This window comes from Catharus ustulatus, chromosome 4 (genome assembly GCF_009819885.2).
Source record: "Catharus ustulatus isolate bCatUst1 chromosome 4, bCatUst1.pri.v2, whole genome shotgun sequence".
In the NCBI taxonomy this organism is placed as follows: domain Eukaryota; kingdom Metazoa; phylum Chordata; class Aves; order Passeriformes; family Turdidae; genus Catharus; species Catharus ustulatus.
The window spans coordinates 49,576,088-49,720,266 of NC_046224.1; the positions used below are offsets into that span (position 1 = coordinate 49,576,088).

Below are 144,179 nucleotides of genomic sequence, written 5' to 3' on the forward strand. Positions count from 1 at the left end.
TGGCATCACCTTACTCAGATAACCAAACCACCCCACACCAGCAGCTTTATGTGATTTGCACAGTTAGATTAAGTAATATATATATATTAAAAAATAGCAACCAAGCCCTCAAATCAGACACATAATACAGCATTTCTGTGGGTTGCTGAGGCAAGAGAATCACAGTGGATGCAAATAAGGCCACAGCACTGAGATATGAGTGAAATGAAACACAGCGTCCTTTGCAGGACAGCTCTTTAAGAAGTTTGCAGGCTTTCCCTGAGAGCTCACAACCTCTCTGCACCCAGTGTATCCAGGAGTATTCTTTTCAGTAGGCTGAGACAGAAGGTACCAGTGTGAGCTAGACAGTAGGCACCCTCAGAGTAGTGCTGTTTAACACACAGAATTGGAAATTTTTCTTACAAAAGTATTTTTTCATCTACAGGACTGGAGATGTGCAAACAATGCCAACTGGATCTTTGATACAGAGTAATGTGCTAAGACACATCAAGTTCCTTCCCTTACAAACATATTTCCTTAACTTGCTTTGAAGGAATAGCTATCCCAGTGTGGACTGGGACCAGAGGACACTGCAAAAATCACACAGCAAGTACGAAGGGAAGCAGCAAATGACCTCCAGTCACTCTACTGCCCTTGCCATGCATCACCCTCATCACTGGGCACCACCGTGTGTACAAGAGGTCTTAGGGAAATCAATTCTAAAACACACAATACAATTAATCTGAAAAGGGCACTGGGCAATACAAGCAGGTTTGTCATCGTGCCTTGTGCCAACTAAGCTTTCAGGCTTTCAAATCTAGCACTTTTCTTATCCTCAGGGAATATTTCTGCTATGTGTTAAAATCACAACCAACCCCACGGTATTTACGCATAATACTAAGAATATCAGAGATTAGTACAATGCACAGTATGTTTAGAATTGCAGAATTGTTAATGTAGATTAAAGTGCTTTGCCAGTAATCACTCACTTTCCTGACCAAGCCACATGGCTTTTCTATTTTGCTGCACTCCAGCACTGCCAAGCTGCACAGCTGGTCCCGGGGGGGCCAGCCCTGTGGGGACAATGACAAGTGCCATGAAACTGCCCTGGCCCCAGCCCCTGACTATGGCACACAAAAATGTGCTCTGGGAGGCTGCCAAAAATATGGAACTCTCTGTGCTGAACAAATGGACTAGAGCTGGTACTCCCATCACACACAGCCAGGAGCTGGGGCAAGCAGGGAAAGCAGAGCCAGCAAGATTCCATGCCCACACTGCCGCGTGTTTTGTGGAACATCCCCTCGGAGGGGGCCTTCATGGAGCCGGTGGGACTGGGAGAGGCAGCTCAGCAGCAAACACCCACAGCCCTACAAGAAGCTGATGTCCTTCTCTGGTGGTGTGAGTCACACCAATGACACACAAGCTCTCCTCAGCAAGCACTCAGGCACTGCACTCTTTGGGCAAGATGCTGGTAAAACAAACTCACGTAAAACCATTGCTGTAAAATCCCTGCTCCTTACAGACTGAAGCATTCGTGAAGAAGGTATCTGAGAGGGGACAAAAAAACTAGGGACTGAACACCACTGAGGCAATAAAGTTAGATCCAGTATTTAATCATCTTTTCCAACTGTTTCATTTTTTTTAGAAGTATTTCTGAGAGATTTCTACATTTCATCACAGTGAATGGGTGACAATGAAAAATTTTGTCTAGACAGAAGGTAAAGTTTGAATTTTAAAATTAAGTTCTACACAGTGGAAAATAAAACAAATCAGCACAATATTACGTTTGCCTTAAAGCTGAAAAAAAGAAAAAAAAATGAAAAAGAAAAAGAACAAACAAAATGAAACAAAAAACCTCCCAAGAGTTAAAACTCCCAAACCAATAAAATTTTATTATTTTGGAAATATGCTCTATCTAAAGTAAATATTTTAAATATTTAATATTTAGCAAAGATCACTTTGTGGAGATGAAAGTAACACCATCAGGGAGTTTTATAAACTGTCTCAATTACTGGGTAGCTGCTCTTCAGCACTAACAGCACACAGCATATTTGGTGCAGAGTAGATGTTCTCCTTTTTTTTGGTAGAATATACTTATTTAGTGCCATAGCAGAAGAAGCAATTAGCTGGCATTTCACGGGGCAGTCTCCCAAGAACAATCCTGAGACAAGAGCAACTCCACCACATATCAGACCCTGGAAGGAGACGCAGCTGGGTGCCCCCGCAGACCTGCAGGTGTGTCACGTTGCCCCACCCGAGACCTTCTTGCAGGTTTTTCTTTTCTGTGAGCAGCCTTGCCACTCACAAATGCTTCTTCTTTTTTATTGCCTCTGCCCTGACAGCCAAACTCTTGGCACAGATGGTCAGGACCACGATGAGGACTCCAACCAGGAAAGTCACGACGGGCCAGAGGAAGCAGTGCAAGAGAACAGTCTCATCATGGGTGCGCTTCAGCATCACATCATCCGGCCTGTGAAGAGGAGGAACACAAGATGGAGAAGATATAAATCAACATCATATCATCAAATCATCATAAGTGGAAGTCATCTAACATGGTACGAATAAAGGTGTTTTATTCGCCACAGTGTTAGACAATTATTAAGTGGTGTTAGACAATTATTAAGTGGACATTTCATTTACTGCTTGCATTTGCCTTTTTATCACCAACACTCATTGCAGATTGTGAGAGCTTTCCACAATCTTGTTTACAAGATTTCCACAGCCTTGTTTACAGGCTGACAAGTTCATTTGGATTAAAAAAAAGAAAAAAAATAAGAAAGAAAAAAAAAACCTGTTGGCAATTTACATCTTCTAGGAAATATGGTCATCACAAACAGCCATGAGAGATACAGTATCACACTGACTGTGGATTGCAAAACCACTCTGGTAAAAATGTAATACCAGGCAGCATTTATATATTCCTACCTCTAATGTTATCAAGTCCTGTGAAATAAACAGTAATTAAAGCTTCATTTTTAGCTTTGAGCAGGGATGTGTCCATGGAGCTACATGGAGGCTCCTGATGAAGCAAGCCCTGGCTGTGGTTTGGGTCTGGGCAGGGAGAGCTGGTCCCTGTCCTCAGCACTGGACTGCTGGTGGCCCAGCTAGCCCAGCAGCCTGCACAAAATCTGTCCCATCGAGGACTACAGCCTGCCCAGCTCCTTCCCAGCAGTGACTGTTTCAGCAATAAACTGTGATTTGGGGCTGCAGACAGCAGTGCATCAGTACACTTGAGTAGGCTCCTACAGGGACCACTTGTCAAGATTTCCAAGAAGGTCTGAACCTCCTTGCCTCCACCAGCAGCATCTCATACACAGTCATGGTGGGGTCTGAGAGAGGTTTATGCATTTTCAAAGGGAAATGGAGAGAGAATTGCAGGCAGAAGCAACTCAAAGACATTTGGAAATTTAGCTGTGCCTTGTATCTGAAAGATCTGCTGTCCATCTGCCTATTCAAGCCTGGGATGTTGTTTGGGAAATGTGATGGCAGGTTTTCCTCAGCTCTGGCTCTTTCTGCTCTCCCTTGCAGTTTAATAGATATTAAATCAGTCCCGTGGTATTTGCACTTTGCTCTTGCTTTCCCTTCTATAGCCAGAGACACACAGTCTGCTAGAAACTATCTGCAAAGGAGAGAAACAAAACTGTCTCCAATTAGAAAAATATCTATATTCTTAACTCATGTTGGTCCTCACTTACATTGAACACTCCCACCACATGCTGTTTTGTCAATGTCATCTGACACTCCTTGGAGCAACAAACCTCACAGCTTAAAATCCTGGCAGCCCAGGCTCACCCAGCAACATCCTGGGAATCCAGGTCCCCTAACACAGGGGCACATGGGAGCAGATACCTGTTCAATGACCATGCTCTCTCTCCCTCAATAGCTTTATCCTGATCAGAAAGTAGCACTAAGAAAGAATTCTCTGTTGGGGAAAAAGAAGGAACTCTTCTTCCTTCACTCAGAAATTGAAAGGAGATGCTTGCAAATCTACAGTTTTATCCATCCTTAAAGAGCTACCGGAGCTAGACTGCCAAGCTACTCCTGATGCCAGATTTAATTACACCTGCATTTGCATTTGGGGGTCTCACCCAAAATTACTGTGTGGAGAATCCTCTGCACTGTGCCAGCCTGAAAGTCCCCAAGGCCAGTACAATGCATCTCTCTTTGTTTTTGCAGTAAGGAGCAGAATAAAATTCTGATTGTGAGCAGCTCAGCTATATAAAATTTGAAATTCAGCAGCATAAAAAATACCAATAGAATCCCAGGTGTATTCAGTAGTAGAATGCATGAATTCTGCCCAACCAAAATCCTCCTGATATATAAGCAGGCACAGGTGTAGACTATAAATTGAATAAAGCAGTATTAACTTGATGGGTGCAAACTCACCAGCTTGTGCACCTGAACAGAGAAATCCTTTCACAAGAGGTATAATGCTCCCTCACAGTTACTGTATCATCACCTGTGAATAACAGTGTTAATTGTTAATTGCCTGCCATAAGCAGGCAGCACTCAATCTTCACAGCTCTGAACTTATTACTGACATCGAATTTTAAGTATTTTTAAAGTAGATGTTACTTCAAAACTTAAAGGAAAGGAAGTGATTGGGGAAAGTAAGATATCCTTTTGACTGAATTTAATGTTTTGAAAAACATGGTTACCAAAATGGTAGCAGCAATGGATGTCAAACACTCAATACATATGACTGTGACTTAGTAATTTAAAAGACTTTCCCTTTTGGAAAAGAGTCAGACAAAGTCTTTCAGAAAATCCCGAGCTGAGGTTTGGGTTTAGATGGGTATTACTGCTATTTTTAGGTGCAGCAAGAGTCCCTGCCCACTGGTGTGGTCTCACCTTGATTCCTGTGCGCAGTTTTGGGTGCCACAATATAAGAAAGATGTTAAGGTGTTGGAGAGCAGTCAAAGGAGAGACAAAAGGATGGTGGAGGGCCTTGAGGGGAATGTGAGTGGTGGCTGAGGTCACTTAGTTTGTTCAGTGTGGAGACAATTGAGGAAAGACCTCGTTGCAGTTACTTCCTCACAAGGGGAGGAGGAGGAGCAAGCACTGAGAGAACCCAAGGAAATGAAGCTTTGTCAGGGGAAGTTCAGGTTGGATATTAGAAAAAGGTTCTTCACCCAGAGGGTGGTTGGGCACTGGAACAGGCTCCCCAGAGAAGTGGTCACAGCACCAAGACTGTCTGAGTTCAAGAAGCATTTGGACAGTGCCCTTGGCACATGGAGTGACTCTTGGGAATGGTGCTGTGAGGGTCATTAGCTGGATTCGATGATCCTTGTGGGTGCCTTCCAATTCAGAGTATTCTGTGATTCTGTGGCACTTGAAGAACAGTAATTTAACTCCTTTGGGTGTACTTGGCAAAGCTAGCAGTTTTGACTTTTCATGCTACTTTTTTATAGGTGAACCTGCCTGCTCCCACAGTCTGAAGGCTTGTTGTTTTATTTGGAAATAGAAAGGAAAGGTGCTCTGTCCCCAGGGGAAGACTTCTCATGGTAAAGACCTGTCTTTGCTGGGAAGCCTAAGAGCATCACTCCCCTGGTGCTGAGGCAGTGATGTTGAGCCCAAAGGAGGTATATCATGCCTAGAAACACATTTCTTTTCCCTGTGAAAATCAGCAGATACACTTAAACTTGTTGCCTTGCTCCTGTAAGTACAGTATTTTTAATAAACCTATCTTTGGTCTGTGACTTTATATAGTACTTCAGTTCAAAAATGTTGGCAGAGGGGTTGTCCATATTCTCCCTAATCTTGATTATTGGCAGTCTCTTCTTCCTAGCAATTCTGCCATTCAGGTTTCCAGTAAATGCAAAGCCTCTTGAGGGAATGCACCCAAAATCCTAACACCAGTTATTCATGCACAAAACAGTGGCAAAGGTAGTGGGACAAAAGGGGGGAAACCCCCAATGATTGCAAGCCATGCTCAGGCATTCAGACCTGGTTCTTGGTGTGAACAGTGGTGGCCACTGTGCAGCACCACCACTGCCCAGCAGCAGTCCCAGGGTGAAACAACAAAGAAACTGAAAAAAAAATAATCCCCGAGGAAGTCTTTGCCTTAACCCTGAAAACACAGCTTTCCCTTTCACTGAACAGACAAGAAGGAAGGAATTTTGTCCTTATTGCTAAAAGGTGAAGCCAGGGCTTGTTTTTAGCAGGACTTTGAGCTCAGGGCTAGACCCTTGTGGAGCTTTGATCAGGGCTAACTGGATTAGTTTCACCATACAACACATCCCTGTTAGGTTCTGCCAGGTAGTTCAAACAGACACCAGGTAAAATAGGCCTCCATCAGAGCCTTCAGAGTAATTACTGAGCATCATGGGGAGAATTGCAGCGCAGAGATTACCAAAAAAGTCATGCAGGACCAAAAGGTTACAGGCACATAAACATTTCTGTCATCACTTCAGAACCACACTGTGAACCTTATGCTGCACAACAATAGCTGACAGAGATGGAGGCGCAGCGTAGGGAAACCTTACAAATATTTTGTATTCAAACAATGTGGATTTAAAGATGTTTGCAACACACTGATTTTTTTTCCCCACAGATATTCACATCCCTTTGCTCTGACAAGCAGTCATTTTTTCCTTTATTGTTGCAAGATGCAGAGATCCTCAGCTGGATGGCTGCCTGCAGAGGCAGCACAGCATCTTACTGACACTAAAGTCCTTTCTCCATCAGGCCCAAGCTCCACAGGTGGAGGGAATTAATTTAGAAAACTGTGAAGTAACAGTGCAAACCAAGACTTATGCTCCAAGATTTTATGGATGAGCAGCCCTACTACCTGAGCATCCTTGGCTTACACACATAATTTTACTGAGATAAGTGGGAACCCTGCAGGGCACCCCAAAAACATAGAGGTTGTCACTAATCCCTTGATGGGGTTTGCTCTTCAAACCTCTGATGAATTTGTGTACAGCATTCTGCAGCAAACACAGAGGAGTTTAAAGCATGGCTGGCTCATCTGCTGTGCCACAGCAAAGGAAATACAGAGCATTCTTGCATATGGGACAAGCCCAGAGTTAACAAGCAATAACACCACATAAATCAGCCATTAATTAGAAATTACTTGATGCAGGTTGTTCTTTCTGTCTCTACATGGCATGAAACTGTGAGGTCTGAGCTCATAGCAATCTTAGTTTCTCTCTTTTTGTTCTTGTTGTAGATGTCAATGAGACCTGGAACAGGAAGAAATAAAGGATCTCCCCTTTCCTGCCTCTTCCAGCAGGCCTCCCACTTTAGGGCATGCAGCTGGGGCTCTGGTTTGCATGAGGTCATAGGTGCAGACCCCTGGGACACTCGGTGTGAGATCCAGAACACCAAAGCCCTAGAGTTCTGTGCCTTCTCAAACCTTTGGCAACAGTCTGAGAATTTCATCTGAATTTGTCTTTTACTTTAAAGTCTGGAGCACTAAAGGCTGGTTTCTGCTGTGCTGCACTTCCTTCAGACTTCGGTATCATCATGTCACAGACAGACACCTTCACCAGAGATCCAGAAACCACCTTCCCTGTGCAGCTTGAACCCCTCGTCCCAAAGCTTGTCAGAGATGAGTAGGACACTAAAGTTAAGTGGCTACAGTGGCAAAGCAAAACCTCACTCTTTAGTAAAGCACTGAGCTCCAAGACAAGCTGCACTTTGATTCCCCAAGATAAGGCAGCTAATAAGTCATGCAGCTAATTTTGCTGGGCAGTTTGATTTACAGTAACTAAGAATGGTCAAAATTGCCAAGTCTGCTTCTCATCCCTTTTGTATAACTTTAACTATAAGAATGGCATCCCTTGTTTTCATCTTTTCAAAGAAACCTGTTGAAACCACCAAACTGAAAGGGAGGTGTTACCCAACAGTGCACTTTTCATGCAGCAACAGTTCTGACAATTAAGTAAATTCGATTGAGAGGAGACTATGTTCATTCATTGCCTGTATATTCACCTAGAATTTTATTCTGCTGTTTCAAAAGAGGGAGTATTAATATTACAAATACTACATTATCTAAGGAACTGTTTACTATGTTTTGCACAGACTGACAGAGAACAGTTAGCTTATCCACCCAGTGAAAAAAATACTGTCAGAAAATATGCACACTTCTATTTTGAAGGGAACAGATTTCTCCCTCAGTTTGTTATGGGTTCTTTTTACTGCTTTGCAGGCTGCTTAGTCATCATTGCTCTAAAAGTATACCCAAGCAAGCACATTCCTAGTCAGCAGAACTTATCTCCCAAGGCTCATTGCGATCTCCAGAAGAAAATAGATGGTGTACACATTTCGGCTTAGACTATCTTCTAGTATATCTGGCAGCAAGCCTCTCTGATACTGTGTATGAATTGTTGCATGATCAGCAAAAGGCAGTGTTTCAAGGCAGTCATTGTGCTGGCAAGAACTTTTAGCAGTACAGGATTCAGCACCTTTAGGGAAGAAAACCCTTCCTGAGTGCTGTGCAATCCTTCAGTGCCAGCTTACATAAAAGTCAGACTCTAGGCAGCATGCAGCCTCAGAAAAGCTTTGTCTTTGCTTCACCAAAATCTAATGTGCGAATCAGCTCACAAAGCTCTGGACCCTAAACACCTTTACAGGACAGAAATAAACATCTCCTGGCATCTGACCTGTATCAGGCATTTACTTCCTGTTCCTGTTTCTCTCCTCTGACTAAAATAGTTAACTTCCACATCATCCTTTCCCCACCAGTTTAGATGTATTCTAACCATGACTTGTCCTGCAGACAATCCCGTGTTTCTGAACTCTCCTGCTCACTTGGGCAGTGAGTGCTGCAAGTCCCAGTTCTCAGGAGTACAAGGAAGTGGTAACACCTGGCTGCCCAGAAAAACCCTAATCATAACTCTGCTCCTGGTGACCAGATCCAAGCATTGGCACCTTGTGGACCAGAGGAATCCCAAGAAGGTCCTGACAGGTCTGATGTCATCAAACAGTGCTCTAAGTTTTAACCTCCACATGCTGTAAGCAATGGTTCCTTCCCCTCTAAAAAATGTTACTACCAAGTTTTGGTGGTGTCCCGCTGTAAAGAGTTAGCTAGGGACAACAAACTCATCCTGGACATGCTGACTAGATCTACAGTCTCTCCTGTTATAGCCAGCCTAGGACAAACCTGAAGTCCCCAAGGCACTCAGCAGGACACCCACAAGGGTGTCAGACATTTATCAGCCTGCCATCCATTTTCCTCCTGTTTGTCTTTTTGAACTTAAATCTCTGGGGCCAACACTCCCACACTGAGCCCAGAATGGCACCTGCAAGTCATGAGCTATTCCCTCATCTATACAACTGCCAAGTGTTTGTGGGATAGGACTAACCTCCTCCTGCAGCCACGTTACTTTTATTTCCTGGCATATCACCATGAGAAAGAGACAGGAAAAAGGACTCCCTCTCCTTTCTTTACTGAAGGAAGGAAGGAAACCACACGTCACTCCCACACACACGGAAGTCACATCAACACTGGCAGTAAAAGTAAGAACTGAAACAGAAGGGGTTACAACTTCAGAAGAGCATTTGTTACAACTTTCTACTCTGCAAGCATGTATGAAACCTGGCAGTTCTGTTGCTGTTTACGGCACATAGTTGATCCACTGAGTTAGTGTGTAGCATTTACTGATCTCCCCTTTTCTTCCATGAACACAGTAGGGTTTCTTTTCTGTGGAGGAAAGGAGTGTTAATATCCACACCAGAAGTCTATCATTTGAGTGTTACAAGCCAAGATGCTGTTTGCCATAAAAATTGCATGTTTTAAGGAAAACTTTTCCCAGAGTTTTGTACTTTTACTTCAAGTGCTAAAAATACTTATTTCCTTTCTCTATAGCTTTTCATCAACAGAGCTGTCTTGCAAAGTTCTGCACTGAGCTCTGTGTGATAAACCACATTGCTCTGGAGGGGGGTTGCTGTGTGTGCATATACATATGCATGTGTTTATATCTATTTTCAAACAGAACCAAGGGACAGCTGTTAAGCAGATGCAGAAGCACTTCTGCCTAGCCAAACAGAGATTACTCACCTCAAGTGCTGGTTAAAATAGCATGTAAATGGTTGAGAGCCCACTTTCTCTTTCCAGTATTTCTGCTTGTACGTGACGTTCTCAGAGTTCTCCTGATCGTCTCTTGCACAGGGAGGGATGTATGAGCACTGCCAAGACACATTGCAAAACAGAGTTACTGCTGTGCTCAAGAACGCAGGGCATCACTTCTCTGTGATTTCCCCATGATACCAGCATGACTGAAATGGACAGGAAATAATAAACAAAAGATCCAACGAAACAGAAAAGAAATACTAGCTGAACTTCAATTGCTAATTATTCTGCGCAGGTACTGGAAAAGAATATAGTAGCATTCAGAAAGAAAATAAAGGCTTTGCCATGTTTGTTCCACTCTTGAACCAAACCACCTCATAACATCTTGGGGTTTGGCATGATGAATGTGAAGATGACCATTTCATTTTGATGTATTCCTAGCCAGCTGCATGGATTGGATTTTAATAACTTCTGGTTTTCAGTGAGGCATGTAATCATAATGTTTGTTAAATATCATGCTAATAAATAATCCAGACTCCAGCAAGCTTTCCCAGATGCTGGGATACCTGACTAATGTCCACTGATAAAAGAAGGTATTCTTCCACTTTTACAACACAAGGAAAGAAGAAAAAAGTTCACAGCCCTGCTTCAGCAGAAAGGTTGAGCATCTGCTTCTGCTGTACAGAAGTCAAGGAGAGTTGAACATGCAGCTGACCTATCTGCAGATCTCATCCTCAGACATCTGCTTCAAAGCCCAGAATCAAAGGAAATCCCTCCCCCAGCTTAGTGCCCTTGGGACTGGGCTTTCAGAGGCTCCCCTTCAGGTCACACACACACACAAACCTTGTTTCCAAGTCTTTGACACACCACCCTAAAGTCCAAGACACAAGCAGTTACACAACAGAAAACAAACAGTGCGCTGAATCAAGTGTCAGCATTATCAGAGCACAGTGTCCAAGCACAGTCCCTCTCATTTTTACCAGGCATCCATATAGGAGATCACAACAGGAAGTGTTGACCCACACTGAGCAGCACAGCTTAACTGATCCTCCCACAATACAGAGGCTTTTCACCCTGAAGAATGTATGGACACCAAGGCTCCAGGTGCACACACTGAATTTTAATTCTTTTAAAACTGGGAGCAGCAAACAGAAGAAAGTGTGACTTGGAAGGTAGCTAAAAAGCCTCCTACTTAGGAAGGGTGAGGAAGCAGGAGGTGAAGGGTGTGGGAAGCCCATAAAGGGGGCCCACATATGATCACAACATTAATTTCTCCACAGTATCTTGAAGGCAGTAAGAGCAAAGGGAGTGATACCCTCTCTAACATGAGAATAAAGATCACCCTGACCCACCGTGCCTAGTGAGTGCTTCCTCTCCTTCTGCTGAGGTTTCACAGGCACCTACCTTGCCCCCAGCTGCACACTATACCTAAGATGTCCAGACCTACAAGTCCGTGTTCACCATACAACAGCTTGAGGGTTTGCCATTCCAAGGGCAAAGGAGAAATGTCAGTATTTTATTCCCCTGATTATGTAAAATCTGACCACTTCTGTCAGCACCTGCAGTTGCTGCCAGTGTCTTGCATGCTTCAGAATGAAAGAATCTGCAAGGTCTTCCCTGCTGCTTCCAAACTGAAACCTACCTTTTCCACATGCAAGGATCCCCATTCTCACATGGACTCCTGTCTGTTGCCATGGCACAGAGCTCCCTTTAGTTCCCTGTTCACAGGACCCTGAACAAGGATTGTCCCACTGCTGATGAAGGACAGAAATGAGCAGCAACACCACTCTACTTCAGAAACCAGAATGCAGGATTTATCACATACTGTTATTGCCATCTTAGATAATATTCCTTTGTCAGCAGATTCTTGGTCTGATTGTCCCCTTTGGAAGCATCAAACACCCCCCTTTTTCCTCCATACTCCCAGTGCACAAACACATCTGTGCAGCAGCTGGGCAGAGTCAGCAAATTTGGCAGAAAGACACCTGAGAGCACTGCTGGCTCTGCTCTAGCCCCCTGACAGCACCAACATGCTGCACATCCCAGCTGGTCCCCTCCTCCCTGCTTGGCCCGGGGTCCAGCATTTCCAACATCCTCCACTCTGATGTTTTCCTTCATGGAGCATTTCCTGCTTTGGAAATGGCAGCATATCCCACGAGCTGAGCACTCACTGCCTACATCTGACTGTAATCACCACTGGCTCTTCCCGAGCCCCCAGCTTGGAGGTAGCCCCAGCTTTTAGGGGCTCTAGAAAGAGCTCCCAAACCAGCCAGCATTTAGCCAGTGCACAAAATGCAGAATTAGACAAAATAGCTAAGTACCAATAGACATTATTTTGCCTAAACTCACCCAGCTATCTCAGAACTCCTATTCCTTTGTTAATGGCTCCAGTACACATATTTCCTCTATAATCTGAAATGTTTCTTTCTGCTGGCTGAACCTACTGCTGTCCTCTGCTATGAAAGTGCAACTGCCCCGCCAGTCCTGGTAAAATTTTCTCTGGATCCTTCAGAGACCTTCCACCCCCACAAAATATGACTTGAATCCTTCACAAAGTTCATAACCTGGTGAACTGTTGGTTAGCCCATCCTGAGTTTCAGGCTCAGAGCCAACCAAAGAGGTCTCTTTTGCAGGAGATGTCCATCTGAACAGGCGAGTATCAAGCTTTAACAGTCTCCCAGGACATTTCATCACAGAGTACTTCACATTTTTTCCCATCAGTCCCCATGCTGTTAGCTCAATATAAAGATATTAAAAATGGGGTTTTCAGGGCAGGGATTTTTCTTGGTTTGGAATACATTTGGAAGACAGTTTCTCCAGGCAACATTTCTGTATTTTCCCATGCCAATGTAAAACAGTGTATGGGAGTATTGCCAGTACCTATGGAGGGACACCTGGAGGCTGGGCACAACAGTGAATGCTTTCCATAACTCAAACTTCACACCAGTCTCTGCACAAGTAATCCCAGTTGACAAAAGCATGCTGGATACATTTCTACCTCTTTATCTTCATGTGGGAAACACAAAGGAGGTACTTGGGGTGCCACAAATTGATGTGTCCTCGCTGCTTCAGCCTGTTGAGGATTAACAATCTTGAAGAGAGGAGTGGTCTCCCTGTCCAAATATGAATCCCAGGCCCCCCCTGAAACATCAACTCAATGGGACAAAGGCCTTAAACCACAGAGAACACCCAAGGTGTAGTCCCAGAGTGAACATACCAGCTGCTGCACAAACACTGGTGCTTGTTTGCCTCCCCAAGATGCCAGCACAGTCCCCACCAACCCAAGGTCCAACCCATGTAGCAGGTGGGTCTCTCTTTGCTCCGCCTCCCAAGTACACTCCTAGGGCACTTTGCTTGACCAGCTCCATCACCCTCCAAAGCAGATCCAGCAGGCAGATGAAAGGGAATCATATCCTCACAATATTTGCTGCTGTGAGTTGGTGGATGAATGCGAAATAATTTCCACTTCGGCAATAGGCAGTTTCTGAAACATTAATCCTGTAGTCCTCCCTTACAAGACATGGCATGAAATACTGGTGTCAAAACAGAAACATGTCAATGGAAAGCCAGCTAGGACACCAGTAAAAATATCAGTGAACAGCTAATTCATCTTTATACCAAGGTTTTGTAGGATTTGTATCTGTGTTAGCTGCTGGATTGTCCCACTTCAGTACCCCTGCAGATGCCTGGGAAGACTCCTGGTCCCTCTGAACACTTCATGTGGGCAGATATTCTTCCATATCACAGAGAAAGAGCAGATGCATGAACATTTGACTATCATTTAAGCTCCGGGTTGCATTTCATGCTTTTCAAATATCAATTCCTGCCTAATTCAGTTTTTAATTAAAAAAAAAAAAAAACACATCAGACTACACAGACTACAAGACAAGTCCAAGAAAGTTTGAGATACAAAGAGACATCCCAGCCCAAAGCAGAAGCAGGTCAGCCCAATAGAAGACAAACCAAAGTAAGTCAGGAGCAAGACTTCAAACTCATTCCAAGTGACATGTGGAGGACCATCCTCCCGGCTCCTGGTGATCTATGGGACAGAGCATGTACCATTTGTTTGGTGTGGCAAAGCCCCACAGCACGTGCTGGAGCAGAGATCCAGCTGCAGCCCATGGTGGACCCCACACCAGAGCAAAGGGATGTCCAAAGGAGGGCCCACATGAGAGCAGAGCCCTGGTCAGACCTGTGACCCTATGGGGGACCCATGCTGGAGCACTAATAAAGAACTACAGCCTGTGGGAAGGACTCACACTGGAGCAGGGAAAGAGTGTGAAGAGGAAGGAGTGTAAATGTGTGATGGACTGATCACAGCTCACATTCCCTGTCCCTCTGTGCCACTGGGAAAGAGGAGGTAAAGAAAATCAGCAGTGAAGTTAAGCTCAGGAAGAAAAGATGGGTAAGGGAAAGGCATTTTTAGATTTGATTTTATTTATGTAGTACCCTTCTCTGATTTAATTTGCAATAAAGCAGATTAATTTCCCTGAGTAAAGTCCATTTTTCCCATGACAATAAAGGGTGAGTGATCTCTCCCTGTCCTTATCTCAACCAACAGGCCTTTTGTTATATTTTCTCTCCACCTGAGGAGTGACACAGCAGCTTGGGTGAGGACCTCAAGTCCAGCCAGGGTCAAACCACCACACCAAGAAATATATGATCTTCTCCTAACTTTGTGTGTGCCTCCATTCACCACTGGGTTACCTTCATGGCATGGAAGGGAGGAAGTGCTGCCACAACCATCCCACTGGGGCAGGACACGAGCAGGTGGGCTCGCTCCGTCAGTACAAAAAATTGCCCCTTCCCAGCTGAGTGTCCTGAGGGAACTGGAGCTGAGCACCCTGTCTGGTTTCACCTGCATCTGTCAGTGCAGATGATCATCATCAGCACAACCCATCAAGAGTGATCAAACCCATGACCCCTCACAGAGATATGAGGCAGGGAGTGGTGCTCCAGGTGAGACTAGTGGGTGATAGGGTTTATCCATGGCCCCTGGGCCCACTTCCAGAGGAATTGCTAGGCAGCATCTGCATAGTTTGCCTGTCACAGGTACCAGCCCAAACACAGATCTGAATGCCTCACCAGAGGCACCAGACTCTCACAAAATTATTGTGAAGTTATGTTCTGTTATGAAACCTCCTCTGCCATGGGTCATATTAAGAGAGTCCAAAAATTAAGCCCAGTTCTATTTACAAGTGCACATCATCCTGTCAGGTGGAGCCATTACACGGAGCAGTGTGACAGGAGCACGGGCAGGTGTGGAATGCAGACAAGAGGCAGCAGCTGCTTTGCTCCCTTGCCCAGGGATGCATGGGGAGAACCTGCTGCACAGCTGCTAACATCTGCCTTACCAGTCACTCCCCTAAAAGGTTCTTTGGCAAAACAGGGGGCAATTTCTTCCAGCCCTACACTTGACTGCAGATGTAGAAAGGGAAATGTCTAAAAAGCCAGAGAGCAGACCTTTGCAGCAGCTGACAGCCCCAGTCATTTTCCCCAGGCAGAGCTATGGCCTGGTCCCTGCGCTGGCTGTACGCACCACTGACGTACCCGATGGCTGGAGAGTGATAGAGACAAATTGACTTTGGAATTAATCCTGCTTAACCCTTATCTCAGAGATTATTATTGCTATCAAGGCAGCTGAAGAAAGACTACTGTCACTCCAATAAATTTCTTCCTCTGAGACAGCAATCAAAAAAAACAAAAAAAGAAAGAAATCCACTGATCACTCAGACTGAACACAAATGTAATCGTGTCCGGTGCTTTATATATACATTCCTGGATTAACTCTGACCCAGCTATATAATCTTTTAAGAGCTAAAATGAATCCTGAGCTGTACAATGATGTGATTATCTTAGAAAATAAGAGAAGAAAAAAAATTTTTTCCTGCGTCTAGAAGAAGGTTTTTCCTCACTAGAACAGGCAGATTCATATCTGTGATATGTTTATATGTCAGCCCACTCTACAACAGAAAGTAAAAGATTTTTGATCAAAATCAGTCACTGAGGATTTTGGGGGGGAGTAAAGCTGCCCGCTGATTTAGTACTGTGTGTTGTAAGGAGCATGAACTATGCCTTTTCCATACTATTGATACACAGGGAAAAATTCCTACCCTATAAAGAGAAGCAGTTAAGCAGATAGTAAAGTTTTAAAACTATTCAAAACAAAATCAGTCTTTTTTATCTCTTCTAGCTAGTTTGAACTGATTAACATGTTGTGTGTATGTCTAAGTGCATGAACCCAAGGAAGCATAGTGCAAAAGTAGGGAAAATAACTAGAGCACTTTTTTTTATACACAGTTTTCCACTGAGATAAATTCAATTACTACCAGTTAAGTGAAAAAATGTGTCCTTTCTGCTTGGTCATGTCTGGTAAATCAGATTTAATCCTCAGCAATCAGTATCCCGGGGTAAACAGCGCACACTTAAAGATGCAAGATGGAATGTAAAGAAAACAGATTATATGTGTAAAAGCAGGAAAGTAGCACACACTGCCAACAGCCCTGTTTTCTTATTAAGAGTTAACACAAAATTAATTGTTAAACCAAAACAGTTTTCTGAGTGACATTTACAGGCTTTACTTCTGAAGCTCAGAGTGCCCCCCTGCAATTGCAACTCAGTCCTTGGGCAGGTGCAAACCTTCTCTTCCCACCACACTTCCAGAAAGGCAGAAAAAAATAGGGTCAAGAAGCAAAACCAGAACAAAATGAAACACTTGGACTACTCAGAAAGGTGTTGCAGTTGCAGTCCAATCTGAAAGCTGCTGCTGAGCCTGTGGATGCTGCCAGAGCTGCTGAGCTCAGGCACTCTGGTGGCAACCAGCACTCACCTCCCTCCTTCCATCTCCCAGCTCCCATCCTTGCTGGAGATGCCCACAACAGAGCCGTAGGGCCGTGCTTGGGGAGAGCCACACTGCATCCTCTGGAGAGCCTCATCATCTTCACCCCATATTAAAAGGGCAACTTTTCTCTGCATTTTACCAGTTACCCCCTGCCCACCTGAAAATGGAGAGATGTTTAGAGAAGTCCTGCAGTTTGGACAGCTAGGGCACTCCTGGCACACCTCTGTCACCACAGTCCTCTCCACAGGGAGCCTGGCAGCAGCACTCCCAGGAAAAGATTTGCAAAGCTCCCTCACGGGCCATTTCATCAGCTTTGCAATCAGGCTCCATCCAGCACTGCAGCTTCAATCACTCATCACTTCTGAGCAGTGCCAACAATTTAATCTGAATCAGATTCACCATCCTGTTACTTACTCTGCTGATTTTTACCCCAACCACCCTTCCAAGCTGCCAAGGCGACAAAAGCAACTCTGACTGTGAACCTTATCCTGCCTTCGAAGGGACAGAGCACACCACCACAAGTATGACTGAGATGTGAGGCTGCACACCCCAAATGGACACTCAAGCATGCTTCCCAGCCCCTGCAAACAGACCCCTGCATCGTGCTTAGCATGGCCCTTGGCACTGTGTTACATCCACATCTCGATCAAAGCGCTGAAATTTCCTTCTCCAGTATACTCCAAATTTCAAGTTTCTTCAGGAGTAGGAGGATTCTGACACATTTTGTTTCTTCTTCAATCTGCTTAATAAGATCTCCTCTGCTCAAGTGCATGCTGTCGAGGCCATCTTTACCCAGCATAAAAAGAAAAAAGGAGAAGGCATAATAACTGCCTTTAAGGAAAGAGAAAGCACAAGTCACACATTGCTTTCAGACTTCCCCAGTTTGCTGGAAGATGCAGTTTTCACGAATTCTTCATTTAGTCCTTTCTCGTGTGGGTGATGGAGGAGTTTAGGAATCCAAACAGCACGGAGGAAACTTCTGTTTTGGTGCAGCCCCTTCCCCAGCGCCCCGCCAGCAGCAGCTCCATCAGCATCTCTCCGTGTGCTTTGGGGAGCAGCACTGCCAATTCCTTCACCCTTCTGGACGGGCAACGCGGCGGCAGCGGGCAGTGCCCGAGCAGACAGCCCTCCGGCGGCAGCAGGAGCTTCTCCTCGGCCCCCACCGCCGTCCCGTCCCGGGGCTCCGGCGGGGCGGGCCGGGGAGCGGCAGCGGAGCCCCCGCCGCTCTCCCTGCGCTGCCGCCCGCCGGCTGCGCTCCGGACGCGGGCGGGACGGACCGGGAATGGGGCTGGCCGCGGAGTGTGAGAGCGTGTGAGAGCGTGTGAGAGCGTGTGAGAGCGTGTGAGAGCGTGTGGGAGCGTGTGGGAGCGTGTGGGAGCGTGTGTGCACGTATCATACCAAGTATATACAGTGCAATACACTATACAGCATACTATATACACAGTATGTTACACTATGCCCTATAGAATCACAAAATATCCCGATTTGGAAGGCACCCCCTGGCATCATCAAAACCAACTCCTGGGGCTGCACAGGCCAGCCCCGAGTCACACCGTGTGTTTGGGAGCAAAGGCTGCTTGAACTCTGTCAGCTTTGGTGCTGTGACCACTTCTTTGGGGAGCCTGTTCCAGTGCCCAACAACCCTCTGGGTGAAAAACCTTTTCCTAGTATCGAGCCTAAACCTTCCCTGAGATGTGATATATAAATATATATACACACACACACACATATATAGAAACACGGCGTATAAATACAGATGTAGAGTGTATAGCATGTTAATAGATATACACTGTAGACATCTACTATACTTTTTGCTGAACAACAAGCAACAAGCAGAGCAGCATTTCGGACGGATGCTCCCCCACTTCACTCACCACCCCGTACCTGCCAGAAGAGAAAGCCCCGCACCGAGCAGAGGGCGGGCGCCAGGAGGGCGAAAGGACCACGGCCCCGCATTTCGGGGAGCAGGGCGTGCGGGGGTCTCACCTTGGGGTTGGTGCGCAGCTGCCGCTCGTCCTCATGGAGCAGGGCGGGCGCGGAGGAGCGGGAGGTGCGGACCAGGACCTGGAGGCAGGGGTAGCGGGCGGTGCCGCGGCAGGCGGCCCCGCAGGAGAAGGTGCAGGCGAAGCGCTCCCCCAGCTGCCGCACCGCCAGCACCGTGCAGTTGGCGGAGCCGCCGCCGCCCCGCTCCTGCAGCGCCGGCCGAAGCCAGCAACAACCCAGACCCAAGAGGGAAAGCAAGCCGGCGGCGATGAGGAGGAAACCCAGCCGCATGCTCTTGTCCTCCGCCTCCGTGTACTCGTAAGCCGCCCGGCTCCTCGCCATGGCCCGGCTGCCGCTGGCATCCGCCGCCGGGCATCAGCCACTGCCATCGGCTAAAGCTCCCGCCGCTCCCCGCCTCCCTCCCCGCCTCCTCCGAGGCTGACTGCGCGTGTAACTAGCACGAAAAAAAAAATAAATAAAAGGAAAAGAAATAGATAAATAAATAAAATGCAAATTTAATCTCGTCTGACCTAATTCAGGGCCCTCCGGGGGTGGAAAGGGACAGCTTGCAACGGGATTATCTGACCCTGGAGATTTGCTGTGTGGAGGGCTAGTCCGGATTAATACTGGGTACCATCATGCGATGTACAATATCTAGAAGAGGATGAGTGGGTGGGTGGGGTCCTCTGGGTGCATTGTGGACCCCCTCTAAGGCAACATCTCACCACTGGCTTGGTTAAGTCCTGGAGATCTTGTGTAAAGTCCTGTTTAGTAACCCCAGGCATCAAAGTCTGCTAGGTCTCTATGCACAGAGGAGGAAACTGAATTGAAATTAAAGAAATTAAACATCTACAAGTGAGAAGGGCTGCTTCTATTTTCACCTTATTAATTGAGAAGGGACATAATGGGAATAAAACAAATGTTAACCTTTCTGGGGTGCAGGGTAAAGTGTTCTGGCTAGCTCCAAAACCAGCATCTGCACAGCAGGGACAGATAACAGATAAGCAAGATAATAGCTATTACACACAGGAATTGTGTTGAACAGGAAGGTATTGACATTTGAAGGCTCTCCCTGAGAAGTACTCTCTTCCAAGCAGGTTTGCAAGAAAAGCAGCTGATTCAAGAAAATATATTTGTTTGACAAATTAAGTTTGGTTATTACCCAGCATTTCCTCCTGTGGCAACACAAGCTCTTCAGTGCCAAAATACCATATGCAGTACTTATATTTGCATTCTGTCATCTTTACCACAGGCAATTAGGTAGAACAAAATGTAAGCCTCAGAGCTGATAGCTGAAGTTGATGACACAGCAGACAAGAAGGTACAGAAACACAGAAAAATTCGGGAAATAGCACTTTCCTATTTCAATCACTTCCCCACTGCAGAGTGTAACGTCAAACTTCTATAAATTAAGCTGATCCATAGGTTGCCCAAACGGACTACTGAGCAAGGTTTGGCAGGAAGGCTATTAAGAATCCACACTGTGCCATGAATATAAATGGATGTAAATACTGTACTTGCTTGCACAAGTGCACTACCACACACCTCTCAGGCCAGGTGCTTTGCAGCAGCCTGCCCTGATTATCAAAGGGTTTCTGAAAAAGTATACCAGCTCTAAGTTCGGGACTATGGGTTTTTTACTTAAACCTGCCATAGGTGCTTATACTAGAAACTGAACTAATCTTGCTTAGTCCTTGTCTCTGTTCATCCACTCCCATCATCAGGTTTGGCTGCCAGCACTTGTGGTGACAGCAGTCTCTAATGGTGGAGACTTGTTGCATAGAGATTTCATAATATAAAAAATTAAATTGTCATCAGGTCAATTGGTCACTTACCACCTGAAAGGGAAGCTCCAGCTCCGCTTTCTCAGTGTAAATGAGCTGTAGCTTATTTCTGTCTCACCTCCTGAACAGCTGGCCTTCCATACTTCAACTCGCTGCAATCCCTTGCACATAATGAAGTGCTGTCAGATGGAAATTAAGGCAACAGCTCACTGGGTGACAGAGCAACCTTGAATTAGTCCTCCTGTGTGCATCCAATCCCTACATCATCCACAGCTGGGGAGATGCTGAAGCTACATTTTAACTGGGATTAGCATTCACCTTAGCGTTCACCAGGTGATCTCATAGATTTTGAACTTCTGCACAAACTCAGTCCAGACTCAGTCTGTTTGGATCAACTGGAAGTGAAAAACTATCATCAATGCCTGATCATTGCAGCAGAGTAAAGGGGGCCTGTTGTGAAGAGTTTAGCTCTGCTGTCACCTGCTGAGGGCAGGAGTGGGGATGCTGGCTCCAGGACCACGGGCTGCACCAGGAGCCACCAGGGCTGAGAAAGCTGGCAAATGAAGTTCAATGTCTGTCTAAAAACTTCAACAGCAGAACAGGTTGCTGCCTGTTCTTTTGGGCCCTTCCTTGCCCCAGAGCCAAGGGACAGCCTTACCTGTGGCCAGCTGGCCCACCTGGTACAGCCAGTGCTGAGAACACCTCTGGCCTGGTCAGGCACCTGGAGCTGGGCAGCCACAGTGCAGCTCTGCCACCACATCCACCCAGGCTCACACCTCCCTGCTTCCTTGCACAGGCCTGGTGCTGCTCCTTGGGGTGCTGACTGCACCTCTTCCAGGAAAGTGCCAGTAATGAACGGCCTTTTCCAAAATCAAATATCTGTATAAACAAGAGAACACCTTTTAAAAACCAATACTCTGATGGTCACCAGAAAGTAAACTGGCCTTCCACAGCAAGAGAGATCTCTGGAACAACCAAACCAACTCTGTAGTCGAGAATAAGAGCTTGGAGAATACTGAAGGGTTCCCACAGATGTTCATCAATGCCTACACCAGAGTAGTTTTGGGACAGCTGCCTTCCTTGTGCTCCTCATCAGGACTGTTTACAGCTGATGCAGGATGGTCCAATCATGAAAATTGGCTACTTCACTGGATTGTTTGCTAAAACCAAGAGTTCAAAATGTGATTTTACAGAAAATTATTTTGGTAGTTTCAGCAGGAAAATCCTGACATATACCCACATATATTAGCTCATTAATACCAAGAGGACAGTATAAAATGCAAATGAGAAACTGAAGCCTAGAAAAATAATACACAAACTTGGTTAGCACTGCTAATCCAGAAGTGAGCTGAATCAGTAACAGCCAAAACTATTGTTCAATGTGCTTTAACATTACTTTCAAAAAAATAAAGTTCCCCTCTAACAGTAAAGTGGTTTTAAGTGGTAAAGCTACTGAAACTATTAAAGCCAAAATTTTAAAGCAAGTTATTCAGCTGCATTTCCTCAGGTCTTTTTAATGTACTGGAAGCTTTCAGGTTTATGGAAATGAGAGCATGCATGCTTGTCATAGAAAAAAAAAAAGACCTTAATTCACATACTACATATGAAAATAAAAGCATCAGTTGTCAATCCAGACTAACTTCTCAATCCAATCTGCATTACCAGAATTCAACTTCTAATAGCATTAATTTTGGGCAGTGGCAAATTTTGATGGACACAATGAAAAGGTACTAGAAAACCAAGCACAGTGAAATTTGGCTTTAATAGCAATTGTATTTAGGATCTGAAACCAAAAGCACTGTCTAGCTATCCCACACTTAGGAGGGCAGCTGTGCATTTAGAGGCTTTTCTTGAGTGTGACAGATAGCAACCAATTTTTCCTTTTTGTTTCATTCAGTGTCCAGCCATGGAAGCATTTTAAATTAGAAGTTACCAGGAACTTGGGGGGTGCGGGGTGAAGTTTCTTTTAGGTGACTAGTCACTTTAAATGGTATTATTTAGAAGATGGACAGCCTTCTTCCATAGCCATGGCCACTCAGGAGCCACTCAGGACCAAGCTGATGGCCCCACACACCTCTGTTTCCCAGCACTGCTTCGGTCATGCCAAAGACTGTGTCTGGTCTCTTCATGGTCAACAGAAACAGTCCCTCAAGACAATGTAAAAATCTTGCATCTGACTACAACACACAAATTCTTATTTGGATACATTCTCCCTTTTTTCATGGAAACTGTAAAATGGAAACAAACGAGTACAAGAAGTACTGGCTTGGGGACAGAGAGGATTTCAGACATGCCATGCAGCCAAGTGACACGATCATACATCTTTGTAGTGTAAAAATGTCACAGCCATGAGGGAGTGGTGTGGTGAGTTGTGAATCCTGACACAGGTGCACTTGACACTTCATTGAAGCTCACAGTCATGTGAAAAAATATTTTTACCCGTGTGAGTATCTGCAGGCTTCCCTGGATTACTTGGGTCTTCAATTAGATTAATCAAGCCCATGAAGGTTCTCATGAGCTTATGTATTTGTGGCAGCAGGCACTAAGGTGGAGGAGACTGATTTTTCTCTTTGTTCATTTTTAAACACCCCAGTGGAGCATCCCTAAACTTTTCCTGCATGACTCTCTGGTGTACTTGATTTTTCCACAAGCAGGGTGGTTTGAGTAACAATTGTTAAAATATGAAGTGTCTTCTACAATACCAGATTGTCATCAAATCAGTGAAACTTAGGTTAACCCTGCAAGTTGAAGGCAGGGGATTTGCAGAGAAAGTGGAGCTAACTGTTCAATAAAGATTTGTGAACAATATGTAACAAGGACTACGAAAGCATGTTGGACAGGGCAGAAATAGGAATACTTCTCCCTTCCAAGGACACTGGGTTTTCTACTCAGAACTTACCTTGCACATTGTTGTACAAAACTAGTTAGGGGGAAGAACACCCAGCTCAAATAACAGTATTGTAAAAACAGCACTCTAGTATCTTTCTATTTATAATGTTAGTGGAATGTAAAAACACATTTAATAAGCCTCAGATCTTAACTGTTAGTCTGAAAATCTGCAGGGCAATTCAGTCACCCATTTGACACCTGAATATGTAAATGAGGGCTGAGGTTTTCTTCCTTTCACTAAACAAAAGCTGTATGCTATTTTTTTCAATTTTTGAAATTAATATGGTATCAGCTAAGAAGTGGTTTCAATCTTACATCTTGTTGTCTGTTTATGTCTGTTTCTCTTGCTTCAACCCAGAGTGTAATATTCACAGATTTTAAAGTCTCCATATATGCTTATTTAATTGATAAACAAAAGCCAGACTGTTCTGCCACCTGGAAGGAGCAAAGCACCAGCTCCATGCTCACAGGTGAGAAAGACTGGGCAGTTGAATACAACTGCATCATCAAGTACCTTCTGGGAAAACTTATGTTCCCAGTTTCAGCTTAGTTGTTTTAAAGTGTCATAGGTATTTACTATTTTAATGTAATTGATCTTGGTCCCTTTACTGTATGCTGTTTATTTCCATGACATGAGAAATAATTACATTTGATTTGAAGAAGGAAATATCACTTCATGAATCCTTACAAAAAACCAAAAAACCCAAAAAACCACAAAAACAAAACAAAACAAAAAACTAAAACAACCAAAAAAAAACCCCACAAAAAACTCCAAACCTTTGGAAAATTATCGTTCTGAAAATTTATAAATTTATGTTTGGATAATCAAATATATGTTTGAATCTGCTTTGGTTTGAGAAAAAAAAGCCACCATCTTCTTCAGTTGTGTCAGTTATATGGATTATAACCATTCTTCTTTCAAGCTGGGAAAACTTTGCTTTAATAATAGAAAAAAATATAATCAACAGGCTTATAGCTTCATGTTTACCATCTTAAAATAGATATTAAAAAAGCTCAGAATTTAAAATTTGCCATACACCTGATACAAACCACAGCAAGGCCACTAATGGTCCAATTTCCAAGCGTAATTCAATACATGCAAACAAGCTGCTTTTGCACTACACAGAAAAATGGGTCAAAATTGAAAAAAAAAAAATCCCAGGATTCACTAACATGTCTTTTCCTGCTTTGGTAATTTCAGGTATTTTTCAATGATGTGCATCACCAGAGGCAACTCAATGAGAAGTGACAATCATATGTAGAAAAAGAACCATCCCAACAATTCAGGTTTTTCTTTCTCTGCGCAGAACAGTTACAATTTTCAGAACCAGTATATATTCACGTTTATTTGCATATGGAAGTTCAAGTAATAGTGATCACCAAATGAAATGTATTTCTGTTTTATGTGGGAAAACATCAACATGGAACGAAGCTGTGATCAGTTCTAACCCAAGCTTCTCCCAAGTGACGCATTCTTGAAGCATCTTTATATCATTTGACATGATACCCACCCATCTTTTTAAAAATTATTTGCTATTATAGAGAGGGGATCTGAAACCAAGGTTAACCAAAGTTTTTGGCCGTGGAAACTCTACTGTGGAAAAGAATATTAAATTCTCATAAATTTACTTGTCAGCAGCAAAAAGACTCTTCAAGTGTCTTAACCACTGTACAGTTCGATAGTTTTAATACTTGAATTTTTTTTCCATTTTTCATTGTTGAAGAAATAATTTCACAATCTCAAATCAAAGTCAACACTGCAGTGAGGAGAGCTTTTCTACTTTATTACAAAGAGAAGAAGCCTTTATGTGGTCAGAAAATACAAGATTGATCTTTTTTTTTTTTTTTCTCTTCCTATGAAACGCTGCTGTTCAAACAGCCAGAGTGAATTGTCTCAGTTCACTTCTTTAAGTCCCATCACATTCACTTGGGTATGGATGTCCTTGGCTGCTGAAAATCTGGCCCTTTAGTGCACAGGGCGACAAAGTAGTCCCCTGACCAGCAGTTCCAGAATGTCCCGTTTTCATATATTGCATCCATGCACACCTCCTAAAAATGAGGTACAGCAGGGCAAACATTTTCCAAAATAGATGTCATATATATAATATATACACATTCGTACATACATACCTTTATTCATGTGATGTCCAAAAATTTAAAAAAAATGTACACATTTATTACAAAATCGTAACAAAGACTGGACAGTGTTTTGCTCATTCTGGAAAGATGAAGCTCAGTAATACACAACTCTGGAAACTAACCAGAGACTGTGGCAATATCTTTCTTCTAAACAGTCAGATATTCTTGCATTAAGCTTGGCGAAAACTGCCTTTCAAAGACAGAAGGGGAAGTAAAATGAAGGAAGCAAACCTTGCTCATCTTTCCAAATGAAATACGAGAAGGATCTTCACATAAAAATGCACAAACATTTTTTATTACCAATAGTGCTACAATGAACAATGCAAATTTTGTTGTCTAATTTTTTGTCTTTTTTCTTTTTTTTTGTTTTTACATTTTGGAAAACTAAGTGGTAAACTTTTGTCAGTGTACTCGCTTGTCTTTACAGACCCAAGCTTGTCTGCTGGCAAAAAAGAAAACAAAAACAAAAATTCAGACCCTGCTCAAACTAAAGAAAAACAATTACAAATTTAGTTGTTGGGCAGCACATAATTAGTAAGGCAGGACCTCAAATGGTGACCCTTCGCATGAGCCAATTGCCAGATCCTCAAGGAATTAAAACCAGGATGCCTGAGCCACATCAGTTCTGCAGTTATGTTGAGTATTGTGCTGAGACAGCCATACCCCAAGAAAAGGGAAGTCTTTAGAAGGCTTGCTGAGCAGGGTTGTAGTTGAAGGTTGATGGCAGATGAGGCCTTTCTTCTAATTTGTCATATTCCAGGTGGAACTCCTACAGTAAAAAAACACAAACAAACGCAAATAAAACAATGCATCATTTACTTGTAAAGACCTGGTCTACCAAGCACACTTGAAAAGCACAAATACAGAGGAGATCAAGTACTAGCTTATCCTAAGGCTAAACCACATGACTTTGCTATCTTAAATTCTGTATTTTAAGGACAGAAAAGTAGTAAATTACAACAATTGTAAGCCATTCATTATACCTACAAAAACGTAGGTTCTCCTGTTCTTTTGAATGCTACATGACCCTCAGAACCCTTGTTATAATCTCAAACAATTTTATATATGCATATACACAACACACAAAAACACAATGACAGCATGAGCTGAATTATAAACAAAAGCTGTCTTTCAACACGGCAGGAGTATAGGGACTTATTCTGGATGAACTAAAATTTGGGAGTATTTTTGTGTAATACTACCAGACCAAAGAGTTTCATGATACACCAGGGGAGGTTCAGGATAGACATCAGGGAGATGTTCAAGAAACAACTGGACTTAGTGCTAAGGTCTGTTTGACATGGTGGTGATCAGTCAAAGACTGGATTGGATCTTAGAGGTCTTTTCTAACCTAAATGATTCTTTGAAAATATCCAGGTAAAAAGTACTGAGACTCACTTAAGCCAGAATTTACTGAACTATTCCTCCACATTTCATACTCATATTTAAGCCACAGACCCATCAAACCTGAAACCTTATATTTTTCAGACATTCTCAGATGTTTAACTGTGTTTCATTCCTATTTTATCTTCATTCGAGAAACAGGGTAAGCAGAAGCTTCAGAACTGTTGTTTATGGGTACTTCTTGGCAATTCAACAACATTGGACATGCACAGTAATTTATTTTATCTAACTTTGTGGAGAACCTCAGCAGAACATCTGATGCAGATAGATCATCTGTATGTGCAAAGCAAACTTAGCCCACCATTTTCACACAGGGATGAAAAATACATGAGTAATGAAGAGATTATTTTAGAACACTCTCTGAAGTATTTAAACAGCATAATATTTCAGTACATGTAAATCTGTACTTAATTCATGCAAGAACAGGAATAAAATCGAGGAAACCCAACTCTCAGACCTCTCTTCTTTGAAGGCAAAACAAGGTCCATTGAGCATAAAAAGATCATTCAGCATGGTAAGGAAACAAAGCAGTGGAAAATATGAAGCATTCTGTACTCCCCTGAGAATACTGTCCCTAAAACTGGAAAACCCTAGCAAAATCAATGTGAGGTTACAGCCACCTGCACTGAAATGTTGCACATCTGCCTAATTTCTAGTTCCCTGTTCTCTACTCCAACCAAGGATTTTCTTAGGTTTTTTTTTGTTATTGTTGTTTGGTTAGCTTTTGGGGGTTGTTCATTTATTTATTTAGGTGGTGTGTTAGTCTGGGCTTTTTTTAGGTCATATATATGCAAGTGAATTGCTTCTGGCACTCCTAGTAAAAACTGCATGCCAGTTGGTGTATGTTCTCTTTTTTGTGCAGACACATACATGCTGAGACTGAAGAGTTGCTGCTCCCCCCTTGGGTAAGAAACAAGATCAAGGGGTACAAGTCCATACATGTACTTCGGTGTCAAAGGCTGGATTAAGTTGGGCGGGTCTTAGAGGGGGCTACAGGAAGGGTGGAAAGGGAATTTTTGCAAGGGCACGTAGTGATAGGACAAGGGGGAATGGCTTTAAGCTGAAGAAGGGCAGCATTCAGATAGGGTATTAGAAATAAATTCTTTACTATGAGGGTGGTGAGGCACTGGAAAAGACTACCCAGAGAAGCTGCGGCTATCCCATCCCTGAAGTGTTTAAGACAAGGCTGGATGGGGCTTTGAGAAACCTGGTCTAGTGGAAGGTGTTCTTGTCCATGGTGTGGAGGTTGAACTAGAGGGTCTTTAATGTTTCTTCCAACCCAAACCACTCTATGATTCCATGATCTCCAGTAATTCTGCAGTAATTTTACAGTAGAGAAGATACTACTCAAGCTTTCTCTGCCTTTCATGGCTGTCAAAGTATGTGTCAAAACAGAGACAATTTGATTTTATTTCCTAATAGTTCAGGAATTCTCATTACTCAGCTACTTTGCTGAATTTCCTTTTTCAGTCTATTATCTATTAATAATATAAAAGTAGAGTCTACAGTTTAAGAAAAAAGATAAATACATTTTTTGATTTTTCTTGAAGTAAGTTATTCAGCCTTCTTTACTTTTGTTAAAACCAATCCAGAACACTCTATCTACTAAACCACAACTAGTTTATGTTTTTAAAAACATAAGTCTTGAGATTTAGTTGTGTTATCTAAAGTAAACTGCTGTATTTCACTGCAGTGTAATTTAAAATAGGGACAATAAACATACAAGCTCATAATGCAAAATACACTATGTCTGCAAAGCACAACAAGACTATATGCTGCCCTATATTTGAGCATCTACACTAGAACAATAACCAAATTTATAAAGCACCCTGAAAAAAAATTGAATATGCACACACAAGACAGTAATTTATGAGCAAGTATTCCTGTATGCCTGCTTCAGAAAAGGACAAGAGAAACTGTTAAGCAGCAAATATTATTATGGCCTTCTAAGGAACTGATATTCCCAGCATTCACTAATAATGTAACAGTTCTAATAAGAGATTGCAATTTATCAGAATTCTTTTTGTTCCAGCTCCTTACAGGTCTAACTTCCTGAAATATTTATTAATTACTTCAGCATTTGTTAGAAAAAAATTACTTGGCCATATGTGAGTCTGTATTAGTTTTCCTCAGAGAAAACGTTCACTCCAGAAATTAATATACCAGAGGTAATAGCATTATCATGGAATGCTAAGATCACACACAAGCACCTAAGTTCTTATTTATTTATCAAAGGTGAAAGTCACAGCATTATTTCTAGTATGCAACACCTTTTCAATGCAACAAAAATTTCAATTTTCCCTAAAATCATTCTCTAGCTCAATTTGCCTGCTCAAAGTTAAAAAAAAATTTCAAAATAATATTCCAGTTCAATTTTTTACATTATGGAATACACAAGCCTAGAAAAAAGATATTATTGCTTCTTGTGGACATTGGGGGAGAATAAATAAAATAATCACATTCCTTGCTGCACTACACCTGCAAGTGCAAAACTCTAGAAAATTTTATCCCTCTCCTTACTAGCTACCAATTGCTTCTTAATATTGAGGGAATTGCCCTCAGCATGCAAATAGAAAGAAGAGAATATATGCAGATCTTGTAAAAAAACATTCAAAGAATAAGTGTTCCTAACTCTCCAGTATCTCAGGAATGCTTAACAGGAGGATGGAGTGTACATCACTCAAGCACTGGATGCTGAGTTTCAGAATAGCACTCAGGATTCTGAATGGACAATACAGTCTTAAAAAGTAATGCTAAGCATCAAATAACAGCTGCATAAATTTACTACAGGTAGAAAAAGGAGACACTGAAAACGTTACTATCCTTATACAATGGGCACTCCTTCCTCTAGTAAAAAGAAATGTGTGTCCACACAAGCTAAAACCACAATTCCATTGTGAAAATACACGAGGCTCATTGCTTGTAAATAAATGGAACACGTTCAGTTGACTCTAGAAAAGAAATCTATCCTTTCAAAAGGTAATTACTTCCCCTCTGATGATCTCAGGCAATAATAAACGAGCTTTAAACCTTAGGGGAACCTAAGGAAATATACCATGCAGTAAATGAATAATTCAAGTAGAAACAAAAACTTTCCTTTTGTTTGGGTCTTCTTTTTGAGGAGTGGTGCTTTAGTTTAGAAGTTTTGGAATTACCTTGCACTTAGGAAAAACCCTAAAAGCAGGGCTTGCCATTAAAACTGTCATTTACAGATTGCTGGGTTTTCCTGCAGCAGAAGAGGCAAGGAGTCACACTTGTAACTGGACTAAAGAACTTCCTGTACCTTCAGGGCAACTGGAATGTTAATTCCTGAGGGGAGTTTGCACAAAGTATGCAAAATGATTGGAAGGAGGGAGTGGGGGAGGAAATAAAAAGAGCATGCATCTATTCAATGTCTAGATGGCAAACTGATGTATAGATGGAGCAGGACACTGAACTTTATTCTCTTTAAAACGGATGTTTAAAAATGCACCAACAGACATGTAACTATTTAGTGCAATCTTTCATAATCTCCAAGTGTGTAGATACAACTTGCCCACAGAAATTAAACGCCTTTTCAGTAAATAATTCAATTCACAAGTTGGACTGCAGGTGAAAAGACTTCTTATTCTCTGAAATACCTAAGCAAGCGGAACCACCAAATACAGTTACAACATGCTGGAATCACATCTATTGAGTTCAAGGCTTCAAGGTCAATCTGATTTGATCTGTTGTTTTTTAAAGAAAAAAAGAGTGTGATAGAGTATCTACAGATGGCCTGACATAGAACATTATTGACAGTATTAATGGACAGAATGGGATAAATAGATTATGACAGTTGGAAAAGGAAAAAGCTATAGCTTTCTGATTTTTAATGCCTCTTGGTCTACAGTATAGAAAACAAGCATCATGGAAATATGCCTCCTCCTTGGAAGTTATTCACTTTTTTTAAACAGAGCATGGAATTCCTAAGTACAGCTAAGGAGAGATTGTACCAAAAACCAAAAAAGCATGCCCTGAACCTATCCCACAACTTCTAAATTCTTAAGTGATGTGCGGTAGCATCCTATTAAATTTTCTAAAGTAAAGTAATAAAATGTTTGCAAGTACAAGTTCTAAAACACCAAATAATGCTTTCCATTCACCAACTCTATGCTGTGGAAAGAGCTTTCAATTTTAACAAAACTCCTCAAAGAAATTTTATGTCCTTCTACTTCCCAAAGAAAACTGGAAATAAGAGAGCTCCTTCTTTTCCACAAGCAAGCCAGTGTTTCAGACAATCATTTTCCCTCAGATATGAAAAATGAAGGTAATGAACCTAAATAACAGGAGATTAGAAAGCTTGAGATTTTTGTGAAGATTTTTGTGTTCTGCTCGTCTTTGTAAAAATATATGGCCGACAGAACTAAAATATCAACACAAAGGAAAAGAGATACCTTAGCTACTTTCCTCCAGTTAAGACAGTCAAAGAAGTAATATGTTCCCCTCTCGTATGTATTGGTTTTCATTGTTGGCTCCATGCCGGGTGCCCGGGTGATCCATACTCGTTCTTCTTTGTGGTATCTCCAATCCCGGTTAAATCTTTCGTTTGCCATAGAAACGAAAAATAATTCTTAACGTTAGTTATCTGAAATTGACTTCATAAACTAGTTTTAAAGGTTTCAATCGGAACTGTACCAACACATTCAAATCTTATTTCTACAACATGGTTAAAACTGTTATTTCATACCTCTTCCATACAGTTACTACACCTCAAACTAAAACACATGAGGAACTTCAAGTCTGGTAGGTTCTAAAACAAACTTTTAAAATGAGTATTTACTGCCTCTTATTTTATTGATGACAGGTAAGTTACACATTCAGTAATGACTGGCACCTGCCATTTTTTCCACAGTGCTTTATAATGCAAAATACATGAGATGGGCTTTTGATTTCCACTATACAAATGTAAAAAAACTCTGTACAAAATGACAACAAGGTTGGAGGAGGTATTTTAAAAAAAGATTTACAGTTCAAGATTGACTAAGCCTCTTGCTTTCAATGTTTAACTTGTTTGGGTGTTCTGTCTTTTGTTTTGTTTTTTTTTAAACATCTGCCATTTCATTATTGCAATAGATTAGCTCATATAAGACTGACAAAATAGTTTGAACGTACAGCTCTACTGCTGCTAATAGCTGTAATACATCTCCTCCATTCATGTAATAGAGATAAAACAGGAGATCTTCTCCATATCGGCCAAGTTTTATTGCAGCCAGCTGCAAAAGATTGAAGAAAATGAGGATGAAAAATCACAATAGATAAATGTTTTAAAACACACTACCCCACTTAAATAACACAAGGATACATCCAGAACTTCCATCTTTCCATTCTAGGTGTGTTGAAAATGATATTCTAATACAACAAGAGCAATAATTATTAAAACGATAAATTTTTCTTCTCTTTTAGTTAACCTTTCCAAGTTAAAGGATACAATAGAAAAATACAGATGTAACAAACCAGCAAGACAGAATTTTCTCCCTGTATCTCTGTATTCCCATCTACTTACTTCATTTGAAAAAACCCAAAAAAACAACTTCCACATGTACTTGCTGCCTTCACGCCCTATTAAGCAACACTACTAAAATTTCTTATGCTATTTTTCAATGATCCCTACAAACAACTGAAAGAAAATATATCTCAAAAAATCCCATTTCATGTAGATATGGAATGCAACATATAATTGAGAACACAATTCTGAGTTTATCTCAAGAATATCTCCATTTAATTTGCCACTTGAATTATATCACAAAAAATTTCAACTCCACATGAAGGGCAAACTCTTAAAAATATACTGTGCTTTTTAGCTATTCTTCTGCATGCCCATTCTCTTTTTGTGAGATAAAATGGGTGCTTGATGTGTCCAATCAGCCTGCTAACACAACACTGCTTCTAGAAAGGCTGACAACATGCACAAAAAGGACTGATTTTGAACATTACCCATCTGAAAGAAAATTTAGAAAATTACTGGTAATAAATTAAAAAAAAATGCACGCACACAGACACACATACTCACCTTATCCCTAATGTGAATGTTAGTTAAGTATTCAGATGGAACATGGAAGTCTAAAAAAGAATCGGAATTGATGCAACTATTAAGACATGTAAATGAATATAATTTGCAAATATTAATATTGAATTTAATAGTTATTTCTCTCTTACCTATGTCTTGAGGTCGACAAGGTGATGATGCCCACGGGGACGCAAATTTGGGATAAAGATTTCTGAAGAAAAAAAGTATAAATTAAAAAAAAATTAACTCCAAACCATCCAACCGAAAAAACCCCTCCATAATCAATTTCACAAACCTAATAGCTAAATCCCTATCTGGGGTGAGAAGGAAACCTTCCTAAAGCAATTACATTTATTAATTTTCTTTTTAATATGCAGAGCAAAGTTGCATTTAAACTTCCACGGGAAACTACAGGGTCAAGATTCCTTTTAAATCTATCTATCCTTCAAGTTAGGTGTCAGAGGTTCCCAACCTTTTTCAGGTATCCAGTGTTATTATGCAGGATTTCAATTTAACTAGGAATAGTTGTCACAAGCCTGGTGAGTTCTGATTTATTAGCCTATGATTTAAAAGGGGAGGAAAAAATTATACTTGCAGGTAAGCTTTTTAAAACTAAACAGTAAAGATTTTACTCTTCTTCAAAACAGGAGTTAGAAGGGATAATTTGACTCCCAAAGAACATTCACTGTGCTAAGTTTTTATGTCACATAGGTATTTTTACCAACCAAACTACCACATAGGTCAGAAAAATTCATCTTCTCATATGTGACATAGTTTAGTGTTTCAAAGAACAATCCATGGAGCAAGTGCAGAACATTTAACATAAGGAAAGATGGCAGGCCAGACACCAAGGTCTGCATGGGCTGTCTGCACAGCTTTTCTGCAGCATAAAGTAAAACCAGTTCTAAAGCACAGAACTGTCTGCATCAAATGTTAACCCTATCCTCACCATTCAAGAACCTAAATACATTATATACAGTAATTAAAAATACAGTTATTTACAGCATAGCTGCTAAGAAAAGCAGAATAAAAAGGAGCCATTTTTCCTGTGCTTAATATTCAAACTCATGAAATTTTCCTGATTACATGCAGCTCCATATAAATTTATGAAAGATGGAAACTATGTGTGTATGCTGTCCGGTCTCTGTTTTTTTTTAATATAACAAGTGCAAACCTTAAAATACATATACTACTCTGTCTATAAGGCTAACATTATATAAATCTGATGAAACAAAAAGGTGTGAATTTTCAGTTGAAAGTCAGAGCACCAGAAATTAATTTTTTTCTCACAGGTCATATAAAAGACACCAGGTTTGTCCAAAATGATCTGAGTTCCTTCTGTAAATAGCGGAAAAAGAGAGGCACCCTGGGTTGGCTGGCTATTCTTCTCACCTCTCTTAAGCACTTCTCCTACCATCTATGCAAACACTCCCTTTTTCCCCCACTGCCTCTATAGCAAACCTAGATGACTAAACTAGTTCACTTAAGTGAACTGAGTCACTGGAAGTTAACTGCAACACTACACTTTCATTTACACTAATCTTCAGCGCAGACTAACACTCCAGGTGTTCTGTTCATCATTACATTGTATCAGTCTAATTTATCCCCAAAACTGCAGAGAGTTATGTGTAGATATCCCCAAGGAATATTGTAATTAGAAAAGGAATGTATACATTACATTTATAAACAATATACTGACAATTTCTTGAAGAAAGTTCTAAAGAAGTTAAGAGAATAAGCAAAGGCACTAGATTTATCGAAAGCCTGCCCTGAAGCACAATTCTCTTAGTTATGAAAATTTAATTTTACTGCCATTACATTTTCAGATTTTATTTGGCAAACCAGCTTGTGGGGTTGATAGTCAAGTGAATTAAGTGAACAAACTATGAATGACAGCATAACAAAACCAAAAGTGGAGGTAGGATTAAAACCCAGAAACTTACTCAGGAGAGTTGAGATTGAGACCTAGTGTTGTTAAATCACTTCCTAACGCAAGATGTACCATTCCTGGATCTGTCTCTGCTGCCCTGATGAATGTTAACAAGCCAATCATTCCAAACTGGTCCGTCACCATCCCTTGAGGAATGTTGGTAACCCGACCTAGACAAGAAGAATAAGTTAATTTTCTCCTTTTAAGAAGTGGAGGGATCAACACGGTGATCTAAATGACTGTCAAAACTTTTAAAGCAGAAAAAATTGAATGACACATACCATCAGGTAACACCTGGATCCCTTTTTTCTGCTGGTTGTTGTTTTGCGTAGTTGAACTTTTATCTCCAGGAAACTTGGGCCCGTCTGTGCTGGATGACGTTTTGCCTGATGTACTCAAATTCTATTAAAAATAATTTGCAGAGTTGTTATGATGAAAACAAATCAAAATGGAAACTTACTGACCATATCTTTTCAGTCAAGCACTATAAGCCAGTACATCAAGTCACTCCAATAAATGGTATCAAGCTGAAGCCCCTGAGTTCTGCTGATAAACCTTATGTACTATTTACCATTTTCTCAAGTATATCTGTCACAGAGAATTACTATTAATAGGCTAAAATTTCGCAGTCTTAAAGAATAAATTATTTTACATTCCAGTTGGAATATACAGTGGATATCCCAAGTGCCTGTGACTAGATTCTTCTGGACACACCACATTATGGATTTTCCCCATAGTCTGGTTCCTTCATAACACTCCACAACACAGTAACAGATAATACTCAAGTCAATTTCAGGTACAAGCAACATACAATTGGTACATTTGCAGTTACCAGGAAAGACATGTAAACACTATGCCAGGCTATGCTCCAGAAAACTATATACTGACAAAATGTATTTGCCATATGTACAATTTCTAACTGTTTAATATTGTTTATAACAAGTCTACAGCTATACAGTTAATCACATTTACTCTCTCTCTCCTTATTGTACACAGTACTAACTGTATCAGAACATTTTCCTCATTATAAAACTGCCCACAACACTTTGGGGGCCAGACTTCCTCATGTCCTTTTTTCTGAATAGCTCATTTTTTAGTTCTTATGTGAGTCTGTAGCCATGTCTACTACTTATTTACCAGTATTTGTGTCACTGTCATTACCATATTTTTTGCAATTAGAAGTAATAAAACAATCACAAACTAGAACATGTTGTCAAATCCTGTAAGAAAGTGTCCACTGCCACCCATATTTTATTCATCTTTTGTATACATAAAATAGCATATTTTCTTACAAAGCTTTCACAGTAAACAATGAAGAAAAGCCTTATCTTATGCTCTAAGTTATGTATCTAATGCACAATAATTATACCAATACCTCAGATATAAGGTACCTCACTAGTCTACATTAGTCATCAATGCTCTCTGTGAAAAGAGCTTGTTCCCTCTGAGTCCACATCTCATCAAGCATTTTACCTTAAAGCGATACTGTACCACCTAACTTTTAACGGACTGGACAACTTTGAAGAAAAATCTTAAAATGTGTAGATTACTACTACTGATAAGAGGCATTAGTAGCAAAAAAATGAGCTACAATTGCTAGGAAAAAAAGAATTATAACTTGCAAACTTATTAAAAAATATTATCAATTCTCAAAAATAAGTTTTGATGAGTCCAAGCAGGGTGACTGGACCAAAAGCCTTACTGAGAAAGTCCACTTATATTACATTACATTTCAAATGCTGCTTATACAAAATCTCTCATTAATTTAGAGGGTCACATTTGAAAATCTCTTATTACAAATAAAATCACTGACCATTTTAAAATATAATCATCAAAAGAAGTATGAACACTGAAAATAAGAGAAGATTTAAGGTTTGCTTACAGATTTATTGTCATCATTACTCGATGTTGGATCTTTGTAGCTGGAGCCTGGTAATGCTGGAAAATCTTCATTGTGTATTGAAAAGTCCTGGGACTGCTCACTTGCTGGTTTTGTTACCATTCCAACTATCATCAAAATGAAACCAAGAGTAACATTAAATGACCGTAGAAAATTTTTCTTCTGCTGATCTTGCTTACTGTCCAAGCTTGCTTATTGCACAAGCTGTATAGCGATGACTTAAAAAACAGGTAAAGCAAAACAAAGCATATTCATTCAAAACATCCACACATATTAGACTAAAGCCTCTTATTTAAGTGTAAGCTGAGAAACACTCCAGGTTAAATTCATAGACACATCCCCTGCACCTGTTTCACACGTCTAAATAATGAAATAAACTTTACAATAAGCTTCACAATCTTTTAAAGCTGTATTTAGGAAAATCCGCTGATGAAGGATGTACTGCTTTTAAAAGCGTAATACATTTTTTCTCTGTCCTCTAAGTGCATGAAGAATTTTTTTTGCATAATCTCTTCAGAAGCAGGTATTCTCAAAGGACAACCAGCTAACTTGCAGCAGAACCTGCCAACTATGAAATACTTGCCTCTACATAAAAACGACTCCAACTTTCAGTATGAAAACTGAAAACATTTAGCCTGCAACTCTCATTGCTCTGATCCTAACTTAAAAAAAGCAGGCCAGTCACATTGGAACAAGGATTTTGACAACTGAACAGGAACTTTTTTTTTTTAATGCCAGTTAAAACCAAACAAGCCACCACACCACACACTCAAGGCTGACTAGACTTTGCTGAGATGTAATACAGTGATTTGGTGGCAAAGAACACTGCACTAGAGGAACAGAAGGAAGTCTAGGTCCTGTTCTTTGAAGATTCTTAGTAGATGGATAGGACTAAAATGGTTCAGTAGATGACAACATATGACTTTCTTCAGTGTTCTGGAATTAGAGATCAAAGTTCCTTTTTTAAGGAAAAAAATCCCAACATTGAGTTAATCTTGTTTCTGCTGTTCAGCCTTTTCATCCAGAGTTATTACAATTTCTTCCACTGGATGAATAATACTGATAATGAATTAACTTTAATGGACATTCTTATTCCATCTAAAAGTTATTTGAAGTATAATTTTCGTGAATAACTAAGCATGAGGAAAGTAGGTCTCTGCTCTATTTCAAACCTTTTCTTTCTTGTCTACAACCAAAAGTGTTCTCCACATTTTATTCTGGAAGACAACATCCAATGTACTTCACATTTTTATTTTTTGATTGTTTCTACCTCCATACACATCTGCTGCACTAAGCAGATGCTCAGGGTAGCTCTTCAGAGAACTTTATTTCGTGGTTTATCATGCAGTCATGCAAACAGCTATGCTAGCACCAAAATGGGGAAACGGTGTAAGCACAAGAGCAATTACAGATATTTTTATGCTGCAGTGCTGTTTAATATTGAATTCAAGCTCCGTGCTGGAAGTACATCTTGTGGATTTCCCTCCTATCTTCTATCAATTTTTCACAACCTGTCTTCTCTTTTCAGGGCGGGAACTAGATGGTCTTTGAGGTTCCTTATAACCCAAGCCACTCTATGTTGGGCAAAATCTTATATAAGCCTCAAGCTGTGCTGTCTCCACTCATGCTTGATCTGAGTTTTGAGTGTCTTTATTTGGGGAAGTCACTTTTTTTCTGTGTTTAGCAATTTAGTTTAGCTTGTTAAACTCTGTCATGGCTCTCTTATGCAGAGGGCCCTAGTTATGCCAAATCCATGAGGCTACTTTCTCTTGATAAAGTGGTATCTATTTTGTCCAATTAAAATTGGCGGTATCTCTGAAAACACCAGCGTTTTATAGTTAGAAAACACTAGGTTATGTTTGGTTCCAAATTTGACAAGAGTCACAGAAATAACTTACAGTTATAAAAGCAACTTTTCACAGTAGCTGATGCAACATGCGTAACAAAATCTACTAAAGCAGTAACAAAAAAAAGTTTTGTGCCTCACGCTAAACTTACCTGAATATTTTCAAGACCCAAATAATAAGATTTGCATCCACCTAAAGGTTTTTCCTTTTATTATTTTTTAACCTGTACAGCAAGAATTATGACACATACTTGGAATCTGAGTGATAATAATTGATGCTTACAGGTTATTTTTTGAAATCTGATGTTTATTGCAAGGGTGATACTGAACAGTACAACAGCAAATACTACCAATAAACAGTAAAAGTTTACAGTAGGTTTACAGCTTATGACTTTCTACACAGTAACACTTCTACTACTAATATATTATTCCTGCAATTTGCTACATCAACAGCTCTTGTATATATGCGATTTGAATAAAACCTATTACCTAAGAAATTTCTAGAGCGAGCAACCCCAGAGCAATCATACCATACAGATAAAAAACCCCAACAAACCCTATTGACACTAAAACAGATGAGTTCTAATGCTTATGAACAGGAGTCTCCAGTCACAGGTATCAATTATTAATTTTAAAAAATGACTCGTAGCAGCTAATGTCTGGCATTTTTGAAAAGACAGTGTATTGACTTAGTAACAGCAAAAGGTGAATCAAGTAAATTTCATTTCATTTGAAGAGCTTTCAAAAGTATGGCCTTACCATAGGGTGCCCTTCCAGCTAAAGGGTTTATTAATGGAGTTGGATTGCCACTTCCTTCCCTTCTGTTTCTGTCTGCTAGTGCTGGAAAATCTGAGAGGTCCAGTCCTGTCACATTTTCACTTCCATCTACAATAAAAAGAGGCATTTTTAACTCCCTTAAGTATTTTTCTTCAAAGACTTCATTACGAGCAAGACAAATGTAGGACAGATTTTCTTTCAAGTTGATCTTTTTTCTCATTCTGTAATTACTACAAATAACTACAGCCTTTGTGTTACAAGACTACCCTAAAGAGCATCAGTATGTTTGAAGACTGCTTTCAAACAACAGTTTGTCAATAGCATTTAGTAAGGTCTACTCCTGAATTAAAGACTATACACATAAAATACAGGCAAACTATAAAAATTACAGTTCTGGAATAGGTATTAAAATTCGTTTTAGATCTGTTTTAAATTTGAAGAACTATCAAGAAGAAATTTGAGAGAATAACCCATATTAGCAGCAGCATCAAAGAGCTCTATTGTCCTTAGATTAGGTAAAATAAAGCTGAAGCAGCTGAAAAGCCAATGCAGTGCAAGTTACATGGGAACACTTTTTGATTTGCAACAGGAAATGCTACGTAAGTAAGGCCAGAGCTGCAGATCTATAAAAATGTCACAATGTCCTAGGGAATGTCCAAACCCTTCCACCCTTGTGACATCACGAGCACCTCAGGTTGCTTCATATACACAGCCATATACAGAAACATCAGCATGCATGAACCTAAATCATTTATGGATGAAGATATTTTCCCCTCTCTACTTCATTAAATTCAGGTGAAGTAGTAATTCCCAAAGAAAAATCACAACTTAAACTACTGACTGAAAGGATCACATGATAAACCAGCTGCTCAAAAGGAGTTTCAGATTTTTAAAAAATGCTTTCCCACTGTTCTTACACACCCAATGTTTTCACAGAATATGGATCTTCCCAACACTCTTTTCAAATTCAAGAGCTGTTTTGCATTTCTAACTGAATAAGTATAATCTATAGGCATGTGATGTACAGCAAATATATTACAGAACTATTTTCACTTTGTCTTCGAAAATATTGAAATCCACTGCTATAAAGTAGTACCAGTTAACTAGTACTGCTCTTGGAGCAGTGTTTCTGTGGAACATCTGAAAATTATTACAGAATAAAATATTTTCAATTAGGCTTAATAAAAAAAAAATCTCTACTGTAGTTTAAGGTCAACATTAAAGAGAGAGAACTCACCCGTTCCATTAAAAATGTTACTTGATAAGGAGTTATTCATTCCAAATGCCTGATTCCTGTTCATCCCAAATCCAGACATACTGTGAAAAAAATCCAGGAAGTCAGACAAAAGGATACACATACTTTGTATTTCTAGCGGAAGATATTAAGGGACAAAAAACTGAAATTATTTCAAGCCTAAGCAACCCATATTAGCCTAAACTTGGTTTTTAATTATTTTCTGAAAACACTGCGCAGTAGCAACAGGCACTGCTCAATCAGGTCAACTGGAATGACTTCAAAATAGCTTAGGTTTTTAATAGCCATTGTGTATTAAAACATCTCTCAACAAACAAGTTATGACTAACATGATCATTACTCAATAATTTCATATACAAAAATGAAGCAGCATCAAACACAGTAGTTAAAAGTCAGGTTGTAATCCATTCATTGGCAGGTGGGAAGCCAGATCATGAAAATGACCAAGGTTGTCATGACTCATTTATAAGCTGAACAGTTATGGTGTGCAATCATGACCATGTACACATGGCATTACTGTGAGCAGAGGGATGGTCTCTCTCATACAAGGACACGAACTGAAGATTCATATAGTCAAGCAAAAATGTTTGAAAACATCTAAATATCATATAGGACTACTGTGGTTGCACAGACACCTTCACAAATAAACCAATTTCATCCCACGGGAGCTGGAGATTTTGAGAAGTTGAAAGCCCCCAGCTGAGTGAAATTCTGCATGTCTGCCTGGTGGGAAATCACAACATCCACTTTTCTCCTGTCATAGGAGAGAAGGTGATGTTTTGGAAGTTTTCATAAATAAAAATATGAAATAGTTCCCTGGTGGAAATTTCACCTATGCAAACTTTTTATAGTTACAAATCTGAAGCATTTAACTCTGATTTGAAATACTTTCAAATGCTACATGTTCAAAAACCTAACCTAAAACCTTTCGTTGCTCCAACTAAGCAACTACTCAGAAAATGTTTCTTGAAATGAATATAATTCATGCACCTGACAAATGCCATAAATTCTTTTCCCCAATAGTAATTTCAAAATTTTTCTAAATACCCTCAAATAGCCATTGGATATGTATTACTACTATACTTCCATAGGTCAATAAACTGTGGAATAAGAATCAGTCACTGTTTCAGAGATATTTCCTTTTCAAATTGTAAAACTTGTAGCTTACTGAAAGTGAGAAACATAAAGAGTAAAAGAAGAGCATTTTAATTCAAATATTCCTACACACAGGGATTTCATCACTGATCCTACAGCTGAGTGATATTTAAACAAGTACTTTGTGTACATGTATCAATATCCAATACAACTGTCCTCTACACATAGAGTTTTAAAGTATATTACTATTTCATCTGTTTGTGATCTCAAACTTAAAAAATACTTTAAAATATATTATCTTTTAAAATTATAGCTCTACTATACAGGATAGAAAAGGCAAATTCTGCATAATTAGAGGCAAGATAGGAAGTCTTTTCATGCTTCAAGACCACAAACTGCTGTTATCACTATTTGCTGTGCTTGAGAACAGTACCTGTATGCCTATATTAGTGTGAAACTACAAAACTAAACAATCTGATAAGATTCAGATAACTGTGACATTAGTCCTCACTTTCCTTTCTCTATTTCGTAAAATACTAGATTGAGTTAGACCAGACCGTCATGAGCTTGTTTGTGTTCTGTTTAACAGTCACTCCTCTAAAGAAGGGCCTGAAGGAAGAAAAAGGACTTAACTGGGAGCACAGAGATCACGAGGTAATGGAACCAGGCTTCAAAAGCAGACAGCCATGCTAAGCTGTGACTACACACATTAAATAATTAGAACTAAGACAGTGCTTACTACAAGTTTATCAATACAAATGAAGCATTAACACAGCACTGTAACACAGTTAAAGCCTACTCATTTATGATGTTAGTATCCTGCCCAGAGTTAGAAAAGGAGAAGCAATTGAGAAACTTTCGGCATCCAAATGAGTACTAAATCCTTAAACGAATGGTAAGCCACTATTCTCTGTATCATTCCAGAATTTAAAGAAGTAAAATACCAGATCCTTACTGCGTCTAAATCACTTTAGTACTCTTCCAGAATAACTATCATGTTTTAAAACTTTGCCTTACTTCTTCCCAAAGCTCTAGATGAACAATTTTAAAACAGATGCAGACGCTAAAAATTCAAGGTACGTTTCAAAAATAAAGTTGGGAATACATGAGAAACATCAAATACTTTAAAGCAGATGCAGCAGAAATTCTACAGTCATAAGGAGAACTCAGCTTAAAGGTCTCCAAGACCTTACAAGAACACTACAAGGAGCTTCCAAATTTATTGCCCAGACATGAGTACATGACAAAGGTTTCAAGATTTATTCTAATGGATAAAAAAAATTACATTTCCAGAGTAGCATGTCTATGGCTGCACAGGGATGGTCCAATTAAAGAGCCTTACCTGTTCACAGTAAAAGGTTGTCGAGAGGGTTGCTGCTTTGGCATACATATTATGCTTGGAGAGCTTCTGTTGGGGCTGCCTAACCCTGAACTGCTCATGCTGTTTGTCCTGCTGGGAATTCCAATGCCCTGACCAACCTGGGAGTGGTTCATCATATTCCTAGGATTCATAGGCAATATCCCCCTGAAAGAGAAAAACCATCCACAGAGATGAATCTGTACAACAGTATTTGGCTAGTCATTTAGATTACTAGCGCAGGATGGACTCAGAGTTGTTGCAACTTAATTTGTTCTTAGCAACCAGTGTGTTTGGATTACTCTCTATAATTAATGCAGCTCTGGATTTCTTCAGAAATTCCAAATGACCCATTACATGCTAATCAAGTCTTTCATCAGGTTTAGATAAAAATTTCAGTATTATACATATGAAAAGGTGTTACAGTTCTTTTCTAATGAGCACTTCAGACCTGCTATCTTTATATTCTTATGCAGTGTATGACACCAAAGCAAAATTTTAACTGTGCAATCAAATAACGACTTCTTACATTCTGAAGCAGAATTTGCCAGCAATTTGTCTCTTACACAAAAAAATAAAATATTATCTTACAGTAAATCCTTAGTTTTTAATGGTATTATTTCCCTAACACAAGCAGTGGTCCACAGAAACTACTTTTCTTCTTTTTTAGTTTATCAGACTGTAAAGTACAAGGTAGAATATGCAGAACATTCAACAAGAGCTCTGCAGAAAGACACAATTGCAGAAATATTGGCTATCGATAAATACCTGCTCGGAGATGGAGGCGTGTGAAGTGACATTGTTGGTACCCCTGTTGTTGGCGTTACGTGGCTCGGTAACTGAGTGCCTTGTGATAAGCTGCGATTTAACTGAGGGGTATTGTTGCTCATTCCCCTCATTGGAAGGCCTAGTGCACCTATTGAAAAAAAATTCAGAGGGGTGGAGATATAGAGCAATCAGGAACAAAGTCTTCTCCATCAGGTATAGATGGAAACAATTTATGCTGACAATGCACAAAAAGGTGTAAAGACTGAAGGAAAGTGCAGTGTAAAAACTAAGTTCTTGTTTGGATACTAGAAACTCAATCATCAAATTTAGCCCCATTTCTGTTTATCTCTGGAAAGGCTCTTAAAAGAATTTCTCTGAAGTCAAAAGATTTTATTTACTTTGAGACATATACTGTAGATGAAGGGTTGAATTTTGAGTTTTTTGCTAAGGACATGAAAATCTACAAATTATCTCAAAAGAAAGAAGCATTTTAGGAAAATCAGTAACTGCACTCGAGAAATATCATAACTATTTTGAATAAATATGTATTTGACCATTATTTAGAACACTGATTTGTCTTGCTAAAAATTAAGCAAATCTCTGATTAAAAAAGAAAGGGATGGATCTTTAATAACACTGTTTTTAGGACAACAAAAGCAACACTTGAGGCCAATTTTCTCTTTACAGTTCAAATTGCTTATGGCAACAGTACATCAGTGTCTGTGATCAAGTTTGACCTTACCAGAAAAGAAAGCAAGCAGAATTTTAACAGCCCTCTATTAGCATTCAAAAACATACAGAATGGTTTTATTACAATGTGATCAAAAGTATTTTCTACACAAACGATTGTGTATGACAGAATAAAGCAAGCACTTCAGTACGGTAAAAAATTAAATTACTTTAACTGAGAACAGCAGAAAATAACCAGTTACTGCCCTGTTTCAAAATGTTGAAAAACTTTATAAAGTTTTTCATCCTTCTCACATCATTCTCTGTGTTTAAGAAGTTTCAGAATTATGTTCAAAGACAAAAAAAGTCATTTAGTGCAACATGTCAATAACAACAAATTTAGCATATAAAAAATGATGGTTGTGACAGTTCCCACTGCTTGGCACGAGGCTGCTGAGGCAGACTGACAGAACTCAAAACCTTATCTTGCAGACCAAACAAAAGAAAATTCTGATGGATCAGCACTCTCCCATGGTAGAACACCCCAGCAGAAGAACTGAATATGCCAACATATAATGTTGTTAAACACTAAGAATACAAAGAACAGACACAGCATATGCTCAAATTATTATCATGGACAAGGTCTTAAGAAATCTCCCACTCATTCAGCTTTTACGCTATGAGAACTGCAGTCTGTGTCCCACCCTATAATTTACAAATCCAGAGAGTTTGCAATAAAACTCAAGTGTGTAATACTCAGATTTATCTCTATACATTCCGATTAAGAGGTAGTGTGACTTGCTATAACAAGCATCCCAACATTTCATTAGAAGTTGATTACATTGAAGTGTTCACTGTAAATATTTTGGCAATTTGCTGCATCAGAATAATTTCAATGAGCATAAATATCTATTACAAATAATATTTCATGTTGATTAACAATTACATAGGATTTTAAAAATAAAAAAAGTAAAGAAAAAATACATAGACTTCCAAACTAGATACAGCACACGAAAAAGACAATTAGGATATTCAACTGTGCATTTGTTTTAGCAAAGCCAGTTTTAGACTGATGATCATTTCTTCTTATTGGCTTTCTTCAAACTAGGATTTTTTTATGGATGAGGCTTGATACAGTGAAGTAGAACCATATTCCTGGCAAGGAGGGGCATTACATCAATGCTGCAGACATGACAACTTGTTTAAGGACTGACAGGCACCAATCACTAAAAGTGTGTAGGCACCATCAGCTTTGTTCTTCCCAAAGAGTATTTTAATCGTAACCATGACTTCAACAAAAAAAGTTTCTTCCCCCTTTTTCTCAAGATCTGGTAGAAACTGACACCTGATAATATTTACTTTCAAGATTTTACGCATAAATGTCCCCACATTAGAGATTACATCCTAGACGCAGCAACCGAGTGCAAAAACCAAGTTGATAAAAAGTTGATAAAAAAGAACCTCAAAAAATAAACAACCAATAACTGTGATAAACAGAATTGAATAAACTATTTCAGTATCTCTATACAGTAACGTCTGAAAGGTTCAACAGTGACAAATCAGCACCCAAAAGACAAGAGCCAAACATGAGCCTGACTGGCTAGAGGTTGCTCATAAAAATCTCAGTAGCAAAATAAAATGGCGGTTTATATTACAGGGTCACTCATCAACAACCACTGAGATAGGAAAAAAAAACTTCCACAAAAACATCACCACCAAAAAAGAAACAAAACCCCCCACAAAAAAACTCCACTGTATTTTTTAAACCATTTGAAGAAAGCCAAAAGAAGTTGGGAAGGCCATATATCTAGCAAACAAAGCTTTTAGTTTGTCTAGATATTAAAATTCCAGACTCCCTAAAGTACTCTGAACTCACTTTTTCTTGGAATCTTAGTCAGATGCACTTAGCAAGACAGCAGAAAACATTTAAAAGCATACAGTGACACAGGAGAGATGATATTCACAACCAGTTTTACTTGTGGAACTGTAGCTCAGATATTCCAAGTCACTGCCTGAGTGCACATCTCAGTTACCAGGAGGCTCAGTTCTCAAAGCTGGCCCTAAGTTAGGTGGTCCTTAAGCTAGCATTACACCGTGACTGTCACTCTATAGCTCTCCTATTGCAACGGTGTCCATATGACTGGCAGATGCATGAAATTGTCAAGGTACAGGAAAGAAAAACAGTGATGCAGAAAGCAATAATCTTAATGGCATAGCTCTTTGCCAAATGCAAGTTGCCAAGCATGTACACAAGATTTTACTGTGCTCCTGCAGAGCATGAAGCATCAGTTATATTTAAGGTATAATTTCTTTCTATTCCTTACATAGTTTTATGAACTAGGTTCATTTTGGTTCAGCTTTCTTTCTTTAGGTTTTCCTTCAGAGAGTCTGTTAAATCACAGAAAATTTTTATCGTATGATTGTATTTGGACATTTAGGAGTTATAAAGTGACAATATGACATTTTGCACACTAATCACTACAAAAATGCATACTAAGCAAAGCAAAAACGTATCTTAAAATAACTGTACATAAGGAGATGTGGTGTTGTTCTTACAACCCCCAGAAAACAAAGTCATATGCATGTTCCAGAGTGTCAAACTGTCATATATTTAGCATAAAATAAATACATAATTAATAAAAAGAATTCTTACTTTGTTGCCCGTATAAACTTGCCCCAAACTGAGACAGCTGACCTGATGTTGATGGTGATGCCAGCATCTGAAATGTAAGAATAAGAGTTTATTAAAGACAAAGATATTGTGCTATCTTGCTCTGGAAGTTTATAACATTATGAGATGCTGAGAAAACAAAAACAACTGAAAACTCATTCAAAGTCATGAAAAATTTTAGAAACTCCCCAAAATACCTTCACAGTAACACCTGTAGCACTAGATTACACATAAAAAACCAAAAATTATTACTTTACCCGTATAAACATAAGATTTTATTTGCAACGAAGAGAACAGAAGACCTAAAAGCTCTCAGGTCTTCTACCCCTGCAGCTAGAAGATCCATTGCTACAAAGAAAAGAAATACTCATTTACTTAAATCAGAGATCTTCTGCAAAACATGCCTCATACAAACAGATCCTTTCCTGCTCAACAAATGAGTTTCATATTATCATTTACAGTATGACTGGATAGGTAGCAGCAAGTATATACGAACAGATATGAACTTCACATAAAATTCCAACGTTAAAATTTTAATATACGGTCCTAAGAGCTGGCTTCATTCTTGTACAAAGATATGAACAGGACCTACAAATATCAGTAGCAATATTTCCTGTTCTACCATGCCCACTTCAGAGAAATCACATATTACCAAGTATTTCCATTAAACTCTTCTTTATCAACTTTCAGACAGCACACAGAAATGTGACAAATGACAGAGACTCTGAAAAGAATAAGAACAACAAAAAAAACTAAACTAAACAAACAAAAACCCCCACCAAACAAAGAAACAAAAAAAGCCCCACAAAAACCCCACTATCACCCTCTACGAAGAGAGATGGAGATTTGGGTTTGCATAGCCCAGAAAGATGGCATCTAATGTAGGCACATGACACCAGATTTCCAGTCATTGTTCTAAGAGCAAAACAAACTGTTCTCCATGCTTCTGAAGAAATGGGAAGAATAATAAATTTGAGAAACAGGACATATAATCTAAACACTTGGAAAACAAACAGTTTGTAATCTTAAGGGAAGGCAAATATTGAAACACCCATCTGTGTACACTTTTCATTGATTAGCTGTTCACCAACACTAGGTACAGCTGATTGTCTCCATGGAGCAAGAAGAGTTATTAGTTGACCTAATCCCTCCACCCAAAACAGAACATGGTACTTCTGTTTAGTAACACAGGGGCAAACAGCTGCCTGTTTAGTGAATTAGTCTGGACTTGGACTGAATTTTAAGACGGTTTCAAGGAAAGGAATGTCTGGATTCTTAGACATATGGCAGTTCCAAGGGTTTTCAACATGAGAGTAAAGAATTCAAATCAAAATAACTTCACCGTGATAAACTTCAAATTGCTTGGTTAATATCATCTAGGCAGATGTAAAACTCAAACAAACCTTATAAACTGAACCTGCTAGTTGTCTATACTGGGACCAAATCCAGACGGTAGAAATGTGAAAGACAACATGCATGGTAAGCCACTAAGTATCAAAAGTAGCATTCATATCTGTAAGTCACTAGATATTTATGATTTTTTTTAAATATATACAGAAGACATGAAATAAGAAATTACAGCAGGCAATTACTGTAGATCATCAGAAAATCTATCAGAACCTAACTCAGCGTACATTTTACTCACATCTATTAAGAACAAAGTACAGGTATTTGATAGCAAGCAACTAGAGAAACAACCACACTAGCACACAAAGAGGCTTGAAAGAGCAAGACAAGATATTCTTTCTTACTGAAGAACTCACTGTGAACAAAAACTCACTTTAATGGTAACACCCAGCGGCTTGAGCTCAGCATTCATATAACCAGGTTCACAGGCCATATCTGCATCAAGAAGTGATGCAGCTAGAGGGAAGCACATATATTAAAAAAAAAGTTGGCTCTAGGGGCCTACCAGCTACAGAATGCTTTTCTAACTGGAACACTTGATGCCATGGACTAGAAGCCCATTAGTGAGTGCTACATGTCTCGTGCAGTGCTGGAGCATCTCTTCCAACCTGTTTTTGTTCAGAAGGAATAAAATTCACTCATACTGACATTGCTCTGCAACAAGCATCAAAGCATACTGAAGTGGGGACACTTGTTTTCAAATGAACACTTCCCCCTCCCTCCCAAAACTAACAAATTAAACACTGATAAAACAAGCTGACACAGTAGTTTTTAAGAAAGGAAAGAGAAAGTAAAATGGTGAGGAGGTTAAAAAAACAACATTCAAGTTTGACAAGTTGGAAAATCCTAGAACATGCTGCAAGGTGTGAAAAATTGCAATTCTATGGGAAAAAATGAGAGGCAGAAAGTTGTAAGACACCTTCTGAGACAATTATAAAGGCACACAAGTTGAAAAATAAAAGTCAACATGCCAGACACTGAACTAGAAACATCAGTCAAAAAATACTACCAGCTTTGGGACAGGTAAGCAAAACAGTTAACCCAAAAAAGAATAACCCATAAGCACAGCTGCTCAGGCAACTAAAAAAATTGCTGTGATAGCATGTGATGTAATAAGCAGAAGATGGTACAGACCTCAGCATAAAATATTTTATTTATAACGTTAATTTGGAGTAAAAAAACCCCATAATCAGAAAGCCCCAAAGAGGCAATAGATTGCTTTAAAAAGAGAAAAAAGAATCCCACCTTCTGTACAATGAGTACTACTTGATTTTTAAAACTCAGTTAAAAGCAGTAGCAAATAATATTATATTGAACATTGCTTATTAAAAAGAGGATTTTCTTTTGAAACATTGCAAAGTAGGTCACATCTATTGTGCCACTTACTTTTACATGGAAAGTTAATTGCAAAATGACTTGTAGAGAAACCTTTATAGAAAACTGTAATAAAGGCCAAGCGTTAAATTCAGTAAGTCTGATAATTTAATGTCATAACACACTTAGAACATCAAAGATAACAAGCCTCAAGAAAAAAAAATCAATAAAAAATCCTGTGGATCTGTTCCAGGCAGATTAAATGCAGTATTTCTCAAGGAATATGCTGTATGGATATCTCACTTATGCCATCTCTACTTTATTAAACACCTTTTTCTGTCATATCTAAGTAAGGAACATTTAAAACTGTCTTGTTTTTTCTATTATTTCCATACGATTTAGATCAACAACAAAAATTAAGTTCAGCAAAACCTTAACTTATATTATCAGAATCTTGACTTGCATTCAAAGTCACTGAGTCACCATTACAGTCTACTCAAACTTGCTCTAGCAAAGATAATGAAGATTCGAGATGAAAGGTACTAATAGTACTAAAAACATTTCTTCTGGCATTTTGCAAACATTACTTCATCTGACTACCTGCTACATGACACAGAAAATACAACAACTCTCCAAGAGCATACTTGCAACTGTGATTGGAAGTCACTTGAATTTCTTTTTGTCTACAACAGCCAAAAGTAGTAACCTTAATAAAAACCAAAGCAGCCTTAAGGTGACTAAAGTCTCTTCCAGTTGTTAAGATCTATTAAGCTTCACCCAGTTATGTTAGAATTTTAGGGAAAAAAAACCACTCAGACTTATAGTTGCAATAACCAAAATCAATTTGCTAGGGGTTAACAGCCACAAAACCCAGCATGGGATTTCTGCTTCTATTCCAAAGTTGTATCACTGAACTAGGCAGATGTTTTTTTCCATTTACGTTTCCCTATGTCGTTATTAGGAGACAGAGAAGGCCTAGAACTTGCCTCTCCCATGGGAGAGGGAGACTACTGAGCAAAAAAGACCGTGTGTAACCTGAAGGCTGCACTTTATTTTGCCAGGATACAGGAAAGACTAACACTCAGTACTGGTAGGCTGGAAGACTGAGTCCATGACACTCAAGACATGGACATCATTTTACTCATGAGTCTCAAACAGTGACAGAGTAATTTTGATCATGCAAGATTATGCACCTAAACCCAAACCAACTTATGATTTAGGCAGATGGCCCGATTTTTCTGGACTGGTCCACACCAAAAATCAGTAAGCTGCAGGGGTTATCAGACAACTCCATATCCCTAGTGCTGAGAGATTTTACTGTAGCTGCTTTCATTACTGTTGATCAGTTTACTGCACTAAGTCCATTTGAGAGTGTCAACAAATCTCAAAAAAACCAGCACCAGGAAATGCTTAAATTTGCCAGAACTGTGAAGAAAACACTGCACTTACAACCCTCTCAGGTTCCCCTTCCTGAAAGCAGAGGGAGCTGGTGGGAGGGAGGTGCACCAGCAGTGCTAGCCGAACGGGTTCCTGCCCCTTCCAAGCAAGGCCCAGCTCAGCATGGGGACAGTTGCCTGCCACCATCACTGCCACGGTAGCACACTCAGCAGGGTGGCACCAAGAAAACCCAGTAAAGCAATTCTCTGAAGGCTGCTACATTACGTAGTTATAGCCCTAAGCTACTTTCTTTAACATGAGGCAAGCTGTAGCTAAAATACATTGATTTAGAACTACGAAGTCAAATCCTAGAACAAAATGTGTTAGAATAAGCAAGTCTGTGAGTAATATCTGGCCTGATAAATTATGGTTTCTTCCTCACAGATGCAAACATCAGCATCATTTTGTATTTACACTACTTTATTTCTGGTATCTGCCATCTGCTGCAGATGCACTATTTAATAATAACAATAGCTGACCCACCCACAGCCTCAAAAGAAGAAAGTGTTACACTGATGTAAAAAACAATAGTAAAACAAGTCAACAAATAAATATATAAAACAGGTAAAATACAAATTTTTCTAGACTCTGACAGTTTTTCAGTAGTGTTATTAGTCTTCCTCTTTACACCACTTTTTAATACAGCCCTCACAAAATTCCCATGTTAAAAGAAAGTATTTCCAAATCTCAGTATCATAAATCAATGAAAACCTCGTATACATACATAAACACAGGGTATTATCTGCCAGTGAAAATTATTACTGATGTAAGTAATTTGTGAAATAGAAACCCCAATACAATACTTAAATTAAATTTTAGTCAGTCTTTCATATTTCATTATTTCAGGTTGGTTGCGATCTTCTGCCTCCAGCAGCACTTGGAGAGCACAAGGAGGTAGGACCACACTGCTGATGGCAGCAATATCTCAAGACCTTAGAGACAAGATGTTGCCTTTGAATGACAATGACATTATTACTCTGGGGCTACCCAAGTAAAAACAAATTCTCCCTCTGTAGAGACACTGTTTGATAGCACAGTTTATCAATGAGCCACATGACTACTGAAAGCTCATTGAAAAATGCTATAAAAAAATGCCAAAGCAATTAAGAACTACAACAACAAAGCAAATACTTTATATCAACTAAATAATCAGTTGCAATCAAAAAAACCAAAAACTAAACAAAATGCCCACCACTGAGCTCATAAACCATCAATATTATAAAATAGCATGTTAAACGAACTGAGTTATTGGGTAAGAAACTATAATCTTCCCCTTCTGTAAAATGCACATGATTTTATGCATGGAATTAATCTAGTTAAAGGCACCACTCCAAAAGCTAGAGCTGACATGTCAAAATTATTATACATGGCAAAGTGGAGATGCCATAAAATAAAGTTTCTAGATGAGGTGAAGTTAGAGCACAGAAAAGTCATGGTCATTCAATTATTCGATAAAAAGCCTAAGTACAAACATAATCATAGTGAAAATCATACTACAGTCATTAACAGTAAAATTAATTTCCTTGTGACATAATTCCAAATTGTAAAGGGATGTGAACTAACATATTCAGATATATATATTTCAGATACATAGTTGCATCCTATGTGAAATAGTAAAAAAACACTCTTGTCTCTAAGCATAATTAGTTTATGATGTATTGTTCTATTTAATAAATCCGTTCAGGTGCAAACTTATAGGAAACACAGTAAAGGGTGCATTGTGTATTTGAAACTTCTTGTTCTTTCAGCATACTGTATAACTTCCTTATGAAAACGCACACTATATGCAGATGATGACAGGCTCTGAAAGTGAACTGCACTAAAACACAAAGTTCCTTCAATTATTACTAATCTCATTCCCTGCAATTCCTTCCAACTATTTTTTACCACTTTTGCCACTATCAATGGCATTGCAAATGTAATACATTTAAAGTTTGTTTGTTTCCATTAGGGGTTTGGTTTTGGGTTTTTTCCCATTTTTTTCTTTTGTTGGTTGTTTGTATTTTTTTTTTAAAAAAAACCTTATTGCATACTCAGTAATATATGCAAGGAATGTTTAATCACTCTTCTGGAAGGTAAAAAGTAACTCTGTTGCTTTGTAACTCACACTTCAAAGAGGGAAGCCTAAGCCATGTGTTTCACAAAGCAAGCAGAGCAAACCAACTCACTATTCAGTCAAATCTACAAGAACGTTTATGCGCAAAGCAACACATATGAAAATATCTGTTTGCCATTTATAATTAAGGCATTAATTTACTTATTTCTCAAATAAACGAGTTTTTCTCACTTCACAAATGGATCAAAACTATTCAGACAATTACAAATTAGGTTAACGTACAGTATCTCTATTCAGCCAACCAACGTTAGTATGAATGCTACACGTGTTGCTGACACAAGGGGGTTTCTTGGGAATTCTTAAATGCATACAACTCCATATGAAGCATCTGAAGTAAAATTATTACTAAGGCAAGAAAGATAACTTAGAAAAGAAGATACCCTAGGTTTCCTCAGAATCCTGAAATAATAGCAATAAAAAGTCAGCAATTCACCTGGATCACGGAGGTTCAGCAGCCTTAAAGTCAAAGTTGTCTCCAGGAAACTGACTAAACTCTTACACACTTTGTTTCCAGAACTTAGCAAGACTCTGGATCTCAACCACAATGGTAAGCTAAATCTTCAGGGTTCTCTCTCTTGCAAAAGTACCATCTCCTTATAAGGTCAAGTATTTCAAAACACAGTAAAAGTTCTATAAATCAGTTTAATAGAATCATAGTAAAAGGTCTTTGAACCCCGCTTTGTTGTACGAGCACCACAGAGATCTGCCTTCGTGCAACTGTCTCATGACAGAGGAACCCCTGAATTTCATCCATCACAGACATGCTTCAGCTCAGGATGGGAAGAAACCTCTGGAAAGCAGGTTCCCAGAAACAACAACCCACCATGGTGACAGTACTCAATATCCAAATCTGAGGACTTCCTAGTGCTAGGGAGCTAGATACCAATTGCAATGAGACACATTTAATCTTCAAGCAAGATCTCACCTGCCACAATTAAAAGTACAAATCAGAAGTATCACTACTGCTCTATTGCAAGCATTCTACTACAATCTGTTGAGTAACTGGAAAAGAAAATGAACAGCAAAGGACTGGGTCAAGATTTGAAAAAAATGTTAACTGAAAAAATCTCCCAACTTTTCTGATTGGGTAGACCTTCATTAAAATGCATGTGTGTCTACTGTCAGATTTATGACTACAGTTCAGAGCAAGAGAAGATGCCCTGATCTTACACACTCATGCACACATTCTTCAGTGGATTGGGCTAGATTGGGTAAACCTTGTGGAGCCCTTCTTACAGTCTCATTCATGAGAAATCAAAGAAGTTTGGACTGAATCTGTCCAATCTTTTCTCATCTGCATTTCTGTTTTGTTCATTTAACAACTGTAGTTACAAAAGTACATGAGGGCCTTGAGTTACCAATTTCTACCACTGTCACTCCATCCAAATAAAAATACATGTATCCAAGTCCTGAAAATTATGTTTCTGAGTGCACAGACAGCTCAATTAAGTTGGTGAAATTTGCCACAAAAGTAAGCTCTACAATTGTTTTGTGGGCATCCAGTGCATAATCTTGTTAATTTATATTACAAGGATACCACTTGTTGCCAGCAAAAAGTTAAACTATTTTTTTAACCTGTTCTGTGTTTTTAAAGTACTATAAAACACCTAATTTCTTTGCAAAGGATTATTCACCTGGTTATAATGCACTGACCAAATGTAGAAAAATTTACAGAGCATTCATGCATATACCCTGTTCCTCTTCCCTACTTAGCTCAGCAAGCATGTAATGATTCAAGTCAAAGCAACTAATTTAGTAAAAAAGAAGCATAAGATGGCTTGAGCAAGATATAATCTCATCTAAGGAACCAAAATTGTGGGCCTAAAATAACCTATCCAATCAGTATCTGTATGATCCTGGAAGTACTTGTGCATGTGAGTAACATGCAACTTTTCCATTTCAATTACCATAGTAGACCTGTCTATCTACAACTGTCTTCTCTAGTGAAAAACAGGTAATTTAAAAGAAAAAATTTTAGTTCTTAGCTGCACTGAGATTGAACTAAAAGTAACATGTCCAAAATTATTTACTACTAATTCTTTCCGCATGTCAAAAGTCCTTGAAATTTAAGACAGGATTATCTAAATTAACTTAAATACTTAGAATACTTCAGCAAACACATTGCACAAAGCATTTTCAGAAACAAAAAATGGCTGAAGACGTAAAATGCAAAACCATAACAAAAAGCCTGTAGACACTGCGAGGAAGCACAAGATATAATCAATAACTCAATTACAATGCTTTAAGATGAAAAAAAGAAACAACCAACACTGGCAAATATATGGCTGAAGTCTACATGAATAAATTTACTGAAGTTAAAGTACTTCAGCCATTTACAGCTTAAAGCTTAATGAAGCCCCTCCTCACATACATTTCACATACTTGAAACTATCTCAGTACTGAAAGGAGAAAAAAAAGCTTATTCAACTTACATCTTTTTCTGACCGATGTGGGAACATCGATGATTGGCTGTAGTACATGTTCTCATCATGGTAGTCACCATCAACCCCCTCTACAAACTTCTTCCTTGAAGCACCAAACATGCTGTTTGTCACCTAAATAAGAAGAAAACTTATTATATACCATATATGATTTGATTTGCAACATAGTTGGCATATATTTTGAATATATATACGGAAGGATTTTTAAAAACCTATTACTAAATATCTGAAAATTCCTTTTAAAATTACTTTCCATATATTGCCAGTATAATGGCTCTTTCAAGAGAGATTTTCGTGTGACAAACTCATATTCCAGAAACAACTGGGGTGGGGAAAAGGAGACAGGGTTTCATTGTTTGGAAGGGTGTTATGTTAATTTTTTGAGTTCCATGACCTTACATGCAAGCTTACTTAAAACTACAACACGTCAGAAAATAAAAGAGCAAACTTCCCTAGTTTTCCTCTCCTCAGGTAAAGCTTTTCAGCCTAAAAGGAAATAATTAAGAATATTCCTTAGAGCTCAGTCACCTTAAAAGAAATAACAAAAATAAAAGAGAGAAGAAACAAAAAATCTGGGAAATCTTCCCTGTCTCATCACCAGAACTTGGAAAACCAGCTTTCTACTTGACCCCACTCAGGCTCCATGATTAAGTGAGAGAAGGTTGAGCTTAACCACACTCAACAACCTCATCACAGACCGGCAAAGTTACTGCAGACAGCCCATAAAAACCCACCACATTTTATTTTACCCTTACTCCCAGAAGTGCACATGCACACAGAGCTGCTAATTCAGGAAATGGAAACCAGAGAAACAGCAGCCACACAGCTGGTCACAGAACCTTAATTCATTAGATAATTTAATCCTGCAGCAAGGTCACACAATGTCACTAAAGCATCTACTGCACACCGTGCGTGCTTCCATACCTGACTCTCATTTAATCATCTGACTATGAAGCTCTATCCCAGCACAGCGTGCGCTAACCAAGCCCTGTTTTAACCAAACAGGTTAATGTTCAAACCAGTGAAGCAGCACATGCAGGTCAGCACAGAGCAACTTACCCAGTTTCTTGTACCATATGGGAAGACTGGAGAGAGTGCAATCAACAAGGTGATAATCAACCTTGAGCTACTGCCCTACATAAAACTTATCTTCACAAGGATCTTTATCATCTTGAAAGGTAAGGAAGCTAAGGTACAGTTAGCGTATGAAATGCTCTGAACCTTAAGATTTACTATCTTTGCTACAGCATTAAATAAGCTTAAAAAACATAGGATTTTAAACATTTTTGTTAATAAATAGTCAGTTTGCACTACCTTAGGCTCTTGCTTGAAACTGAAATTTCAAACTACTTATTGTGGTTGGCTGCAAGAAGAGTTACTTTCGGCCCAAAATCCTCTTGACAGAAATCCCCACTGACACAAAATTACCGTGAGATTCCTCACAGTGTGGCTTATTCAAATTTCACCTTTACTGATGAAGATTTCCAGGCAGTGTTGAAAATACATGACTGTTCTTAGACTGGTAACAATTAAACCCCATGATTTCAAAGTCACAGTAGTTTTGATTAACACTAGTCAACACCTGGGATGCATTTGATATAGCTATACTCCATGGAATGATCTCAAAACATTTGGCTAAACAAAAGCCTACTGCACTACTCCTACAAGAGGATTTCAGATATCCAGACTACTAATATTCCAGAACAAACGTAAAATCTGTTACAAATATATGAAGGATGGCATGTAAATGTACTGTGTAACTTCCCCAGATGAAATTTGTCTTTTATGTTTTTCACAAAATATGTGCAAATATAAGGTCCCCAAGTGCTAGAATGCAATCAGCTGACTTTCACACTTACAGTGAAGCTTTCATTACACAGTAAGCATATCCCACTGTGTTAATCCCCTTACAATGCAATTATCACCTACCAGATGGGATGGAGCATTTAACAGGCTAAGGGGATTATCTTGTCCTTTGCTCTGCCTGAGTAAAGTGCAGAGAGATGAGCAGTTATCTTTAACTGCAGTAAAAAGGATAGTGAAATGCTTTGGCAAAGCCATCTTCAGCAATGAGGAGAAGCTGGAGTCACACTCAACTAACGACTGCTCTTGAGAAGCAGAAAAGCAGTTCTCACAAGTCCCAAAGAATTCTTTGGTGCACCTTTAACAATACCTGGGATAAGAAAAGGATCAATTTTTTTGCCACATAACCTTCTCTTGTGACACATCACCAGAATAACAACTGAATTGTGATAGAAAGCCAGTCACTGATGCATACGTGGTACTGTACGAATGTAATACACAACCCTGAGCTACAATACAGGTGAGCTATATAAGAGAAAAAACTATTCTGTCTTTGACCCCGTAAATTTTGATCTTATTTCTGCAAAGGTTTACATGAAGCTGGCTACATATGCACTGTAAAGATTTCTGTGTCAGTTGGCCAGAACTCTCAAAATATGTCTACAGCTGCTGCAAGAAAGTATGTCCAAATACAGTCTTTCTACTGAAAAGTTGAAAGATATTTCAAATTCTCCACTAAATTCAAACTCTCTAAAAGACTATTTTCTATACTGATAATCATATATGACAGTGGCCCAAAAAACTAATCAAAACTATTCCTTGAAGACTGATGAAGTGCAATGATACTAATACGGAGTCTGTCAAGAGCATGGTTATAAAGAAAGAAATGACAAAAACTTTTGGTAATTAGATTAATATTGATATTTTTATTGGAAATCCATATTTCTACATGACACCTAACAGAACCATGCTGATGAACTCCAGAGAACAGAGTAGGCTGCAGCAGCAGGGCAAGAGAGGAAGTACTGAGGAGCCTGCAGTGCTCCTGTCTGCTACCGAGCTGCATCACTGCACCCAATTACCCTGAAAACCTCTGAAGACTTTTTGCAGAGACTGACACATCATCACAACAGCATTTTTGCACTTGATTTTGTGTTGCTCAACGCTGCCAAGTGAAGCAGTTGCATGCAGTGCTCAAGCTGTCCAAACTCCCAGTGAGAGAAGTGGTACAGGCACTGGAAGGCATTCTGGCAACTGCCTGCACCCCTAACAGGACTTCACTCCACTAGAAAGAATCGTCAGCTGTTCCTAGGGTGAATCATAGCAAAGATCACAACAGTGAAATGTGGTGGTACAATTCACACCACTATCCAGCCCTGTCACAAAACTAACAGCACAATAACATGAGGCAAGCTGCTAAAAACCAGTAACAGAATAAGCAGGAACTGGGATTAGACACCTAAGCTGCAGCTGCTGTAGCCAGTTTGCTTACTTTGTGCTCATTCTGAAGCTAAAACCAGCGGCCAATTTATCTACTTCCCAATAGTCACTGGTGACAGTAAACGGCTGGCAGACTTCTGAATCAGAGCACTTATCCCCATGCCAACTTTTACATTACAACAGGTTTATGCAGTGACAGTACCATACTGTTGCCAGGTTAGCAGCAAGCGCCTTCTGATCCATGTTAACTTATTCCAGTATTCACTAACACACACATTAGTCACTCATGCTACAAGCATATGCACAGATATTGGAAAAACACTGTTGTGGTACTCTTTGTAAGAAGGTGTGAGAATAACTGGGTCTGTGCCAAATGCAGGCAGATCTGCGGATGGAACTCAGTTGGTTATTTCCTAGGACAGTAAGTAACTGGGAAACATCGTACACAGACTGCAGTTCCCTTTTCACAGACTGACAGATCACTGCCCAATTAGCTATGAAAGTAAATACAGCAAAATTCATTAAGCCCTTACAAGTAGATTTTAAACCCTTTGGAAAGTAACAAGAACCTGAAGTTTTGGACCTTCAGGTACAGAATCTAGACTGGTGGGGTAAAGAAAGGTAGAAATTAGCTCTTATATTTAAGTTCCTCTTTCATATATGTACATACACACATGCACATATGCCAACACAGAAGTGGTATGCCAATTGCATGGCAATTCTATTACGCAAAGAATTCTTGTCTCTGAGACTAATGTCATGCAGATCTCTCTCCTAATCCTCTAATTACTCTTCCTGTTCTACTGTGGGAACTCAGTTCCCTGTTGCACAAAACACACTGGCAGTGTAATCATTCATTAAAAATGTAAAATCGGTGCACTTAGGTCAATTCATTCTTTAGCGCAATGTTGCAAAAGTACTCAAAACTCCCACTGGCAGTCCCATGCAAAATATTATTAGAAAATACTCATGATGACAGAGGAAAGAAAGGGGAGGAACTACATGTTAGGATGGAGTTAAGAGAACTAACCAGACACGTGGCCACCAACCACATCCACTTCTGACCAAGTCAACACATGTGCTTCTTTCAAAGCACGAGCTGCACCTGGGTCAGGGCAACCCCTGGTATCAACACAGGCTGGGGGATGAACAGACTGAGAGCAGCCCTGCCAAGGACTCGGGGTGTGCTGATGAGCGAGAGGCTGGACATGGGTGAGCAGTGTGCACTCACAGACCAGAGCACCAACCGGATCTTGGCTCACAAAGCAGTGTGCCCAGCAGGGCCAGGGAGGGGATTCTGCCCCCTATGCTCTGCTCTGGTGAGATCCCTCCCAGAGTGCTGCATCCAGCTCCAGGATTCCCAGCCTGGGAAGGGCATTGCCCTAATAGAATGAATCCACAGAAGGGCAACCAAGATGATTACAGGGATGGAGCGCCTCACCTATGAGGAAAGGCTAAGAGAAATTAGATTATTCAGCCTGGAAAACAGAAGCTTTGGGGATATTTTAATTGCGGCCTTCCAGTACGGATCATGTAGTGACAGGACAAGAGGGAACGGCTTTAAACTGACAGTGAGTAGGTTTAGATCAATGTTAGGAAGAAATTCCTTACTGTGAGGGTGATGAGGCACTGGCATAGGCTGTCCCAAGAAGCTGTAGATGCCCTATCACCAGAGTTTTCAGGCTGTGAGCAACCTGGTCTAGCGGAAAGTATCTCTGCCATGCAGGGGTCTGGAAAGAGATAACCTTTAAGGCCCCTTCCAGTCTAGGCCCTTCTATGATTCTATGTTTAAAACTCACAACTTCAAGCCAATGTTCATCAAGCAGAATGCAGTCAGAAACCTGTTAAGACCTTTAAATTCTTCTGTGGAACATTTCCTAGCAATGACTACAGGAGAACTAGAAGCTCTGTACAAATGTTACGAATTCAAAAGGTCTAATAAGTTTGCTGTTGTCATTGACCTTCATCCTTCAGCTGAGAAAATAACACAAAACAACAATCAATACCTATTTAAAAGAAGCTGTAAAGAGAAATATTTTTAATTGTCAGGACATATAGCATAATTCAGCACACAAAAATGTCTCACCAATAACTGAAAATATCTTACTGAAACTGAATTTGTATGGAAAAACTATTTAAAATTTTGTCTTAAGCTGCAAGAAAATGTTCAAAATTTACTCATAAAGTGGTTCTACAACTGTATATAAATGTTAGTTTAACAGCCTGAAGCAAATTACACTATTAAAAAATGAAAACTATCTACATTTTTTGTTTTGCCATATTACTATTGGCAATGACCAAGGAGAGCTTCCTCACACCATTAACATAGCCAAATCTAAACTAAGACAATACTATAAAATCTCACAGGAGAATGAATACTTTTAATTTTCCATGGAGTAGAAAAACTAACATTGAACTACAACTGAATAAACTCATCATCCTCATGAGAGATTAAAACTATACACAGTAAGACAAGCTGAAATTAAAAAAAAAAACAAAAAAAAACAAGCCAACATTTTAGGAATTCTATCATTATCTTCAATATCTTCCCTTTCCTGCCTCTCCAGCGACTACAGTGTTTGTCAACAGGCACTCTATCATTACATGGAAGCAACTGTAAGTTGTAATCTCAGTTTGATGTTACAGAGCTCCTACCCATTTACATACGATTGCTTCTGATGTTGCTGCCTAGGTTTTAATAAGCAAAGGCACTAATTTACTCTATTTCTTTTCTGTCACAAATCACTGTTTTCACAGAAGATAACACACTTGCACATGGGAAGTATCCGCAAAAGTAACCTTTAATGAGCCTTTCAGCGAGAATTAAGTGTCTCTCAAAATGCCTATCAAAATCACATGAACCACCAAATGAGCCTGTAATTTAAGTCAAAATACAGAATCTGTAATTTCACCAGTTGGTTTGCAAGCATAAATTCAATTTATAGTAAAAACTACTATTGTTTATGGTCCTATTTCATAGTGTCAAAGATAATTCCTATTTAACCTTAACTGGAACTGATATACTGTAGAATATATATTACCAAGTTGTTAAATGCAAAAAATCTTTCAAATCCCAAACCTTCAGAGATACGTTAAAGCTATTTTAAAAAAAGAAAAAAAAAAAAAAAAAAAAAAAAAAAAAAAAAAATAAAATAAAAAAAAAAAAAAAAAAAAAGAAAAAAAAAGAAAAAAAAGAAAAAAAAAAAAAAAAAAGAAAAAAAAGAAAAAAAAAAAAAAGTACACTGGTACAAATAGATTTCATTTTCTACACGAAAGACAAAACAAAATAGAAGTTGAGAGCCTTTGTTCTCTCATTTCACAATTGCACTCTGTCTACTTTTTCAAGGTGAATGATAACCTCTACCAGTACACTGTATGATTATGCTATGATAGTCCCTCAAACAACAGTGTTGTAAGTACCAAAAGAACATCATCATGGCAAACAGAATATTTCACTGTATTTCTCTTTTTAAAAAGGGTTGTTTGTTTTTTTTCCTTGATTAGCTTAATACCGACACAGTTTTTTACCCATTGTAGGAATACAACAGTGTAAAAGGTATTTTGTTCATGTTTTGTTTCTGTGTGACCTGCTCTGGGTGACCTGGCCTTGGCAGGGGTTGGACAAGATGATTTTCAGAAGTCCCCTCCAACCCTAATGATTCTGTGATCTTTAACAACTGGCTTTATGTTCTTTTAAGTTATGCAAGTCTAAGTTTCAATCTCAGAAACATGGAAGACTAAAAGACCACCACAACATGAGACAAATCTGTGAAAAAACTAAGTTGGACAGTCTTTAGAATAAACTTCAGGTACCTGAGTCGTATGATAAATTGATTATCTTCCAAATTCACACAGCATTGAAGAAAATAACAGCAATTACAGACTTACACAGGTCAAGTCTCTCAATAGTTGAAGGCGCAACTAATCTCCTGAAAACACTGTATAGTCTTTCCTTTCAAAAACTATGACAAACAAGATGTATAGCAACCTATACATGCAGGAACTCCAAACAAAAATTTTGAGCATCAAAGAAATAAAGGACATATATAGTTATAATTTTAGACTACCCTCCATATTCTTAAGAACAATCATCTACAGGATGAAGTTTTACCAGTATTCTATGAAATACAATAATGTAGCAAAAAAGCTACACTAGAACTGTGAATCTATGCTGCATGCAAACTATATCCAAGTAATGCAGCCTCCAACATCAAGCAAGATCAACACACTGTTTTAAACCATATTTAACTCCTATGAAATAAACATAACACTCCTGAAATAGAACAGCACAGGAAGAGTACGAAAAACTATCCTACATTAAAATCAGAATAAACCAACATTGAAATTATAAAGCTGAACACTGAAAATGGTGATTACAAGAAACTCAATTTGGTCTTGTAACATGGTTGACACCATGCCCCATCCTGGGACAAAGTCCTGCAGGCTCTCCTCCTGCCACAGACACAACACTCGGAATATACTAGAAACCAAGAGTAGTTGGGGATATGACTTTTTATTAAGCTTCTATGGGTCTGATCAATGAGTTATACTCGTAAGGAAAATAATCTTCTGACAGACCATTCAACGAAATCTAAATACATACAAAAAAACTTTTCAAATACAAAAGAGACAGCAATAGATCTGCAGAAGTGACAAGGGCAAACAAATTCACACTGTCTATAGCAGCTTGGGGAGAAAACAAGATGATGCCACATGCATTCCACCTTAGTGTTATGACCTGAGAGGGAGCTGTGTCTCCTTTGCAGACATGGCAATGAAATCACAAGTCCTGACTACTGCACACATCTGCACATCCACACACATACTGTAAAACAGCTGCAATTTCTGTCATGGACATGGTATAGGAATTTTGCCCATTGGGAACAATGACTACTTGTCTGATATTACTATAAAACTAAACTTTTCCTACAAAAACTGGTACGTGGTTAATGTAGGAATGGGTCAATCTTAGGAGAAATTCAGCTGTAAAGTTCGTAAATAAATAAGCAAAAACCCTCAAAATTCCATTCCAGAAAGATAAGGAAATGTCCTCAAATACCCTCATAATAAACTTACTACTACAGAGGCACTTCTCCTGGCTCCTCAAAAATTTGTTTTGCGAGTTTCTCTCAACCAGTGTTTTGCACCTCAGCAATAATAAAAAACTACCATTGGAAAGTATCAGAATTGCACCTTCCTACTTTATTTGGCTTGATAACCTTTGACTCATCCCATTATGTAATTCAAAAACATACTGGTTGAAAACTACTTGCAGTTTAAACTAAAAACTGATTTTGTAATTGAAAAACATTGCAGTTTGTGATATGAGCGGCATTATTGCTTTTGAGGATCTCACTGTGACACAACAAGTTTTGCTGTTTTTCAGAAATTACCTTTTTATAAAAAATTAGAATAAGATAACCTCTTACTCATCTAGTTCATCTATTTGAATTTTACTTCCAGTTTCATACTTGGGCTTGCCTTTTTTGTTGCTTTGTGGCATGTTCTTTTAAAAAAATAAATAAAAAGATAGTTTACCCAATTAGAAATTCTAGATCTACTCAGATACTCTCTGGAGACTTCCTTAATAGAGCATATAAAATTGTAAAGCCCAGCTTTCAAAGATCAGAAAATCCCTAACTACACTAACTTCTTCAGATACAACAAAATCCTACCATTCCCTCCAGGCCCCAGAGAAAGAAGTTGGAACGAGGCATTTTCTTAAACACTGCAATCCTCAGAGCAAATTGACAAAAATGCAACTTCTGTGTTCAGAAAAATTCTGTTGCAGCAAACTGTGCATATGGCCAAATTCACTTGATGCATATGCAGTCTGAAAGCTGAAAGGCTCAGGTAACTGGAGAAATGAACCCATAAAGTAAAATCACACTAAGCACATGCACATTGCTCTGAATTACTTAGAAATGTGACAGATTCTATAAATTTCTCATGGAAGCAAAAAGGAAATTGTGACCAAAGCAAACAATTCAAAGAAGTTTGCACTTTGTACTCTAAAAATTCATTTCTGGATGAAATAAGTCATAGAACAGGTTATAAGTAACTTCAACTGAAAACTCAGAGGGGTGCCAAGCCAAGGCAAAGCAGATACACGGAATAAGAAGCTTGAGTCTGAAAAAATTTGTTGTAGCTTGTACTGGCAACAGAAAATGGGATTTTAACAGGGACATACCATTCTCACCTGAGAGTACTGGTCCTTCTTCAGGTAGTACTCCTCCTTTGCTAGAATGCACCAAAACAGGGCAGCTGTTTAACACATATTTCATGACACGTGTATGGGCACGTAGCAGAGAAAAGATTCTTAGGGGACATTAATGCACTCCTATGAAGAGAGCTAAGCAGGTTAAGTGATAATCAGACATGCCATAAGCCAGGTTTGGAATTCTAGCATCTTAACTCACTGAATCCCCAGATGGGTCAAATATGTTCAAAAATACAAAGAAATACGGCATGAGTTGATAAAAAGCTTGGAACAGTTCTGGGAGAAGAAAAACACTTTTAAGAATTTTCATTTAACCCTGGTATTTAATAGTCATGACATATGCAAAAAAGACATTTTAAATAGCAATTTTAACAGAAGTCAACTAAGTAAGATTAAGTAGTTTGGAATCCAGCTTCACAATTAAGAGAGCTACAGTGCTACGTATTTTTTCTATAAGAAGTGTTACAGCTTTGATATCAGCATGACATACTTTGCCACCTCTGATGTCTGGTATCACTCACAGCTGCTCAACAGTGTTTTCCACAAACAACAGTCAACTCAGACAATGCACAAATGGACAAACACAGCTTAAACCGGAAAACAAACCATGTCCTCGTCAACTCCAAGCCAGCACTACAGTCTGAATTCTGAAGCAGAGATAACTGCTCAAAAAAGAAATTATACAAAGGTTTAATTATAAGGAGCATCTCAAAAACCTTTTATGCTGATGAATCCTCTAAGAAGCTACCAAAACAAAAGAAAACCCCTGGTGGAGTAAGGATGCAAACACTTACACTGAAACCAGAATCTCGCAAATTCACAATTTTTATAAAGGGAAGTTAGTCGTGAGGAAAGAGGAAATAACACTCGGATTTTAGGGAGGCTGATCCCTCCAGGGGGTCAAAAGTGAAAATTATCTGCATCAAGGACTCTGTCAGGGCAGGAGGCAGTAGCATGGGGATGGGAGTGGATGAGTTGGAAATGTGAAGGTCAGCTGGGCCTCACAGACAAGGGAAGATGGTTGCAAGGACAATGTTGATATGCTTGTCAGTGATCAAGTACCATGATCACATGCCTGTTCTATTGCTGTCAGAGGTTTTTTCCCCCATTTCTCTTATTGTAGTCCCTTACATCACACCTAAGCCAAGTTGACAGAGTTTCATCTGCTAAGTGCCTCCAGCTATCTCTGTAAGTCATTACCTTATATACTGTTCAAGCAATACTTAATACTTCTTACACATCCAAATTAGTTGAAACCAAAAATGCCAATTAAAAAGCTTTCTAGATCTGTATTCCTACAAAATACTAGGCATTATTACATGATACATGTCACAATATCTATTAGGTGTTCTGCATCTGTTCCCTGGACACTGTTTTTTATTGGTTCATTTACTGTTTAAAAACTTTTGCACTATGTATCAGACAGGGAGATGAAAGCTTGCAAACCAAATGGGAAAAACAAACTTTGAAGTGTTAATTCAATTTTGGTTCATAATCACATTATTTAGGTGTTTTCATCATGTCAAATCTCATTTACTGTATGATAAGAATAAAAGATTAAAAATTAAAGAACAGGGCTCCTTTGACTTTTTATTTGCTTCCAGCTGAGACTCTCAGCCAGGAGCCTAGATTTCTGCATCTGTGCTTCAACTAAAAGGGCAACCATTGCTCCAGCTGGGACATTTCCACGATGATTTTGAACAGGCTCCTCTTTCCAGGAATACTCCAGCTATCATTTTCTTTTCTTCTGTTTTGTTTTTTTGGGGTTTTTTTTTGTTTTTTGTTTTTTTGTTTTTTGTTTTGTTTTTAAGCACAGCACCAATTCCACTAACTTTTTAAGACAGCTGCACTCCCTTCCTAGTTTTTCCTAGATAGAATCAAAAGTTTCATCTTTGGTTAATCTAAAACACTATATTTTAAGTAAGTCCTGGTTTCCTGAGCATTTCCTGTAGTTAAGCACTGTACAGTGAGATACAACAGAATATTTTTTTCTTTCATTACTCTGATGGAGTTTGTTGACATTAAATAAATCAGTACCAGACCCATTTCTCTACTCCAGCTTCTGCTGGAAGTTGTGTTCTGGGGGAAGTTGTGTTGTTGGTGTTTTGGAGGGGGTGCTTTTTGTACAGGGAGCACAAGGCAGATAAATCTTTTAACTGAGTAAGACAGCAGCTACTATTTATCTTCTATCACTGCATTCACACATACAGTATTTAATGCAAGCTTTTGTAAACCATTTGTCTGAAGCACTTCAAGAAAGAGGTGCTAACAGTATTTTTAATTTAAGTTGAATTTTAAGAAATACAGGTTTCCCTTTGGTTTGGGCTTTTTTTTCTCCTGGAGGTATTCTAAAAATAGAAATAGCTGAGAATATCCTGGCCAAAAAATTTATTCTGCACACACAGCACATCAAACATCTTGTCTTACCTTAAAATACAACTGGAAACATTAAGTATGTTTAATATATTGAATCCTTGAAGGAAAAGAAATATTTATGAGCTGCCATAACCTTCTGGCAGCATACTTGCCTCTCAGTGACTCTGCTTCTCCAGACTAATGTTACAGTCTGCAAAAGCAGAAACATTTCCCAAGAGCACAGACAGGTTAAAGTTAAATTCACTTATGTTTTTGGAGCTTCCTCCTAAAACAAACATATGAGTGTGTGACTCTTCAGGGCAAATGCAAAAATCCAAGTCAAAATTACAGACTTTTACCCTTTGGTAATTTATTTACTATGGTTTTTATTAAATGAAACTTTTCAGAAACTTTTCAGAACTTCCTAACTATTCAAGGGCCTGTTTCTTGTAACCTTCTGATTTCACAGCCAGGTTATGTTGTGATTACAGCTGTAACAGGTTCAGACACACACTAAAGTATGACAAAACAACTTTGAATGTTTTTACATCATATCTGAAGTACAAGGACAAACCAGTCTTAAAAAAAATTGCTGGTGTTTTTAAAAAGACAATAGAAAAGTACTGGAATTATTTAAGACTTTATATTTCTGAACTGCAATTCCTCATTATTTTTTATCATCTAAGTGTTAAGTGATACTACTCTACAGTGGAAAAGATAAATTATAGACTGAGCTTCCTACCACACTATCACAAATGCAATCAACAAGTGAAATGAAGGAAATGGTAAATGTAGCTATTGTGCCTTTCCACTGTACTAATCTTCCACACATTTAATTTAAACCTCTCTAATCACTCTGCCGTCCATTAAAGCTGTCAAAAATTGAATTAGTCTAGCTATGCACCCACTCATTTATGCACATGGACTTAGTCAGATTCCCACACTGTAAAAAACTGGCTTTATGCTGTAAACTTTGTTCAAATATCAGGAACTGAAATAACATACCAGTTTTAAATTAAAAGCAACTCTTCTTGGAATGGACAGACTTTAAGCCACATTTTAAAACAGAGCCACCTCAAATTGGCAGTCTTAAGCTCAGACAGCAAATGTTGCTGAGACCTGGCCTAAGCCCCAGACATGGGATGGTCCCCTCCATCTCATACTTTCCTGACAGTTTTTCAGAAAACAGTTGCATATACTGTTCCAAAACAGCACAGCAATGTTTAGTGCCTCAACAGCCTGGTAAAACAAGTAACAGGGCATTGCTTCCTGTTATTCTGGTCTCATTAAAAAAAAAAAAAAGTGTACTTTTACTGAAATTGGGACTTCTTCAGCTAACATATATACTTTGCTCACAGTTCCTACTTCTGATTTCACAAGATTCAAAAGTTATCCTGACCAGCAGCATTACTTCACTTTCATCCAAACTCACAAGAGCAAAACACTCAAATTAATTTAATCTCCACATATTTTACTAGTATTGTATATGGGGAAAGCAGAAGATTTAAATCACTACACCACTATCTGATGCCAAATTCTTTGAAGTATTTCTCAGGGTCAGCCAAGTCCTGAAAGAAGTTCTTGCTTCTTGAGTGATACAATCCTGTTCCTGCCCTCCCCCACCATGCACAATCTTAGAAGTTTTGTTTTAAAAAAAACATCATTCCAGAATTAAATCTTGTTCAGGAAAGATGAAAATTAAGTTCTTTACCATATTTTCAAAATCTAAAGGAATACAGTAAAGGCATGAATATGTCTTTAGCACCAGGCTGGCAAGAATATGGAGGGTGATGCATTTCATCATGACCCTATATACCAGATAACTGGAGGCAGCTACTTGTTGCATAACTTGATAGTTATTCTTAATTTAAACAAAATACCACCCAGATACTGCAGCTCTCTTTAAGTGACTGAAGCTTACAGTAACTAGCTCTCAAAAACTGCAAATGTCAAAAGCATTTACAAATACTGGAGCATTCTTTGTGTTTGATCTCCTTCAATACTTTTTTTTTTAATTGTTTATGTATCTCTATGGTGCCATATTTTTCTGTTAAATATATTCTTTGCAGTTTTTGTTAATCTCTCCCCTCTTTTTAAAAGGGAACTTACCCAAATGCTTATTCCTACGAAGAATAACATTCCTGGAGGCAGCATAAATGAACAGCCTATAGAGCAAGCATGGCACACAATTTGTAACTCCCAAAACCTAGCCACGCACAAAAAAAAGTATATTTTTCCTAGCTCTGACCAGCATTTCTCTTCAAAGTAGTTCAGAAACAGTGACATTATTAATGTGTACAGGTAAGTATAAAAGAGCTGAAAATATGTATTCCATATCAACTGGATATATATTATACATCAAAAGTTTTTTGCTTATTAATATTGAAAAAAACCTTCACAAGACTAACTATATCACCCACATCTAAGTGAAATGCAGAAAAAGAATCAGACACAAACACATTATTTTTTTAAATATCTCAACTTAAACAGCTATCAAACAAATTCTAATACACACAAACCATTTGCCTCCAATACTGGAGATTGCTGGAAAGGAGGATCTACTACTTCTGAAGTACTGACGTGAATGTTTTTAAGCAACTGCAACAAAAAGTCTAGATGATTTGATAAATTAAACACCTAACAAAAGCTTTGAAAGCAGAACAAGGAAAACCAGATATACTACAGATAGCAGGTAGAATGCCATTTACTTAAGCCTCAAAGCATTCTTTGAGTATAAGATTGTTTAGGATACTTTAAAATTACTTTAAAAGTGACAGTAAATCAGCTACAGGGAAGGTGGAATACAAACACAACCACAATACACTACAGGCTGCAACAACAAGATTTTAATGATAAGCAAGTTTTTGGATTTCGAAGTGACAGAGAAACCTTCTACACATTCAGTGGACAATTCTTACATTAAGAATGTAAGTTTTATACTAAGGCTTTGAATAGGAAGATTTTGACTTGTGTTTTATAATGAAATATTCTCTACAGTGTAACTCATCACTGAGCGGAATTTTCACAAGTGTTTCACATAGTGTTTCACAGCAGTGAAGTCTACTGTCACAGTCCTGCTCCTGGCTTTCTCATTAAGTTTTTAGGCAGCTGGGCTCTTGGTCCAGCTGTGCTGTGTGGTTACAGCCATGGTAACACTATGCCATAGCATGTGGGACAATGTAATAGTCACAGCACCAATTTACAGTATCTTAATAGCCAAGAAGCTGTATTTGAAGATCAAGGCAAAGCACCCTGTTGTCCATATTCACTTTATCAAAAGGATAAATTCTTGTATAATGGAGAACACTATGAACTGGGGTGACCAATGAAGTTGCCATCCTAAATTTTTCCATCATGCCTATTCCACGGTGGCTGCTGGCAAGAATTGAACACAAGTAGCAACTGAGGTACCACTGATTTACTTCTGGTAGGTTACACTTGAGTTCACACAGGATTTGGTACACCACCTTGTCCAAACATTCCTACAGCAAGTACAGACCCCTCCGGGACAGGAGCAAGAGCACAGCCAAGGGGAGTAACCACATGCAACACCCCACTTGCCCTGTACAGGGTGCCAGTCAGCACACAGCATCTGTGCATGGTTTTCTTTATTTGCTCAATTGTCTTTTCACTGGAAAAGAATGACAACAAAACCCTAATAAACACACAGGTACTAAAAGATCTTAACTATTGTTACATTCATGCTTCTCACATAATGTCAAAAATTTCAATTGAAAAGAAGAAAATATTGACCAATGCCTGTCAAGTAATGATTCACAAACACTGAAGGAAAATAAACTGTCAGCAAGCCATGAAGAACACACAGAGAAAAGATGCATGATCTGAAGCACCTTTTTTGTTAATAAAGACAAATTTGCTAAACTTCAGATTAAATGCTTAGATACCTAGTTCGGGCAGACATAGTCCTAAATTAAGCAGATAAAATTAAGGACCTGTAAATTTTCTTTCAAAAAGGACTTACAAGTTTCTTCATTTCAGGTTATTAAGAGAGAATTAATTCTACTAAGACTTTCACTATACTATCGCTTTGTGCACTTTGAAAGCATTCTCTGAATCCTTTGTGTATTCATTTCTATGGGCTTCCTATAGTCAGATTATTTGACAAGAGGCTGAAATGCAAACATTTAGGTTTTCTACTTTCAGTGTAGAAAGTGTATCCTTGGTAAGTTCTATTTTTCTGCTTTTGTTATTGTTTTCTACTTTAATAGCTTTCTTTTTAAAAACGTAGATAAATTTCAGAGGAAAAATACTTCAAATATCAATTATTTATAGCGATCCAACAAACAAGGAAGAAAAGCTGTGACTTAGCCTAGTTAGGAGAAAGACAGGAGCCCCTCTGGGAACTTTGTGACTTCCAATACTTATCTGATCCTCTACTCTATATTGATGTTTCTGTATTTCCTCTCATCAAGAGCAAAGTATGCCTGCAATTCTCTACAGCAATTTTCCAGTCCCTTTCTGTAAAGATTACTAAATTTTATAACTGACCTTGCACTTTAACATAAAGTAGAACTTTGCACTTTGTTCCCTCTTCCTATATGTGTTCATAGGGACAAACATATCTTCTGAATCAGGGGCTCTGAAATACAACTTTCTCATTCTTATTCAAATCAACAAAGGATTTAATACAAACAAAAACCTACATCTGATAACATTCTTACAAAAGCATCCCTCAGGTTTAAGTCGTGTTGTAAAGTACCTACTTTTAAAGGAAGCAAAACATACAGTCTTGGATGACAGGCTTCTGTAAAATTCCTTGGTACAAAAAGTGGTAGACTGGAAATGAGAGACAACATGGATATAGAATCAAACCAAAGAAGGTTTCTTTTACAAGGTAAACTCATTTTAATGCTTCAGAAAGAACAAAGTTGAAGATTACTCTCAATAAATGAATGACTTTTCATCTGTGGATCCAGTTTTTCAAAACAGGTCTGTCTGGTACTGCTTCATGAAGTATCAGATCTAGTCCAAATTTAAATAAGCTGAATCACATCCCATGGGGCTCCCAAGCTCTACTAGTCCTTATTCCTCCTACCCTGGCACCTGCATGTGTCTCAAGCACAACTGACTGGTTCGGAATATATAAATTCATGAACGAGAATACTCATCTGCCTTCCTTATCACAGCAATTAAGTCAGGACAACTTCTGTCATCCTGATAGCAAGGATATCTGGAACTACAACTTTTCAAACTCCTCATTACCAGTCTACCCACAACATTGCTGCACTTTAGACACTGGCTCTCACCTGCAAAGGGGAACAGCAGTTCCACACCACAGGCTTCTCTGGTCTCAGCTTCTTTAAAGCGCTACATCAGAGACTGAGGACAAACACACTGCCACAAAAATAATTTTTAGAAACTACTGTTGAAAGCCACAGTCCCTAATGGCAAACTACCTACCCAGCCTTGCTCCAGGAAAGCCAAAACAATCTGGAGACTGTCTTGGATGCAAAAGGAGCACACTGAAAAATTACCCTGAAGAACAAGAAACCATCCCATGCCAAGCATAATTTTTTTCCAACCATTTGGGATTCTGGGACAAGAGCTAGGAGCCCATAGAAGAAAGTTCACATTTGCATTTAAATTCTCAAACTGAATTCTAACTGAGCATGACAAACAATACATGACAACAGAAAGGAAAAATTCTTCAAAATCACTTCTGGGACTTTCCACAGTGTATCATTAAATTCACATTTTGGCAATATGTGTTTGAAACAGAGTAATCACAAAAGCAAGCAGTTCATCTGCAGCTCATCTTAGCTTAATGAATCCTAGGCATGTCAAGACACGTTCCTGGGAACATGACCATGCTACTTTCAAATGCAATTTGGCAAAACCCCAAAGCTAACTCATCTGTTTTGAACTTCATGCTTTATCACATTCACTTTTTCCCCCCAATAATTTGTCAGCTTTTACTAATCCGCAGAGTCCAGTCCACCCAAATTCCTCCCTTTATTCACAAGAACGTAACAAATTTTACATTTAAAATGGCATAATACCCAATTTAGAAACATCACCTCCTTCCTACTCTATGTTTAGGCCATAAATATAAAATCTGGCTGCACTGCATAGCACCACAGTTTGAGACTTGTAATAAAAAACAAAGCCACTGAAATTCTACTTACTGATGTTAAAATAAAAAACAAAACAGTTCTGAAATTGAACCTTTCATCTTCAAAGATGATTTTATTGGATTATATGCAATGCTATCCCCAAAGTATTTCATATCATTATTAACAACATACATTTCTGTATGAGCAAAACCAAGGGGCTTTTCATGGCTCCTTTCAGCCACTGCCGTTTCAGCTGAAGGAACGCTAGGGATTCCAAAGAATGTGTATGTGTAAAGCAGACTGTAAATACGAAAGATTTTTTTTTTAAGGGGATAAATAAAATGTCTTTCTTAGTCATATTCCAAAATGCAGAACTCAGCCACTCACTGTGCGGCAGAGCTGCTGCAAATTTACATCACAGAACCTCAACTAACTTTTGTCATGATTACAGACTGCAGTAAATGATACTGAGGTGTAACAGCCATTGCACTATGTTTCAATGCACTGAATGTAGTAAAACCATCCATCAAAAACTGAAGATGCCAAACCACTTCACATATTAGTAAGGTTCAAATTTTGGAATGCTATCACTTTTGGGAACACCATGTTTACAAATCTTAAAGAAAAGTATTTGCAAAAATTCTTAAAGTACATGTAAAATAGACTTTTAAAAAAATTTCTCTTGGCCACTCATATGCACATACACAACATTCCACATCACTTTTTAATCAAAACTCAAAAAGGCAAGGAGCATATCAATATACTTCAAAGCCAGTTCCTTCAACACCTCACTGTTGAATCTACTACCTAAATATTTTATAAATCAAAATCTTACATTTTGAGAGCTAATCCCAATCCCTTGGAATAAGGTACTCCTCAAAGAACCTTAAGCACACTGAAAAACACAACCTACCTACACACTGTATTACTGCCCCATTAATTTTTTGTTTCTGCTCAGGTAAGCAAATTTTTACCAATGACCACTTCCTGTAAATGAAGCAGACTGATAAAATATTATTAGCAAAATATATTGTTATGTTCCAATTCCTGCTGTTCCACAAACAGAAAAAAAATCCATTTGAAAACATTTTATACACTGAAAATACAATGGGAATAAACTAAGAAGGTCCCGAGTAGATTTAAAGCAAAGCCTAAATGCCATTAAGAAAAACCCAATTATCATACTCAAACTAAAGCAGGAGTCATTATCTAGAGGAATTTCATTTTAGAAACCAAATTACTCACTTGAAGATTTAGGAAAAAGACGGATCAGCAATAAGTGCTGGGGTATTTTTTCCCAGAAAAAAAGAAATTAAAGCCTGCAGAGATCTAGATCTACAGTATCTAGAGACCCTTTTTCCAAACAGAAAGCCATAGATGTCTTGATCCTGTACAGACAAGTTATTCTAGTAATACAGATTTGCCTCATAAGTAAACCACATAAGAAATCACAAATACCCCTGAAGTTATTTTTAACTGTGTAATGTATTCTCTGCTAACCCCAACAGAACGTGAATACTGACAACTCTTTCTATTATCCATCTTACAGAAAACTTCTCCTCCTTATAAAAAGACAGAAATGCTTCCAAACCCAATGCTCGGGACAGCAAAAGAAAGTTTGAATTCATGAACTAACAGATTTTCAGAGATGACTGGAAAGACAAAACCAGAAACTGAAAGCACGAAATCCGTATTTCCAAGTCCAAAGGAGAAAAGGGGAAAGAAAAACCAGCCCCAACAGAAAACTTAGTTTATTGAGAAAACAATGGAAAGAAAAATATTAAAAAAATTAATTAAAAATAAACAAAACAAACACAAAAGATCACCAAAAAGCAATTGGGAAAGCAGATGGCGACCTTTCACGGTCTAGAGAAGGAACCTGCTGTTGCACACAATCACAAAGTTGTAATTTTTTTCCCCCAGAAAGCCAAAGAGCACATCCACACTGTAAGACTGATGCCCAGAAGAGGCATAACACAACCAGCTCTGGGTCCTGCAGCTGCATGGTAGAACTTCACCCAGCTTTTGCATCATCCCTTCTCAGATTACTTTCCTACAGTTCTTTACATCAGAAAAGTGGTAACATTTCAAAGTACATTTGCTAACTAATTTGGACATACTTACTCTGTAAATTTTTTTAAACCATTCAACCAAAACACTTCGGTGAAACAATTCCCAAAGCACTGGTACTGTAGGGAAACTATTCAAGGAGGTTACCACCAAACACAGCCTAGAAAAGAGCAACCAAGTTGCTTAGGTCCACAGCAGTCAGACCTGAGGTCCCTGAGCAACTCAAGTGCAGCCCCAGGTCCACTGCACTATGCAACACAACCCAGTTTGGCAATGGTGGGGCAACGAGAGGAAGAAAAGCAGGACAGGCTACTGTCTCCAATGTTGCTACACCACGGCACAGCACACTCAGCCTCCTCACATCCGGCAAAGAAACAGCAGGACAGAAGGCAAATTGCTGTCTTCCTCATTCCACTTACAAAGCTTGCAAAGTCTACATGCCCCACCAAAAAGCCAGCAGAAAGTTTCAGGTGCCCCTGGCTCTGCAAATGAACCTGGCCTCGCAAGTTACATAACCAGGTAATCCAGAGACACTCTCCCTTCACCAGCACTAGCTAGCTAAGAGCAGCACTGCTGCCCAAAGCAAGCAGGACTTAGCACTGCTGGATACAAGTGCACCAGCAGTGATGTGTCTGACAGCTGGCTTTTCATCTGACAAAACGGAGGTGGTATCAAATACTGTGGAAAACCCATAGGTGAGGAAGAGATTTCTGTAACAACTTTGTTGGCTATAAAAAAGCACAAATTAGACTACCTAAGCCTTACTGGAACATCCCTTCTGCCTGGAAAGAGTCTGGATCCTTCAGGAACTTCAACACATAGGCCATCAAACTTCACAGCTTCCCCAACTCCCTTCTGGGTAGATTCTAAATTCACCTCACATTCCCTAATGCTGCTTTCTTTACATGCCTTAAAATGTTACGATTCCAATTCTAGCGTCCCCATACTTAACAATATTAAGTATTCCTTCTCACGTGGCAATCATTAAGACTGTACTAGATTTATTTTATTAAGTTCAGACTTGCTGTACATTGAATGGCTCCTGTCAACGAGTCTTATAAACCTGCTGATAGAAGCACACACCATAGCTGGTATGCAAATAATAATGAAGTCATAAGAAAAATTAGAAAGGATTATATTCTTTTCCTGAACAGATCTATCAACTTAATCACAGCATCAACAATTGGTATCAGGGTATAATCCCTAAAGTGTCATAATTTCAACACAAAACAAGATTCCTCATTTGCCTTGCAGAAAAGGAAAGGGCTTGGGTTGCAAAGCCTCCCTAGGCAGTATCACAGAAGAAGCTGGGTTTCACTCAGCTCTTTCTCCTCTCTTTACTGCGTCAAACACCTGCTCCAAAGCAGCCTTTTGGTCAGTTCCAACAGAAGAAAGGTATCTCACACCATTACAACGTGAACTTTACCAGACCAATTAAAACAGTACTACTTTAAATTCCACAACACTCCAGTCTCATCATCCTTAGGATATGGATTGATAAAACATGAGTGGGACCCTACTCAAGTACCAAAATAGGCAAGACTTGAGAGCACTGTAGCCAAACCATATCAAAAATAAATACGTTTTTAATGAGAAAATACCAATCTTCATTATTTTGTTACATATGTAAATAATGTTTATTAAGACAACATGCTTATCCAAATATTAGTCTATGTCAGCTATACAAACACAAACTATTCTCATTAACATCACCCTAACTTCACCTAATTTTCCACGTTTTATAGGAAATGAGAATTCTTCAGCCCAAAGGCTGTGCATCAAATAGTATTCTTCTTTTCCAATTTAGATGTTAACTTGATTAAACATTTTTCAGGAAACGTGAGACTCTCCCTAGCAAAGAGATACCTCGTACTCAAGAGGAGCAGCTGCTGACATATGGTAGTTTCTGGCTCCTGCCTGATCTTTCAGCTCTCCACAAGGTAGGAGCCGGTATCTACTGGGTAACACCATTAAATGCATCTCAAAACCATGAGGGCCCTTATACAATGCTCCTCAGCAACCTATCCCCAACATCTGACCATACCTATCCAAATTCTCTTCAGCTTCCTAAAAACCTTTTTATTCAAAGCACTGTAACAATCTTGTCCATTTAATTTTCCTCTTACTTTCCTTCTGCACATCTTCAGTTCTTCCCCTCTGCACTTCTGGTCCAAATTGCTAGTACCATTCCTTTTTAGTCCTTGTAACAGTTAATATACTTCTTTAAGTACAGCGTTCCATGTGAGGCCCTAACATAGTTGAACACAGCCACAGTATTTCACTGGTGTTCTGGACACAGGCACTCCTATGAATACATGCCAGAACAGTGTCAGTTTCCCTCTTTCCCTCAACAACATACTGCAGGTTTGAATGTTTTACTGCTCACTGTAAGCACCACCTCCTTTCCTGCTAATTGAGCAGTACTCTTCATTGTATATTTGTATGTTTTGGCATTTCTGTATTTGCCTATTTACGCAAAGTGCGTACATTTACTTTCTATTCTATCAGCCATTAAGTCAGGAAAAGTATTGACAAGTACTAGGCTCAAAAAAAAGCATATGAAACGTGAAATTTCCCTACAGTCTCACAGTGTAATATTCATACTACAGTTTTCCAAACAACTTATAGAAGCTGCAGCCTTCTTAACTAAGTTATGTAGACCACATACATACATTTTAGTGTGTGCCAAAAGCTCTTGTTGAAATATACAGGATCTACTGCTTCTCTACTCAAATATTCTGCTCCACCACTGGAGAAAACCATTGTTCAAGAGTATTGCAACCTAAGTTTAGGCTTTAGCTTAACAAACCCTAACAAAGTGACTCATCCTCCACTTTAACAAACATTGCTAGGTGTTCAAAATTCTTAACAACAACATTATTTAAAAAAACAAAGACACAAACAAAAAAACCAACCTGCAAAAAGACAACATACACTACTAACTACCTTATTTTAGAAGAAAGACAGAGTAGAGGTCACAGAAAAAAATAAATTAAAATCTGTGAAAAATGAAAAAAATGGCCATTAATATTAGACTTGATAGAACAAAAAAATTACATTTTCTCAAAGAACAGCTTCTCTTCCTCCCTTCTCTGATCTTCAGAAAAACTATGCAGTATTCACACTGACAGTCCTACCTTCAATCTCAGATCATACAGTTTGGACAACTGTCTCAAGGAAAAGAAATCTCAGCTTAAAAAAAATAAATGAAAACGAACATGTTAAGGGCCAGCAAAACTGAAAAGTGTTTCAAGCATTCCAAACTTTAATACAGATTAATGCAAAGCTAAAACAAAGATGCTTTTGACATTAAAATCTTAGGTCAGAGCAAAGACAACAGAAGTATTTCACTACTGGAAAGAATTCATTATTTAATTTTCAAATTCCAGTAAAAATTCCAGTCAAAACAGTGTTTATACTGAAGCATATTAAAATATGCATGTCATTTTGCAAAATTTCCTCTACACTAAACTCAGATATATAGCTTTTTATAGTCTGCTTCTATGTGCATTTTGAATAGTGCCTGCTTTTTTTTCCTGCAGAAGAATTACTTTGAAATACGTTCCCTCTGTAGTCTCAAGAGTCAACAGTCTTGCTATTAATGGACAACTTCATTATTTTTAATTTTGATATGCATTTGCCATAGTTAATGGACAATTTCATTATTTTTAATTTTGATATGCATTTGCCATAGTTGAATATTAATTTTATTCCAGCGCTGTCCTGACTTTACACACCTGAAAAACCTTGATCTGATCAGTGATCCTAATCTCAGTCACTTCAGGTCATTTTCAGGAACAAACTGTCCAGGATTTTTTTTTCCTTTACAGAGAAACAGCACTGTTTTCCTGTGTGTACTAATGCATAAATAATAACAAAAAAGTTTCTCTAGGTAATAAGGCCCTTCACATTTCCTCTGATCTTACTGATCAAAACAAAGCCAATAATGCTAAATTTGTCACAACAGAATTCTAACGGCTCATGCTAAAGAGTATATGATAATTTTGTCACACAAATATGCAACCAGCATCTGAAATTAATAACTCAACAACCACACACAATACCCTAAAACAAAGTTTGGCACTTACTGTATTTATCTGCAGGTCATTTACTTATTCTCTCCCATATTCTATTTCAACTGCATCTTACACTCGCCTAAGACAGCTCTACATTGACATTAGCATCTCAGGACACAGCTCTTGAAGCCTAAAGTAGAACAGACATCAATGAACTGCACTTAGGACAATCAAAAATTATTTTTAAACTGCCCAAACATACAGAGCTTTGGCAAGAGCACAAAATAACTACACAAAAGACAGTTAACAGAAAACAAACAGTAAGCACAAAGGACCAGTAATCCTGAATGATCTTTTACTACAGATACTACCACTATTAACTTGAGTAAGAGACAGCTCTCAAAGCAAAACCACCACTACTTTGCAGACAAGTTCACCTCCAAGACTCAAGTGTCACACTTGGTATGTACAGATGCACAGAAATATCCAAGTTAATCTTCTAACTACCCAGGTAAAATTAAGTAAGGGAAAGGAAATACTTGGAGCTTGTTCTAGCATCAGTTTCCTCTTTAACCACTTCATGAAATTAAATCACCATTGTCTTTCTCTGCATATGTAAATCCAAATTACAACAATGGTTTTCATTCAGAAAGAGTCATCATCTGATAGTTATGAAAAGTGCAGGATTATTAATTGCTTTGACATATTAATGGAGAGATAATCCTAAAACATGCACATTTCTGTATACTTTCCTGTCAAGTATACTTGCAAACAAAAATGAATCTCTCTACCTGCTTCCTTACAAAAACATGCTTGTTCACTTGAATCACACAGACAACTTAACAATCCCAACAGAACAAAGATTCTCATTTCACCAAACTTGGGAGACCGGGCAATAACAATCCACAGATCAAGATCTAAAGATATAAACAGTATACACACGCTTATGTGTGCATGCAGATCTCAACAAAAAGATTTCAATATAATAGATTTCAAAAGCTTTACCAACTGGTAGAATTTTAATTCTTTTTTAAATATAAAATTCTTATAATGTAAGCTTTCTGTTATCCCTCCTGTCCTGAAAAGATCGTAAAGAGCAATGGAAGAGTATTCAGTTTCTAGCTAACCATATTCACATTCAATTGCATTTCTCAGCTGCCTCATTGAAAATTCTTCATTAGCCTGTATGACTTGAAAACTATTTTTCATCTTTCACTTTTAATTCCTCTACATATTGGACCTCTGACAAGATAACTAAAATCAACATCTCCGTGCATAAACTCATGTCTTTCTCAGCATTTGGGAGAGCATATACACTGAAAATTTCATCTGGGGAGTGAATTTCCAGTGGAAAGACCACTCATTTTTAATAAAGATGACCAAACTTTCATTTTGTTAGATTTCAGATTGCTAAAGGGATAAAAAGAGTCAAGCAAATGTCACCACAAAAGCCCATAAAAAGATAGCATTCCAAAGACACTGACTTGGTCCACATTGCACAGCCATAACAAAGGTTCCTTACAAGGAGTGGTAAGAATGAACACCAGTAGTCTGCTTAGACAATACAATAGCAAGAAAATCCTAATGCACAGGGAAAAGTGTGAAAAGTGGTTAGTTGACATCACTGTAATAATGAGCCATTTCCAGTGCTGAAATAACCCAAAATGAGAATAAACATGGAGATGAAAGCAACTTTACATGGGTATATGGTCAAAACAACAAAAAAGGTAGTAACTCTGGTTTGGGCCTGCATAAGTGCTTACAATGTCAATGAAGCAATACCATTTCCTGTTAATACTACCTGCTTTTATGGTCTCATCTCTCTTCTTTCCTCTACTTGGAAATTACAGCTAACAAGATCATTACACTGTTTTACAGTGTTTTTCTTCTCAATAAGGATATTTCACAATGCACATTGTAGGTGATCACTATTTTAATCTCAAATTTTAATTCAAGAAATATTAGACCAATATTATCCTAAAAACTGGGAGACATTACTGCTGGATAAAGGAAAATGAAAAGTATCTCCAGGCTTCCAATAATAAGCAGAAGCAAGTCCAAACAGGAACATGTATATTATTTAAAAGAGCAACAATCTTTCTCACTGGTCTAGGGCAAACTTTGACCTTGCTCTCCTAAGGTGTTCAAATCACAACACACACCACATCAGCACACTCGTAAACCAAATTGATATTTCAAGAATTATTCTCTGAATGCATAATAGAGGTGACCAATCTATGTGTAGATGTCTGTCTCACAGGTCCAAATCTCCTACTCAACAGCCAAGTCATGAAGTGACGGAGACTTTTGCTAAGGTACTCACAACGTCCAGAGTACAATGAAAAGCAAACTCAATCCCTGCTATGTTAAATTATTTTGTCTTGATGAACATCCTGTGACTTTACAGGATTTTCTTCAATACTGCTATACTATAGTAATATATACCATTGTCACCCAAAGACAGCAAGCTCTCAGTCCCTCCACTTAAGTCCAAGACCTGTGCATCCCATCACAGATTAAATAAAACTAATCCTAATTAAACTTTACATTGGAAGGAGAAAGCTGTTATGAAAACAACCCTAAGGGCCTCACTCCAGATAGCAGTACAAATTACTCCAGTCAGCTGTATCCAACTGAATAGGACATAGGCAAAATTTCTCGGCACTGGGCCTAAAGTTTAGTCTTCCATTGAAAACAAAAACGGGTGCTTCAAGTCAACAATACAGTTAAAAGAACTCTGTTTCATTCCCACTGAAGGAGACATCACCATACCTTAGTGCTGTAAAGAAGCCAGTCAATCAGGTATTTTACTGTTAGCAGATCTGCATCACTAAAAAAATACAGATACTTCCTCTGTGACACTCACTTCCATATTTCCAGTGCAGTGTCTTGAAATTAAGAGAGACACCAATTAATTTCCTGAATGGCCAAGAGAACAGCCAGTCAGAAGCCTGAAGGAAAAGGGAGAGGAAAAGATGAATGCTTTAGAATAAAATTATTTCATCGCTCTCCTCCTCTTTGATATTAGAAAAAACAGGCTGGAAAAAAATCCTTTATCTCTGTAGCACAATGAAATTTTATACAGCAAAAGTCCACAGTGACTCCAGAAAGATAAAAGTAGTGACAAACTGTAGGACATGTATGACTGGTAAGACTTACGTCTAAGTGCATCAAGAACAGGAGAGAGTGTTTGTTGTGGATTTGGACTGGTTGTCTGGTTTGGTTTTTTTTTCACTTTAGAGAAACGAAACTGCAGGCAGGATGGACAAAGTGAGCAATGTGCACCTGCTGAGACACCTACAGTGACAGCAACAGAATGCATACAAATGGGTCATTAGAGCTGGAGGTGAAGCTTATAAAGCCTTCAACTGTGACTATTTTTCTTTAAGTCTGAAAAGAGAATAAGGAAAAGTTGAAGCCAAGGTCTCCAAGCAGTGTAAAAGCCACCTCATTTTGAAAAAAAAAAAAACCCTAAAAAATAAGAGGCGAAAGAAAGGATGCTGTCAGCTAGAAAACCTGACAACATGAGAGATCACCTCTTTTCAGGTCCAACAGCATAGGTAGATCCTCTTCAACAGATACAAGAGCTTTGGCAAAACACAGGTATATTCCTGCCTATCCCTAAACTCCAACAATTAACATTTCTCTGACTGTCAAGATAGCCAGACATAATGACAATACCAAAACTATCCCCCTAGAAGGCTGCAACTCCTGACCTTTCTTTCCTACTGGCAAGGAAACAGAAATCAGCAGTGAAGCAGAGCTGTGCTTCTGCCATAGCTGCAGGTAAGAAGGGTCTAGCTACTGCACAGTATCTGTGAGGTTTTAAGATTCTTCCCTTCCCTCCTTCTAATACACAGGCCATTGCTGCACCTTCAGCTAAATCCTAGAAGCAAAGCCGTTATCCTACTAACACCTGGGGATTTTGCTCTCTCTCTCATGGACAAAGATGACTGCAGACCTGTACTGTATTGTATTAAAAAGCTATTTCATTACCAGATGATGTGGGAAAGAGTGATCTACTTTGTGCTCCACAAATCCACAGCCTGGAGCACATGCCCAGGCAGGTTAAAAAAGCAAGCACCCACCTCATCTGCTGCTGAGAAGCTTTTGCACCTTGCCCTGCCCAACAATACACAGGCTTGAAAAGGCCACAAAGCCACTACCACAGATGCCAATGACAAGTAGGGCAAGTAGATTCGAAGACCAGAAACTCCAAGGAAAAAATTGTGCAGCTCAGGGAAAAACAAAAATAGCCAAGTGTTGTCAGCAAACAGGGAAGGGCACCAAGAATACTCCAGCTAAATACCACTTACAAATAGAAAAGGTCTCTAATTCAGATAGCTGTGAGCACACAAGGATCTGTGTGAACACCTACACGACTCATGCCTCAAAGGTAAAGCAATCTTCACATCAGTTAAAAACCTCCAAATATTTTGTTTGTTTGGTATAGTTAAAGGAATATTACATTCTATTAGATATTTGGGCAAAGAAGTTAACACACTGATGAAGTATTTGTCCAAATGCTGCATTCAGGGTCCAAGCTCCAGTTTTGAAGCACATGCAGCCTTTGGCACAACATGTCCAGAAACAGAACCAAGACAGTCCCAACAGCAACAAACTAGCCCCTGGACACTGGGAGTTCAGCACACATCAACAGCATTCATCTGAGCACCTCTGCAATATTCCTGCTTTTTTGTTTGGTCAGTATACACCATTGCAGTTAAATCAATTCATACATACACTGAAAGTGAATTTCATTCTATTTCATCTAACAGATTCTGACTTCTCCAAGTTTTCTCCTGCTTAATTCTTCAAGCATCATATATTTACATGGCGCTATAAGCACAAACCTGTGCTAGCCTAGCCCAGACAGGCACTGATGAAGATCTATTTTGTTCCATTTATTTGAACAACACAGCCCAGACATGGGTGTATCTCTTTTTTCCAATTGCTCTATTGAACTCAACACCACAGTACATTATCCCATGCATGTTTCAAGAATTTTATCCACTGATGTTTAAGCAGATATTAAGATAACTCCAGAATGCCCTTATTTTTTAAGTTGTCAGTAGAGCAACTTTACACTAATACAGTAACAACAACAGAGCAAAATAAAAGTGCAATGCATGATGAACACCTATGTATCTCCTAAGTAGGACTCAGTAATACAAAGGTAAGGATATGCCTTCATCCTTAATATACAGACACTCTGTAGAGAATCAAGAGCACTTGACTTCAGTGATACCCCTTGTGGACTTTATTAAACCATGAAACAGTGGTTTATGCTCATATCAGCCCTGCTAGCAAACAAATGCCAAATCACTGAGGAAAGTTAATTCAAAATATCATTAGCCTTTTTGCTTGTTTGGATTGAGAGCACTTTGCAGATCACTGGTTTCATTCTTACAGGCCCTTTGTGGTTCATTTGGGGATGCTGTGCTCTGCTCGTGCACTCTTACCTGCCCAGACCAACCAACACACAAGAGCAACAAACAAGGACAACCCTGCCCCTGAAGAGACAGCGGACAGCACAAGGTGCTCCAGGAGAACAGAGTAGCAAAATACCTTTGCTGACTAACAAAGGTTTCTGCTGCAAATTGTAAATCAGCAAGTGATATGCAGGGGAAAAAATGTATTTAATAAAAAGGCCTCATAGTAAAGTATTCAAAATGCATTGTTGGAAAGTATCAACTTAAATCAGCAGTGCCCTTTCAAACACTCTTCTTCTTTAACACAATATACTCTTAAGTGAAAACACTAGAAACACAATGAGCCTCACTGAAGTCAAATCAGAAACTCATTACTTACATCAAGCTATTAGTTTGGGATGGGGGCCAATCCCTTCCCCAAAGAAAGCGCTTTTACACACAGGGAATTTTACTGATACCAATAGGGCCCAGACTACTTTAAAATAGGGTCTGAAAATTCAGTTGTATCCATACCCCTTTTCGTAAGGGGGAAGGAAAGACTGTAGAAGAGACCTTCAGCCTTCCTTTAATTTTTCCCCTCTCTTGTGTTAAACAGACAGAAAGGGAGAAAAATTCAAGGAGAAAAATATATTTTAAAAAGCACCACGATATATAAGTGCCCTGTAGTAACACATCCTTAATATGGAATTTCAGAAAAAAGTTGTGTTTTACATTAAATATCACAGCACAGTCTCTTGTAACAGAAAGTTGTCTTTGGCCAGGTACACTAACAATTTAGACTTTACTGCTTACATTTAGACACTGGTTAACAGATAAAAGAATTTAGTCTTTGCAGAGCACTTGCAATTCTCAATCAAAATTACAAAAATCTAACTGCACTTAACATGAGAAATAAGCCTATAATTACTCCTCCCAGGGGCCCATCCAGATTTTACACTCATTTAGTAAGATGGAGCAAGACAGTACTGACAACTAAGCCAACTGCACAACTCTTCCAGCTGATCAGTGTCCAGGTTATCCTTCCTTTGATTAGAAAACACCTTTTTATTCTTGACTGGTAAATCCAAAGTACCCAGAAACAACATGAAGTTTATTCATTTCATCTCTCATAAACCTGTTCAGTTCTCAAGTCAATGAATGATTCAGCCCTTTGCTCTTTAAACTGGAATAGCTAAATGGCAAACTTTTCTTTTGATGTATTGCAGGTGATCATGCAAGAACTCTTTGGGTCTAATTATTGCTTCAGTATTGCCTATGCTACCCCACACTCAATCTCCTGATGGACCAGAAAAATAATTCCACTCACTAGTTCATAAGGCACTAGTAACATTCAGATGACAGCTAAAGAATAAACCAACTTTTTTAATGTAAGCACAGATACACCTGAAAGCACAATGACCTCGTAATTAAAATGGTGTCAGTACACAGACACACTCATAAATGGAGCTATACTGAGCATTCCTTTATTTTACAATATATTAAAAACCATCCTTTTAAGGTAACATACACTAGAACATTTCAGACTAAGTCAAATTTCATTATTACAAATGTTACTATGTATTCTAAATCCTTCTCCTGCAGTATTTAATTAAGAATCTAGAAATGAGGACTCAGAGATTATCTTGATTATATGTAATTAAGATTAAAAGATAGTTATCATTCAAAAGCATTCAAAAGTCAAGGCTAAAGATCATGATATTTACACAGATTTAAATACAAAAATATATAGTATTTGTAGGAAGTTTTCCCAGTAGTTTCAGCCCTGTCTACCTCACATTAGTACTTCTTGCTACCTATTTGTCAGCCCTTTGTCCCTTAAAAATAGCTGCTGTAACAACACAGTAACAAAACAAGCATTCAAAACCCTTCCATGGCAAATCCATTTTTAAAAAATGTTGGTATAATCTCTGTCCTTATATGCATCTGAATTCTGAGTATGTTTTAAGTTACAATATCAATATGCAAAACATTTTTTGAAAGCTTAACGCGCTTGTAAAACAAAAAAAGTGTAACAGAACAAATTGAAAGATTTGAAAAAAGCATAACAACAGTCCATGTTTAATTAAGAATATGATTAAATAATAGGTCTCTTTTTGAGTTTGCTTTTAGTTGAAGTGAACATGCCTATATTCAATTTTGCTCACTTTGACAGGAGCATAAAGAGCAACTGAGACCAGGGAAAACGCCCCAAAGGTCTCAGACAGTGCTATTTAAACACAGAGAGCAACAGATTGGTAATACTGTAAGCCCTACTATCCCTAAGCCTGGCAATGAGAATTAACACGATAGGAGCTATTTCTTCTTCTCTTGCATATTATCAAAGAGTCTCTAAAGCTAAAATTCTGTTCTGAATTCTTTTAGTACTGGACTAGCTGAGCATAATAGCACAAACAAAAGTTACAGAGGATTATTACCATATTTTACGACTCTGCGTAAGAGCAAATCCCAGGTTTACAGTCTTTACTGAAAGGCACGAGTTCCCTCCTTCATTCCCCCACTATGGATAGAATGCAAAGAATGCAGCTTCTGTCTCCATTTAAAGTTTGAGAAGTGAGACAAACAGAACTTACTATAAAAACTGCTATTCTTAGCAAAATAAATTCTGTAAGTTTATTATAATGGATACTCAGCCTACAGTAGCTAAGACCTTGACTTAGGACTTGCTACTACAGAGGTCTTTCTCCTAAAAACAGACACACTTGAAGACAAAGTAATTTGATTGTTACGAAAGTATCAGAAAACTACCTTTGGATAAGACAGGCATACAGATAAAAAGTGAACAAAACCAAACTAAAAAAACCACAGAGGTATGTAAGATGGCAGATTTGAAGATTTTCCTCCATAAAGTTTAATTTTGCCATAACTAATTTTGCAAACTCATCCCAACAGAACTGTTCTATTTTGGGTTAGTAGCTTACTCAGTGATGTTTGTAAAAAGCTTGAACTTATTCTGGAAATGTTGGGGAAAACAAGCACACTTGCTACAGACAGTTACAGAAAAAGGCATCCTATATAGAAAGAATCTTGGACTGCACCTCAACTCAGCCAGTTTCCAATGGATATTCTGTGAAATATCACATTAGTCACACCATGAGCAGACCAAAAGCATCCTAGTTCAATGACACGTTTAAATTAACTGCCGAGCCAACATCTTGCTCTGTCTATGAAATACTCCCATCTATGACCTCCAAAATCTGATTTTGTGAGAACTCCCAAGAACAGCTTCCCAGATCATGCTTAAGATGGAGAAAAACAAAGAAAACTATCTGAAATATCTCTTTAGAAATTTGTTCCTCTTTTTCTGATGTAGCAGTTCTCTTTAATTCAACTGCCTTGCTGGAAATCAGAGATAATCGTTAGAGCCTACAGCAGTGTTTGCAAGCCTGTCTAACAAGGAACAGTTTAAAAATTACTTTCCTCATTTATCAGAGCAGGTTCTGCCAACCAACTTCGCCACTTCTCCAGAAACATTCTAGCCAGTTTACGCACTGGCCACATTTCCTGGGTTTGTTTAGTTGCTCACTTCTGTCATACAGGTACCTGTGCTGGCAGACCATTGTTTGCCAGGAAGCATTTATGAAGGCATGGAAAAAAGGCAGCACAAAGCTTTTTCTGCTGGTAATGATCATAAATAGCTTGCTCAGACATGGCTGTATCAAAGCCATTGCTCTGCAGCTGATACTTCACTCAGAAGGCTGACACCACAGAATATGTTTGCATTGTTCTTCCATGATCTCTGTCTAGGGGAAACCAGTATCTTGTATAAATGGTTTCTGTGTCTTGCTTCCAAAAACTAAAAACATGACACTGTTCTAAACAGTCCACATTGTCCAAAAACTTAATTCCCACAATTTTTCTAAAACCTCTCCATCCAATGCTTTTTGCTTCTGTGATGGGCTGACCACGGGCTGGATACCAGGTGCCTACCAAGCCGCTCTATCACTCTTCCTTCCCACATTCACAGGGGAGAGAAAGTAAGACAGAGAACAACTCTACAGGTTAAGTCAGTTTACTAAAGCAAAACCAAAAGTTTGCATGTGCAAAAGAAAAGAAAAAAGAAGGTTAATTCTCCACTTCCCATCAGCAAGCCACTTCCCAGTAAGCAAGGCATCAGCACGTGTAGCAACTGCTGCAGAAGGCAAACTTTGTAAAATGACAAACACTGCCCCCCCTTCCTCCTCTTTGTCTTACCTTTTACATCTGAGCTGACTTCATATGGTATGGAATATCCTTTGGTTATTTTGGGTCAGCTGGCCTAGCTGTGTCCCCTCTCAGGATTTTGCCCACCCCCAGAGAGCCTAGTGATGTGGGGGAAAATGTTGGAGATGCAGCATTGATACTGCGCCAGAGCTGCTCAGCTGTAGTCAAAACACTGGTGTGTTATCAACCCCTTTGTAGCCACCGATGCAAAGCACAGCATTGTGAGGGCTGCTGTGGGAAAATGAATTCATCTCAGTCAAACCCATTACAACTGCCTTTAGAAACCACCTTTTGCAGGCTATGAATGGTTAACACCAGCAGTCTCAAGAAATGACAGATAAGTAAAAATAATTCTAAGAAACAGAGCTTATTCCTCTCTGCCTTGGGAATGGTGAGCTGCAAAACCAGCTGCAAGGAATCAGAAAAATCACAAATTAAGAACAGCTTAATAATAACTTCCACTTTATAAACCCTTAAACAGCTTTTAGTCCTCCTCAACAGTATTTAATGGCACCTGTTTATCAACTACTAGTACCTTCCAGGACACTGAAAGCCAAAACAAGAGATTCCAAATCTCTTCTGCTCCTAATTCAGTCACAACAGTGGAATCCCTGGATCTGAACATTTCCTTTTCACAACCCTATGGCAAGTTCCTTGGAGTTAACTGAGGAAAGCTAAACTTCATGCCTAAGTAATGTCTGTGTTAACTCTTAAACAGAGACCTTATTTACTTAAAAAGTTAAACAGAGACATTAGAGACAAGACCTTAATTAGAAAGTCCATCAGGTCATTTTAAGCATCGCCAATAATCCAAAGTGTTCATTTAACAAAGGTGTACTTTGAAACAAATAGAAGACAGTACTCTCTGTCTCCTATCTGGACACAAGCTTAAGGTATTTTTAAAAGGATATCATACTTTTAATTTTGATGTATTTCCCATAAAAAGGTTCTGTAAGGAAGACTTTCACTTGAGAATTGCTTACTTAATTCTGCAAAAAGAAAAATGTACCATATCCACAATCTCAGACTACATCATCCCTCAAAACAAATTTACATGGAAAAAAAACTCAACTGTCCAATCTTGGACTATATGATGGCATATCAGTTTGGAGATGGCAAGTCATGTTTGCAAATTAAGAGTAAACACATACCCTCAACTAAACAATTAGCAAAAATAGAAAAAAAAATCCAGGAATCTCAAGACTTCTCTGTAAGAGGATGAAGACATATACACACACACAAAAGGAATCTTCACAACTAAATTTATTAACTGCAATATTGAAAAACTATTGGTTTTAATACTGAAGTTAAGTCCAGCGAGGCTGATGCATAATACAACAGAAATTTCACCTTTTAAAAGAACTGACCCTTCAAGAACCTTTGTAACCACATGGAACATAAGTCAAAAATTTAAAATAAAGTATGAAAGAGTGTAATTATCTTTTCTAATTGGTTTAGTTAGATAAAAACCCAAATAAAAGAAATTGTGTCAGTTTACTTCTGTGAAGCACATGATTAACATGTGTCACTTATGTGACACATATGAGAGTAATGTATGTCTGCTGCCCTAAGCTCCCTTAACCTTTTACATATCTATCACTTTTTAGAAAATTTGATTTTTTCCATGCTATTTCTTAATGGTCTAGAACTCTTTAAAAAAAAAAAATTCAAGTAACTGTTCATAATCAAGTTCACCAGTTTATGTAAACCCATCAGTCTCAAGCACATTTTTACAGTTAGAAAGCCTAATAGACATTTTAAAGAACAAAAACATCAGAAAGATAAATTAATACTGATAAAATTCAGTGATTCTCAAGTACATGACATATTTGAAAAAAAAAATTAAAAAGCATTGAAAAACTGGAAAACAATGTAGCCTGATTTTGAACTTTGTTAGGACACAAATTTGTGGCAAGTACTACAGCTCATATTTTAAGGAGGCTTTCACAAGCAAAGTCTACCTTGGTTAACTTCATACTGTCAGCATGATGGCCTAGTAGGGACCTTCTCACAATAGATCTCAAGAGAAGCGCACAATTAGAGGGGACACTGAATCATTGAGCAAAAATTACATATTGCAAACTTTTTATTCTGAATGTTCTACTCCCAAATCCACTTTATACTGTTCTGATTAATTAATAAATTTTTAAAAAGGCATGAAACTGTAACTTAAACACATTTTTTAGTCAGAACTGATAACCATTTATATATGCACCTGAAAGGAGAAGCACACATTGAGGCTGCAAAAGGAACACTGCACATCCTTATAAAATTATACATCAAAAAATTATCACATATCCTCTCAATCAAAAGAATCTACATAAATTTTCTGAAGTACAGACTCTGGTTTTGCCAGACAAAGAAGGTTGAAGAGGAAAAATCCCAAAGGCGCTGTGTCTAAAAAGTAGGCAGTAAGCAGCCTGTGAAGAGCCAGTAAACAAACCATAATTCAATACAGGCCCTTCACCAAGGACAAGCACCACAACACATGTAGGACAGAATGGGGAAGAAGAAAATATGAGTCCAGAACTGATCCCTAACAAAAATATACTAACCATATACTCATTTGAGACCTCTATATTCACTACTCACACAGGCACATAGAGGCAAGTCTTCAAAAAACACATAATCCCATAGGGATCCTACTGACTATACACTGTTGCATGGGGTTTGGTTTTCGGTTTTTGTGGGAATTTTTAAGATTATTCAAAGGTTTCTCAATCATGATTATACTGTAATTGCTCAAGCGATACCAGGTTTATTAGGGTTCTTATGCGTTAGCACAGATTTAGCTTCTACTCCCTATTTGCAGAAGATTTTTACCAAAACCTTGGGTTACACACAGAAACCAAGACCAGCATAATAAAAAAAAATATCCCTATCTGAAAATTTGAGCATAAAAAGGGGAAGTTTTAGTTCAGCAACTCACACCTCTACGTCCACCCTAGTGAAAATCCCTGATTATTATTTGCAGCATATCTGTACAACATAAAGACTGGCTGTATGTGTATTGCCAGAAGCACAGTCTGTAAAGGAGGAGAAGGGTACAGCAACATTTACAATATGTCTGTGACCTGTTATACACATTGCCATAACACACATACTCTTTCAGTTATGCATATTCATCCACAGAGCAAATGCTCACTTCTGTATGCATGCATTTTCAAGGACACCCAAGTTATTGCACTTCTTCACCTGGACCTGCAGAGGCCTACATGCCTACCTATTAACCAGCTAAAGTCAAAAGACTCAATAGCAGTAAAGAAATAAAACTAAGTGGAGAAAGATATGTGGGATAAATCTGGATCTTATAGCTGACACCCAAAGACTTACAGCTGAGTCTGAATATTAAGTCTCACTTGTAAAACACGAAGTGGAGAAAATGAGTCATATATTCCTTAAATAAACATCTTTACTATTTTCACAGTAGTTTAAATACAGGTGAACACACCAAATAAAACTAAAACCTTCACCTCACCTGAGAACATTCGCTCTGTCTTATAACACTTTTGCTTTTAATTACTTCACCCTTTTTCTCATGACATAATCCTCCTATAGCCTTACACAGAAAGTATCTTCATTTACAACATAAACAATGGTAGTCTTTCATTAACCATGAAGTTACAGCTAACTGCTTTCCAGTCCAGTTCTAAAAATATCAGTAATTTTCCTATGGCAACATCTTATTTCCTTAAGTGACACTTCCTTTCAGAAAAGAAAAGAAAATAAAATTCAAAAGCACAAAAATATATTTTCAAAGCATTTAACTCCAGAGCCATTTTCAAAAGAATTCTTGGGCAGACAGCCACCTTTGAAAACTGTATTTTAAAGTTCAGAATTCTGAACAAAATCCTGTAATTTAAAGTTTAAGATAACATCTATAAATTTTCAAGAAATTTTCTACAGCTCTTCTTATGCTTCATGTTCAGAACAGCACAATAAATCGCATGCACATGAAATGCACTTTAATATGGGCCTTGTTTAAAATTGCCTTCAAATGCACTACTTGGGAAGTAGAAAAAGCTATGAAAACATGACGATTCAGTCATACTAAATTAAGACCAGCTTATATTGGTACAGAAAGCACAGGCAGTAATATTTTATTGTATAATAGTAGTTATTAAGACTCCATATTCATTCACTTGGCCAAATTACAGAATGCATAAGCCTTTTAGGACCAAACACAACCTTTAACCATCTTTCAGGCCAAACTGATCAAATTTATTCTTTTATAGAGCAGCTAAGATAGTTTCAAAGTTTTTCAATAGAAAAATAACTCGCTCCAGCTGAAAGCATTTTAAAATGGGATGCTCTAGTACTTGACAACTGTGCAACAGTGACGAGTACAGCATGTTTTTGTCTTAGGAAGCCACTGTATACCACCACAATGAAGACCTGCTCAAATCTGCTTCAGCTCCAAAGCTCTGCAACACCCTGCTCACATGCTACACCCAGTTCATGCAGGCTCTCTGTTGATGTACAACACATTTCACCCTCTTGCACAGGAGTGCTGTGTGATGGTGTGGATGTAAGTTTAGCCATGATACAGCTAAGGACCCATCATCCTAGGACTGAGAAATGTTTGTCATTGTCCTAAATACCAGTTGGGTGCTATCAGGAGAACAGCTAGAACACAGGGGAGGAAGAAACCAGAAGAAAAACTGGAGTTCAGAACAGGAACAGAAAAAGAAACTGCAGGAAGGAAGAGACAGATGTATAAGATGCTGATGGGTAGGCATAGAGTCCCAAAGACCCAGACACTACAGCATGCAGAGCCTGAGATCCTCAACCCAGCCCTTCTGGATTCTCCCATTTTCTTGCCCAATGGACCTGGGACCACTGTCAAGATCTACCTCTATCCTCTTCTAATTAATGACACAGAGACTACAGAAAGAAAACATGTCTAGCTAATATGTTTAAATGCCACGTATGTAAACCAATTTTACGTCTGTCCATTAAGGTTTGTATATTTATTTTTTTAAATAATTCTGAGGGAGTTGCACTAATTTTCACAAATGCCTTCTGCTTGCAATATTTTATGAGTCAATGGAGAAGCATTAACTAGTCACAGTTTCAAATTAAGGTATTTCTGTTATGAAATACTAAGCCAATGTCTCAGTTTCTCTATTTGTAAAGCATGGCTGTCACTTCAGTGAGGCAATATAAAAAATGTAACTTTTCAAAAACATATTATAAAGCACTCCATTAAATTGTAATTAATAAATTGGAGAGAAAACATTAATCCCATGTTTGCCTATAATTTTGGATAGCGTGATCTGAACAACGGGATTAAAAAAGAAAAGCCTCAGTGTGAGAAAACCATGAAACCTCTCTAACCAATGAGACCAGAGTGCCCTGGGGAAAACACTATTTGACCAAAAAAACTGTAAGTGACATGCAGATGGAACCTGAGTTAAGATGGGAAAAAAACCCTTTAATTCCAGCATTCCTTGAATTCAGACTTCCTTAAGTTTGCAATTTTAATAGCCACTGAAGCAGGGTTTTATGTACTAAGGGAGGAATTTGTTTGCAAGAAAACTTCAAACACTCATTTAAACAGTGATCTATATCCCTCGGTTTATGAACTGAAAATGAGACAAGTCTGACACTGCAATACAAAAACCAAGCATCAGGAAGAACAATGAGGTGATCCAAAACTTCACTTTTCAATTTCTTAAATTGCGGAGGAAGAAATGAAACTCAGTGAAAAGAAGTGAAGAAAGAGTAAGAAAAGCACAAAAAAAATCCAAAACCAAAACAAAAACAACAAATCATAAGAATAACTAAGAAAAAAAAGGCATTCTGGGAGTACAGGAGACAAAAAAAGGCTACCTGGAGTGTCTTGCATTTACCTAAATCCCTGCCTTAGACAAAACTTGAGTCCTCAGCATAATGTGTCTGTATGTCTTCATGACTTGATGGAACAGAGGTGCTCCTCTCCGGGTTTATGTACTAACCCAACTCAAAGCCTCTCACACTAAGCAAAAAAAAATCTTAAACTTCTAATAGCTAAGATTTTCAAGCATACTTGATATTAAAGAACCAATATGTGAAGAATATTGCCATCTCAGCAGTGCTCCATAGATTTCTATCACTTCAAACCTTTAATTCAGACTAGATTCTCACAACAGATGTGCAATTACAAGGTATCACTAGGAGTCCTATTCTTACTCAAGGGACACCTTTTCATTAGTAACCTTACCATTTATAATTCTGATTTTTTGCCCATTTTACTTTGCCAGTTTGGCAGTTTCCACAGAAGTCAGACTGCTGACAGGAGCAGGACCTGGCGACGTTTCCTGGGAATTACAAGGCCTTGCTGTGGAACCCATTTTATCAGCAGCTGTCTATCTTGTTTTAAGATAGCACCCTTACCACCCACTTCCTTACCATCACTGGACTCTCACCTCTGAGAGGAAAATAGGAGAGAGGAAAAAAAAAGATTGTGGGCAGGACCATGGCAGTTCTATTCATACAGAAGAAACACACCACGAAAGGAAATTTTCTTTTGCAACCCAAGGCAAAATTTGCTGTGTCTTCTGGGTTTGACACTTGAAATCATGAGGGCAACTGATTAAGGAAGACCATTTTCACTTTTTTTCGTGTTTCAGTATTAGTTTGACAACTGAATTATTTTGAATGGTCTTCATGCGTAACAATTTCAGAAGCTTACCTTCCAAGCAAAATCTGTCATTCTCTTGCGGTCTTATGCACTTTTTGCTTTTCCATTAAAAACAGTAACTGATACTTTAGAGTGTCACTACAATTATTAGTGACTAGAAGTTTTTACAGAAAATATGTTCATCACCAAAGTATTTGTATCTCAGAAGGATCAAAACATACCCATACAATTTTATAGTATGCCAAGGCAAGGGCAACATTAGAGGGATGTGAGCTCATTCTTACCCTGTGTTAGTCAATAAAATAGACTATCCATTCATTCTATGAGCTGCAAGTCAAAAAGGCAGATATTGAATAAACCTCACATAAAACTTCAAAGTTTTGCTTAATTACACACAAAAGGGAGGTTATGCCATCTTCCACAAAACTCTGAAGCTTTTCATAAATAGCAAGTTATATGATGAATCAGGGATAAACACACTAACTTCACAAAGATAAATTATATTAACAGGACAATTAAGTGTTTAAAGTAAAAAGTGTGTACTGATTCTCCACACAAAAATAAAAGGCACATTCTTTTCATTAAACTCCGTTCACTTAGCAATACCCCACGAACCTGGTGATACCAATATTTTCCTGACAGCCCTATTAAAAACCAGGCCAAGACGGCTCAGTACCTCATGTTAGCAGTCTTCTCTTACCAGTGAGCAAACAGATGACAGACAGCTGTGGTGAGTAAACTCTGGGATACACTCTTAAAAAAGGACTGGACACAAAAATGCTGTAATACACAACCAATGCTTTATTCTTGCATTTGGCTCCCTGGACTCTTACTCAAGAAAAAGAGGAAATAACAGCAGACAGAAGAGAAGAACATATTTGCTCTAACAATACTGCATTTCTTCTCTACAAGCACAGCATTGACAGGCTAGGCCTGGGCTGACACACCAGGATCAGAACAACATGGCATGATCTGCACACAGGCTCTTCCTCTGTGGGATGCTTCCCTCCCTTGCCCACCTTCCCCTTGCCTATGAGAGGTGCATGTCTGCTGCACCAGGGCTTGGCCACAATCTCAGCCTTTCTACACAAAGAACAAAGCCTATACAAGTAAAAAAGGCACATATTAACTACCTGAATATGTGTATGTGCTGTTTGGCCTCAGAATGGACAAAGGTAACCCATACATTGGCAAGGTAACCCTAACACTGAAGTTTGGGCTTTTGGTGTCATAAATACCAAACTTGACATTTTCAGTCTTTCCATATTACCTCCATAGCTGACAAGGAAATCTGAGGGCTGACAGTGCTTCCCCCGCCCCAAAGTTACGGAAACCTGGCCTAGATATTGCTAGAAAATTAAATAATTTGGTTCAGATAAAACAATCATTAAAAGCATCTACAAACATCTCATTTATTGTTAAAGATGCAACCTAATCAAGAGATCACCTGTTTGTTTAGTTTTACAAGTATCTATTTCTTCAGATCCCTCTGAATTCATTCTTCACTGAAGTACCAGATCTCTCAGGGAAAAAGAAGGACCTTGTAAAGCGAAGCATTTGGGCTGTCAGTAAACAACACTATAGAAAATTAACTTTTAGAGGGACACTAATAGAATAAAGAATGGTTGCTTCCATTTTGGCCTCAGACTTTGAGATGAGCTTTCAATCCTCTTCTCTGAAATTTCAACATAAAAGCATAGCACCTACTTCAAGAAGTGGTGAAAAATGGGAACCAAGTTACTCAGATAAAGCTGTAATTCTTGCTACATTTGATTTCTGTCCCTTAAATTATTTATATATGACAAGTTTGTTCTGTACAGGTGTCATCCCATCAGCAAGACATGATGCATTTTATTATCTAATTTAACATGTTATTTACAGCCTGAATTCAAAAAGCATGTGAAAAGCTACATTAAAGAGATCAAAACATTGCTAAGACTACAGCAAGAGGTGTACAAAAACTAATGGAACAGTGTAATTTGATCATAAATGTCACACTTCTTTTCAAGAAGATTCCAAGTTTGCTCTCAAAGCTGCATTAATATGATTAACATCTTGTTTTCACATCCGCAGCATCCACAGGCTTTCAGAACTCTCACATTTACAGTGCACAGCCAAATTAAGAGAGCTCTGAGAAAGTGCACATACCGGTAAGCAGGACTCCACAGAGTTTCTTTAGGGAAACAAATGTCTACTGAACTATATAGTACCTTTCCAACTGTTGTTTTGCTCAGCTATGCAGAGGAGTAACATACTTCACCATGCAAACAACATACTGGATATCCCTAAAACTACCACTCATTCCTAAATCAAAGCTACTCTTTGCCCATAGACACTGACAGAGAAAGTATTTCAGATGTAAATACCCATAATCAAAAATTATGTAGGATGTGTTCTACTTCATACTAGTGGGGATGAAGCCTCTAGGTGCTAACAATACAAGATGGGTTACATAAGACTATGCACTTATTTTTAGAAGCACATTACAAAATTAAGTACTGCACTGGAATCTGTTGCAGAGCCATGGACAGTTACATCAATATGCACAAAGAACAATTGCTCAGTCGGAGCAGAATATTAGATTCAACTCAGACTCTAGCTCTCTCCTGACAGTCCCAAAAATACTGAACCACTTGAGACCATAAAATTTAATTTACACTCAGTAGACAAAGAAAAAACAAACTAAAACACCAAAATCCTACTAATTATAAAGACCTTTGCTATGAGCAGCAGAACAAATAAAAATTAGTTTCTTAAGGATTTATTCTATTTCTTAATAATTGAACCATGATACCCTCAACTTCCTTCTTTTCCACATCTCTTTGTGACTTTCCCCCCACTTCAGGGTAAAGAGTTGTGGTGCAGACACTCTGAAAGTCTGCGAGTGTTTACAGGACACTTAACCAGCCATCATCCAACCAAATTCATACCAGATCATGTCTGACTATTTCAAGACGGTGCACTAATTTGAAATTCCTTCTTTCACCTAGACACAATTCTATGAGGCCTGTAGGACCATACTTCAAATCTTAGCTTCTCCTTCTGATTTCAGTTTCCATACAGAAGCATATTTATATAAATTCAGTAAAATGCTTAACTTTAGAGTTAACTCAAAGTTGGATTACCTATGTATGACCTATTTTAAATTTTTATGCTGCTTGCAGTTACAAACATCAAGTAATCCATGCAGCACATTCTACAATCAACAGTTTATTCACTCACTACCACCATTTATTCATTTGCAGCCACTATTACTCCTCTCCAGGCTCCTTCCTACGTACATTAACACCAGGGACTGTGGAGTACCTTTAGTCTACTAAGTTTTAATATACACTGCACAAAATGGTTTCGCTTTAATAACTGGACTCAGCAGATGCAGGTATTCATTAGCATAGAAAAGGCCAGCAGCTGGCCAGGACACTGGAATACATTGTTAAGGGGGAGTTAAAGATGCCTGCTCTTAGTGAGCCACTCCTGGTTAAAAACCAGACCTACCCTTAGCCATCCCAGTCTTCAAGACTTGCTGAACGCTTGCTATAAAACCTAATTCAGGCAAGTATGAAACTGAATCTTCCCTGTGGACCATAAAAGAACTGCCAGTTGCTTAAAAAGCAACATTTAAACTAGTTATATGTCCTTCAGAGACAATAAAATATTAGGATCACAACTAATATCAAGAGTTTGTGAATTCCTAATTAAAATAGTAATCCAAATGAAAATACTACCTGGCATCAACCATATACTGCTGATATTCACTGACCTAAGGTAAGTTCAGAAGAGTACCTAACTCCTGAAAACTAAATTTTATCCTTACAAGAAATTTTGATAGTCCCTGTTTCATCATGTCTCACAACATTTATGTTCTTGTCCAACTATGCTTCCAGGAAATTGGGGGAAACAAAACACGCATTTACTGTCCAAAACATATCATCCTGAAAATGCCAAAGTTTTCAAAAACAAAAAACAAAATACACACAAAAGAAAACACAACAAACCACAAACAAACAAACAAAATTAACTCCACACCACAGCAGCAAAGGAATCTGAATTTCTGAATTTACTTCAATTTCCACCATGAAATACTGACTTACTCTCAGTAATGCTGAACTTAATCCATTTGATCTTACTGGAAATATGCATCCACATCCAGAAAATAAGCCAACAAATTAAAATTTCAACATATGGCACCTTTCTACTTTACGATGGTGCTTTTGACATGTTAGGAAAAGTACACCACACAGCAAAGTATCAGCACCAGTACCAACATTGCAATAAACAACCAAACACCTCATTAAAAAGATTTTTTGCATCAAACAGTTCCACAGGTGAACACTGTATCGCAAGGTAATTCAACATTCAGAATTGTTCATCACCTGGTCAGTCCTTCAAAAGTTGACATTGCTTATAGCTGATTTCTATTTGAAAACCTTGCAGATTTCCACTTCTCCACACCACAATACACAGTACAGACATTCAAGAGACAACCTTCTTCTATAAATTTTTTTAGCCTACTCAGTCATTACATAAAATACCTGCTTCACAGCAATTTTCCTGTTTTATAATTTTCAAAAAATAAATATTTGTATGCAACGAGTACTTTCCCACAAACCTCATCACTACTGAATGGTAAAGGACTTCAAGCATATACACAAGTCCCCTACACAGCAGAGCAACAGAAGGAAGGTTGGCAGACATTTTTTCCATCATTATAATTCTCTGGCAACATTTCCTTTGCAAGAGTAGTATTCACAATTCCAATAAAAAATGCTTACAAGGAGTAGTCATTCTGCCCCAAACAATGCAAGGTTTTCATAAGCTGGAAGGGGAAAAATACTATTCCACTGAAGCTCAAAGCAAAAAGTCATATAGACTGTAAGTATACAGTCCACTGACACAAACATTATCTGCTCATTTTGCACCAGGACAGGCATTTTCCTACAACCCTTTGACAGGAATGATATGACATTACATTATCATTGTCTGTGTTAGAAAGACAGCTTTAGAAAAACTTGTTTGCCACGATATTGACTAGAAATCTAAATGTTAACATTTTATAATTAAAAATAGTTGGCCGTAATGAGTCCAACTGCCTCTTGGTGCCTGAAAACTCTCTCCTATTGTTTCCAAATGCACATATATTTAGACTGTAATGAAAATATTGTGGATATACCCTTCTGAAATATGAAAGGACAAACAGTACAACTGCCACCTACTGAACCTGGGATAGGGCCATTTTGGGGGGTTCACGTCGCTTTTGCTAACCATATGTATTAACTGCTACTGGCATGTGGTTCCACAGAAGTCTTGAACCAGGTAAGTAAAACACAGGAAACCATTATTCTCTTACCACAGACTAGAACTTGGCTACGAATTGGTTAAATGACTTACCCAGAGTAACCCATCACTTCAGTAGGACCTCAGACAGAAAGCATGGTCCAACTCAGCCTATTGGATTACTGTCTGTTCAGCAGCAATGCAAAAGTAAGAGTTTCCATTTCATGTTCCACAAATACAGCAGCATTTTCTACCAGTTTTCAGTTTAAATAAACTACACCTTTTGATGAATAACTTGACCTCAGCAAACTATATTCAAACACCATTGATCGATCACAAGCGCATAAAAAAAATCAGAAAGCAGGATTTTAAAAATGCTTCTGAAGTTCAATTAAAAAAAAAAGGGAAAAAAATCCCAAGTGACATGGGGTAAAAAGTAATACTTAAAAATATTCCCCCATAAATTATCTCAAATCAAAAGGAAAACAGGAAGAAACAATGGTTTACCTACTACTGAATTTCTGATTAACAACTCTTGCATTGCAATTTAACAAGAAAAGGATGTGTCTGAAAAAAATCTTCATTATAATCAAATTTTAACCAGCATAATCTGAAAGAAATCCTCCAAGGAAATGTAGAGTTGTGAAATTATACACATTAGCACTGTAAAATGCAATCAGATGGCAGAGTAACCAAGTAGGGGAAAAAATAATGCACACTTTTCTGTAATGCTACTAATAACCAATGCTGCAGCAAGACAAATTAAGGGTTCTCAGTAACCCCTTTGGGCAAGAACCACTTACACCTTGTCTTAGAGCTTATTACACAACTAGACCACAAGATGAGCTAGTGCACAACACCAAAACAAAAACATTCTATTTTATGAGAGTATTAAAAATGAAAGATAAAATATATATTATAAGCACAATGAACATGTTATGGTTAGGGTTTTGGGTTTTTTTACTTCTTTTTTTCATTTTTGCATATACAAATGCAAAAATATTTTTAATCCCATGTAAGAATCTCTTGTTGATTAGCAAAGACTATGCTTGGTATATACACACCTGCTCCTAAACCAAAATAACTCCACAAGGACAATTTAAAATATCCTACTGTGCAGTATCTTCATTTGACACAATTCTTCCTACACTATTATAATGATCAATAAAAGCATAGTTAGCTGTCAGAATACACCATCCATCCCGAAAACTCATGCACAAAGTTAACCATCAGCATGTAAGCAGGTGCTTTTAACTCAAGGAGACTACGCACAAACTTCCAGCTGTTCACATGCTTCTCCAGGAACCTGGGTCAGGAGACCAACAAGATACACACAAACACAGCATCCATGTGCTAAAGCCCACCTGGAAAGAAATTTTTAAAAAGGGGAAAAAAATGCCAATTCTAGTCAGGAAAGACAACTGAAACAAGTTGAATTGTTCAATGCAGTGCAACTGGGACATAAATTTAAAGCAAACATATTAGCAGATTTCTGCTGCATAGCAGAATGCTCAGATACTTTTTTTACTTATTTGTCTCAAAAGCTCAGATAAAGCTAAGTTAACCTAACTTCAACTTCTATGCTTTTGTCAGTCCTTGAAATTTACATACATACACACTGCATTAATAGTAATTTTAAATGAGAAAAACTGTATCATTTACAGAGCAATCATTTAAATCTGTTGTAAAAATATTGATTTGACTTCCTAAGGTACTGTACTTCCATAGAAACTGGTAAAGGGCTTTATATTTAAGCTAACGTTTATAAACACACACAACAAATGTGGCAAATATTCTACCAAGAATTTAAGAATTTTTTTTAATAACACATTTTTAAAGATGCCTTTTATTCAAGCACATTATAGCTTTAAGAGAAGACATAATTTAAAAAGTTAGATACAGGGGCCTACTTCCTTTCGAACACAATTTAGCGCATTTCTATACTGCCTTCTAGGAAAACAAGCCATTCAATATTTCTCTTCAGTTTCCAGATATAGTCAGAAACATGACAGAAACCTCTGTTTTAATAATTGAACTATGGTGCATTTTTAAGTTCTATTCACTTCTTGAGTTCATAAAAAGGAGAAGGTGGAAGATATTTTTGAATAATCAGAGTTATGATACAAGGCCCCTTTAAAACCATAATGAGGTTACAACTTAACAATTACTATACAACAGACCTTGCATCAATATGATTATTAGGCTAATTTTTAAGAAAGCTACAACAGAGGCCAAAAAAGCAGTAACGTTCCTGATTTCAAAGCTAATCTCTATCCAGACATAAATGCATTTAGAAATATAAAAAATAAACCAGAAATACTTTCTGAGATCTACCAGTCCGCTGCAGGCACAAAGAATTTTCATATGAAGCAACTGAATAAAGACCAAGACTTTCAGGTGGAAACAGTCACTTATGGGACCATTATTTAGCATCAAACTTCAGGACACACTAACTGTCCCATTTTTTCCACTAAATAACAATTTTCTAAAATTAGATTTTGCTAAAGAGAATTCACATCTGTTTTTAGATATAATTTTCTGGGGTTTCTTTATTTTCAGTTTTTAGCCAAGGGCTTTTCTTTCATTTCTTGCTAGAATTGACACACAAATACATTGCAATAACAATGACTACTTTAACAGGAATATTAAGTTTCTAGAAGAGATGTGTAGACAAGGTTTATCTACTACTACACTCTTAGCTTTATCAACAGCTTCCTGAAAATGAAACGGAAATACACTTGCAAGTCAAGTCAGTCAGCTCTTGATAAGTGAGTATTCAAATCCCTTTCTAAAATCAGAAGCAGTCAACGCCTTGATGTTTAGCATACCAGCTGAATACTAAACATAAACAACAGTGGAAGTTGGGGGCAGAGAGAAGAGGAAAAAAAAGCATGGGACAGACACATCATGTTCAAGATCACAAAACTTGATCCTGTGAGCTATATTAATATGGAATTATAAGAGAACTCAAAGTACATCAACACACACAAAACAATTCTTTCAGATTCAGAGGAAGATGCTTTTGCAATATAAACTTTTACAGGTCTTCACAAGTCTTAACAGTCTGAAACAAATTCAGGTTTCCCAAAACATAACTTTTCCAATAACAGACATGACAACAGGTTTGATCATCTTAATCTATCTCTCCCAAGCCGAAGAGTTAAAACTAGCAGCCAGTCACCAGCATCAGAAATTGCTGCTGTGCAGGCACACAGGAGCGTCTCCACACACTCAAGACACACACACGCGTATATGTAATTCATGAAAGATACACAGAAAGTTCTTATCCTCCCTGGGGATAAAACAGTGCAAAGTTGGAAACAACTTTTTCCCTGATAAAAGAGACAGCAGAAATTAAACATGTTTGTGTTAGATGTGGATAAGCAGTAGAAGTACCTAACATCTTTCACAAGCATATTTTCATTACAGATCCTCCAAAACAAAGTTACTTTTAACTTCACCAACAAAAACCCACCCGAAAACCGAGACTAAGCATAAGTGGGTACCTTGTTTTCACCAGGAGCATACAGACACTAACTAGACTGCTAACATTGATCCTTGCATCTTTCCCCACCACCCTAGTGCCCCCTCTTATCCCTAACCTGTCACCCTGTGCCACCTCCTCTCCCACACGGGTCAGGTTCACGCCAGAGCCTGTCATCGCCGCCTAGGCGGGCAGGGGAAGGCTGGTTCCTTCGGTCTCTTTCAAGTTTGTTTCACAAACACGTCCGAGAGAAAGCCAGAACCTGTTTACACACCGCCTTAACCGCCGCCAGGAGGAGAGTGAAACAGACGCAGGCGAAAAAAAAAAAAATATGTATATATATATTTTTCAACCGAAAGCCAGCCAGCAGCACCCCCGTCTCACCCCCTTTCTCCGCCCGGGGCCCGTGGCGCAGGCCGCACAGCCGCTCGGCGGAGCGCGGGGCCGGCGCAGCCCCGGCCGTGGGCGGCAGGTTCCGCTGCCCCGGCGCCGGGCCCGAGGAAGGCGGCGGGCGGGGGCCGGGCGGCCGTGCCGGAGGGACGGAGGAGGCCTGGGAGAAGCCAGGGGGGCGGCGGCGGGAAGGAGGCGTTCGGGCGGGCCGGGCGGGCCGAGCGGGCCGCAGGGCGAGCTGCCAACGGCGGCCGCAGGGATGCGGGGCCCAAACACCGCCAGGCCGCGGCCTCACCCGGCCCCGGAGAGGCGCCCGGGGGCCGCCGCCGCCCGCGGCCGCGGAGGAGGGCGGGGGGCAGCAGGCCGGGCCGGGCCTGCGGCTGCGCCCCCGGCTCGGGCGCCGCGCGTCCCCCCCGCTCCCCCTCGGAGACAAAAGCAAACGGAAACCCGGTGGGGCGGCCCCAGGCCCACCGAGCCCCGCCGAGGGCCGCGCCGCCGCCCGGGCCTCCCACATCGGGCCGCGGCCGGGACGGCGGCGAGGCCCGGGTCAGTGGCGGGGCCGGGGAGGGGCGGCCGGGGCCGGACTCACCGCATGAATTTTCTTGTCCCGCGAATCCAAGATGGCTGAGTATCCAGCACGGAGGATGCTGGGGGAGCAACCTTTACCCTCTGACCCGGCCGCCGCCGTGACCCCGCCGCCGCTCGGCCCGGCCGCCAGCGCCGAGGGGCGGGGGCAGCGCTGCTGCACCGCCCGCAACGGCCCGGCCCTGCGGAGGGGCTGAGGGGGACGGGGAGGAAGGGGAGGAGGAAGGAGCAGCGAGGCTCCCTCGGCTGCTCTCCCTCCGCCTCTCGCGGGAGACGCGGCCCAGTGCTGGGGGCAGGGCCCGTAGGCCGCGGGGCTGCCGGATGCTGCCGCTCTCCGCCGGCCCCGCGGAGACGCTGCTGGCCGGGGACGCGCCCGCCTCAGATCCTGTTCTGTGAGGGGAGAGGGCGGCGCTCAGGCCTGGAGCGCCGGGCTAGATCGGGCCGTGGGGGTGAGCAGGGTCTGGGCACAGCGGGGCTCCCCGATCCTCCCCTCACCTCTGCACCCCCGGGGCTGCCGGGGGCCTGTGGAGACCTACCCCGGGTGGATGCGCTCCCTTGGGAAGCGCTCCAGCTTCCAGAGGGGGTGTCCCATCCCCTGCGGCCCTGCTCTGTTAATTCCCTGTGAGTTGCAGGGCGCGGAAAGAACGCCCTGGCCTGTCCGCAGGCTGTGTGTTACCCTGTGGAGGTTTTAGGTCAGGAACGACCTGACGATGGGGTAAATTATGTGAAAGTTTACATTTTCTCTGCAGTGTGGTAGTGGAGAGACAGGTTCTGCTGTCCACTTTGTGCGTGAATAAAGTGAAAAAGCATTTCCAAGATGACACAACTTGTCTTTTAATTTATTGACCATCAAAACGCATGTTATGTATGTATGGCTTGAATACAGCAAGCGCTGATGCATGAAAAACTCATGCAAATAATCCCCTTGAATTAAATGAGACTGTTAATGGTATAAAATTGTGCAGAAGTGTTCACAGGATGAAGGCCATTTATTTGTGAACTGGCTGCTCTGCTCCATCAAGGAAAGCAATGGCACTGACACCTTAATTTCGTCGTCAAATTATCATAAAATTTAAAATTTCAAGCAAAGAGGTAAACAGAAATAGCAAGTTTCTTTCAGTAGTTTCACATGTGTGCTTTCTTCTCAGGTTTGATTTTGAACGTCCAAACTGAATTTAGATTTGAAGAATTCAGTAGGTTACACAACACTAATACTTTATAGAAATATTGGTACTACCTTAACATGTCTGCCAACTTAAATATGTTTTGAAGATAAAGGCAGTCTTCCTTTTAAGCCAGGAGACCAGTTTCCTAATGTCACCAGCTTTAGTTGTGTGGTGAGCATGGCTGCTATGTCATTGAAATGAATGTGTTTATACACCTTCCAGGAAACCAATGCATTTTATTATTCTAATCATAAATCTTTCCTTTGTGACCCACACGTCCATGCATTTGCTAGAATCAAACATTAGAAAGTACCAAAAGTGACATGCTATTTAGAGTATGAACTTCTGGACCACTTTTGTTGTTCAGTCTGAAAAATCTAACACTTCCTCTTACCACAAATCAAATATAAAAGCAGTACTTCTAAACTGAAAAATACAATCAATGTTATTAACTTTCAGTGTTACTAAATATGTGATTAGATAGTTGATTCTTTTATATCTGTTTATAAACATTTGGCTTCATTATGTTTCATTTCACACTTTAGTTGTCTGAGTTTCTTTTTTAGAAGCTAGTTTTCTTTCCATTTTCCCAAAGAGAAGTCGTTTAAGACAATACCCAACAATATGATGCAAGTAAACTAAGAACCTGATATTGTCATTGCATCTACATGGACATTACAAAATTACAGTTTACATGCAAATCAATTAGCATTTAAAGGCCAAGAAGTCTAAATAGCTCAACAGAGCTAGATAATGGGGGGAAAAAGTGTGTTATCTTGTGTTAGACTGGTTAGCTTAGTATAAACAACCTAACCAGCACTCACAATGTGTGTAAATTGTGATTTAAATTCTCTTAATTGAAAAAATCTAACCTGAGCTGCCTAAGACTGTGTTTAGTTAAGGAAGTTCATTACTCAAGCTGTAGTAGCTGTGTATTCTACTTCCTCTTTTGTTTTCTTAAAGAAAGTGAAAGCATTTACTGTTTTAATGTGTTAAAATAACATCCAAGGCCACCAATAAAGAAGGTGTGTTGTCAAGTATGTGTTCATATATATGCTGCTTTTAGTCTTGACTCAATACTTTTTGCTACAAAGGTGAGGCCTGTTTCCCATAGTTGTATTTGCTTAATTAAAGAAGTTCCCTGAGCTCGTTTAACACAAGGACTGCTAATTTGTGTGGACAGTCCTAATCAATTGTGAGCCATGTATGGTACAGTTTTACCTCCTTCTTTAAGTCTTTGTCCACAAACTGATATGCATCTGTTATTTTTATTCTCATTGAATCAATGCTCTCTTTCTTTTGACTTACTTCACAGGCTAGGCTGATACACACCCACCTTAAATCAGTGTAAGAATGCCTGTAGGAGTTAATCTGAAAACTTTTGTCTATAGCAGCACAGGTGAAGGAACTATAAGAGACAGGACAGAGAACCTGTTCTGCATGTGATTGTGTGTGCAGGCCCCTGCAGTCAACAATCCATGTGGTGCTGTTGACACAGCCTTCTACCTAATGTTCCTGAGCTGGGCCCTGAATGTGTGTGTTCTGAAGCAATTGCAGCACTTGTCTACCAGCTCTTTGGACTGGCTAATGCTTCTGCTAATACCAACAGAAGGCTACAAGCCTACAGCACTTTGCTGGGAAGTTTGGGAAGAGGTCATCGAGAGAGTCGGGTGTGCTTAGAATCCCCAAATGCTTTATGGATCTTAGTGTTCATTGGGAATTCTCTGCAGTTTTGCTGAGGCTTCACTCCAGAGAATTTGTTAGTGCCCAGTGACTCAAAGTATCACCAAAAGATGTGGGCAATGCAGTGGAAGAAGTGGGAGAAATTGCCCAGAGTACGTGTAGGGCAGGGTTAGGCTGTTCCACTTCACCAAAACATGAAATTAAATTAATCATAGTAAGAACACCATCCTCAGTTATGAGTGGAGGCAGAACATGGTGAATTAGCAACCGTATAAGTAATTTTTAAACAGAACAAAAAAGTGAATTGGAATGCAGCAGGGGTCTTTATTTCTCCTACCTACATATTGTCACCGTGTTCCTTAGGAAGAACAAATACAGTGCAATCAGCTAGAGCAAGTGTTGGCAGTATTTCAGCAGTGGTGAAGCAGGTTGTATTTTTCTTTCCCAGATTAGTGATTAAGTCCCTTGAAAGAAACAGCTTGACGCAGAAGACACTGCCCCTTGATTGCAAAGTGCATTTGATCAGCTAAAACAATGAAGTACCTCTTCGGCAGAAAGCAAAGGATTCTGTTATCTGCTGGTCCTAGAAATGTGAGTGTGAGAGACTCATAAATTTGAAGCTGCAGCTTCTCCCTAATGCCTTTCTTACTGAATGATGTTCAAAAGTCTCTCCGTTGCATTCTTTGGAAGGTTGTAGGGTTACAGCACTACTCTGCATTAATCTTTGCCCTAGAAGTAGATTTTTTCATTACTGTAGTCTATCTGATTTTTTAAACATTTCTAAAACACAAGGATAAAGGTGAGTCAAAATGTACACCAAATCTAATATTTGAGATCTCACCACAAAGAGGTGTTGACAACACTTTTTTTTTCAAGAATAAAAGCACTGAGACCTTATATTTTCTTAGTGTATTTTCTCATAGTTCCTAACTATTACACTGAAATTGAGCACAAAATATTTAGATTTGTTCAGATTTGGTTAGTTAGTTTGACTTTTGCAAGTTAGTCTCCAGTTGCTAGTGTATTTAGGAAAGGTAGGGGAAGGATCAGCTGTTTCCATGGCACTGTCCTTAACTATCCTTTCACTCCTACAGGGGATTTCCAGGGATGGCTGCTGGCAAGGGAAGCCCTAGAAGTGCAGCTCAATTACTATTTTAGCATTAAAATGCATCACAAGGTATCCACACAGATGGTTTCTCATCTGCTGGATTTGTAGTTTCCAGGAGGGAATATTGGGAGCAGAAGTATCTTTATCTCAGTCTTTCATATTTTTACTACCAGGAAACCCTTTCTCAGCCTTCTGCTCTAGTGCCTTCAGTGTCTGATTTAGTGCTAATTATAACAGAGTGTCAGGGGGAAAAAAAATATGAGTTTAAAAAGAAGTCTGCCAATTCTGGAAAATAATACGACCCCAAAGAGGAGATAAAATGTAGCATTTTCCCAAAATAAGATGCTTCACATTGCTGTATAGCAACTAAGAAGTCTGCCAGAGTGCTAGTAAATGAGAGGATAAATCAAGAATTAGAGATAGCAGTTTCAAGTGTTTGTTCAGGCAAATAGAAGAATAATGATGCAGATGAAAATATGTTTTCTAGGGGAGAGAAGCATTAGAAACACAAGCTAATGCCAGAATAGGTGATGACTGACATTCCTCAACAACATTATCCCCAAAGAGATGGGAGTTATGGCAGTGGTGAAAGAGAAACCCTTCTTATGTTAGTTCCCAAGATTGCAGTCAGCTGGTGGTCATAGGAGAGCTGCCTCTCCAGAGAAATGCTATTTCTCTTTTGAAACTATTGAATTATGGAATCATATAATTGCTTAAGTTGAAAAAGACTTTTAAGATCAGAAAGTCTAATTGTTAACCCAGTACTGCCAGGTTTGTCACTAACCTTTGTCCCCAAGTGCTACCTCCTCACATTTTTTGAACACTTCCATGGCTAATAATACCATCATTTCCCTGGGCATCCTGTTCCAATGCCTGACTGGACTTTCAGCAAAGAAATTTTTCATAATACCCAATCTAAACCTCCGCTGTTGCAACTCAAGGCTGTTTCCTCTTGTCCTGGTGCATGTTACTTGGAAGAAGAGACCAATCTCCATCTGGCTACAAGCTCCTTCCAGGTAGTTGTAGAGAGGAGTGAGGTCTCTCTTAAGCCTTCTTTTATCCAGGTTAAACCCAGCTCTACCGTCTGCTGCTCATCAGGCTTCTTCTCCAGACCCTTCACCAGCTCTGTTGCCCTTCTCTAAACGTGCTCCAGAGCCTTAAGGTCTTTCTTGCAGTGAGGGGCCCAGAACTGAACACAGGATTCAGGGTGTGTCTTCACCAGTGCCAAGTACAGGGGACACTCACTGTCCCGGTCCTGCTGGTCTCACTACTGGTGATACAGGCCAGGATGCCACTGGCTTTCTTGGCCACCTGGGCACATTCTGGCTCGTGTTCAGCCAGCTGTTGATCCAGGACCTTTTCTGAAGACCAGCTTTCCAGCTACTCTGCCTCCAGCCTGTAGCACTGCATGAGCTTGTTGTGACCCAGGTGCAGGACCCAGCACTTTGCCTTGTTGAATCTCAGAAAATTTGCCTTGGCCCATTGATCCAGCCTGTTCAGTTCCCTCTGCAGAACCTTCCTACTCTTCGGCAGATCAAGACTCCCACCCAACTTAGTGTCATCTGTAAACTTACTGAAAGTGCATTCAATTCCCTCCTTCAGACCATATAATAAAGGTGTTAAACAGAACTGGCCCCAGTACTGAGCCCTAGGGAACATAACTTAAGGTCATGTCAAAAGACAGGCAATGTTTTATTTCAGTGTTGGGGTCTCCTTGGCCTGACTTTTCCATGTGACTAATTGTTGTAGTTAAAATGAATATGAGCCACATAGGACATTCTCTCCATTAAGCTGCAGTGTCTATTGATAAAAACATAAACTTAAATGTTTAAGATGGCCATAATTTAAAGTCTAGCTGGGAATACATAGTTACTGCAACCGTTTTTTTTCAAAAATGATGGGCAAATGTATAACCAGCAGCCTTATGACAGGTCACAGCAGGGGAAGGGAACAGCCTGGGGGGCTGGAGAGTGCTGAATTCTAGTTCTTGGTTTTTGACAGTTTTTCAAGATTGACAGTCAGGCCTATTTCCAAAAATGTGCTCTCCTCTAAGTAAGTGTTAATGAGCACAACAAATGAACTCTTAACTATGCCAGCTGACAATAGTCTGCCATCCCACTAGAAGCCAGAGGACTCCAGTATCATGTCCCACTGGGCAGTGTGATGAGCCCATGGCCCCTGCCCTGTTCGAGCAAGCTGTGAGCATGAGCTGCAGAAAATCCCAAGGGACTGCTATTTGGGCAGCCCAAATTAGCCAACTAATTTCTTAATTAGAAGATTGGTTGTTCTTGGGGAAGAGTGCTGAGCTCCTTAGTGCTGCTATTAACTACCTGTGTCACATGCTGGCCCCACAGCCTGAAGATAGTTTGACATGTGGACAGACCCAGGGTACTTGTCTGCAGAAGTATTTGTCTGGGCTTTGCGCTTGCTTGAAAAGAAGAGTGAAAAAAAGCTTTGAAAGCTTTGCTGGGATGTTCATCATCACATTGAATGACTCTGAACATCAGCAGAGAGTCTGCTGTATCTTGTGTTCATCTCTGTGAAGGCTGAAACCCAGATCCTAAATCCAGAGCTGTTGCTTAGCCAATTCAACCAGCAACATGTTGATAGGCTGATGAGAGAGGAAACTTCCTGCATCAAAGCTGGTCTCTGTCTGCAGCCAGCATACTGAATTGTATTATGTTCTATTCTGGCTTACATAAACCCAAACCCTGGCATTTCTGGGAAACTCCAGTAGTCCTTACCATCACAGGACTGAGCCTTTCCAGCTGAGCAACACCACTGTATCACAGATTATACTGCTCTCCAATGGAGGAACAGCAGCTACTTTTGGCCTCTTAATCACCTTTGTCACATTGCCCAACAAGATATATAAAGATGTGCACATCCCATCACAGAACCCTCCAAAAGTTTCCTAGGTCTGAGTTTTGCTGCAGCTGATTGGGTGCTGGTGTTTTATAAAACTTTCCCAGACACCTTGGATACCAGCATGGTTCCCTACTCCATTCCCATTCAGGACCATAAATCCCGGGTTTTGTTTACCATGTTTACCATGAAGCCAAGCTATGTGTGAAGTCCCATTATAGAGAAATTCAGCTGTAAATATTGCAAGCACAAATAATTGAATCTCTCACACTTCTTCCCACTCCAATCCTGCTCATCATTTTCAGTGCTCTTAGTGGAAGTTCTGCTCACATCTGAGAGCAATGGAGTTGCTCTGCATATGGAGATCAACTGACCATGGCAGTTTTCTGCTTCCTCGGTCAGACGTGTCTCAGCAGAAGTAAGCAGAATTTTAAATTCAGCAGCCTGTCATGCTCCCATCACCACCAGCATAGCCCAGGGTTCCTATTGCAGCCATGCTCCTTGCCTGGCTCTGCTTCTTGCTTGGATTGGCACTGAAGAAAGTGGCAGAATCTTCAGAGGTGAAGATCCAAAGAGATCCTCTCTTTCTCCTTCTGTCTCTCCTCCTCTCCTTCTCTTTCTCTCTCTCTCAATTTATCACTTCCTCTCATCTTGCTGTCTTTTAGAGATCACAGGCACAGTGATATAAATATTGCAGTAAGCAGCAAATCCTTCCAGTACAAGAGACTAACCTCACTCCAGCTGTGGCTCCTGTGCAAACAAACTGCTGTGCCTGTTGGGGACCCCTACAGATTTTGGTACCTGAAACACATGGCTCATATTGTGTAAAACTTATGATATCTCCATCCAGGATGTTTCCTGTGTCATTATGGATTGTAATAGCTAGAAAAGGAAACATTAAAGCCCCATTTCTGGAGCAGTTTCTCAGGCAGAAGCTGTGGGAGGTGGTGCATAAGTGGGCACAGGGACAGGTACATGTGCTTTCCCTTCTAACTAACACTGGTTCCCACTGGTGACTGAAAGGGTACAGTATCACGTACTGGCAGGAGTAGGGTATCTCATATACACAAATGTATTTTGCTTTTTATATTTTCTTTTGATGTTAAGTCAGATGAACTTGAAAGCTAAGGATGTGATTCATCTCACCAACTTTAGCTGTCCAAGAAGGAGGTGCCTGATCCAAGCTATTAATCCAGTCTTCCTGCAAGTCAGTGGGGGGAGAAGGGAATTTTTACTCCTGCTGCCTCCTGAGGGTGGGTGTCCCTGCTGGTGTCTGGCATAGGTGGGATGTATGGCACTTGGATGGCTGGTGCTAGCTGGGAGAAATTGTACAGTCCATTTCCTCAAGTGAAAAGCCTAAACATTACTTTTTTCTACATGTTCAGGAAGTATTTGCTTCAAATAGGTTTGTGCACAAAGATCTGTTGCTCAGGCCTGTGTTTGGAAAGTATGCACAAAGGTCTCTCTTTTGTACACTATAAGGTAAAGTATATGGTCAAATATTATGTTGGCATAAGAAAATCAGCAATTCTCTTGATTGCATGATTGAATCTAGTAGAAATATTCTAGATATGAAATAATGTCATCCTGATGTGTATTCCTAAAAAAAATTTAAAAAGGACCCTGCCTTTTCCAGGGCTGGAAAATTCAACTGCAGGAAAACAATTTCTTAACATGGAATTGTTATTAACTTCTTAAAATGTAGGCATCAACTCTAACATTCTCTGTTTTCATATTGATCAAGTTATGTCTGTTTTCTCAGAATGAAGGCATATTTATTTTAAATTACAAGCTCCAGAGATCAAGGTTCTAATGTTATAAATACTTAGCTGGACAATCTTTCCTTGTCAAAACAGACAAGACAGAAATAGAGGAGGCGATGAAGAAGAACTGAAGTGGCTTGCTAAAAGTCATGTAGCAGAATCCTCTCCCAAGCTTCAGTGAGGGAATAAAGCTGGGCACTGGGACTTCAGATGGACTAGATTACCCTACAGTTAGCTTGGCTTTCCAGTTCTCCAGTTCTCTTGGGAAAAAAACAGTATGACAAATCGCAGTTATATTCAAACACGGAATATCATGAGCAAGAAATTTTTCTTTTTAGTATTGTTTGAATGGTAAAATATTTTGTGAGGAATAGTTGTGGTTGCCACACTCTTGTTAGCAATCTGTACTACCACTCAGGTAAACCACTAGCCAAAGGCTGATCAGTGTGATTTTTTTTTTTTAAAAGTGTACAAATATGAGATAATCTGAGATATCTTCAGTGGACCAGATATACTCTGACCCTATGCCATATTGCCCACTCAGCCTCCAGTGCTTCTTTATTGACAACATTTATGGATATATCTCATGCTCAACCAGTAAAAGGATAGTAGGTTCTCTGAGCCCTGAAACCAATTGAGGTTTGGCCAGAAAATAAATCTGACTCCATCATTCCCAATATTGTTTCTCAAAGACAGTGGTTTTTCTTCTGTTGGTTCATATCTGCTTAGAAAACTTTAAATGGAATAATTTTGTGGCAGCAGGCCTTGTGCCAAATCAATAGCCTAGCTTCATGCCAGACCATGTACTGTCCATCCTTCAGCTGTCAATATAAAACCAGGGAAGGCTCTGAACTGCCTCTGTGTGGGTCAGTAAGCCCATCTGGGATGGACCAGTGTGTGCAGTGATCCAGCTGTGTATAGATCCAGCATGAGCATCATGACATCACAGCCTGAGGGTAGATAGCCATATCTTGGGTTGGGGCTCCTTTTCCTCAGCTGGTCACATTGCAAACTGACAAAAAGCTGCTTAGCCCAGGAACCCTAATAATCAGATCTCTGTGCTCAGCTAACAAAGTTGTGTTGTTTTCAGAGATGATGAGCTGTGGGAGAGGCCTCACATCTGTTTGCAAAACATCAACTGGACTGACCCTGAGCGCACTGCCTTGCATTGCTCTGCTGTGCAGGGAAGCACCAGGAAGTTTGGCCTTGGTGCTTCTTCCCCCTTTTCCTGAGTGAAGTGTCTGAAGTGAGTCAGCCGTCATAACAACCTTTGGGGTACTTGAGGTGGCATTGCTCTCTCCTCTGGTGCAGATGTGCGTTTCACCACCCCATCAACCATTGAAGCAGTATCTGTAGCCATCACTTCCAGCTGTTGAACCAGCAAAGCAATAAAAGGGAGTGAATTGTGGAACACTCATTGCCAATATCTTCTGGGTCTGAGCTGAAATTGAAAACCTATTGCTAGGCATTAACCTCTGCTGGCTTATCTCTCCATGAGTGAATTCACATTTACCTAGGGAGTTTTATAGATGCCCTTGCAATTCCCATAGGCCTTCATAAGCAGGATTTCGGAAGACAAGATTCAATATTATTATTAGTATTAGCATTGTTATAATTGCTAATTACCTGTGGAAGATTTGTGTTTAACTGAGGCCAGGTTGCAGTGTGTTAGGTCAGGACCTGCCCTGAAAGGCTCCCTGAACAGCAACCAGCTGCTGTGGAGCCAGGGTTATTATTTTTCAGCAAAGCCTGGCGCAGATCACTTGAGCCCTGCCCCCAGAAGCAGCCTGTTCTCTCTGTGTTTCTCCAGATGGTTGCTCTGCTGCAAGTGTCCATCCTCAACTTTTCCATCCATTATGTGTCGCCACTGTAAATAAAATAAATGCATGATTCAATGAAATTTTCAGTAGTTATCAGCAAGTAAATATCTTGAGTCTAGTGTCAAGTGACTTTTGTGTCTTGGCCGCACAGTAGTTTTCGCAGAGGATGTTCCTGATGCTATAGATAAAATGAAGTTGGAGGAAGGAATTAACCCTAGTCATAAAAATGTATCTTCACAGGTTTTTTACTACCACTGAGCATTTACATAAGTTTAATCATATCTAATGCATTAAAGAATTTATCATTTGTAACATATAATTAAAATCCCTGTGGTGTAATGTAGCAATAATTGGTATAAATTAATCTGGAAAAGTGCAAACAATGGTGATTTTGTTTACACTGTTATCAAATATTTTACATTTTATGGCATTTTGGAGAAAAGAAAAGCTATTGAATTAGTTTAGAATAATTCCTCATTTGTATTCTCCAAACTGGGCAAACAGTCTTTCACTTCTTTATAAGAACATTGAGGCTTTACCCACCCACAGCAAGGAAAATAACTAAGAATTGTGTTTTAAGGGCTGTGTCACATGCATATGTGTCTTGTGTGTGAATACTGTACTGTTACAGTTCTCTAGAGAAAAACCGAGAATTTGTGGATCCTACTTTCTAAACCCATCTCCTGGGATGGAAATAAAAGCTTACTAGTCATCCTTGATTCTGCATATCTCATTACTTTCTTTTTCTTTTGGGTTTCGTGAGAAAAAGAGATGTTCAGTTATAATTTTCACAGAAATATTCCCAGCCTGAAATTCTGGTATAACAATTAACTGGAAAAATTGGTAAGATCAAAACATTTTTAAAATGCATTCTGATTTCTCTTGTCTGCAAGATATAGCTGGCATTTACACTCATTGGCCAACAGACATACTTCTCAAGTCCGAGTTCTTGTTTATTTTAGACTGTGAACTTTTCCAGAGGGAATATAACCTGATTATTGTATGTCAGTGGTGGAAGTATTAAAACACTGCTTCTACATCAAACTAAAATTTTCAGAAAAATGAAATCTACTTCACATACAGAAAGAACCAAAATGCCATAACACAACAAACATGTCAGAGATATTCACCTCCCTACATCAGTTCTACTGTAGATTCATTACTATTTTGTTTATACCTTATGTACAAAAATATTTTCCTGTTTATTCCTCAAAGGAATGACCTGAAGTGATTTTCTTTTCCCATCTTATGAAAGAAACATTTTTCATCCATTGGTACTCTCTAAATCATATATTCAACATTGAATTATTCTAAATCTACCTTTCAAAATGAAGTTCTGATCTTGCATGAAATGCCTGGAGAGTGTCATAAGCTGACTAACACAAAAGTCCATGCTGGACATCCACTGCCTGTCCAGGTGCTGTGTGCCAGGTGCAGTTTCCAGCCTGTCCTGGGCTGGGTAACCCACAGCACTGCCTCTGCCATTGGCCCCTTCAGGCCACCCTCTGGATCCCTGTGTCAGTGTAGACAGTAAATGTCCATGATACATAGATCTCTGTATGAGATATAGATCTCTATATGATGATCTACTGACTGTGTGTGGGATGCTCCTGTACAGCTGTGGTGAACATCACTGAAGCAGTGACAACCACTGAATACACCCTATTAGTTTGGTTTGTGTTGTCCCAGGATCCAAATCTTGTGGAAACACTAATTCTGAATTAAATATGTTCAACCAAATTTCATTTTAAGCAGCATAAGAAATTTAGCATATAAATCTCTGCTTGATTTCCCTACTGCATTTTAGTGATATGTAGGATTTAGGTCAGTAAATTTATATTGTTCATGGCACCATTCATCATACCTCCTCCCCTTGCTTCTGGGATTCCCTTCTAGGTTACTCTCTTCCTCTCATCAGGGACTCTTTTCTTTCCCTCTCCCTCTGGCCTTTGATGATTTCTTCAGCTCCATTTGGCTCATCAGTGGAAAAGGGCATTCATGCCCATAAACCTCTGTCTTTTAGACTGTTCTTAATGTCTCAAATTTTGGCAAGCACTTTGCTAGCCTGGATGCTTCCTTGGACCTTTGTTTGAGTTCCCTGCTTGGTAGAGTTCTACATTGTACACTTGCCTCCATCTAGCACTTTCTTTAGCATCCTCCCTTCTCAGTGTGAAGTCTTAATGACCTTTTTAGCTCCTGTTTACTCTTTTGCATGACAGGATTTTTATAAGCCTTTAGCTATGGTGCTGCTCTTGGAGGGAAGGTACAGTACACAGATTTCTTCAGTGCCATCAGAGCACACTGATACATCAGGGATTGTTCTCATCCCCCACCGTGCCAAAACAAGCTTTTGCATCTGGGAACCCCACCCTGGAGGCAACTGCTTCTTTCCAACTATGACACATCATGGAGGACCTCCAAGGCCAAGGATGTGGCAACCACGACTATTCATCATGAAATGTCTCACTGTGGAGGGCAACAGTGGCCAGAATGGAGCTTCAGGCCCACCAGGATGCTGCATGTCATGCACTCCAGCTCTCCCCAGCCTTGGCCTTGCTTACAGTCATGCTTTGGTGTCATACATGAAATTGCGTCATAGAAGTGAGAAGGATTCAGCTAAAATGGTGCTTGGATTAGAAAAAAGTCTGCCATTGCTGCTAGTAGCTACACACACATGAGTCTGGCAACCCAGGATGAGCAATACTTCGATGAGCACAATTCTCTTCAAATTATGCCTCTCTTTATCCACTCCTCTTGTAAAAGGAGACTGGAAAAAGATAGAATAATAAAGACACAATCCACAGTAGGTAGCTATTTTACTTCTTTCTGTCTGAAAGAACTGTAACAGGAGGGTTGGGTCTAAATAATTGCAGCCTTGCTCAATAACATAGTATTTTTTCCTGGAAATGCATTTTATGCACCTCAGTTTCAAACTCTAGTGACTCTCCTAGTCAGATGGAAATATGGCATTCGTGTTTAAAAGGTAGATAAAAGCTTTTGCTTTCTTGAAACACCCTTCTACTTATGAACAAACTGGGTGACATTTTTCCTTGAAAGATGCATTTATGTAGAGATTTTGATTTGAAATAAGAAAATTATTCAAAAAACCTGATCAAAATTCAGACACCAATCATGCTAGTCATTTTCTAGTGTGAAGAATTCAAACAGGATTTCTAATCTGATGACTCTGAAATGCAAAAAATCTGACAGCCTGAAAACCCTCCAACAGACAAAATCCCTGCCCAAACCTTCCTTGCAAATAATTGTTTCCTCTTTGTTCCTTTAAAAACTCAATCCAACAGTTTCTCACATACAGCCAATAAACTCCTATTTAAAATTTTTGGAATAATCTGCTTCTGGCCTGGAGTGCCACAAACATGCTCCTCTGTCCATGTGGCCCACCTGTTACTAACCTCAGCCTGAAATCTTTAGCCAAGCACATTGGCACCAACAACTTGCAGGTGTGTTGCTGCTGACCCTGGTGCTGCTGCTCCTGGGATGAAGTCAGCCAGATCCCTGGCACGGCTGTGCTGCTCTTCATCTGTTCATGTGGCATCCAGCCCACTGGCAAGGGCTTGTGCTAGCCTTAGCCACTGACCAGTGCCATAATGTAGGCATAGAAATCTCTGTCCCCATCACAGGCGCTGCTGTGGCCGTGGGGCTGTTTGGTCACACAGGCATTGCAGGATACCTGGTACCCCACATTTAATAGTAGCTTTTGGGGTCACAAAAGCCTGTGCTCACTCTCCTGGGTTTCTTTCCTGCTGTGTTACCTCACTAGTGGATACTGAGCCTTTAAAGAAACTGGGAGCAGCTGGACAGCTGTTGGGAGGGCACTGGTCCCAGCTCTGCAGGTGGCAGCCAACGGAGCCGGGGCCACATCCCACTGGTATGCCAAGCCTCTTGCCACCACAACATGGCAAGCTGTATGTTATGCTGCTTTCTTAGGAACCTGTCAGTGTGAAATACGAAAGCATTTGCTAAATTGATCCTTTGAAAACAGCAGGAAGCTTTGGGATGTTATAGGTAGGAAAAACACTATTACTGTGTGTAAAGCTGGTTTTCCAAAAGGGAAAGGGGTTATTGTAGCCTTGCAGTCCGCGAAAAACTGGAAAATGGCCATAAGGTCTTGACCACCATTTTGCATCTTGCACCTGTTCAGAACCACCTCTTCGGAAACATAAAAATATACCAGTAAATGCCTCACTGTGCCCCTCCTCTAACAGAAAACAACTTCCTTAACAACTAATTATCTTCTAGCAAGATACAGAAAATTCATGTGTAAGGGTGTTGTACTGGAAGATGCATAAGATGTGTCTGTATATTTTTTTTCAGACATTCTGTAAAACTGTTAAGAACAGTCCAAGTTTATCCAGACTTATCCATCTTACGTTGGTGGACAATCAACATTAGTGCCCATGTTTATCTTCTGATATGTTTTTGTCCTGTGTTGTCAGTACTAGGAAATAACTTGCAAAATACACCTTAAGAATGTTAGATTGGTTTTTGATTGGTTCAGAAACAGGATTATGGCAAACTTTTCAGATAACTTCTTTGCAATGAATAATTTAGTCATAATCAGTTGAAGTTTTAATACATTATATCTTTCACTAATCAATCTCACTTAGCATATGGGGAATCAAGATAAATTCATCCTTCTGATTAGAAAATCAAAAGCCTTTATATGTATATTGGTTGATGACAGGTCTTATAAAAGCACATCACCAAACTGCTGATGTTTCAGAACTTGTGTCTCATACAGTGCAACTCATTGATTATGAGAGGTGTTTTTAATCAGGAAATTAAATTCTGCAAGGATGCCTGCTGCCAGCTCAGCAGCACCTCTGGTCATGCTCTTTGACTCCAGCTAACTTTTAGACATTCAGTGGTCATTGCTCCACGGCACCAGGATGGGGTTTGGGTGACAAGGCAAAGGTCACACAGCCCCTTATGGCAGGCTCTCATTTTTCAGGTGCCCTAATGGGTTTGGTGCCTTTTCAAACAAAGGGATTTAAGATCTTCAGGGGAATGTGATCCACTTCTAGTAAGAGATGCAGAAGCAAAAACGTTTTATGGTATTTTACTGCTAGAAATACCAGCTTTTAGAGAAGTATCTTTCCATTAACAGTGTGCTACTGTATCTTCTGTGTATTCTGAATAGCCAGACTAGAGAGGTTGGGACAATTGTTAAAAACACTAGATCAGGAGAAAAAACCCCACTCACTTAAATTAAAAATTACTTAAATTTAATTTGTTATTGTCAAGAAAAAACAAAAGAAATATTCAATTTAAAAGTAAAATTTAAAAAAAAATAAAAAGTAAAACTAAAAATCTTTACATAAATGGCAAAAAAGTGAGAGATTGATTACTGCATTAGGTCCTCTCCTGAAAAGTATATATTATTTAGAAGCAACTTCTTTGGGGCACATTCTGCTTCCTGTAATGGCTCAGCCTTCTTAATTTCCAGTTTACTTTGTAAGTGAACTGATTCTTCCTTGTAGTAATGCTTTTAATAGATTTTTTTTTTAAAAAGAAACATTTTCCAATTTTTGTCCAGCTTTGGATCATAGTTAGATATTCATAGTCTAAAGTGTACAATGATTTATCATAAGTAATATTTTTCCTTATCCTGATAGTAGCCACAGTGTACTGAAAATGCTGTCCTGGGTTTTCATTTCTTGAAAACCTGAGCAGTTGTTCATCCTTATCAAAAACAAAAACGAAACAAAAACAAAACCAAAACAAACGAACAAACAAACAAAAAACCCACAAAAAAAACCAAACCAAAACAAAAAAACCAAACAAAAAAACAACAAAAAACCCCAAAACAAAACAAAAAACCCAAAAAAAAAACCCAAAACAAAACAAATCGAAATGAAAAACAATAAAAAAGGATGAGGAATAAAAAGGACTACAGATGTCAGACTCCAGAGTAACAGCTGAGCAGTCTCCATGGTAATTTTGCCTCATAGTGATGACATCTCTTGCTTTCACCTTCCCAAGAAATCACAGGTAAGATGAGGTCACTGTCAGCTTATATGGGAGACCTAAATTGCTAGAGCAGAGGTGTTGGGAATAGCAATGCAGGTGATTCATTATGTGACACATTTCCTTCTGAGTCACTGTAGAATCAATGCCCTGTCAGGATACTGAGAGGCATCAACAGGAGCTGTCTCCATCTCCTGCAAACAACAAAGTCACTTGTTGACAGTGAGGTTCTTCAGCACTCACTGGCTGACCAAGAGAGAAAACAGAGGTGAATTGCAAAATTTTTCTCTAGCAGGAGCACCCTTCTCAGAACAGACTGTCTTTATTCTCTGCACCATGCTTAGGGCAACTCACAGCAGGGTCTTGTAGTCAAAACCCATTGTGCAACAACTTGGGGTTATGCAGCAGGCACCTTCCACCAGGATTAAATCCTGGCATCTGCTGAATTTTGCTCTGAGGTTTTTCAGTATTGAAGCTCTGACATTTAGTTATACTATGTCATAGATTTTTAGCTACTTCAGTGAAATATTTAATGATGGGAAGGACATTGCAATTCATTGGTACTAACGAAAAGGGGCTGATACTCAGACCTCTATACACAGTCTTCCCGGTCTAAGAAAATAAAATTCTACAGTACACTTATTTGACAATATAAACGCTGAAATTGATATTTAAAGGTAGTGAACCAAAAATAATCAATGATGCACAAAAATGTGTATTTTAAATTAGTATTTAAGGCAAATTTTGTCAGGCAACAAAAAAAATCAGTGTTTTAGTAAATACCTATCATAGCAGTGTTTTAAGCATGATGCTCCAAAATCTGGTACAAGCAAATGCTTGCAGAAAGAGGTGATATTTTTGTTAAACCATCTGCAAAAACTAGGATAAACTTTTGAGCAAATAGTATCTCCACCAGGTCTGGCAACAAAGAGCCAAAAACCCAGGGCTAGAAATATGTTCTTCTGATGTAATATTGTTAGACTGGGGTAAGAACTGTTTGTTTTACAGTATGTGAATTTAATCCAGCTAATTTAATAAACGTGTTATGCCCACCTACACATTTCATAGTAAGAAGTAAAATGGAAGCCATCACACATCTCATTGTTTCTTTTAAGGGCAATAAATATGATCATATTGCTTACTCTGATAAACTTGGCTTTCTTGATGTTCTTTATGTCATGATGTCTTCATTATAAAATTCATTGTACTATATTTAAAATGAAAGTAAACACGAGCACCCTGTCTACAGAACTAAGCAGGAATTTGATGATGCTTAGACAATGCTTTGTTTTGTAGGTGGATAGGTGACAATAAAAACATTAACTGTGAACTCTGTACTTTAAACTTACAACTTAGTGAAAATAAATAGAAGTACATCAGGTCATGCAGTTTCCTTATGTGAAAGATTTTGCATTTTAAAGGTGTATTACTTCACATTATTATGTGTCTGAAGTCAGTAGATTTAGGCTCACGAAGAATCCCAGAAAAAAAAGAGTTAGTTTTACCTATTAAGTGAAGTTGTTCTGGTTAGCTATTAATCAATATTTTAAAAATACAAAATCTTGACATGATGAAATCTTCTGAAAGACTTTTAGTTCATCTCCTATTTTGTTTAAATTGAAACACTCCTGAAAAATATTCATATTTTAATGACAGAACACAGTTCAGCCAAAATGCTTTTGAACAGCTTTCACAGGCTATGTAAAAAAGGAAAATATTGCAGAAATCAGTAACTTCAACATGAGAAACAGCTTGCCTTTTTATTCATTAATTGAGAAACACAGATAAGATGCACACAATATAACCTGAAACTGTGACATAATTCCCTGTTGTATTACCTTTGAAGTATTCAGTAAATTATTATCTCTTTTTTTTTCAGTAAGATGAAAGTAAAATTTTTCCAAAATGGGAAATCCCCTGTAGGTGGCAATTTGGAATTCATTCACTCCTAAAGTAATTGCTTTCAACTTCTGCAGACTCAGTTTCAGTAACAGTTAATGCCCTGCATTGCAAATGGGACTTGATGATGCTGGCATGTAGCACTGAGTAAACAGACTGATGTGTCAAACCCACAAGAAGATATTTTGCAGATGCCATTTATTCCTGGTAGTGGTCAGTGGAGTAAACACCGCAGTAAATCACACAGATGTGTGCTGCAGTGATAACTGAGTCGCAGGGCATGGCAATTATATGGGATTGGGATGTCTCCTTAGCAGCAGTTTCTGAGCCCTCTAGTGGCCCTCTCGGTATTTCACTGGCCACCAGAGATGCATCCGTGTGCTGAGATGGCTTCTGGCAGTGAGCTGAAGAACCGAATGTGTTTCCTTCTTGTTCCGTGGTACCCGTGCGGGGAGCAGGGCGCTCCTGCCCTTCTGTTCCCGAGCCTCTCCCGGGCAGACAGGGATGCTGCTCTGCCCACCACAGCTGCCGCTGTCCTCCAAGGCTTTCCAGGTCTGTCAGTAGCTAAGGGCATCTTCTTCTTCAAATTATGGTGGGCATCCGTGCCGAGCAGGCATCCAGGTGGCCTCACTGTCTCCTTTCACAGCGCTTTCCCCCCAGGAGGAAGGTTGGGAGGGACACACAAGGGTGACAGCAGGAGATGAGCCTGGAGGTACCAGAGAAAACCAGGGGTGACTTTTGGGCTTTCCAACTTGGTTCTAAGTTTGAGATCACACAGCCACTGCCTCCACCTGCTGAATCACGTAAACTGCCTCAAAATTACTCATTTGTCTGCCCTTAATCATTTCTTAATCATTTCATGTCCTTAATCAATTTCCAAATGATTAGCTCTTTTTCATGTTCCTTGGGCAACAGCCTGAGAACTTTTCCCCATGTGAAACAATTTCTGAGACTCCCCACCCAGTCGCCTATAGATAATCCTGGTCCCTTGTGATTACCACTTTTTAAAGAGGAGTATTAGTGAGATAATTTCAGGCATCCTGCCGCCTCTAAACAGCATTTTGCATCCCATCACACGGATCTCTTCTAGTACCTCCTCATGAGAGTTACCACTACAAAATAAATCTTCATCCATCATAGCTAGTGCTATGGCAGCACATGTTAAAGCATGGGAATGACAAATACACACACCTCATCATGCATCACTTGATAGACACAGCTAAATTTGGCTGGCCCTGGCACAGTAGAGCTTGGTGGCAACACCTTGGTGATGTCACAGAAAACCTTTAATGAGCCCACGTTCAGGGCATCAGTGAAGCTTCAGCAAAGACAGAGCAGAGCTTAAAAGTATGGAAAATGGAAAATGTCATCTGTCATGTCAGATTTAAGGGTCTATTTGCCAAGTGAGAGCATGGAGCATGGCTGACTGAGCAGCAGTGTGACACCCTGGGAGGACACCAAAGGAAATTCATGGACACTGCCTTCCCTGCCTGCTGCTGCCTGGGCCCACTAGGTGCTTGTGCAGAGTGGAAGGCACGATACTATGCTGAGTCCTGGGACAAAATATCCACCCCCATCTGGCCCAGGATATCCTCCCTGGTCCTCAAAGAGAAAAAAAACATCCACACTTAACTACTTGCATGGCACAGACCAAGTCAGGTTCTACATTGCCTCTCTACCTCTGCACACCAAACAGAGAAATTGTTTTCCCTGTTAAGGTTTTTAAAAGCAAATGCTACAAGCACTTCATGTTAATATACACAGAATTTCCAGCTAATATATATAGCTAAGCTATTTTACTTCTCACTATTTTCACATTATTCTTTTTCTCTCTTTTTAAAATGGAATTTTAACTGGGGGATATTTTCCCCCCTCTCTAATTTAAGTCCTGTTTTTCCTAGCAAAAATTTTTGCAATCAAAATCTAACCAACCTCCTAATGTTTTCGAAGTTCTTTGTGAGGAGAGTAGCAATTCTGCTGTTGTAATGCAGTTTAGATAAAGTAGTTCATCTCACAAACAAAACCAAATAGTCACCAATGTTAATGCATTGTAACAGATATGACATGGTGATGTATTTTCCTGAAAATCTGAATGACCTTTAAAATACTAGATCATATCTTTCAGCTGTGTTGCTGCTAGAATTCTGTAAACTGTAGAAAATTACTTGACTAAGGAATGTAAAACTTAAGCAAATTTAAAAATCCGGAGTATCACTCAGGGGATTTTATTTGATCATGCCTTGCTTAGCTTCAAAATTATTTTCTCCTTCATGGACTTTGCGGAAGCAGGAGTTTTATGGTGCATATCTGTATCTGCATTTTGAATTTCACACTAAACAGTGCAATTATATATGGTGATATTAATATTCATAATCTGCTCTCTCCATGGTGAACATGCTCATCTTAAAATAAACTTTACTAATAACTGACCTGATAAAATTTGTGTACAGGAGAATGGGTGAGTGTCTGGAGCAGTATGTGATTGAGTGCAGTGATGGGATTATATCAAAACCAATTCAGGCCTAGGAAATTTTCTGGATTTCATTGTAGAAGAAAGCAATGGAACAATGATGAATTTCAGTTGAATGGGGAGACTAAAAGTGTGGGATCCAACCAAATAACCTTTGCAGCTGTAAAAGCAGAAGTGACTCAGAGATTTTGTCTGCTGAAATCTGGGCAGACAATCCATATTTCTAATAATTATTCTGACCTGCTGAATGCATTACACAGGGAATTACTTGTCAACATTTCATACTCCATAGATTCTTTTTGTTAAAAAACACAGATTTTAGCTGGTTCATAAAGACTGAAAAAAATATTTTTAAAAGTTTTGTACTTACATGATTAGTATGCTCTGGGCAAATGAATCTGTAAATGCAGTGCTGCATCCTCTATTACCTTATATGTAACTGGTTTTACAAAAAAAAATCAGATTTAATAAACTCTAGGCAGAAATGGCAGCAAACAACCCTCATAAAATATAAAGAAATAATTTTCCCTCTAAATTATACATTCAAATCACACCACAGTACATAGCGTTCTTGCATGTTTAATGAAAATAAAAATTTCAACAAGTTCCAGATACCACTGGTGAATAAAATACGAGTATTTTCACATATCCATCTAACTGGATTCATGAAAGCTATAGGCTACATGTATAGAGAACCTGCAGCTATACCATTGCTGAATTCAAGGTGATTACAGCACAGACAGGTTTTCCAGCCCCTTACACACAATTCCCAACATATTATATTGGAGATGTCCCTTTGGATGGGGATACTTAGCTTAAGTGGTCTGACAGAAGCACAACTTTACCAAAATGGCTTTGAGGAATTTCTGGGGAATAACTCAAAGTGGCTTTCTGGGGAATAAGCCGTGCCAGCCACAGCAGCAACAAATATTCCTTAGCTAGCTCCCTAGAAGAGAGCCGTAAGGTAAGCCACCTCAAGGGTGTCTATAGCTGTGATGGACCCTCTTGCACACCTCCTGGGAAATCTGGATGCTTGATTACCTCTCTGAATTGCCTGTACACCAACACACACAGCCCAGGGAATAAACAGGAATAATTAGAGACCTGTGTGGGGTCACAGTGCCATGATCTCATTGCAATTACAGGGACATGGTGACATAGTTCACAGGATGGGAGTGCTGTCATGGATGGCTACAGACTTTTTAGGTAAGACAGGACAGCAAGACAAAATGTTGGAGCAACTCCGTATGTAAGAAAGCAATTGGAATTTGTGGAGCACTGCCTAGGGGTGGATGAAGAATGAGTCAAGAGTTTATGGGTAAGAATTAAGGGACAGGCTAATATGGGTGACACTTCTCTGGGTGTTGGCTACAGGTCATCTGGTCATGAGAGGAAATTGGTAAGACCTGGAGTTTGCCAAGCAAATCACAGTATTTGCCTGTCTGTGACAAAGACTGGTCAGTGAGGTACCCGCATCGCCATGGTTCAGTCTGTCATGGAAGTGATTCCCTCCAGGTATCATCAAACTCTAAAATGCCTTAGTGTTCTGTTAGGGTCACTTTGTGCCTTGTGATCCTCCAGGCCTGATCCTAACTCCATGAAGTTAAAAAGCTCGACACCTCCAAATGTGAGCTTTACCATCTTTATTGTTAAGGTTCACAGGGCAGAGCAGAGGCTGTGGAGGGGTGTGGGCAAGCAAGATGGTGTTTGTTTAATCCACATTGCTTTTTTTCTTCTACATTCATGTAACATTTCACATTTTGCTCTCTTATTAGTGTATTTGTCTAATCTTTCATGGCTACACTCCGAAACGGACTATAAGGAAGGGTTGCCACAGTGGTAACAAAATGTTTATTTTGCAATGATGAAGTTATTTGTCATTCCATGGATAGAGCTATATTGTTTTTTACTAACCATTTTTAAATCCAATACCTTCTCAGTAGTTGGATGTTTCATATATTTAGCCTAGAATTGTCACAAAAATGACAAAAAGAAAAGCAAAAGTAATTCTCAGCTTCCTAGAGATCTCTCACAAATTGTCTGTCCAAGATTATTGCATTAGCACAGCAGATTAGCTTGATAGATTGAATATAATGCACTCTCATTTTAGCTAAAGCTGCTTCACTGAAGGGACTAACAAACTTAATTCTATCCAGGCCAGGATTACCTGATAGAGTAACTGAGTGCTTTTGTGTGCTTACAGACAGGATGAAATAGATTGACTCTTTTCTTTGCTCTCCTTGCATTACTTTCTTGGAAATTACTTCTCCCAGGACTTACACCTACCATCTTCACTGTTGGCTTGAGGCTGTGGTGCAGTCTCACCCCCTGGAGGGGTTTGTCAGCCAGGTCCAGTAGCAGAAGGCTCATCAAAACAAACACGTTCTAACTCCATCTCCAGGCAGTCCCTTGCTGCCAGCACCTCCCTGCTCCTGCACAGGCTGGGGTGGTCACTGGCAGGACACTGGGCTAAGAAGTGAAGCACTTCTGCAGGACCTTGCACACACATTGTGCCCCTTGCCCTCCTCACTCTGGGCTCATCACATGGCTTCTGAGCACCCATGGGGTGTTTGTAGCTGGCACCTGCTTTGCTGAAGGTCAGAAACCCCCTTGGGGCCAGGGCCAAACCAGCCCAGAGTCTGTCCTGTCTCTGTCAGACCCTAAGGTCAGTGGGCAGCCTCCCAGCCCAGACATCCTGTGGCTGCTCAGGGAGGTATTGCACTGCATGAGTAACCTCACATTTACCCTGCAGGAGACAGTCACAGATTAGCAGGAAAACACTGAGGCTGTCACAAGATGCAAGAGCCAAATCCATCTGGGAAACAATAAATAACAAGGCAGTCACAGCATGAGTTGCAGGGCTATAGTTGACCCAACCTGTAGTAAAGCAGAAACCACTGTGTGAGTAACCTTCCTTTAAAAGACAAATAGACTCCAGACCTTCTCATCACTTTAATTATATGGTGGCTACCAACAGTTAAAACAAACAGCTCTTTTTTTAATGTGTGTGTTTGGTTTTTGTTTGGGCTTTCTGTACGTGTGTGTGTGTGTGTGTGTATGTGTGTGTGTGTGCTCATCATTACTATGACCACAGAGTGAAACCTCATGCATTTCAAAGGTCTTCCCTGCTAATAGAGACTGAAGTGGCCATAGCAAGGTTCCTTTGAAAAAGAAATTCCAGCACGGAAAAACTTCTGTAGCTTGCTGCTGGCTTCAAACAATCTCCACAGTGTTAAAACTCAAGAGAGGACATGAAAGAGGAAATTCAGGCCACAAGAAGAGACTAATGGGAGATCAAATTGCATATCCTAAGAAAGTTCTTTATGTGAGGCTAAGTGACAAAAGGAGTTTCATTCTAAGGGAGTTTAAATTATTAATATCCTTGAAAAGAGGTCACTGTAAGGTCTTTTCTACTCTCAAAAATAGCAAAAAGCATGTCAAATGCAAGAAAGTACTGGAGAGAAAAATAATTATGGCAATATAGGTGGGATGGCACAGCAATCTCACTGGGAAGGAAGAAAATTCTTCATTGAGAGCTGAGTCTTATAAATCCTAAACATTTTTCTCTGGTACTTTTGTCCATGGCCTTTTAACTTGCTTTACCAAAGATTTTTTCCATGGTTCCCCTAATTTACTAAGGAGGAATCTTAAATAGATTGAACAGCTGAAAAGTTTCTGAAGAGGTGATCACAGTTTCCTTTATCCAGTCTCACATCTCTGCAGCTCTTAAAATTCATGGAGGATCACAGACTTCATCTGATTAATTTGTTTTGGAAGAGCATGAGCAGCACTGGTGTAACCAAAATCACTCCAAGTAACAGTAGAAGAGCCTCAAATAATAAGTGTATGTCACAGTTCAGCTTGGCAGCCCCCACCCCCAGGGAACATGTGCTAGGCATTAGGTCTAATTGAGCCATTTTGGGGGGGAAAAAAAACTAACTAATATATGCAAGGCAAAACTAAGAATCTAAATAAATGCTGAAATCTGACTCTGTTGGTCTGTCTCAAAATAGCCAGTCCTACAACACTAATGCTGCTGCATTTGCATGACTGACAGCAGGAACATCAAGCAGATTTGAAGTGTTACTGTTTCTGAGACTATTCAGTGTTCCTGTATTTTGGCTGCTCTCCCTTTCTGAGCTGCCTGACAGATCTTTGGGAACTGGGATGTGCAACCCAAGCAAGCAAACCTCAGGCCCTGGCTGGACCATGCAATAGGGGTGTTGGTCAGCTTGTCCTGGAGCCTTATTGGCTCCTTGTCCTGGAGCCAGATCAAAACCACACTGGGCAACAGTATGCATCCTGTGGTACACACTTGTAATTCAGCTTTGCTCAAAAAATATTAATGATTAGACTGTGCATCCACAGTGTTTATGTCTGATCATGCAATGTCTCTCTTTGCTGCTTTTAGTTTCTATCAGATCAGGTAATGCTTGTGTTCCCACAGCCAGGCTGGAAACATGAACTTTCTGTCATGTGGATGGGTTAACTTTCCTCCAGCCTGCAGACATGCCTAGGCAAGACTGAAGTTGTGCTTCTCCAGCTTCAGCATTAATTCGGCATTAATGAGTAAAGGATGCCAGGATCACTGACTCTGCAGGCCAGCCTAAAGGACTAAGCACTAGTGAAAGAGTTGTGTTCAACCCTGAGAGGTTGTCTCCATGATCAGTTTGATTGACACACCCACTTTTCCAAATGACATTTTGTTCTCTTGAGCAGTTTGAGGTACTGACAACCAGCTCTGCCCATCAATAAACCCTGTGTGAGGAGTGCAAAGGTGCTGCCCTGGCGGTCTGCCCAGAGCCCGTGGTGCTGTCATTTGCCTTCAGGAGGAGGCGTGGAAGTTTCCACACTTCATGGAGAGCCTGCAAAGAGACATCGTGGCACAAGGGCTGTGAGACCTGCACAGAAGCAGGGTGGATGCAGTGGGAGGAAGCTGGGTGCAGGGGGTGCAGGGGGGACATCAGGGAGTAGAGGTATAGGAACAGCTGGAGGCTAAAGAAAGGTAGAGTTTCCAGCATTTTGTTGCAAACCTTAAATTGAACAAGGTAAAGACTATCCTAGACTAGCCCAGGCAATGTACAGATCACACATCTAACAGTTTCTTTACATCTACTTCTTTGCATCATTGTTGCAAACCAAAAACAAATATACGCTTTGCATTTCAGAGTTTTAATCTCTGAGATGCTCTATTTTGATTTTTCCTACTGGAAGAAACTACCTCACCTTCTGTGAGTTTGTCCTCACAAGTGTCCCTTTAAACAAGGAGAGAAAGTTCACATACAGAATTATTTTTCAAGTTTATGTATAGAAGTTTATTATTATAATTGAAACTTTCCTGGCACCATTAATAAACAAAATAGTTTCTATGCTCTGATTCTTGTACACTAACTTATCTTCTTGGAATGCTGTGTTGTTGCAGGGAGTTCCCAGGATCAAAGTCCAGCCTGTACAAAGACATTATCTGATTGACTTCGCGCTGCTAGCGACTGAAATGGAAATTTAATACTACAGGGAAAGAATGCAGTAGTTCCTGCTGTAAAACTTCTTTCATAAGACTGGGCAACATATATGGCACTTTAAATGCTGGTTAACATGCCATTGTATACTCATTGATTCCAGCTGTTGCGAGTAACCCAATACATCATGATGAGGAGCAGCTCCAAGAATAACACAGATATTGCCAGATGCTGGAAGTGTCTATTAGGAGAAGTACTGCTCTGTCCTTGTGCATCATCTGTATTTATGCATCTTCCTTCTAAGACAACTTTTGTTTTCTTACCCATTTATGAGTCAGTCCGCTGTGGGTTCTGGTTCATTTGTCCAGGAGAATGCTCTGGTCTCCCAAATTTTGTTAAGGAAGTGAAGATGTTATATTTTGTGGGACCTATAAATGTAGCTCATATTGATAGCAATCAATATATTTCCATATACCAGATTGTTGCATTAATATGCATGAAAATGTGTATGCACCCCAGAAAAAATATAGATGGTTTTGGGCTTTTTTTTATAAATGCAACAAATCCATATATACCATTAATATGGTCAGAAGGAAAGACAACATTTTTGCTTAAAAGACAGAAACATGAGAGTGGTCCAAGTCCAAACTGGCATTTTAACCAGGCAATTTCTCTTTCCTTCTGCCATCTCTTAAATGCCATGTGTCTTAAATTTTTTATCCCTTCATTCTCTAGTAACAGTAGATACACATGGCAATATTTTCAATGTTGCTGGATAGACAATGACCATGGAAAGAAAAAATATTAGCTTTTCATCTTTACATAGATATTTCCTCCAACTTTTGAAACATTTTCCCAACACTTTGTTTTTTCTATCTGTTTGCAAAACACCTTTGAAATTATTTGGCATGGGGACAAAAAAGTATATACCTACAACGATATGAAATTTAAAACAATTATAAAGATTTTTCTCACGTGTTACTCAATGCTGTTAGGAGACTTTTAGGAGACCTCTTGAAAATAATAAATGTTTAGTGAATGCATTTTCTGCATACACAGAAATGAGATAGCTTCTTTAGTGTAACTTTGAAAATCAAATAGTGGCTTTTTAAATTTAGCTTATAGTAAAATCCACTTGTTTGAATTTACTAAGGGGGTTTGGGACACATGTTATATTGGTGATATTTTCACTGATTTTCATATTTGGAGATTTGTGCATATATTTCTTTTGTGGGGAGGGAATGAGGGAGCCGGCTTCTGCAAATGACACTGCTAAATTTTTAAAACTTCACCTATGCTTTAAGGAGTAAGTGAGAGAAATACTGCATTCAATACTGAGAAGCTTTTGAGAGCTTTGCAATGAAACACTACAAGTTTTAATAACACAGTCTCAGTCATATGAATCAACTTCACTCAAAACCTGAGAGTGGTTTATTTAGAGATTTTAGGTTACTGTAGTTCTGATCACTCCTGGACTACCAAATATCCCCGCAGAGATTAAATGGTAGAAAAGACACTTGAAAAATGGTGACTGGAAGTTTCTGCTGGCAACTTCAGTGTAGCTCTTCACCAGAGAACACACAAACCTCGTGATGGATTAATTGATTGACACCCTGTCAATCACAAGAGAGGTCAAGAAGCAGAGAGGACTTACACATCCATGCAGTGTGTAAGTCCTGTTTGCCAATCAGTTAAAGACTAATTTTGTTTGCCTGAAATATCATCCTTTATGTAGTGCTGGCTTTTGATGGAAGATTCCAACACAAGCTGAGTTTATTGATCTTCCTGTCCATCAGACTTGAGTCCAAAATATTACTTTAATATATACCATTAAGTGACCTTTGATGTGGTGTGGCCTTGAAGGACCACACTCAAGTTTTCTACATTAAGATCTAGTTCCTGACATTGCTTTCTGAGATAAAACAGTTAGCATTCTCCCCAAATGAGCTTAAAACTCCCCAAATTATTTTAACTTGTAATTTAGATTATAAGAAGTAAGGAAAAAGAAGAAAGAAGTATCTGTATACCAACATGTGACCAACAGCACCAGTGTGGAGAGCAACATGAGAAAAAAATAAACACTAACTTTGACTCATTGTTGTGGGCTTTTTTCTCAAGAAAGATACTTGATGTTTTTTAACAATTCTGTGAACTAATTTGTTGATTATGTGCATATTCTTCAATTGAACAATTTAAAATATCGAGGATATCTTATTTCAGTGGCTCAGATTCATTGCACCTATTTCAGGGGCGTGCTGAACTATCAACCTTCCTGTTGGCTTATTAGTCCACTGAAATTTCTGCATCCACTGTTAAGGAAATCAAGGTGAATACATGCTTCACTTCAGGAGATGTCTCATTTCAACAAGATGGAGTTTGCAGTTATACACACGAGAGCAGATTTTGGCACTGCATGGGTATGGTATCAAACCCTAAGCAAGGCATCCAATTTCATCCAGCAGGAAACCTCACAGTACTTAAAATGCTAATTAAATTACATGTTAAAGTCACATATCTGTACCACTACAAGGGAAGGGTTTATAATGTTTTTCTATGAGGACTGCTAAGTATAGACAGCCTTACTAATATTGGATTCATTAATAATCATGAGTAACAAACAAGACTAAAAAGCAGTGCCTTTTTGTTGCAACATTGAACTTAGTGAAGCTATCTCACTCAAGGCCATGTCTTGCTGCAGCAGTGGTACATTTGGATACAGATCAAACAGCTCTGCAAGCAGCACAGTTAGAAGCTCTAATTTACAAGTCCTAATTTGCAAGGAGTCATAATTGAAACCAATCCTTATCGACAATCTGTCTATTCCTTGCTTAAAATTAAAATAATGTTTTACGTACCTGAATAAACTCTAAGAACTATAGATGACTTCTCTCTTCACTGCCACCTACCTCTTTTCTCATCCTAGGCCCCCTACTCTTTCCTTTTTTTCTCACAGCTCTTGTGAGGAGACCCATAATAACTTGGGCTAAGAAGGGCTTTACATCAGCATTATTACATCAATGTACTTTCATTCTCTTCCACCTTATCTAGGCAGCTGAGAGCACTACAGAGTGCTCAGGGCCAGATGCTTCTATATCCATAACCAGGTGGTCTATGACCATAACTCTTGGAGCACCTTAAAGAAGTCAGCTGGATCCCTCTACAGGGAGGCTGGTTTTGTTGTTTGAAAATATGCAAGAACTTGGCTGCCATCATTATACAAGATGTGCACATAAAGCATATTTTAATGTATTAAATTATTTAATGTAATGATATTTGACAAATGTGGACTCCTACTGATAGAGCTGCTAATTGTATGCTGCAACCATGCTGCTAGATCAGAGTGATTAATACATGACATTCATCAAAATTCCTATTTTTATGGATATCATGCATTAATTTAGTAATTCTTCATACATTTCTGTAGTCCAGTGAAACAAGGAAATATCGGCTTACCAAGGCCTATAAAGCAACACTAGTGTTTATGAAGATCCATCCTTTTAAGGCCATCTTCACTGACACTTTTTATTTTCCTTTGGTATTTGCATTTTCAGTGCAAGAGCAGGATTCCAACTCTTGTGCTGTGAAAAAATAATGCAGTGCTTATTGCAAGCAAATAAGTGGCAGGAATGAATGTTGATTCAACATCTGAATAGAGAGCTGAAGCCCTCTTCCTCCAAGCTGTTCCTAAACTGCAAGAACCACCTCCAAAAGGAAAGGGATAATGCAGGTCACACATCCATTTACTACTTAGTCCTATAACTGGGATTACAGACAAGGATGTAGCTCTTGGTAATTTTGTGATCCATCCAAATATTCCTGGGGAATTATGCTACCAGGACCAGAGTCACTTGCAAGCATCAATTAACAAAGACCTGGGTGAATTTCAGCCTACTGCCTGCAGAGAGCTGAACGAGTTTGTAAATATCTGAGATCCCCAAGACATCCAGACTGTGAGGAACCTTGTTCATATAATCATGAAAAGTTTCCGAGAGCTTAATCTTGTGGAACTTCAACTTTCTTGCTGCTGTACTTTTAATACAAACTATCACTGATGATCTGCCTCATCGATGCTCCAGGCACTGATACATCTTTGAGAAGATTCTTTTTCTAAAAGTCAGCTCCTAGTCCTGTAATGACCATGTTTTCACAGGACAAATAGCCTGATTCTCCTATCCTCTAGGATCACCATATAGATAGTAAGCAGCTTCTCTGGAGTTAGAATAAAGGACAGATACAAGAAAGCACAGAAACCAAGGCGCTGCAGATGAGTAATTTTTAGTGTTAATGGTGACAAATATGAGCCTGAAAGTTGGCTCCCTGATGCCACACATCATCCAGTGGGCTCTGGTCAGGACCCTGCTAAGGTGGAGGCAGTTGTTTCAGAATGGCAGCTTCACTAAATCCCAGCCTCCTCAAAGAAAAGTGATCCTTATAGAATGAATACTGGTCTTCTCTAGACATTATATTTCTTATTTCTTTGCCAGCTTTTCCATTTTCCCAGACCTCTCCAATGTGAAAACTTTCTGCCTAGGGAAATGGAGAGCTTCACAGCATGAGTCAGCCTCAGGGGCAATCTCAGCTTGATGCAGTGACATGAGCACAGTCTAAACTGAAATATTTGGAAGTCACAATAAAGGGCACATGAAGGGATAATGCCTCATTTTTTTCACATGGTCCTAAGAGACTGTTTGGCAGGGCTCCCACAAGGCTGTGGTAGCGGGCAAGAAGAGTCTGGCCAGCAAACATATTAAGGAAACAATTAATCTTCATTCCAAATTATCTGCCATTACTGACTGCATACCTGTGCACAGTAATTAATCCCCTTTCTTGCTAAGGAACTGATTCACCGCAATTTAACTCAAGTTTCTCCAGCCACTTTTGCTGCCCTCAGCAGCTTTGCTGGGGCTTTCTCCTGATTACACTCTTCTTTTTCTCCTCCAGATTCAAGGTACAAAAGTGATAGTGGAGATCCACATACTATCCCAGAATAATCCTTTATTGAGTAAGGCAAATATATAACCATCCAGTTGAAAAAAAATCTGTTAGAGGTGATGTAATTTGTTTCCATATCCCATGGTATGTTGATACACTAGACAAAAATATGAACAATGCAGACACATCAATAGAGAAGCCTTTAAAAAACCTGTGGAGTCACTTTCTCCCTGTTTTCATTCAGATGAGTAAATCTTTCTTATATTCAGTCGTGTGTGATGATGAAAGATGAGTTTGGATCAAACTCTACTCTTGAACAGCTTAAAAAAAATCCAGACTTAAATTAATGATGCTTATGTGTTGATGTATTCCAGGTAAGTCAGTTGCCCCACATGTGAGAGACACAAAGACAACTTTTACAGAGGTCTTTACAATTACTTTTTGCTATCCTAGCAATAATGTAGGATTGGGAATTTGTTACCTTGACATTATTTGTTTGTTTGCATTTTTGTAAACTGAGGTGGAAATCTATGAAAAAAAATTTATTTGGTCCACATGTTTATTTCATTTCTACTATTTTTAAATCAAAATTTGAAGTCTTGTTTCTACACATTTTAGCAGAAATTATTCTAGAACTAATGTCTGGTTAGAGTAAAACATGTATCTATCAACTAGTTATTTTATAGTTCAAACTGTGATTGCCAAAAATGGAGGAGTCTCTTCCAAAATTAGAAAAACTCAGTAATTCCTCTATGCAGAATGGAGTTAGCAGAAAATAATTACTACAACAAATAGTCTTAAAAGTATTGCAGCTTAACAGTTGGATGTATCCAGAATATAGACAAGGAGGTCCACACAAATAGCAGTTCCAGCTTTTTCCTTTAATACTCTCTGTAGCATTTGCATAATTAAGCCAAGTGGTTGCAATATTAAGGAACACCACCTGGGGAGGGATTGCTCTGAAATTGCACTCTCTCCTGTTTGTGCCACACAATACTGTTTTACACACAACAGCTCACATGTAGTCAACCCAAATAACAGTTTTATGATGATATCCACCACTAATATTTGGTTAATTATGAAGCCAAAATAGGGCCATGCAGGTGCTACCTTGGGGTCTGCAATGTCCTGAGATGTAATTTTGTCATTCAACTGTTAAGGGAAGTGCATGCTGAGATTTGCATTTCCTAGTTGTAAAGGTGGTATTTGCACCACTTAATTAGCAGCTTGTCTGCAGTTTCTTCTGTCTTCACTCAGAGCCAGGATTAAAAACACAAAGGAGATGAATTTTCTCATGTTTGGGCTTGGTTGTTTATTAAGTCTTATCTAAAGTACAGAGAGTTCAGCAACACTTCTAGCGACCAGCTAAAAGCGAGAAAATGGAGGTGAATCTAGCTAGCTACAAGGTCTCTTACAGCTAAACAGTCCAATAGAGAATTAACACCTATATTATTTATACTTTTGACCCAATAACCAAACTCCCGTGACCCACAGTGAGGCACTAACTATCCTACCAGAAACTACTGCCTGAAACAATGAAGAAGAAGGAAGAAGAAGACAGAAAGGAAACATCCAAAATGCTCCATCTTGTTCCATACCTATTACTATATTATAAAAACCTCAAATTTAAAACCCTTCACCATGTGAAATCTATTTTAACTACACACCCGGGATTTTAACTTCATCACGCAAATTTGGACACCTTCTCCAAGGCCTCAGGTCAAAAGCAGTGTTCTCCAGGGGGTAAGTGCCAGAAAACACAGAAAGCTCAAAACTCCCAGGTTTCTGGGATCCAACACCTAGTCTTATTTTCCCAGAACATACTTTTTCAGAAAACTTCTATCTTTTTTTTATCTCTAAATACTACCTTCTGTTTTGGCTAAATAATTATCCTAAATTAACTGTTGTTAAGCTTTTCAGCCTAACTATTCTTCTGTTATTACTATGCAAGCATAAAACTAAAACTCCATTTCATCTGTCCTCAAATTTTTTTTCACAAATGCTTTCAGCTTTGTAAGAAAGGAAAAACAGTCTTTAAAACAACTTAAAAATGAAGAGGGTTGGGGGGGTTGCTCTATTTTTTTGAATAGTTTTGTCAGTGAACTGAAAAACCTGTCACATCACAGTTGCCTTAAGCCATGAAAGCGGAAATAATTTTAGCATTTGTTGTGCAACTTAAGGGAGAGAAAGCAAAACATTTAAAACATTGAAAGAAAACCAGTAACCTAATCTTCCTTAACCTTTCTTCTATTTATCTGTATTTAGTCAAGTGGATTATTCGGAATTATGCTGAAGATGTTCAGATTGCTGGGGTTTAGCTGGTATGGGATTTTGCAGGAACATCCATCATGCTTCTTTTCCTGTCTGGGAGATGCTCACTGTAAACATTCACAGACTATGGGTAAAATATAGCTTAGACTAAGCTGCCTTTGTAGAGCAACAGAAAGTGACTGCATAAAGAAAGGCATGGTAAGAACAGCCAAGAGTAAGTCAGCTCTTCATTTGAAGCTCGCAGATCCACATTGTGCATGACCAAACTAGCCAACCTTGATCTCACATTGGCTTCACTGCCACTAAAAGTCTTTGGTGAAGTTACTATTGTTTGCTTCTGCTGGAATGTCAGAGAAAAACACTTTAGTGCATGATTAAACCGGCTCCAAGACAGCTAAGCTGGACTCCTAGACAAAGGTGCTGTTTGGGTACTGAATATCTCAAAACTGAGGTTTCATGTTTGGCCTTGGCAGACAGGACTGCAGACAGCACTCTCCTTGCTGGTGTCCTCAACAGCACCTCCCTTTCCTCCCCCTTCTGCAGCACAGGATGCTTGTCCTCCCTGGTGCAGCTTCCCAGTGTTTGTTCCTATCTCTTCTGTTCCTCATAACCTGGCAAATTTTCCTTACCTCTTAGGTATCAGGAGGGGATCCTCTGTTTCGTCTTAACTTTTGTCACTAATTTTCAAACCTTGTTCACTTTCCTGCTTGCAGGATTCTCCCTGTAACTGCCCCTGGATCCACCTTGTCATCCTTTTATGGTTCCTTCCTTCACCCTCTGCCTGGCTTTGACAACTGTAGCAAATTTGGTGGCAAGGTTTGCAAATGTTCTGTAGTTCATTGCCAGAACAAACTTTCTGCAAATGAAACATTTCTCACCAAGGAGGGCTTCAGGGAGCATGCACTTTTTGCCTGGAGCTACATGGAGATTTATCGTATATTCAGTAGCAATGGCTCCATTCAGAGTCAGGAATATCCTGCCTAAAGTCACCAGGGATCAGCTCATTCTCACTGTTTCTGAGGGATGGCTGGGGAATCTTTTCCATCCCCTGAGGTCTCTCAGACCTTCAGGAGGCTCCCAGTGCGCGGGCAGGCTGCCTGGGCATCACATGAGCTCCCTGAAGCAGTCACAGCCCTTTGGACAACAACTGCCTGTGAATAAAGCATCACCCCAGCCAGGCGTGCTGGGGATATATTGTTCAAATGGCAGCAATACCCAAAAAAGAAAAAGCCACGCTTGGATTCTGTATAATCACCGGATAGCAATCGACCTCCAAACACACGGGTGGCTGCTTTCCTGGCACCACACATCTGGTAAAAGAATGCCAGGCTTGCAAGCCTTAATTAGTACTTAATAAACTGAAAAGGTGTAATTTACACTGCTCATTTACCTCTAGAGACTTATTCTTCTTGCTGCCTCTGTGCCTTTCCGGACTATTTTCCCTCTGCTCTAAACAGCAGTGGAGAGAAAATACAATGGCATCTTTAAGCTGGGCAAGACTGTTCATTTATTATGGTTGGTGACACTGTTCTTGCAGCTAGCAAGCTAAACCAAAATCACATGTCTTTTTATAGATAACAATCAGCTAAATTGATTCAGGGGCTGTATTTCAGCAAGAGGTGCAGTGCTGTGAGGGAAGTACCCTCCAATGGCACAGAGAGAGTTCTCCCAACAAAGTGAGTCTCCATCTGTCTGTGTTTAACCTGATGTGAACACTATCTCTAGACACTTTATGTAATTATTCAAACTGTTACATCTGTGCAGGGAAGTACAGTCCATGGCTATGGTGCAGGTCATATTCCAGTTGTTACATGAAGTCTGAGGACTCAGGACTTAGAGTCTGATTCTGGCTGTGCCCTTTCCACAGCTTCACCAGAGCTGGCAATTTGCATGTCTCCTCTCCTTAAATGCAGGTTGTATATACAAAAATAGGTCATACATGCATACACATCTCTGCAGTCCCTCCTGAATGTCAGGAAACTCAGTAATTTCCATTTTCTCTGCAAAGACAGTGCCTGGGATGATAAATCTTAGCTCACAATCCCTTTGTATAACGGGAATCTAGTCACCAAGCAAGGGGCATTAAAGAAACTATTTACTCAGCCACAGACAGCTAAAAGGCTTTAAATGCATCCTTATGTCCAGTGAAAGTATGAAGAATATTGACAAGTTTTATTTTGGATGATACAAAAAGAGAGAAGCTGCTAAATGCAATTGCAAGAAAATTAATGTGGAGAGCAGTTTCATAATATAAAATATGTGAAAGCTTAAGAACAACATATAAATTTTCTTTCTGTCCCAGAACAGACATTTTCTGAAAAACTATTATAAAATACACTTATTCTGATACTACAGTAATTCTACCATTTTCAAGAAATGAATTCATCCACTTATATCTCTAAATACTGACTTTTACTCAGCCTTAATAGTGTCCCTGAATTAACTATCATTAAGCTTTTCAGCCTTGTCATTCTTTTCATGTTACCATGTACGCACAAAACTACCTAGCCCTTTCAGCTGACCTTCAAAAAATGAAGCAGTATAGCAGATAAAGACCTAGAAAATCACAGTCAAAGCTCTTGTTGACTTTAGCAGTGTCAAGGTTTCATCCAGATGTTCTCTAATACAATGCCTTTGTGAAGCTATGAAGGCACTTGATTAGAGGTAGCAAAGTACATGCTGATGACCTCCAGCTGAGATGCCAATCCTTGCACAGCCTGTTGGCAATAGATTTGCATTCCATGATTGTCTTTTAACCCATGTGTGCCTGTGGACAGAAGACCAAAAACCTGATCCCCACTGGAACAGCACAGACCCGTATCTCAATGACAGGTTCAGCCAATGGCAAGAACTGGTGGTGTGCAGCTACAGGGCTCTGAGGGCAGTCTTTGTACACCACAGGAGGTGATGTGGAGCTATCTTTTCCACTAATTTTGTACTGCTGTTTCCCAGCATGACTTGACATCTTCAGAAGCCACAGCGTTATTCAAGAGTCTAAGTCTCCTTAGGTTTCACTCCTGGAAGTCTTGCAACACCTCCAAGCGTTGCACAGAGGTTTATCCCAATTAGTTGCATTAAAGGAATGTTGAATTAGAGATTATTCACATATTTAAAGGCATCTGAGCTGATACCTGCCTCTCATAGGCTGATGCTGATCCTTTAGCAATGCTTCTGGGATCTGAGTGCTGGCTCATCAGCCAGACTTACTTTTCTGACCTATATATATAAAGATACAAACGGTTTTGATAGAACCAAACCAAAACAACAAATTGCAAGGTCACCTTTCGAGGTGTTCTGCCATACCCAGATACTGTATCTGCAGAATCCCCTGTGCATCCCAGTCTGCCCACAGAAACAAGTCAGCGGGGCTCCCAGGGCTCAATGCTGACTGAAGCATGTAGAGGTGTTATACTGAATCTGGTGATAGGAAAGCTCCTCTGGTCTCCAGTGGTCAAGGAGATGTCATGGCTAATGTGGCAGAGGAGACAAGTTTTCAAAACACAACCATTTCATGACCACAAAAGGAAATCTTTAATACAGACCTTTGGTGGAAGAGAAAGAAAAATTCAGTCCTGAGCTTCCAAATACTGAACCGAGACAAAAGAGAAAGGGCTTCATGGAAGTGACCATTAATCAATTTGCAATACATTCCATTATTTAAAACATTAATTACCTTTCTACTAAATTAAGCTGAATCAGTAAATCTGCCTGCTGTAGCAAAATCCATCCTCATTTTCTGATCACTCTCCTACCCTGCAATGGGAACCACACTGTGAGGTGAATCTTTGATCTAAAAAAAGTAAGCATAAATACTTTGGTTATAACCATCTCATTTAGGAACTCAGTGCTTTCAGAAAAATAACACTAAGTTTTGATCCATTATACACTTGAGGAGCAGGATGATATATTCATCCTAGTGGTTTACATCTATAGAATAACTTGGGCACGTTGATTTTTAGAAGACATTTCCTCTTTATTTATCGCAATAGGTCTCTTCTTTTTCTCTATTTATTTTTTTTTTTTAGTAGAAATCTTGCAGGATTTTTTAATATGTCTTCCAGCTTTTCTTTTTTGCTCCAGAATTGCCTATTAGTTAATGGAAAAATTTAACAGTACTTTTAACCTCACTTCAGCCCACTAAGCTTTGAAAATAATAAAATATAGGGTTGTGATATGAATTTAAAAACATCTGATGATTGTTTGCAGTCAATGCCAAGATATTTATTCTAAATAAATTATGAGCCAAACTGATTTATGTTTTTAATGCCTTCTACTTAAATAAAGCCAAACAAACAGACAAAAAGCACACCTTCCTATTGCTCTAGTTCAGACAAGTAGTGTCTAGTTTAGAATGTAAAAATAATCAGTGAAAATTTAAAAAATAATTTCATTAATGGAGAATAACAGAAAATGTTGGGTTTCCTATGACAGTCTTTGGAAATTATCTATAAAATCAAATGTTCTAGTTTTGAACATTCAGCTGCATTGACTGCCCAGAGTGCTCCCTCCCACCTGGGATGTTTCACACAGTAGTCCCTTTGGAGTGTTGTGAGGAGCAGAACTGCCTTTATGGGAAACTGTACCAAACAAACAGATTTCAGCACAAATCAAAACAGTGATCAGGGGGGCTCAGGTAGGGAAGTGATCACAGTGTTATCACTATTCCTGGCAAATCAGCTGTTTGTGCAGATGGTCCTCTTAACAACCAAGGAAAGTGGAGGTGGTGTTAGGAAGGGACCTGCTCT

At 39.2% G+C, this 144,179-nt stretch overlaps 2 protein-coding genes across 3 annotated transcripts; both read right to left on the reverse strand.

The window, feature by feature from the left end:
* Positions 1–1,576: 1,576 nt before the first annotated feature.
* Positions 1,577–19,216, reverse strand: KCNMB4 (potassium calcium-activated channel subfamily M regulatory beta subunit 4). Its single transcript, XM_033058267.1, has 3 exons — positions 18,822–19,216; positions 9,983–10,110; positions 1,577–2,449 (listed from the first exon to the last, which is right to left on the reverse strand). Exons 1-3 carry the CDS (start codon positions 19,158–19,160, stop codon positions 2,281–2,283), a joined length of 636 nt encoding a protein of 211 aa, XP_032914158.1. The 5' UTR covers positions 19,161–19,216; the 3' UTR covers positions 1,577–2,280.
* A 6,038-nt stretch (positions 19,217–25,254) lies between these two features.
* Positions 25,255–106,105, reverse strand: CNOT2 (CCR4-NOT transcription complex subunit 2). 2 transcript variants are annotated; one of them, XM_033058703.2, is made up of 15 exons: positions 106,015–106,105; positions 56,037–56,159; positions 47,313–47,379; positions 43,991–44,138; positions 43,208–43,390; positions 40,753–40,832; positions 39,498–39,623; positions 36,875–36,999; positions 35,274–35,394; positions 35,006–35,162; positions 33,212–33,273; positions 33,066–33,115; positions 32,168–32,268; positions 31,450–31,594; positions 25,255–26,399 (listed from the first exon to the last, which is right to left on the reverse strand). In XM_033058703.2, exons 2-15 carry the CDS (start codon positions 56,145–56,147, stop codon positions 26,313–26,315), a joined length of 1,563 nt encoding a protein of 520 aa, XP_032914594.1. In that variant the 5' UTR covers positions 56,148–56,159; positions 106,015–106,105; the 3' UTR covers positions 25,255–26,312. The 2 variants fall into 2 exon arrangements, with proteins under 2 accessions (XP_032914594.1, XP_032914593.1); XM_033058702.2 differs by lacking the exon at positions 106,015–106,105 and adding an exon at positions 105,154–105,303.
* Between the last annotated feature and the right edge of the window lie 38,074 nt (positions 106,106–144,179).

Bases quoted from the DNA above. Each gene is read 5' to 3' on its own strand.
- KCNMB4 (XM_033058267.1), bottom strand. From the start codon at position 19,160: ATGGCGAGGAGCCGGGCGGCTTACGAGTACACGGAGGCGGAGGACAAG. The intron at 10,111-18,821 runs GTGAGACCCCCG...GTGTCTTGGCAG, and splicing joins AGCTGCGCACCAACCCCAAG to TGCTCATACATCCCTCCCTG. The intron at 2,450-9,982 runs GTGAGTAATCTC...TCCTCTTCACAG, and splicing joins TATTTTAACCAGCACTTGAG to GCCGGATGATGTGATGCTGA.
- CNOT2 (XM_033058703.2), bottom strand. From the start codon at position 56,147: ATGTTTGGTGCTTCAAGGAAGAAGTTTGTAGAGGGGGTTGATGGTGAC. The intron at 39,624-40,752 runs GTGAGTTCTCTC...TTTTTATTGTAG, and splicing joins TAACATTTTTAATGGAACGG to ATGGAAGTGAAAATGTGACA. The intron at 31,595-32,167 runs GTACGTTCAAAC...GGCAAACGAAAG, and splicing joins CTATTAGCAGCAGTAGAGCT to ATTTAACCGGGATTGGAGAT.